The sequence below is a fragment of the Syngnathus acus genome, chromosome 13 (assembly GCF_901709675.1).
Source record: "Syngnathus acus chromosome 13, fSynAcu1.2, whole genome shotgun sequence".
NCBI lineage: Eukaryota > Metazoa > Chordata > Actinopteri > Syngnathiformes > Syngnathidae > Syngnathus > Syngnathus acus.
In genome coordinates this window covers 2,816,001-2,960,179 of record NC_051098.1, presented here as the reverse complement: position 1 = coordinate 2,960,179, position 144,179 = coordinate 2,816,001, and the positions used below count along the sequence as shown (strand labels likewise).

Here is a 144,179-nt window from a genome sequence, read left to right as displayed (position 1 = left end):
TTTTGCACGGATTACTGCAACCAATGCGGCGTGGCATGGAGGCGATCAGCCTGTGGCATTGCTGAGGTGTTATGGATGCCCAGGATGCTTCAATAGTGGCCTTTAGCTCATTTGCATTGTTGGGTCTGGTGTCTTTCAGCTTCTTCTTCACAATACCCCACAAATTCTCTACGGGGTTCAGGTCAGGGGAATTGGCAGGCCAATCGAGGACAGTAATGCCATGGTCAGTACACCATTTACTGGTAGTTTTGGCACTGTGGGCAGGTGCCAGATCATGCTGGAAAATGAAATCATCTCCATCGAGCTTTTCAGCAGACGGAAGCATGTAGTGCTCTAAAATCTGCATTTACTCTGGACTTGATGAAACACAGTGGACCAACACCAGCAGCTGACATGGCTCCCCAAATCATTGACTGTGGGAACTTCACACTGGATTTCAAGCAACTTGGATTTTGCTCCTCTCCAGCCTTTCTCCAGACTCTGGCGCCTTGACTTCCAAATGAAATACAAAACTTGCTTTTGTCTGAAAAGAGGACTTTGGACCACTCTGGAACTGTCCAGCGCTTCTTTTCCACAGCCCAAGTCAGACGCTTCTTCCGTTGTCTTGAGTTCAGAAGTGGCTTGATAAGGCTATTGTAGCCCATTTCCTGGACACGTCTGTGAACAGTGGCTTTTGATACCTGGACTCCAGCTTCAGTCCACTGTCTTTGAAGCTCCCCCAAATTCTGGAAGCAACTCTTCTTCACAATGCTGTTAAGGCTGCGGTCATCTCTCTTGGTTGTGCACCATTTCCTGCCACATTTCCCCCTTCCAACAGACGTTTTGTGGATGTGCTTTGAAACTGCACTCTGTGAACAGCTTGCTCTTTGAGAAATTTCTTTTTGTGTCTTACCCTCCTGATGGAGGGTGTCAATGATGGTCCTCTGGACAGCAGTCAGATCAGCAGTCTTCCCCATACTTGTGATTTAGTTTACTGAACCGAGTGTTTTTCAAGGCTTAGGAAACCCTTGCAGGTGTTGTGAGTTAATTAGACCATTCAAGTGATTAGTTGAACACCCTACTAGTATACTTTTTCATGATATTCTAATATTTTGAGATAGGATATTTGAGTTTTCTTAAGCTGTCTGCCATAATCAGCAATATTAAAATAATAAAAGGCTTGCAGTTTCAGTTGATTTGTAATGAATCCAGAATGTATGACATTTTTGGTTTTTTAATTGCAATACAGAAAATAAACTTTATCACAATATTCTAATTTTCTGAGACAGTCCTGTATAATCCTCTTCCGTAGTACGTAGAGTCATAAAATATATTCTTATTATCCAGCGTTCACAACACGTTGGGGTAGACACGCACTCACGCGCACGCGCACGCGCACACACACACACACACACACACACACACACACACACACACACACACACACACACACACACACACACACACACACACACACACACACACACACACACACACACACACACACACACACACACACACACACACACACACACACACACACACCTACACACACACACACACACACACACACACGCAAGCACACGTAGGGAATACTACTGACTTCAGAAACTTGAATAATACATAAATACCTTCATGTTGTGTCAAGTCAAGTTTATGTATATAGCCCTAAATTACAGTCAAGTCTCAAAGGGCTTCACATATACAAAAAAATTGACAATTATTCTCAAACATCCCCTGATCTTAAACCCCCAGGAGGGCAAGGAACAACCCTACTGGGGGGAAAATGAGAAACCTTGAGAAGGGACCACAGATGGGAGGATCCCCCTTCCAGGATGACCAGGCTGCAATGGATGCAGAGAGGGCACATAGAATACATAATATAAAACAATCCAAAGAAAAAGTAGCTGCAGTAAGGTGCCCTCAATTGTCCTGGCAGTGTCTTCGAGGGTGGTAATCCGGCAAAAATCCCTCATCCCAATTGATCGACAAGAAATCCAGACAGCCGTTATCAGTTTGGGTGTAACCTAACCACCTCCCCAGCCGGGGAGGGGGAGGGATCGGCCACTCCAGGTTAATTAAAGGCTATATAATAAAAATGTGTCTTTAAACGTGTCTTAAATGTTTCTAATGAGGTAGCAGTTCTAATATCCATTGGTAGGGCATTCCAAAGCTCTGGAGCCCGAATAGAAAATGCTCTCGACCCTGCAGACATCTTTTTGGCCCTCGAAGTCACTGAAAGACTAGCGTTTAGCGAGCGGAGGTTACGGGACGGAACGTAAGGATGTCACGACTTGTCCCCGATCGTGTCCATATTGTCATAGTTTCTGTCCGTGTGTCTGTGTGCTCACCCCTCCCCTCCTGTGTGCCCATGATCACACTGATCATTCTCACCTGCCTCTCGTTACCTGTCGCATATTTAAATCCTGTCGGCGTGTCACAACCTTGTCGGATTATTTCTTGTCTCTCGTCGTTCATGTGTTTCTGTTTTTGCCTTGGTCGTTTTCTGTTTGCCATCCCTGTCGGTCAGTCTGTCGTTCGGTCCGTTAAGTTATGTTAGTTTGCCGGTTCTGTTGGTCTTGTTCCCCTCATCCTCCCGTCCAACTACCTTTTCCCTCAATAAACCCTGGTCCAAGCTGCATTTGGTCGCCCTGCTCCATTCCGATCCGTGTCAAAGGAACAATTAGGTCGACGAGATACGAAGGCACTAAACCATGCAATGATTTATAGATTAGTAGAAGAACCTTGAAGTCACATCGTAAATGGACCGGGAAACAATGTAAATTGGCTAATATTGGGGTAATGTGATCAAATTTTCTTGACCGTGAGAGCAGGCTTGAAGCGGCATTTTGTACTAACTGTAGACTTTTGATAATGGATTTAGGAAGACCAGAGAATACAGTAATCCCTCGCTACATTGCGGTTCATTTTTCGCGGTTTCACTACAGCGTGGATTTTTTTTCCAAATTAAAAAAAAAATTAAGTCAAAATAAAACTTCTAAATTGAGGAATTATGGCACAAAACGTGTCCACACCCCAGCAGAAGGCAAGGAGTGCCCACACAATTGCAGTGCGTAAACTTGTACCTTTTTATAAAAAAATTGTTATAATAATAAGAGTTCTAAAAACATATTTACAGTGTTGTACCTTGTTATAGAAAAATTGTTATAGTAATAAAAGAGTTATAAAACCATATTAAATTCCTTTAGAGGTCCGTTTTTGCGTGTTAGCATGATCAAGAATTAGCATCTTTCCGCTAACTCGTTAGCCTGCCCAGTACTTGTTAACATGTTACACGCACACACGTATAACTTGGGGGACCTGAACCGCACTCGGGCGGCAACTTGGGGGACCTGAACCGCACTCGGGCGGCAACTTGGGGGAACAGAACCGCACTCGGGCAGCAACTTGGGGGAACAGAACCGCACTCGGGCGGCAACTTGGGCAACAGAACCGCACTCGGGCGGCAACTCACATAGAACCGCACTCGGGCGGCAACTCACACAGAACCGCACTCGGGCGGCAACTCACACAGAACCGCACTCGGGCGGCAACTCACAGAACCGCACTCGGGCGGCAACTCACACAGAACCGCACTCGGGCGGCAACTCACACAGAACCGCACTCGGGCGGCAACTCACACAGAACCGCACTCGGGCGGCAACTCACACAGAACCGCACTCGGGCGGCAACTCACACAGAACCGCACTCGGCGGCAACTCACACAGAACCGCACTCGGGCGGCTACTAAAAGTCATCGCCGCGATCAGCGGCATTTGAAAGTCCGGACCGCGATTAGCGGCAACAGTCACAGCCACACACACGGCGGCATACAGGAAGCCAGAGCTGCACGCAGCAGCAGGAGTCAGTGTTTCAGCAGTGGGAGCAGGGTCTGCAATGCCGTGGGTCCGGTGACGCTGGGGTGGAGCCCGTTGGCGGCCGCAAGTCTGATGGCGCCGGGAGGCACTCCGATGGCGGCCGCGGGTCCGGCGTCGCGGCAGCGAAGTCCGATCGCGGCCGCGAAGCCGCTGGCGCCAGAAGCACTCCGATGGCGGCCGAGGATCCGGCGTCGCGGCAGCGAAGTCCGATGACGGTCGCGGAGCCGATGGCGCCGGGGGGAACTCCTATGGTGGCCGCGTGTCCGGCGTCGCTGGAGCAAAGTCCGATGGCGGCCGCGGAGCCCATGGCGCTGGAACCTGCTCGGACGACGTACGTCGATCGGGCGTCGCGGACGGGAGCTGATAGTGGAAGAGGGTCCAAGCGCTGGTCGCTGTAGTGGTCGGATCATTCTGTCACGAATCGGAGTGGAAATGGAGCAGGGCGACCAAATGCAGCTTGGACCAGGGTTTATTGGAGAACTCAAAAGGCAAACTGACACGACTTAACAAAACAATAACTTGAGTGACTGACCGGGACGTGAAACAAGAAGACAGCAGGACATGACGACAGCAACAGGAACCAAAAAGACATCGTAACACTAACACACAACACACACAACGATCCGACAGGGAGTGACACACAGACAGGACTTAAATACAAGACAGGTAACTAGAGGCAGGTGAGAATGATGACACTAATCATGGGCACACAGGAGGGGAGGGGCGAGCACACAGACAGAAACCACGGACATGAGCACACAGGAGGGGAGGGACGAGCACACAGACATGATCGGGGACGAGTCGTGACAGTTCTAGTAATAAAATATGCACTTAAATGGTTTCATATACATTTATTGACGAACAAAAAATGTACAGATAAAAAAAAATGTACAGATGAGAGGGTGACCATACTTTGCGGATTTCACTTATCGCGGGTGGTTTTTGGAACCAATTATCCACGATAAACGAGGGATTACTGTAATGCATTCCTTCTCAAATAGTGGGGCGTGCCCCCCTGGCGTGTGCCACCAGGGAACATGCTTTTCTTTTGGCTGCACTAGATTAAAGGGTAATTAGACATCCACTGCAGTAGGTGGGAGTGGCGGTATCACTGTAAGAGACTGTAAGAGTGTGCGCAAGGAGTATTCGCTCTACAGTGTAGAGCGCACGGATCATACGCACACACAGCACAGAGCAGGCGATAAAGTGCAGTGGGACACCATGGAAAAATATTGAACAGGATTGAAAAGAATGGCGGAGAGAGACGGAGATAAGAGAATTGAGAGTCACACGAAAGCTAAGACAAGGAAATATGACAAAGCGTACGTAGCGCTCGGCTTCAGTGTGACTACGATGGGAGACGGTGTATTTATTGTGCCTTACAATGTTGGCAGCGGACAGTATGACGCCAAATAAATTAAGGCGGCACTTGAAGTCATTGCACCCCAATCACGTTGATAAGATGCTTGAGGTTTTTCAGTGAAAACGGGCTGAATATTGCCAACAATCATCCCACTTAGTGAATGCTACTTCAGTCAATCAGCAAGCACTCTAAGCATCATGTAAAGCAGCGTACCAAATTGCTCAGTGCAAAAAAAAAAAAAACACCACTGCAGAAGAGCTGATACTACCTGCAGCCATGGATATGGTCTCCGTCATGCTGCATCATTTTGATTAACAAAAAAACAGCACAAATTGATCTATACATTTTTCAAGTTTAAATGTTTTATCTATTGTGATCCTGAGTTGCTGATTACTTTGAATTGAATATTATTTATTGCTGTTATTTAATTTAATATTATGAATGTTTATTAATATTTTATTGTATTTTTGTCAGCATAAAATGGCAGTTGGTCAAGAATGTTTATAGTTTAAATAATTAGAATTTATTTTTTAATATCAGGCAAAGGGATGCACATTGAATCTGTTCTGTTACAGACTAAAAAAACAATGTTATTAATAAAGTTATTCTTTATTGTAAGTTGATCTTTCTTTTTTATTAGTTTTTTTTCTTTAATGTTAATAAGGGTTCAAGCATGAGGGGGGGCGTGAAATGTTTTCTTCTCCCTAGGGGGGGCATCACAGAAAATGATTGAGAAGCACTGCTGTAATGCGTTACAGTAGTCCAGGCGCGACGTAACAAACGCATGTATAATAGTTTCCACATCACCGGTCGAAAGAATCGGACGAATCTTAGCAATATTACGGAGGTGAAAAAAACGCAATTCTAGTTATGTTCTTAATGTGCTTTAGAAAGGAGAGCGTTTGGTCAAATATTACCCCGAGATTAGTTGTAGTATCGCTCTGAGTGATAGTACAGTTATCCATAGTTATAGTGGTTTCCTTAAATAAGTGGTGATAACGAGCTGGACCAATTATCAACATCTCAGTTTTATCTGGGTTAAGACGAAGGAAATTGAGGGACATCCATTGTTTGATCTCCGCAAGGCACGCGTCAAGATTACAACAGTCCCGCGGATTTGTCATCAAAAACGGCATATATAATTGAGTGTCATCCGTGTAACATTGAATACTAATGTTATATTTACATATTATGTCCCCAAGCGGAATCAAATAAATATTAAATAGAATTGGTCCAAGTACCGATCCCTGCGGGACACCACACGTAACGTTATAGAGCTTAGAGTTCGCATTGCCACGGACCACTCGGTGAGTCCTGTCTGATAGATAGGAATAGAACCAGTGTAGTGCTGACCCTGAAATACCAACGTAACTTCTAATAAAATATCAAAGTCTACAGTGTCGAAGGCAGCACTAAGATCGAGTAATAAGACCGATGAAGTGTTAGAATCCATAGCTATGAGGAGATTAGATTAGTCACTTTAACAAGTACTGTCTCGGTGGAATGATTAGCTCTAAAACTAGACTGAAAGGATTCAAATCGATTATCGGCGACCATGTAATCAATAAGCTGCTGCGCTACTACTTTTTCAAGACATTTTGCTATGAATGGGAGATTTGAAACCGGCCTATAATTACTGAGACAGTCCGGGTCGAGATTTGTTCGCTTAAGTAGCGGTTTAATGATAGCGGTTTTAAGGCTGTTGGCACTATACCAGAAGAGACAGACAGATTAATTATATTTAAGATGGACGGTCCTAAAATTTGAAAAAATTCTTTAAATAGTTTGGCTAGACTATGATTTAGGGCTATATAAATAAACTTGACTTGACGTGGTTTTCTACATGGTACCTGACCTTGTAAAAATCGGAAAATACAGTTTTACAAAAGGTGCAGTGAAAGCTGCTGCGACACCCTGTGCAGAAGGGGAGCTGAAGGGGATCCTGCCCTGTTAGAAAGGTTCCTATGTTGATGTTAAAAATCAATGTATATTTTGTGTTGAATGTTGTGTTGGAAAGTTACGTCACCGCGCCTTAAATCTCGCGTGAGTTACATCAGCTCAACGCGATTGTTGCAGCCCGTGCGCAGTGGTAAGTTACAGACGGGAGTTAAAAGTTGCTGGGATCGACTGAGCGTGTTGCTGTGATCATGTGCGTCTTTGCCACAAAGACCACACACACACATACAATAATCACACACACACACGCACACGCACGCACACACACACGCACACACACACACACACACACACACACACAAGAATCACATTCACACACCCAAAGACTCACCCGGGGGCGAAAAGAGCAGAACCCTCTGAGCCAACCCCCTATACATTCCTCAGGCTCCCCAACATGCCCTCTTCTGGTACATCTGTGCAGGTCAAACACACACAGGCACAGAATTTCAATATGTAAAATTTTTTTATCACAATACCCACACTGAACACATTTTAATTTTTTTTTTAGTGCTAATCAAGTACACTGAGAAAGTCTACCATACTAGCTACGCTAGCCTGTACCGTAATTACCGAGTGTATTCACAGCTGAATTTACCGCACATTGCACGATAAACATTTAAACATTACGTCGACCTACTGACATGTGTGTAGGAACACATTTTAAGCACTTAATTATGTTTATGCTATGTTGGGTTACTTACAGCCATTACGTTGAAGTCAGCGAGCAGCATCTCAATCACGTCACTTCAGTCTATCATATCAGTTGCTCATGTTTCAATCCAGCAATTACCACTTGCCTCCACTTGGGGGCAGGCTGGCTGTGTTAGTCTATCAGCAGGAGGGCCCAAGTACTGCGAGGGAGGTACTAACTTTGTTGGGCTGAACTGTTTCTGAGGCAGATCCACCCTTGTGTTTCTGCAGCGAGCTGTACTTGACAGAAGCGGGCTGGGCGTGCGGGGGCGACCTTTGTTCAAAAAATATTTTAGGCACATAATTTCACACTTCAAAAGAATGGCACCATTTTATTTTAAAAATTGATGAGGCACTAGTATCATCTCTGTGGGTTTTTGGGAAACAGTACGTACATGATTTGATTTGTTTATTTCGGCAAGTACATAAAGCACACACTTTCATTTCATATTTGTTTGACATGACTTGTCGAAAAGGGAAGTGGGAGGAAGCAATTCTGCTTATCTAGCCCCGTTCCGATGACAACCAAGGTTTAACTACCAGACACAATCTAAATTACTACAGTGCAGCCTCTATGCCACCATATACCATGAAGAGAAAAGTAACAAAAGAAGAACATACGTAGATTTGACTAGTATATCATGATTTGAATACAGGGGTCCTCTGTATACGACGTCTTCGAGTTGCGCGGTTTCGTGTTTACGGCACACGTCTCATATGTTATTTTCTGTTATTCATATCATATTTTCGTATTTTATCTCATGTATTTAAAGTAGGGGTGTGTAGTGGGTTGACATAATTCACCCGGAACCTAAGTTCACGTTACATAGTTCCGGTGGGACAGTTACACGTGTGGGAATTTCCTGTTTAGTTGAGTGTGTGTTAGGATCTCGAGGGGAAAAGAGTCTGCCCGTTGTTGAATGAGAATAATTATAAATGTCATTAAAACAACTGCCGTTGGCACCGTCGTTTGTCACTCCGCCTCCGACTCCAGTCCTTGCACGCCACACTGGTGACCCCGACGTCGGTTCCGCTGAAGATTCCGGGACTGAACAGAATAACGAGCGAAACGGCATGGCGCATTCCGCCGTCCTCAGACTGCCTGAGTTTTGGAAGACGTCTGCGGCAACGTGGTTCGCACAGGCGGAGGCTCAGTTCGCCCTCCGGGGAATTACGGATGACGCCACACGCTACTACCACGTCGTCTCAGCACTCGGAAGCTCCACCGCAGCCAGAGCCGTAAGTTTCATCACTTCCCCTCCTGCCCAGGATAAATATGCAGGGCTCAAGGCTTATCTCCTCAGGATTTTTGAACTGTCACGATCCGAACGAGCCCGGCGCCTGCTTGCTATTCAAGGCATAGGGGACAGCAAACCCTCTGAACACATGGAGATGATGTTAAACCTGCTGGGTGGGGAAGAGCCGAATTTTCTTTTCATTGAACTGTTTCTGCGACATATGCCGCCGCACGTACAAACGGCCCTCGCAAATACGACTATTACGGAGCCGCGTGCTCTGGCGGAGGAAGCAGACCGTTTCTACTTGGCCACCCAGCGTTTCGCCCCTGATGTGCTGGCCCCAACACGCAGCTACACGTCCCCAAGCGCTGGCGTTTCCCCTGGCAGAGGACACGCTGCAACCGACGGCCGCACCAGCACAGGTTTGTGCTACTTCCATGCACGTTTTGGCGCCAAGGCTAAAAGGTGCCGCTCCCCTTGCAACTTCAACACGACGGGAAACGCCAAAGCCTACGGTCAGTAGTGGCCGTGAGCGCAGGCAAAAAGAACCGGCTGCTGTTCATTGAGGACACCCTCTCGGGTCGCAGATTCCTCTGTGACACCGGTGCCCAGAGGAGCGTCCTGCCGGTTACGGTGGACGACGCCGCGGGAGGGTTGCACGGCCCGCCCTTAACATCCGCCAACGACACCCCCATCAGGACGTATGGCACGAAGACTGTGGACATATGTTTCGGGGGTCAGCGTTTCACATGGGACTTTGTCACTGCCGACATCTCCTTCCCCCTGCTCGGCGCAGATTTTTTGTGCGCCCACGGACTGCTCGTGGATGTTAAGAATGGCCGCCTGGTGGACGCGTTAACCTTCTCCTCCTTCGCATGTGTCCGCGATGAGGGGAAGTATGTGAGTCTCTCCAGTTCGCTCTCCGAGGGCGACATGTACCAGAAACTCCTCGGAGAGTTCCCCAGCCTTACACAGCCCACCTTTGCCGCCACCACAGCTAAACATGGGGTCGAGCACCACATCGAGACCAAAGGCCCCCCCATCTACGCTAGGGCCCGACGGCTCAACCCGGAGAGACTGACAATTGCTCGGGCCGAGTTCGCCAACATGGAACGCCTTGGCATTATTCGCCGCTCTGACAGCCCGTGGGCCTCCCCACTCCACATGGTGCCTAAGCCAGACGGTGGTTGGCGCCCGTGTGGCGACTACCGCCGCCTCAATGATGCCACCACGCCCGACCGCTACCCGGTCCCCCATGTTCAGGACTTTTCGGTACATCTAGCAGGGAAGCACCTGTTCTCCAAAGTGGACCTGGTGCGGGGTTATCACCAAGTCCCAGTGCACCCTGCCGACATCCCTAAAACAGCAGTGGTGACTCCTTTCGGGCTTTTCGAGTTTCTTAGGATGCCCTTCGGCCTGAAAAACGCGGCCCAGTCCTTCCAGCGGTTGATGGACTCTGCGCTTAGGGACATGCCTTTCATCTTCGTCTACTTGGACGATGTCCTCGTCGCCAGCTCCTCGGAGGAGGAGCATGCGGCGCACCTGCGGGCCCTTTTCACAAGGCTCGACCAGCATGGCCTGATCGTTAACCCGGCGAAGTGCGTTTTCGGAGTGCCGTCGATCCAGTTTCTTGGGCATCTCATCAGCAGTAATGGGGCCACCCCCCTCCCGTCAAAGGTGGAAGCAGTCTCCGCTTTTCCCCGCCCACATTCGGCCCGGGGGCTCCGGGAGTTCCTTGGGATGGTTACATTCTACCACCGATTCATACGCCGGGCGGCCCACATCATGCACCCACTGTATGAGGCCCTTAAGGGTAGGACCCCCAACCAGGACATCGACTGGACCCCCGAGAGGGTCAAGGCTTTCGAGGATACTAAGGCTGCGCTGTGCCAGGCCACCATGTTGGTCCACCCGTCGCCTGGAGCCCCGGTCGCCCTCACAACTGACGCATCTGACTACGTGGTTGGTGCTGTATTTGAGCAGTGGGTTGGTGGCGCCTGGCAACCGCTCGCCTTTTTCAGCCGCCAGCTGGTCCCTAGGGAGTGCAGATACAGCACATTTGACAGGGAGCTACTCGGCGTCTGGTTGGCGATCCGCCATTTCCGCTCCATCCTGGAAGGCCGTGAGTTTACGGTTTTCGTCGACCACAAACCCCTCACGTTCTCTATGTCCAAGGTGGCTGAGCCGTGGTCCGCCCGCCAGCAGCGTCAGCTGTCTTTTGTCTCCGAGTACACCACAGATATCCGACACATCGCCGGCAAGTCCAACGTGGTCGCCGATTGCCTCTCTAGAGCGGTCATCCACACGGTTCAGCTGGGTCTCGACTACTCAAGTATGAGTGCTGACCAAGCCTCAGATCCTGGGATCCAGTCACTCAAGGACTCGGACACTGGGCTGCGTCTGGAGGAGGTCGCGGTTGGCGACTCAGGAGTCAGGCTGTGGTGCGACCTCTCCACCGGCCAACCTAGACCACTTGTCCCTGCCGGCTGGCAGCGGGCTGGCAGCGGGCTGTCTTTGAGGCGATACACGGCCTGTCCCATCCTGGCAGAAAGGCGTCCGTGAGGCTGGTGGCTCAGAAGTTCGTCTGGAAAGGGCTGAAGAGAGACGTGCGGGCCTGGGTCGACTCATGTGTGGCTTGTCAGCGTGCGAAGGTGCACCGCCATACCAAGGCCCCGTTGGAGCCGTTTACTGTCCCCGAGAGGAGGTTCGACCACGTCAACATCGACCTTGTGGGCCCGCTTCCCCCTTCCCATGGTTTCACCTACCTCCTCACCATGGTGGACAGGACGACCCGTTGGCCTGAGGCCGTCCCCCTCTCCTCAACCTCAGCTGCCGACGTGGCCCGGGCGTTTATCGGCACATGGGTCGCACGCTTTGGAACACCTTCGGACCTCTCCTCGGACCGGGGTGCACAGTTTACTTCCGGAGTCTGGAATGTGGTTGCTAGAGACTTAGGGGTCAAGCTGCACCACACCACCGCATATCACCCCCAGGCTAACGGGCTGTGCGAGCGGTTCCACCGCTCCATGAAGGCTGCTCTACGCGCCAGTCTGGTGGATGGCAACTGGGTGGACAGACTTCCCTGGGTCATGCTGGGCCTCAGGACGGCCCCTAAGGAGGACCTGCAGTCCTCGTCTGCTGAGCTTGTCTACGGCCAGGTACTACGGGTTCCTGGGGACTTCATTCCGGACGCCACAACGCCTTGGTCGGCGGCCAGGCAGCGGTCCTCCCTGCTGGAAGTTGCCAGGACGTTCGCACCTGTCCCCACATCACAGCACTGCACCCCTGTTTCCCGGGTGCCCACCAACCTGCGCTCGGCGGGTTTTGTGTTCATCCGCCACGACGCCCACCGCGGACCGTTGCGTCCGCCTTACGACGGGCCTTTTAAGGTCTTGCAGCACGGGGGTAAGAGCATGGTCGTGGACATCGGCGGTAGGCCTGAGACTGTCTCGGTTGATAGGATTAAGCCTGCCCACGTGGATGTTTCCCGGACTTTGGAATTGGCGCAGGCCCCACGCCGCGGACGCCCCCCAGCGCCTCGCCCCTCCAACCTGACCGAGCTCCCGCCTGCCCGACCGACGACACGACCGTCCGGCCCAGCGGTCTTTCCGGCGGCGCCTGACCCCCTGCCAGCCCCTGCCACCTACACCCGCTGTGGTCGGGCTGTCGTCCCTTTCCGGCGTGGCGATTTTGACTATGGGTGAATTCTGGGGGGGCTTGTGTAGTGGGTTGACATAATTCACCCGGAACCTAAGTTCACGTTACATAGTTCCGGTGGGACAGTTACACGTGTGGGAATTTCCTGTTTAGTTGAGTGTGTGTTAGGATCTCGAGGGGAAAAGAGTCTGCCCGTTGTTGAATGAGAATAATTATAAATGTCATTAAAACAACTGCCGTTGGCACCGTCGTTTGTCACTCCGCCTCTGACTCCAGTCCTTGCACGCCACAGTGTAACGATTCATCGATACACATCGATTAATCGATATAATGCTCTACGATTTGTTGGCATCGATGCTAAACGTAAACATCGATCTATATCGCCCGTTTTTGACCTCGGACATTAGACGCGACTTTATTTTGAAATCCAGTTCATTGTTGCTTGCTTCCTCTTTCCGGGAGCAGTGCGCGGCGTGTTGTGTTGTGAGCAGGCACGTGAAAGGGGAGCCGACAACTACGCGGCTCCTGGGCTGGTGCTGTGGAATGAATGTATAGTTATGTATTAAGAGCTCTTGCTTTCTTAGCTATTTCACCATTTTTCTTGGTGAGGTGTTCATTAATGTACACGTTCGTGCCTCTTAGTTTTCTACCTTGTTTGAGCAGATTTATCTTACTTTTCCTGTTTGTAAATCGGACAATTATAGATGGTATGACAGGCTTACCATTTAGACTCTTAGTTGGCAGAGTGTGGCATGCCTCAATATTGACAATGTCAATGGCGATGTCTTTACTCTGGAGGAAAGTTTTTACCTGCTCCTCTGTTGTCTCCTCATGTTCAGGATTATCCTCTGAAGCAAGGCCTTTCACAGCCTGCTGGTAGCTCCGTGGTTTGATCCTTAAACCAGTGATGATGACATCGCTCATTCTTGAGTACTGCTCCAAATTGTCTAATCTAATTTCCAGGCTGACAATTTTCTTATTTTGTTCAATGTTTAATTGTTTGAGCTGCTTCACCTCTCCCATCAGCTCTGTAATAATGGCCTGTTGTTTCATTATGGTTTCCACATTTGAAGACATCACTTGCATTGATAACTTCAGCTCCTCCATATCCTTCTGAAGCACTTTCATGGCCATCCCGGCTATCAATCAATACCTGATGGTAGCTCTCCTCCTGGGCTGGTGGTGGGTGTCCTCTTGGGGCTGATGGCGTTTGCCTACTGGGCCTGGTGGTAGCTGGCCTCCTGGTACCTGGTGTTGGCTAGGCTCCTGGAGGGATGATCGCTGGTCCGGCGCAGGTTGCTAGAGGTCCGGTGAAGGCCGCGGGTCCGGCGTTGCTGGCACGCAGTCCGCCGACGGCCGCAGGTCCGGCGTTGCTGGGACGAAGTCCGGCAACGGCCGCGGGTCCAGCGTTTCTGGCTCGAGGTCCGGCGACGGCCGCGAATCCGGCAACGCTGGAGTGGGACCCTAATGCGGCCGCGAGTCTGATGGCGCCGGGAGGAACCCCAGTGGCGGCCACGGGTCTGGAGTCGCTGGAGCGTAATCCGACGCCGGCCGCGGAGCCGATGGCGCAGGAAGGCTCCGACGTTTGGTGGCTCGGCGACTTCCCGACAGGGAAGAAGCCTCGGCGTGATCGCTCCTCGACGAGATCGCTCTTCAATCAAAGTTTTTGAACAATGAAAATAAACCGAAAAGAAAATCTTGTTGTAAGAACAATGGTTTGCTGTTGAGATCCCAAGCGAGGTTCCTGCAAAGTCTGATGTTGCCTCCCAGGTTGCAACCAATCACGGCTCAGCTACAGAAAACTGGCGATCCGTGATTGGTGATTAGTTAAGCAGCATTATGTATAGTTCTCTGGTATTGCAAGAGAATGGGTTTTTTTTTGCATTTGGATTAGAACATATGGTCAAGGTGTAATGTTTACTACATTCATTATAAAGAATTTATTTTTGTTTTGTAATTAAATAGTTCAGTAATGCACTTTAAAGTTAATGGTATTACAAAAAAAGAAAGAATATTCATTTTTCTTTACTGACTTATATGAGAAAAAATATAGGAATTTGATAAAGTTCAGTGTTAAAATAAGCACTTTGTATACTACAATACTCTTGTAATTTCCTAAATAAAGAGTTTGCAGTACCTTGTTGATTTTGCGTATGAATTGTTATAAATCAGGATATTGTTCTATATCGATCGTAGAGCACTATATCGTGATGTATCGTGAATGAATCACAGCAGGCTTTAAGATATCGGCAAATATCGTATCGTGGTTCTTTGTATCGATATGATATCGTATCGTGACAAAACCCGCGATTTACACCCCTAATTTAAAGCCTTTTTTCGACCTAAGCGATTTTGTGTCGTAAGCATCGTACTAGGGAACTAGTTGGTGCGCACGGCGGAAGAATACACTGCGAGAGAGGCTGTGGACAGTGTTACACACTCACATGGTATACGTATGTCGTTTTAGACTATCTCTCTCGCATGTGTTATCATTTTTGTTATCATTTTCAGTATGGCATTATGTTTTTTTTTACTGTTCTGACTTTTATTCTATTTACTGCAGATTCTTTTGTTCAGACAAATAAAAATTTTAAGATGTTCCTCGGATTATTTCGATGAGATTCATCATGTCTTCGTAACTACTATATACTGCAGATTATTTTGTTCAGACAAGTAAAAATTTTAAGATCTTCCTCGAATTATTTCAATGAGATTCATCATGTCTTCGTAATTATATACAGTAATGCCTCGTTTATCACGGATAATTGGTTCCAAAAACCACCTGCGGTAAGTGAAATCCGCAAGTACGGTACCCTCTTATCCGCACATTTTTTTTATCTGTAAATGTTTTGCGTCAATAAATGTATATGAAACCATTTCAGTGCATATTTTATTATTAGAACATTAAATAATTGTTTCAAACATGTAAATAATACATTAATAGTATAAATAACATGCAGGAAATTTTGTATAAATCTTGAAAATATAAATATTATACGTGTGTGCGTGTGACATGTTAACAAGAAGTACTGGGCAGGCTAACGGGTTAGCGGAAAGATGCTAATTCGCGATCGTGCTAACACGCAAAAACGGACCTAAAAAGGAATTTAAACGAACATTTGGAGCAATGCTACATTGTCCTAAAGGTGAGACACATGTGATCGTTCATTTCTCTTGTTAGGAGACTAAAGGGAAATGTGCTTTCGGCAGTTTGCAAACATATTTTATTAAGGCTGCGTTAGATTTATATATAATCACATCAATATAATCTCCAGTAGTGGCTGTACTCATATAATCACATGATGAGTGGTAAGGAAATGTGCAGGCAACTGCACGAAGTTGTTTTCTTTGAAGTGTTGTGCAACAGGATGTATCATTGGCCCGGCGGGAACAGGGAGGACAACTGACAAGAACATCTCAAGGTCGGTGAGAAACGAGAATAACACCCCGTCCTGGTCGGGCTTCGCGGGGAAAACCCAACTGCCAGACAGCTGAGGCCAGACAGCTGCACTCAGCGATAACACCCAGTGGGGAGGAGACGGCCATCGACCAATCATCACACAATGTTTTACATGTTTGAATATTCATATTGTGTTTCTATATAACTGGGCAACCCGGATGGACGTGTTGTCTCTTGATGGTCACAAGAACACACGAGCTTTGGTGTGAGGGACCTGGGACCCAGGCGCCTGTATTAGCTTGCTTTGTCAGGAATAAACAATTGGTAAATTCGGTCTGATTGATCAACTGGTCTTCTCTTTGACAGAACGAACTCGCAAAATTGTTAGGTGCGCCAGTGTGTGGATTAGGGACATAGCAACTCATGTGTTAAGTGTTGATCGCAATTTGGAGTCAGATCAATAACTAGAATCCGTAGCCTAACAGAGACCCACTTACATCGTCAAAGACTCCTGCACCACTGTAAGCGAGATACGTATGTACGCGAACGTAAAACAGGAAGTGGTATCGCCTGAAAACGGCCTCCAAAATAAATCACCCTACCTCAAATCAAAGCACGGCTGAATAACATAAATAACATGGAGAATTCTTAACACAAACTGTAAATATGTTTTTAGAACAACTTTTATTATTATAAATGGTTTATAACAAGGTACAAGTGTACATACTGTAAATATTCAAGAGATTCAAGAGTTTTTATTCGCCATGTTTGAGCGTGCCAAACAAGGAATTTGACTTCGGTAAATCACAGCCTCTGTTCAACATTTAGGTGACTAACAACACTCAGGACATGTGAAAAATGACAAATATTCTCAAACATCCCCTGATCTTAAACTCCCAAGAGGGCAAGGAAAAACTCAAAACTCCAGCTAGGGGAAATGAGAAACCTTGAGAAGAGACCACAGATGGGAGGGTCCCTCTTCCAGGATGACCAGGCTGCAATGGACGCAGAGAGGACACATTGTACAAACAGTGTAGACAATTCAAACAAGGTGTGGAGAGCAGGATGTTATTGCACAGCAATGACTCTGAGACTCTAAGAGTGTTGTGAGTTCATCAGAGCAACAGCCTGGGGGAAGAAGCTGTCTCTGTGTCTGCTGGTTTTGGCATAAAGAGCTCTATAACGCCGTCCGGAGGGGAGTAGTTCAAAAGGACTGCAACCTGGGTGAGAAGGGTCTGTAGCGATGTTACTTGCACGTTTCCTGGTCCTGGACAGGTACAAGTCTTGGATAGATGGGAGGTTGATTCCAATTATCTTTTCTGCAGTCCTGATTGTCCGTTGCAGTCTGTGCTTGTCTTGTTTGGAGGCCGATCCAAACCAGACAGTGATGGAGGTGCAGAGGACAGATTGGATGATGGCAGTGTAGAAGGTCTTCAGCAGCTCCCGCTGTCTCAGGAAGTAATAATAATAATAATTCATTAAATTTGTATAGCGCTTTTCAAACACCCAAAGACGCTTACAGGTAACAAGGCAAAGACATACATGAGGGGAGGGGGACGGGGAGGAAACAATCGGGTAAACTTAAGAAGAGGAAACCAGTTATGGGTAGGGGAGGTCATGCGCTTGGGAGAAGAGGTAAGTTTTTAGACGGGACTTAAATATGGGGAGTGTGGGTGAGTCACAGACAGACTGGGGGAGAGAGTTCCAGAGTCGGGGTGATGTGCAGGAAAAAGCTCTGTCACCGAAGGATTTGAGTTTGGATTTTGGGACTGTCAGACGTGAAGTATTGGAGGATCGGAGGGGACGGTTGGGGCAGTAGGGGACAAGGAGGTCGGATAGGTAAGTGGGAGCCAGATGGTGAAGGGCTTTGAAGGTGAGGAGAAGTATCTTGAAGATGATACGCTCCTTCATGGGGAGCCAGTGAAGAGAGTGGAGAACAGGAGTGATGTGTTCACGGGACCGGGTGTGGGTAAGGAGGCGGGCAGCAGAGTTTTGGACGAGTTGAAGTCGATGGAGTGAGTGAGCAGTGATTCCAGTGAGAAGGGAGTTGCAGTAATCAAGCCGGGATGAGATGAAGGCGTGGATGAGAGATTCGGCGGCAGGGAGAGAAAGGCAGTGCCGGATTTTAGCGATGCGTCGGAGGTGGAAGTAGGAGGTCTTGACAACTGAACTAACATGAGGTTGAAAGGACAGTGTGGGGTCAAAAATAACGCCAAGATTGCGTGCCAGAGGGGAGGGAGTGATGTTTGAGGAGTCGATGGTGAGTGTGATGGATCCAGTTTTGTTAAGGGAGGATTTAGTGCCTATGAGGAGGAGCTCTGTTTTGTCACTGTTGAGTTTGAGAAAGTTGTGGGTCAGCCATGCTTTTATTGTAGAGATGCAGGTTTCAAAATGAGTGAGGGAAGGGTTACGGGTTGGTGTCGTACGTATGTAGATCTGGGTGTCATCAGCGTAGCAGTGGAAGTCCAGATTGAGTTTGCGGATGACAGTACCAAGGGGAAAGAGGTAACAGATGAATAGGAGGGGGCCAAGAACTGAGCCTTGGGGGGCCCCTTGTGTAACTGGGGAGAGGATGGATGTGTGACCGGAGAGAGAGATGAACTGGTTTCTGTTGGTGAGGTAGGAGGTGAGCCAGTCGAGTGCAGTGCCCTCAACACCTAGTTGGCGCAGCCTTTGGAGGAGGATGGAATGGTTCACAGTGTCAAAGGCTGCGCTAAGGTCAAGTAGTAGTAGGATGTTGAGGGCACCAGAGTCTGCAGAAATGAGGAGACCATTGGTGACTTTGACTAGAGCTGTTTCAGTGCTGTGAAGTGGGCGGAATCCGGACTGGAAGGGTTCATAGAGGTTGTTGGACTGGAGATGGGTGTGGAGTTGGGCGGAGACAATGCGTTCTAGGGTTTTGGAAAGGAATGAAAGGTTGGAGATGGGACGGTAGTTGGAGAGGTTGAGTGGGTCCAAGGTGGGCTTTTTGAGGATGGGGGTGATGGCTGCAAGTTTATAGACAGTGGGAAAGTGGCCAAGGGATAAAGACTGATTAAAAAGGGTGGTGAGGTGGGGGAGGAGGACAGGGAGGCAGGCCTTAGTTAAGGTCGTTGGAAGAGGGTCGAGAGAGCAGGTGGATGTCTTGGATGAGGTAATGATGTCTAGGATAGTGGAGGAGTCGACAAGGGAGAAGGCAGTGAGAGAGGGGAAGGGAGGGAGGTCAGGGAAGGGGGGCAGGAGGGCAGAGGAGGTGGGGGAGGAGGAATTATTGATGGTGTCGGTCAGAGAACTGTTGATTTGGGCGATTTTGTTGTTAAAGTTGACAAGGAAGGAGTTACAGAGGGCGGGTGAGGAGGGTGGCTTGGTGACCGGTGGCTGGAGCAATTTGTTGACAGTGGAGAACAGTATGCGGGGGTTTCGGTTGGTGTTATTAATGAGAGATGAGAAGTAAGCAGATTTGGCAGCAAGAAGAGCATCACGATAGGAGGAGATGTGTTGTTTAAAGGTTTCAGCATGGACGGTGAGGCGGGTTCTTTTGTAGAGGCGTTCGAGTTGACGGCCAGTTTGTTTCATGGTGCGGAGTTCCGGTGTGTACCAAGGGGCAGAGTTAGTGAATGTAACAGAGGAAGTTTTCCAGGGGGCTAGGGAATCAAGGGAGTCAGAAAGGATGTTGTTGAGCATGGTGGCAAGGTCGTCAGGGGAGGAAGAAGTGGGGTCGGAAGGAAGAGCAGAGGATAAGAGCTGGCAAAGCGTGATTGGGTTTACAGTTTTGATGTTGCGGTAGGAGATGGTGCGTTTTGTGAATTTATGAGGCGAGGGTAGAGGGGCAGAGAAGAGGATGCAGAGATGATCTGACAGTGGAAAGGTGAGAGGATGGGGGTTGGATGTGAGTGGAAAGGAGGAGCATACTATATCCAGGGTGTGGCCTTTGGTGTGGGTGGGGAAGTTGATGTGCTGGGTGAGATGAAAGCAGTCCAGAAGGGAGATGAAGTCAGACGTCAGTGAAGCAGTTGGCTGGTCGATGTGGATGTTGAAGTCACCGATTAGTAGGAGGCGATAGGAGACTGAGGATACGATGGTGAGAAGTTCAGAGAATTCAGAGAGAAAAGACGGATGAGACTTGGGGGGGGCGGTAGATAAGAACAGCAGTAGTAGAGTTGGGGAGGGAAAAAGCGAGATATTCAAAGGATGAAATAGATGGGAGGTTGAGGTCCAATTCAGTGATGGATAGGGACCGCTTATGGAGGACAGCAATACCACCTCCTCGCCCAGAGAGGTGGGGTTTGGCGATGTAGCTGTAATTAGACGGAGTGGCTTGGTTGAGAGAAAAATAGTCCAGGGGCTGTTGCCATGTTTCACAGAGAAGGAGCAGATCAAAATTATTGTCCAATATTAGTTCGAAAATAACTAGTGATTTGTTGGAGAGGGAGCGACAGTTCAGCAGTGCGACGGAGATGGATGAAGGAGCGGGGGTGGGGGAGTGGAGATTGTTGAAGTTGACAGTACGGAAGGTGGGGGTGACGGGGGGGCGAGAGTTAGTCCAGAAAGAGGGGATGGGTGAGCCATCAGGGAAATGTCGTTTAAAAGATAGTCCGGAGCTACGGTGGATGTAGCGGCGACGGCGGAGGATCCCAGCCTTGCTGGCAGCTGAGGCAGCAGCAGCAGGGAGACGGTGATTATTGTTGAAATGATGAAGATCAGCAGCAGTGTAGACAAATGGACGAGAAGTTAGTGGAATGGAAGCCCGGAGTAGCAGAAGTGATAGTTCATGCAGGAGATGCAGGAGATGCGACGTCACAGCAGCAGGGAATAATCCAGAAAAAATGGAAAAAACGGCTAGTAGCTGGTTAACTAAAAGTTGGTAGGCAGTGAAATGCATGGAAGCAGCAGTGGACCGAGTCGTGATGTTGGTGGAGTGGGTGGTGGTGTTGGTCAATCCCGACTGTACCCGTGCAAACGGCACGCCCCAGTGTGTCATGGCGGCACACAGCCGAGCCACGACCGGCGAGCTCGCAGCGAGCGGGTGCTCCCCCCGAGGACGCCGGCCAAGTGGCCAGCAAGTTGGGTTGGAGCCGTTTGCCGAGCCAAGAGCAAGCAGCTACAGGCTCAGAGCCGGGAGGTAGGAGGGTCCGGTTGTGGGTTGGCTAGCTGGCTAGCGTAGCTCGTAGTCAGAGGGAACGGGATCGGAGAGGTGCGAGCAGAGCTCCAGAAATATGCGGTGGGCAGGAGAAAAGGCGAGAAAAAAAAAAAAAAAAAACAGGCACACTTAAAACGGGAAACACAAAACAGACAGGGGACAAACAAATAGATGACACGGTTCGGGGTAGAAGCGGCAGTCAACAGTCCAGACGCCAGCGTTGCTCTAACCCGGAAGACAAGAAAAGGGGGCGTGGAAACCCCACACAAGGAGGGCCGGAGGTGGAATCGAACCCACACCCTCCTAACTGTGAGGCGGTCGTGCTAACCAGTGCACCAATGAGCCACCCGTGTTTAAAACGATTTTGACCAGTATAACATATGATTTGAATACAGCAATACCTATATAAACTGGAAGTTTGAATAACAATTTATATTAATCATTTTAAAAGTACAGCCTCTGCTGGGCCTTCTTCCGGACAGAGTCTATGTGGCCGGTCCATTTCAGGTCCCGAGAGATTGTGGTTCCCAGGAACTTGAAGGTGTCTGTGGAGAGAATAGTATTACTGCGGATAGTGAGGGGTGAAAGTGGTGAAGGGTCTCGCCTGAAGTCCACTGTCATCTCCACGGTCTTGAGCGGGTTCAGCTCCAGGTGGTTTTGGCTGCACCAGTGGACCAGCCGCTCCACCTCCTGTCTGTACGCAGTCTCATCACCGTCCTGGATCAGTCCGAAATATGTTTTGAGAACTCTTTTATTATTATAACAAATTTTCTATAACATGGTACAACACTGTAAATATGTTTTTAGAACTCTTATTATTATAACAATTTATTATAAAAAGGTACAAGTGTACGCACTGCAATTGTGTGGGCACTCGTTGCCTTCTGCTGGCGTGTGGGCAAGTTTTGTGCCATAATTCCTCAATTTAGAAGTTTTATTTTGACTTTTACTTTTTTTTTTAATTTGGAAAACAAATCCGCGCTGTAGTGAAACCGCGATAAACGAACCGCGATGTAGCGAGGGATTACTGTACTGCAGATTCTTTTACTTTTATTACGGTACTGTTTCATTTTTTTACTATTATTACTGTTTTATTACTATTATTTTTCATTTGTTATTATTTTACTACGACCAAAATTCGGTTTACATCGCATACATAGGAACGGATCGATGTCGTAAATCGAGGACTCCCTGTACGGCAGTAACATCCATCCATCCATCCATTTTCTGTACCGCTTAGTCCCCACGGGGGTCGCGGGTGTGCTGGAGCCTATCCCAGCCGTCATCGGGCAGTAGGCGGGGGACACCCTGAACCGGTTGCCAGCCAATCGCAGGGCACACAGAGACAAACAACCATTCGCACTCGCACTCACACCTAGGGACAATTTGGAGTGCTCAATCGGCCTACCAAGCATGTTTTTGGGATGTAGGAGGAAACCGGAGTGCCCGGAGAAAACCCACGCGGGCCCGGGGAGAACATGCAAACTCCACACAGGGAGGGCCGGCGGTGGAATCGAACCCGCACCCTCCTAACTGTGAGGCGGACGTGCTAACCAGTGCACCATCGAGCCACCCGTGTTTAAAACGATTAATATAAATTGTTATTCAAACTTCCAGTTTATATAGGTATTGCTGTATTCAAATCATATGTTATACTGGTCAAAATCGTTTTAAACACGGGTGGCTCGATGGTGCACTGGTTAGCATGACCGCCTCACAGTTAGGAGGGTGCGGGTTCGATTCCACCTCCGGCCCTCCTTGTGTGGGGTTTCCATGTTCTCCCCGGGCCCGCGTGGATTTTCTCCGGGCACTCCAGGTTTCTCCCACATCCCAAAAACATGCTTGGTAGGCCGATTGATGTTACAGGGTGATTGTATTGACATACTGCGCCACCCTGTGGCAGCCACAGAGCCCTCAACTATAATATGCCTGTGTCACATGTGGTTACTCCAGTTGTATTTCCTACCTGCAGCATGAATACATGGTACTGAGACATAGCGGGACTCGTGTCTTCCTTATCATGCACCACACTTTATAACATGGTGACAGAAGTCCAAGCAGGACCCAATTATGCGCCACTTTCAGTCCGTTGTTGAGACAGTATGACGTACATCCTCAGTCATCCAGGGTCGTTGGTTGGCTCGGGTGATGATGTTCTTAGTGGTGCTGACGTCCTCGGAGCATTTGTTGATGTAGGCTGACACAGTCATGGCGTACTCATCAATGTCGATCTGATTGTCATATGTTGCTGCTGATTTGAACATGTCCCAGTCAGAGCACTCAAAGCAGTCCTGGAGTGCCTCCATGGCCCCCTCAGACTACACCCTCACCTGCTTCACTGTGGGTTTTGCTCTGATCAGCAGGGGCCTGTATGCAGGGATTAGCATAACAGATAGGTGGTCTGAAGAGCCGAGGTGGGGGCGGGGGGCTGCTCTGAATGCATCCTTTATATTGGTGTAAACCAAGTCCAGAGTGTTCTCTCCCCGAGTTGGAAAATCCACGTGTTGGTAAAAATGAGGGAGAATAGTCTTCATGCTAGCCTGGTTGAAGTCCCCAGCAATGATGAAAACCCCCTCTGTGTGCGTGGATTGCAGCTCACTGATTGTCCGATAGAGAACACTCATGGCCTCTTTAGTATTAGCGCTAGGAGGCACATACACAGCCGTGATGCTAACAACAGTAAACTCTCTGGGCAGGTAGAAGGGTCTGCAGTTAACAGTCAAAAGCTCGATGTCCGAAGAGCAGAAGCTGGCGACAGATCTAGCATTTTTGCACCAGTTGTTGTTGATGTAGACACACAGCCCACCTCCTCGGGATTTACCGCTTAGCTCGCTGTTTCTGTCGGCGCGGAATGTAGCGAGCCCCTCCAGGCTAACGGCGTTGTCCGGTATTAATGAGTTCAGCCATGTCTCCGTCAGGATGAGAGCGCAGCAGTTTCTAACTTCCCTCTTTGAAGAGAGTTCCAGTTGTAGATGGTCCATTTTATTATCCAGTGAGCGGACGTTGGAGAGGAAGATGGATGGAAGCGGCGGTTTGTAGGGGTTAGCTTTAAGCTTAGCCGTTAGCCCACCTCGACAGCCGCGCTTTCGCCACCGGTCACACCGCCTACGCTTACTCCTCCTCCGGCGTGTGCTGCCCGGCGAGCCCGCTGCATCGTGAGCTTCTGGGGCTAGCGCCCTAAGCACTCCGAGGCTACGCAAACAGACTAGGGTAGTTGTGGCTACGAGTCCGAAAACACTTGATGACCGTACCTCCAGCAGGCGCTGGCGATCATACACTAATCTACTGGATGGATAAACTAAACTTTGTGTTGTTTGTAGTGTCCTAGGCGACATATTTTGTGAAAATACTCGTCGGTTGTTGAGACCCGTAGCGGCCGCGGCCAACTGGGGCGCCGCCATCTTGGAATGTGTGTCTCCTAACGCTCAAGGCAGTCGTACTGCAGGGATGGCCAGAACACAAAGAGGAGGGCCCCGTGCTCATCAGGGACTACTGGGCCATCAGAGATTAAATAAGCGCACAGGATGGCGTGCTCTTCAGGAGCCAGCGCGTCATCATTCCGAAAGCTATGCGTCCGGAAATGCTGAGGAGGATCCACTACAATCATGTGGGTGCCGAAGCATGCTACAGACATGCCCGCGATACATTGTACTGGCCCAGCATCCAAGGGGAAGTCAAAGACTATGTACAGCAGAGCTCTGTGTGTAACGAGTACGCGCACGAGGAACAGAAAGAGACCATGATGTCACACCCGCTCCCCATGCGTCCATGGCAGCTGGTAAGCATGGACTTGTACAGCTACACAGCACAGAACTTTTTGCTTGTGGTGGACCACTTCTTCGACTTCTGGGAGATTGACCTGCTCCCTGACTTATCGACCGACACCACAATCCGACAAATCAAGGCACAGTTTGCATGTTATGGCGTCCCGGACAGAGCCATTTCGAATGGGGGGGAGCCAGTTTGCGTGCAGTGAGTGACATTTGCGAGGGAGTGGGGCTTCGAACACGTCATGTACTTACCGCAGCACCCAAAAGCTAATGGCAAAGCGGAGTCAGCAGTAAAAATTGTGAAAGGCCTGTGCAAAAAGGCTGACCGTGCCAAGGAGGACCCCTGGAAGGCCATTCTGCATTGGCGAAACACGCCCACTGAGGGCATGCATTGCAGCACAGCACAGCGGCTCATGTCACGAAGGCTGAGAACCCTTCTTCCGGTGGCCGACCAGCTCTTTGCACCTCAGGTCATCACAGGGGTTCCCAACAAGCTGAGGGGGAAGCATCAGGCGGCGAAGTTAGTGTATGACAAATCTGCGAGGGATCTGCCGGAGCTGAACATCGGCCAGCCCATCAGGATGAAGCCGTTCCCGGGAGACAGGACGGTCAGATGGAGGGGTGTGCCTGCAGCAGTTGGGACTCCAGTCTTATCTGGTCGACGTGGACGGGACAACATATCGACGCAACAGAATTGATCTTCGACCAGCCGAGGCGACCCCTGCCCAACCGCCGGCTCGACCAGAATTGACCCCAGAGCAGCCTGCGAATGGAGTCGGCAACGGAGGCGGCTTTGGCGGTGCCGGGGAGTCTCCACTGTCTTCACCTGCCCCAAGGTCACCGCCGTCTTCTCCGCAGGCCAGAGACACACCACGCCGCGTGCTACAGGCCTTCTCCCGGAGTGGGAGGCTGATTAAGCCTCCTGGCAGACTAGACCTCTAGGTCACACGTGGACTGTGACACGCACACACACACTGACATACACTCGAATAAAACATGCAAGGACTGGGTGCAATCTCAAACACATATGGACTGTGAATTCTGTTGAATTCAGAAAAAAAAGAAAAAAGGAAGTGAGTGATGTAACAAACAAAAAAAGTGATGTCCTGATTTATTGTAATTTTGATGACAGGTGTGTTCTTATCCTGCTTCTATGTATCTGTGTCATGTTCTATGGCCATATAGCTGATATTTGATGTTGAACCAGGTATTGCTATCTGAGGTTGAATCTGGTGTTACTAATATGTTGTTGGTCTACAGTTGATTTACAGGCAGCATTGTTCCAGTGTGGATGGATACTTTACTAAAGGAAGGGAGATGTTACAGGGTGATTGTATTGACATACTGCGCCACCTTATGGAAGCCACAGAGCACTCACCTATAATATGCCTGTGTCACGTGTGGTTACTCTAGTTGTATTTCCTACCTGCAGCGTGAATACACGGGACTGAGACATAGCTGGACTCGTGTCTTCCTTATCATACACCACACTTTATAACAATTGAGCACTCCAAATTGTCCCTAGGTTTGAGTGCGAGTGTGAATAGTTGTTCGTCTCTGTGTGCCCTGCGATTGGCTGCCAACCAGTTCAGGGTGTCCCCTGCCTACTGCCCGATGACTGCTAGGATAGGCTCCAGCACGCCCGCGACCCCCCGTGGGGACGAGCGGTACAGATGATGGATGGATGGATGGATGGATGGATGTTTTAAACACAGCAATGAGTTACATTTTTTAACAGTTGGATACAACTGTAACAAGCAGCATAATGGAACACTGGGTAGCATGTCCGCCTCACAGTTCAGAGGCGGCGGTTTCGATTCCACCTCCGGCCCTCCCTGTGTGGAGTTTGCATGTTCTCCCCATGCCTCCGTGGGTTTTCTCCGGGCACTCCGGTTTCCTCCCACATCCCAAAAACATGCTTGGTGTTAGAGTGGTGCTCACTCTAACTTATTTTGCAAGAACCACACGGGAGACAATTAAGTCCTTTTAGACACCTGCAGGTGGAGAGTCATTCCTCGCTGTGCGTACAGCGATGATATAATGAGGTCTGACTCTGGCCTCTTGCAAGAGCATTTTTATTAAGAGAAACAGGGTGGGGGTGACAGTGGACTGGATAGAGAAGAGAAAGCCCTTGACCTCTACTCAAAGCATAGCAGGGGGTGTTTTACGACGTTGTGTAGGATGGGACAAGCTAGGTTATTTATTACAGGTTACATTCCAACATAAGCATAAAACTAATCTAGCTAGGTTATTTATTACTGGTTACATTCCAACATAATCATACGATCAAGATAGTTTGGAAAACCCTGACATATCCCTCCTGTTTTATCATATGATTATGTCAACCCGATCAATCAAACATAAGTAAGAAAACATAAAGAAGAAAGAAAAATAATAAAAAGAAAAACACAGAAAGAGTACATCATTGTATCCATCACTTGCGAAGCATTTTCGATGGTCAAATCATCAAGTTTCTGTAAAACAAGCTCAGCATAACAGCATCTACGCAATCCACGTTTCATTATAGTTATCACATCCGTCACGTCTAACAAGTATATGTACTTGTGCTACGGTAGAAGACACAACCCTCGTCACAGCAGACTTCAAACATGGGATAACACAGGTTGTAAACAAGCACAACAACACCAGCACAACATGCACAGGAGACACAAATTTCAACAGCAGTTGCCGCCAGTTGCCAGAGAATAGCCATGAAAAGAAATCCCACTGATGTGGGACTTTGTCATTTGACATGGCCTGCTGTAAGTTCTTCAGTGAATTCATGGCGTCGTTGATGTGTGTGTCATTTTCTCCCGGAATGTACGTATGTGCAACAGGAAGTCCCAATGATGTGGCACACACCACCTTGTGCTGCCGTCAACAAGTCCAGAACCATCCTGTTTTGCAAGACCATCAGCCTAATAGCCTGAATCTCTCTATTTTGTCCATCGTTGACTTGCAGTGAGAGATTCACAAAGGATTGAAAACGATAGTTCAGTGTCTCGATGAAGAGTGAATGTTTTCCAACTCCGACCCAGGGAAAAAGCGCATGAACAACTTTGTCTCCAACGGACCATACTTTATGGTCGTCTGGAACATTCGCACCCCAGACAGGGTCATGAGGGTCAAAGGTTGCAACCGCCCTGCGTCGACGTCCAGAAGAGTTGTGTGCTTTCGTTAGCTGATGATGTTGTATTCTGTAGATGTGGTCTGTCACCCACACTGGTGCACACACTCCTGTCCAGTTGGCGGGCAGCATCGGATAAACCTTGTGACCACAAAGCCACCAGCCATTCTGTATGAAGTATGTTCCGTTCGATGGTGCAGCGATGTTGGTCGGAGAGCCCTCACCACCTGAAATGGCTCTCTTATCCCGACACTCAGCGGTGATGTTCAAAGCTCCCATCCAGTTTCCTCCTGGAGAGCAGTCGTCGTTAATGCATTTGTGGGTCTCGTTACCTTGGATGTAACATGTGTAATTCACTCCAGCTGGTCTCTCTGTGTAGGCCACTTGCGGCAATGTTCGTCCTTTAACAGTCACATTGAGATTTGTCCAGAAAAGCTGATCACAGGCACCGTCTGCAAGTCCAGGGTGGGAAGGGTCGGCATCACTCACTGTGACAACACGGTGTTGATATCCAACTCCTCCCATGGATGCCATACATTTCGCTTCAGTGACATTCATTGCTCTGGCCTCCAAGTGAACTTGCGTGGAGGAAGGGGGGAGTTTCGAACACACATAACACCCCTCCTGTGTGTGAGCTCTCACAGTGAACTTTACATACCGGTACCAAGTGTTGGTTTCGTATGGGTTTCTGGGGTCCCATGAGCAGTCCTCAAAGTTCTCATCGCGTGATCATCGTTTTCCACGGTCAACATTGTCACTTGGTCTGTTCAAATGAATCCATAGACCATAGCACGCTCCAACCACAACGCAGCAGAGGATCCATCTGGCATATGGAGCCCCGTTGCTACTAGGATGGCAGAGACACCGGGACATCCCCTCGCCTAGCGGAGTGGGGATCGTTGTTTGGTTCACCAACATTGAGACGTCCCACCCTAAACGATGGGACCCCTTTGAAGTCAGCCTTCCCCACCACTCCGAATTAGGGGTCCAGCACTCTCTGCAAATTGCAGTGGCTGAGGTGAATCCAGCTGGGCCTTTCAGCGATCCTCACTGCGGTGGGGGTAGTCAGCAAGACTTGGAATGGTCCCTCCCACCGTGGGCTGGCCCAGTTCTTTCTTTTGATGACCTTGATGTAGACCCAGTCTCCTGGATTGATGGGGTTGTCGACCTGTGAGGAGGAAAGATCAGGCGGCAGTAAATTTGCATTTGACACATCTTTCAGTTTGAGCGTCCTGATCATATAATCTGCCAAGGACTGTTCTTCATCTGCTTTTTGCAAATCTTCAGGGAACACAGGTAGTCTATATGGTCTCCCATGGATGATTTCAAAAGGTGTTAGCCCTTCTGAAGTGGAAGTAATTCTCATATAGAGCTTCACTAAGTCTAGGCACTCTGGCCAAGATCTGCCTGTTGTTTCCATGCATTTTTTCAACCTGCTTTTTATAGTGGAGTTTGATCGTTCAACAAGGCCAGCGCTCGAAGGATGCCAAGCGCAGTGTTTTTTTAACGTTATCCCAAGGTGTACAGCCATGTTCTGTACAACTTGGTTCACAAAGTGTGGACCATTGTCACTGTAAATGGTTTGGGGGATGCCATGAGTCGGTATGATGGCTTTGCAGATGACTTTTGCCACTGTTAAGGCATCTGCTCGTTTAGATGGAACTATTTCCACCCATTTGGAAAATGCATCAATCATCACTAAGCAGTATTTGTGAGGTCCACTTTGTGTGAGCTCAATAAAATCCATGTGCATGATTTGAAATGGGTAAGACGGTTTTGGAAATGAGCCTCTCTTAGGTCTCATGTTTCCTTGTGGATTATGTTTCACACAAACAGGACATGCTTTACAAAAATGTTTTAAGTCAGCATCTAAAGTTTAGATGCTGACTTAAAAATTCAGAGACAAATTCACTACCTTTGGTTTAGATTCTAAACCAAAGGTAGTGTCAAGTCAAGTCAAGTCAAGTTTATTTGTATAGCCCTAAATCACAAGCAGTCTCAAAGGGCTTCACATAGACAAAAATTGACAATTATTCTCAAAGCATCCCCTGATCTTAAGCTCCCAAAAGGGCAAGGAAAAACTCAAAACCCCTGCCCGGGGAAAATGAGAAACCTTGAGAAGGGACCACAGATGGAAGGATCCCCCTTTCAGGATCACCAGGTTGTAATGGATGCAGAGAGGGCACAAATAATACATAATATGAAAATCAAAAAAGTGGATGTCCAAGTCAGAGCGAAGGGCTGCCGGAGGAGCCCTCTACTATCCTGGCCGTGGAGGTTGAGCTGCAGTTCCCCCAACCTGAATTGGCCCACGAGAATCCAGATAGCCGCTGTCAGCTTGGGTGCCACCTAACCACCTCCCCGGCCGGGGAGGGGGGGGGGAGAGAAAACAAAACAAACTCCGGCCGAATCGGCCACTACAAGTTAGTTAAAGGCCATGTCATAGAAATGTGTCTTTAAACGTGTCTTAAATGTTTCTACTGAGGTAGCAGTCCTAATATCCATTGGGAGGGCATTCCAAAGCTCTGGAGCCCGGATAGAAAATGCTCTAGACCCTGCAGACACTTTCTTGGCCCTCGGTGTCGCTAAAAGGGTAGCGTTTTGCGAACGAAGGTTACGAGACGGAACATAAGGAACAACTAGGTCGACGAGATACGAAGGCGCTAAGCCATGCAGTGATTTATAGGTTAATAGAAGAACCTTGAAGTCACATCTTAAATGGACCGGGAGCCAATGTAAGTTGGCTAATATTGGGGTAATGTGATCAAATTTTCTTGTCCGTGAGAGCAGCCTTGCAGCAGCATTTTGTACTAACTGTAGACTTTTGATGTGGGACTTAGGAAGACCAGAGAATAGTACATTACAGTAGTCCAGGCGCGACGTGACGAACGCATGTATAATAGTTTCCGCATCACCGGTCGAGAGGATCGGACGAATCTTTGCAATATTACGAAGGTGAAAGAACGCAATTCTGGTTATATTCTTAATGTGCTTTTGAAAGGAGAGAGTTTGGTCAAACATTACCCCGAGATTAGTTACAGTATCGCTCTGAGTGATAGTACGGTTATCTATAGTTATAGCGGTTTCCTTGAACAAGTGTTGAAAACGAGTTGGACCAATTATCAACATCTCAGTTTTATCTGGGTTAAGACGAAGGAAGTTGAGAGACATCCATTGCTTGATCTCCGCAAGGCATGCCTCAAGATTACAACAATCCCGCGGATCTGTCATCGATAACGGCATATATAATTGGGTGTCATCCGCGTAGCATTGAAAACTAATATTATATTTACGTATTATGTCCCCAAGCGGAATCATATAAATATTAAATAAAATTGGTCCGAGAACCGATCCCTGTGGGACACCACACGTAACATTATAGAGCTCAGAGGACGCATTGCCATGGACCACTCGGTGCGTCCTATTTGATAGATAGGAATGGAACCAGCCTAGTGCTGACCCTGAAATACCAACACAACTTTTAAGACGCCCTAATAAAATATCAAAGTCTACAGTGTCGAAGGCAGCACTAAGATCGAGTAGTAACAGTACAGATGAAGTGTTTGAATCCATAGCTATGAGGAGATCGTTACTCACTTTAGCAAGTGCTGTCTCAGTGGAATGATTAGCTCTAAAACCAGACTGAAAAGAGTCATATCGATTATTGGCGACCATGTAATCAATAAGCTGCTGTGCTACTACTTTTTCAAGAAGTTTTGCTATAAATGGGAGGTTTGAAACTGGCCTATAATTACTGAGACAGTCCGGGTCAAGATTTGGTCGCTTAAGCAACGGTTTAATGATAGCGGTTTTAAAGGCTGTTGGCACTATCCCAGAGGAGACAGACAGCTTGATTATATGTAAGACAGACGGTCCTAAAATATGAAATAATTCTTTAAGTAGTTTGGCTGGAAGAGGGTCGAGCAAACATGTTGTTTGTTTAGCCGCACTAACCATTTGTGTAAGCCTTTCAAGGGACACGCTATTAAAAGTTGAGAGGGTTGTTGCATGATCATCAGCGTTGGTAAACGGCGGGCTCGACCGAGCGATTGGAATGGTATTCTTGATCTCGTCCCTAATGGACTCAATCTTTTGAGCAAAAAATGTCATGAACTCGTCAGCTGAGTGGAAGGAATTATCGGGGGTCGGCTGGCGTAGAGTCAGCTTTGCCCCTGTATCAAATAGGTGTTTCGGATTGTTTTTATTGAGATTAATAACTTGCGAAAAATACCGAGTTTTTGCTAAGATAAGCGCATCTTTATATTTCAGGAGGCTATCCTGCCATGCCTGATGGAAAACCTCAAGTTTGGTTAGACGCCATCTGCGCTCATGCTTTCTACATAATTGCTTAAGCGTACGCGTTTCATCTGTGAACCACGGAGAAGGCAATCTACGGCGAGTTTTCAGACATAACGGCGCCACAGAGTCAATGGCATTTAACAATGTCGCATTGAATTCATTTGTAAGGTTATCAACAGAGCCGGTGTACGCGGGAAATATAGCGGTTGCCGGCGACAGTAACTCAGATAGCGCAGTTGCAGTCATGGAGTTAAAATTACGGCTCCTATAATTCCGATTGCTCTCTTGTCTTTGACAAGAAACTAGAATTTCAAATTTTATTAAGTAATGATCAGACAAAACAGTAGTGTATGGCAGTACTGCTATATTTAAGGTTGCAAGTCCTCGGGATAATACCAGATCTATGGTATTTCCATTCTTATGCGTTGCTGCCTGTACGGCTTGCGTAAAACCAAACATATCAGTTAAAGTCTGAAACGCCGAAGTAAGTGGCTCTGACGGTAAATTCATGTGGATGTTGAAATCACCCATGATAATTATATTATCCGCATTGGTTACAAGATCAGCCACGAATTCTGAAAATTCATCCAGGAAGCCAGAGTAAGCCCCGGGTGGACGGTAAATAACAGCAAGATAAAATGACGGTAAAGCGGTGGATCGGACAGTGAGAACTTCAAATGTTTTAAATACATTGGTCGAACGAGGCCTAAGTCTCAGCTCAGAATTCGAGATGAGGGCGACACCCCCACCCTTTTTTCGAGGACGCGCCACATGCGAGCTCACAAAATTTGGAGGCGAGGCCTCGTTAAGCGGCAGCAGTTCATTAGGTTTTAACCAGGTCTCGCAGAGACCAAAAACGTTTAGATTATGTTCCGTGATGAGGTCATTAACGAGAACTGCTTTTGTATGAAGCGATCTAATATTCATAAAACCGAGTTTAAGCGTAATCGGTCGATCAGGGTGCGTATCTATCGAAGGATATTTAAACGAGATGCGAGTAAGATTGTGTTCTCTAGGCCTGACATCACCTCTCGAATGTTTGTTAGCGCGGCGGGACGATACGACCGTGGGAATCTGATAGTAAATATTTGTTACACATGTAAAATTATCTGAAACAGGCACCGTTTCATCAGCAAAACCGGTCGGGGTGGAGTGATTGGATTTGTCTACTACCCCAGTAGAAAGTGTGTTTATGTGTACTGTGGCACTATTCAAACTGTCACGCTCTAGTCTACACAAGGAGCTATGTGCATGCTGGAAGTCTAGCCTAGCGCTAGTTAACTTTAGCTTAACAGACTCCAAACCCATCCTGACAGGTGGTCTAATCACCTGTGCCCCGGCCTGCTCTAAAGTGACCTGTCATGCGTGGCTCAAACAGTAATCTATATTCCTAGAAAGAGTGAAGGCGCCTTCACGGTTAGGGTGAAGGTCGTCCTTCCTCAGCAGGTCGGGGCGGCCCCAGAAGGAGGGCCAGTTATCTATAAAATACAGTCCCTGCTTATTACAGAACCCAGCCATCCATCGATTAAGGGAGACTAATCTACTAAACCTCTCATCAGTGCCTCTCCCAGGCAGGGGGCCAGAGACAAATACTCGATGCCGACTCATCTTTCTGGCGAGATCACAAGTCCTCGCTATGTTTCTCTTTGTGATCTCCGATTGCCTCATCCTAACATCATTGGAGCCGACGTGTATCACTATGTCCGAGTAGCTAGTGTTGTTGGAACTACGCTGTTGACTAGACCTATTGCGAGTCAGCTCCCTAAGATTAGCTTCTATGTCGGGTGCTCTGCCCCCAGGAATACACATTACCGTGGCTGGATTTTTAAGCGTAATATTTCGGGTAATGGAGTCACCTATGACCAAAGTGCGAGGGCCAGTAGACCGAGATGACTTTGGACGGCTATGCGTCTTACCTGGCTCATCGCGATTAGCAAGCCGCTTGGGGCTAATGCTAACTGGGCTAGCGGGCTGACTACAGTCCGCGACTGTATCCGCCACATCTACGGTTATCGCGCAATTCTGCTCTAACTGGCGGACACGTCCCTCTAGCAGGGACAATCTCTCTAAGAGAAGGGTGCAGTTGGTGCACGAAGCCGTACAAACCTCTTGATCCGCAGCCATACTTTGTGTCCGATGATCGACAGTAGACAAACGGCCACGAAGCCACGAAGCCTCCGCTCTCCCAGGCACTCCGGCTGCGGTGAATTGTTGATGTATGATGGACTTCATCTCTCCTGTCGACACATGGCAAGGCCCATGTGTCGCAATTGCTGCTGCCTTAAAAAGTGATTTTGGTAAAACAGGTTTGTCATTGATGCGGTGGATATTATCTGTATCCATTATTGCACCTTTTGTCGTCCACATTCGTTTTTCCATCATTGGAGCATTGCCCTGCATATCTGTCAGTATAGTCTTATCTATGAGTTGCGTGTCCTCTGAATCTATTAAAAAAAATTCATGGCCATGTTTCCCTGCTGCTGCTTCTTTAGCAATTCTGTCTGCTAATCTGTTTCCATTTGAGGCTTCATCTGTGCCTGTGGTGTGAGCAGCACATTTACACACAGCTAGTTTAGCAGGTAAATGAATGGCCTGCAACAAGTCTTTTAACAAAGAGGCATGGGTAACCGGCTTACCGGTTGATGTTGTCATCCCTCTGCGCTCCCATTGTTTTGCAAAATAGAACAGAGTAGAAAACGCATACTGACTGTCTGTGTATACAGTGACTTCCTTATCTTCCGCTAATTGACAAGCTCTTGTTAGTGCAATTAGCTCAGCAGCCTGCGCTGACCTGTTGTATGGAAGCTTCTCTGCTTCAACAATCTGGTTTGGCAATTTCACAATTGCATAACCACTTTGATTGTTTCCTTTACGATCCTTTGAACATGATCCATCCACAAACCACTTTTCCCCTTTGTCAAGTGGCGTGTCACTTAAATCTTCTCTGGGCAGCTTTAGATGTTCTGTAGCATCCAAACAGTTATGTGGGGTTCCATCCCCTGGCAACGGGATCAACGTTGCTGGGTTATCACCTCTTTATCACAATGTGTGGTTGTGACAGAAGTGTAGCAGTGTAAGACAGGTGTCTGGCTGGTGACAAAAAGTTTATTTTACTTTGCAGTAGCATGTGGAACTAGCAGCTCCATTTTGTGAAAGAGCACCACATCTGCAGCTTGTCTCACTGCAAGCGCTGCCGCGCATACTGCTTGGACACAGTCTGGCAAAGATTGAGCCACTGGATCCAATCTTTTGGAATAAAATGCAATTGGTCTTAGTTTGCTGCCATGACTCTGCAGCAACACTGAGGTCATAAAACCATTCCTGCAGTCTGCTGTTTGCACAAAGGTTTTATTGTAGTCTGGCAAGATAAGAGTTGTAGTTTCCATCAGAGCCTGTTTCAGCACTACAAAAGCATCATCTGCTACTGGTGTCCACATTATTTTTTCTGTCATTGCCATAGGGACTCCATGCACAATATTCAGCAGCGGTTGTGTCTTTTCCGCATAATGTGGGATCCATGCTCTGCAGTAATTGCAGAGCCCCAAAAATGACGTCATTTGTTTTTTTGTTTCAGGTTTCGGTGCATCTGCAATGATCTGCTTTCTGGTTCTCTGTATCTGTCTTCCAGAAGCTGACAAAGTGTGACCTAAATAGTTCACTTCCTGTCTGACCCATTGTAGCTTGTTCTTGCTCACTTTATTCCCTGTTTTGCAGAGATAGTGTAACAATGCTAAGGAGTCTTCCTTGCAAGCAGCTTCAGTTTCAGAGGCTACCAGGAGATCATCTACATAAACTAGAAGTTGGCTTTTGTTTGACATCTGAAAATCAGCCAAACAGGCCATGATAGCTTGAATGAAAATAGTTGGACTATCAGCAAATCCCTGTGGCAATCTGGTGTACGTATAGCGTTGTCCTTTAAAGGTAAACGCAAACCAAAACTGTGAGTCTGGGTGAATTGGCACTGAGAAAAATGCATTGGTAAGATCAATTACTGTGAAAAACTTCTGGTTAGGTTTCAAAGTGTTCAGAAGTGTGTGTGGGTCAGGCACATTAGGTGCTCTTGTCTGCACTGCATCATTCGCTGCTCGTAAATCTTGTATCATTCGCCAATCAATTTTATTGGCCTTTTGGACTGTAAAAATAGGAGTGTTGCAAGGAGAATCCGAGCACTTCCTGATGATTCCTCCTGTCAAAAGATCATTTATAACAGGGGCAATCCCATTTATTGCCTCGTGTTTTAAAGGATATTGCTTAACTCTTGGACGCCACTCTGATCTTGGTTTGATCTGTACTGGGGGAATGGACGTTAAAAGTCCTACATCAGATGGGCCCTTTGTCCACAGTTTTTCAGGAAGCCCAGCCAATTCCCCCTCCTCCTTTTCATTCAAACAAATGTCAACTAGTCAGGGAAGCGCACAAGCGCATGCCCTACCAACAGCTACTTCACACACTGTTTGCTTCCACATGTCACAACTGGTACTGTAGCTCCACCCATCACCTTTGTCCTCATAATCAGTGACAGATCCAGCAAGTTTAATTCGGCAACCCACATCAGCCCATGTTATACTGTGAGGTTTAAACAATGAAATGTGGGGTACAGCCGACAACTTGTATTTGTCTTTCTGAGGAGCGGGCAGGAGCACAGCAGCAGCTGCAAATGACCTGCGATCTGTGTACAGAGCAGTGATTGTTAAAGTTACTTCTGTGTCACTGAGGAAACTTTCAATATAGTCATCTTGTGGATTAGTGAGAATATTCATGGTGACATGTAATTGATTACAAGTCATTTCTGATTCAGGTCGGGACAATTGTTTTCGAGCTTCACTCAGCAATCTGCTTGGTAGCTTGGGATTCCGTTCAGGAGTGATGTCATAGGAGCAGCAAATCTGTTCACCTGCTTGTGCAGCATATGAGTCTACATCTCTCACTCTACATGCTCGCATGCCATCCTTTACTGGAATTATTGCAATTCCCAACCGAGTCATCAGATCTCGTCCCAGCAGGTTTACGGGACATTTTGGGGATAGAACAATCGAGACTGAAGCTATGACTCCCGTTTCATCATCTCTCACTACAACTGGATTGGAGATACTCTCCTTGTGTACCTGCCCATCAGCAGATTTCACCCAAATTGTATTTTGGGAGGCCTTTAGATTAGGGACTTTAGTTTGTATTACGGTTTTACAAGCTCCGGTATCACACAAAAACTCTACTTCACTTCCTCCAATGTTTAAGGTAACATATGGTTTTTCTTTTAATGCACTCAGAATGTCCCATGCTGAATCCATCCATCCATCCATCTTCTTCCGCTTATCCGGGGTCGGGTCGCGGGGGCAGCAGCTTCAGGAGGGACTCCCAGACTTCCCTCTCCCCAGCCACTTCATCTAGCTCATCCCGGGGGATCCCAAGGCGTTCCCAGGCCAGCTGAGAGACATAGTCTCTCCAGCGCGTCCTGGGTCGTTCGCGGGGTCTCCTACCGGTGGGACATGCCCGGAACACCTCCCCAGGGAGGCGTCCAGGAGGCATCCTGATGAGATGCCCGAGCCACCTCATCTGGCTCCTCTCAACGTGGAGGAGCAGCGACTCTACTCCGAGTCTCTCCCGGATGACCGAACTCCTCACCCTATCTCTAAGGGAGAGCCCGGACATCCTGCGGAGAAAACTCATTTCGGCCGCTTGTATCCGGGATCTCGTTCTTTCGGTCACGACCCATAGCTCGTGACCATAGGTGAGGGTAGGAGCGTAAATCGACCGGTAAATTGAGAGCTTTGCCTTTTGGCTCAGCTCTCTCTTCACCACGACGGACCGGTACAGAGTCCGCATTACTGCCGGCGCTGCACCGATCCGCCTGTCGATCTCGCGCTCCATCCTCCCCTCACTCGTGAACAAGACCCCAAGATGAATGGACATCTACTATTTCTTCCTCTGTAGGAGCACAAGAGGTCAAAGGGGAGGAAACTAGTCATGCTGAGAATTTGGCTTTCCCTCTCCCCCTTCCTCCACCCCTTGATTGGTTTTGTTTTGCAAAACGACACACTCTTGCAAAGTGTCCTCGTTTCCCACAGTTCCAACAGGTCTCTGAATCTGATGGGGATTTTGAATTATGTGGCGGCCTGCGACCTTGTTGGCCTCTACCTCCTCCTCTGCCCCGCTGGGACCCTTGGAAGAAGACTGTTGTATCTTCATCTAGGTCATCATCGTCTAGATCAGTGGTTCCCAAACTTTTGCAGGCTGGCGCCCCCTTTGGCTCTCCAGTGAATTCCTAGCGCCCCCCCAAGGACCGGCATTTATATAAATAAATAATACATTTATAATATCATTACCATTATGTTGAATTAGTGGGAGCCCTGAGTTTGTTTCTCAGAAACGAGCCGGTCCCATCTAGACGTAATCGGAGACAATGACACCCGAAGTGATTTAAGGTTTGTCTTTTATTGCAGGATGCTTGGTCTCCATGTGTTGAAGCAGTTTTGAATGCTTCACTGCCTGGTTAGTTAGCCTGTCGCCACATATTAGCTTTGCGGGCTCGACTGGGGAAACATGTCACGTGACCGGGACGAGTGTCTTGACCTGAATTAATTGATTGTCGATAAAAAAAAAAATTCTGTGCGGCTTGGCGGCCCGGTACCAAGTGACCCACGGACCGGTACCGGTCCGCGGCCCGGTGGTTGGGGACCACTGCCCTAACCAGCTCAACACAACACAACACGGCGCGTTCTGGCGAGTCCCCAATTTCATGTTGACTTGAACTCAAGATGATGTTGACCGCCAGAATGCGGTTTTTATTATAAGATAAAATTCTGAACATTACAAGCTTGAAATTACAAACCTGAGCTTTTGCTTTTGTAGTCTATGCTGTCGGATCTGACTGGGCCAGAGCGGCGTGTTGTGTACAAATCGACTGCCGCCCCTCTACCGCCCCCCTACCGCCCCTTTCTTCCTCACCGCCCCCCCAGATCTTTCCACCGCCCCCAGGGGGGCGGTACCGCCCACTTTGGGAACCACTGGTCTAGATGAAATACATCAGAACTTTTGCCTTTTTTGATCACTTTTTCAGCATGTCTTGCCCATTGCATAGTTGTTGTCACACTTGCAATATCTACTTCCACCAAATGTTTCCTCACCCAGTTGCCTATTTCAGGGCGGAAATGAGTGAGCAGCGCATTTTTAAGCTGTTGCTGATAAGCACTCTCAGCTGCATCATTGAATGGGATGCCACTATGCACGCTGAATTCTTTTTCAAATCTCAAGCAAAAATCATCAGTATCTTCCCCAGGCTTCTGTTTTATTCCTGCCAAATGACCATAATTCGCTCGTCTTTGAAATATAGTTCGCACTCTTTGCACAAGATCATTCCATTGTGCTGCATACTCCCCTCCCAATTGATTTCCCTCAACGGGATAGGGAAAAGGCCCTTGATTATTTCTACCTGTATAATTTCCTCTAACCTATGCCCAGTCTTTTCCCAAGGAAGACATTGCAGCTTCTCCTGCCTCATGCCCATTTAGTCTATAGGAATGTATGATTCCAGCCATGTCTTCTGCCCATTTATCTGGGTCTTCAGCAACAGGGGCAACCCCTTCAACTGCTTTTCCTGCCTCTTCCAAAGTCCATGGCCGAAAAACATATGTATGTGGAGGTTGGCCTTCCCCTACAATAGGGTTTGGCGCCTGCGCACTGTGGCCTCATTGTCTTCTGGCCTGACAAACATAGTCGCAGCCTCATCGCTTTTCATCTTTCTATCTTTTGTCTTTTGGATTTGTTCTCTTCTCTCTTGTGAAGCTTTCAACCACATTCTAGCACAATTCAATTCTCTCTCTTTTCTTTTCTTTTTCAGTCCCTTTGTCTTCCTATCCACACTCTCCTCCAAAACATCAACCACTATCTTCCACACTTCAACTTTCAACTTCCCTTCTACTCCATACTTTTTCTTCCACTTCGGCATGTATTGCATACAATTAAGAAATTTACTCGCCATGTACTTCTCATCTCCGTCAAGAGCTAGAGATTTACCGTTTTTATTTCTCATCTTAACTTGGTATTTTAGGTTTATACAATTTTTTTTCAAAAATTTTTTTTTCTTTCTTTGAGGATCCTTAATGCAGGTTTAAATTGACCTTTCAACAAATTACGAGCCTGTGTTATTGCCGTGGATCAATGCTAGAACTGCTATCTAGTCAATTTATCCTACCAGTCACACTCTCAACCACACAACTTTCATGCAAACAGCTTGGAAAAACGGACACAAAAGAATCTACGCCCTTCTTCAATTAAGAAAAAGAAGCTCTGTTTTTTCTTAGCCCGTTCCTTCCACTGAGACTTAAACCCAAGCTGTTCTTTGGCCGGAAAAACGTACAAAGGAAAATCTACACTCTTCTTTGATTAACAAAAAAGAAGCTCCGTGTTTCTTAGCACGTTCCTTCCACTGGGACTCTAACCCAAGCCAGATCTCATCGCTCGGACAAACCAAAGCCGTATATCTCATAGCTCGGACAAACCAAAGCCGTATATCTCGTAGCTCGGACAAACCCAAGCCGTATATCTCGTGCACCTTTTTAACTTTTTACGCGTTTCACAACAAAACAATCACACAACTTTAGGGCTTTAACTTACTTGTCCCCTGGTTCGTTGCACTGCCGGATCCCGTCAATCCACCTCTGTCAGACGAAGGCAGACCTAAGATGCTGGCCCAGCGAAGAATTTCCTTCCCAGGTCTTCCTTTACCAGGTCCGGCTAATGGGCGCTGGCCCGTCGACGGTGTACAGCGTGTCGTCCTCCGTCAGCCAGATGGCGGATATGAGAGATCCGGGTCACGGCAACAAAATGTTAGAGTGGTGCTCACTCTCACTTATTTTGCAAGAACCACACGGGAGACAATTAAGTCCTTTTAGACACCTGCAGGTGGAGAGTCATTCCTCGCTGTGCGTACAGCGATGATCGAATGAGGTCCGCGAGGAGGAAGTGCGCCAGATTTTCCGGAGACAAAAGACCAGGAAGGCACCGGGCCCAGACGGCGTGTCACCTTCCTGCTTGAAAGTCTGCGCTGAGCAGCTGGCGCCCACCTTTGCACGGATCTTCAACCGTTCTCTGGAGCTGTGTGAGGTGCCCTTGTGCTTCAAGAGCTCCACCATCGTTCCAGTGGCCAAGAAGCCCGCCATCACAGGTTTGAATGACTATAGACCCGTCGCACTGACATCTGTGGTCATGAAATCTTTCGAGAGGTTAGTGCTGAACCACCTGAAGGAGGCCCCCTGCTTGACCCCCTCCAGTTTGCCTACCGGGCAAACAGGTCAGTGGTTGATGCGGTCAACATGGGACTGCACTACATCCTGCACCACCTGGACACCCCAGGAACGTACGCCAGGATCCTGTTCGTGGACTTCAGCTCGGCGTTCAACACCATCGCTCCTGACATCCTCCAACAGAAGCTCATCCAGCTTGCGGTGCCTGCCTCCACCTGTCAGTGGATCACCAGCTTCCTGACCAACAGGAGACAGCGTGTGAGGCTGGGGGGGCATCACATCTGACACCCGGACCACCAATACTGGAGCCCCTCAGGGGTGCGTCCTCTCCCCACTGCTCTTCTCTCTCTACACCAATGATTTCTCCTCAGGTGACTCTCCTGTGAAGCTCCTGAAGTATGCAGACGACACCACTCTCATCGGACTGATCCAGGACGGTGATGAGACTGCGTACAGACAGGAGGTGGAGCGGCTCGTCCACTTGTGCAGCCAAAACCATCTGGAGCTGAACCCGCTCAAGACCGTGGAGATGACAGTGGATTTCAGGCGAGACCCTTCACCACTTTTACCCCTCACTATCCGCAGCAATACTATTCTCTCCACAGACACCTTCAAGTTCCTGGGAACCACAATCTCTCGGGACCTGAAATGGACCGGCCACATAGACTCTGTCCGGAAGAAGGCCCAGCAGAGGCTGTACTTCCTGAGACAGCTCAAGAAGTTCAACCTGCCGCGAGAGCTTCTGAAGACCTTCTACACTGCCATCATCCAGTCTGTCCTCTGCACCTCCATCACTGTCTGGTTTGGATCAGCCTCCAAACAAGACAAGCACAGACTGCAACGGACAATCAGGACTGCAGAAAAGATCATTGGAATCAACCTCCCATCTATCCAAGACTTGTACCTGTCCAGGACCAGGAAACGTGCAAGGAACATCTCTACAGACCCTTCTCACCCAGGTTGCAGTCTGTTTGAACTACTCCCCTCCGGACGGCGTTATAGAGCTCGGTACGCCAAAACCAGCAGACACAGAGACAGCTTCTTCCCCCAGGCTGTTGCTCTGATGAACTCACACCACTCATAGAGTCTCAGAGTCATTACTGTGCAATAACATCCTGCTCTTCACACCTTTTTGAATTTGTCTACACTGTTTTTGCCATTATTCACATGTCCTGAGTGTTGTTAGTCACCTAAATGTTGAACAGAGGGTGTGTTTTACCGAAGTCAAATTCCTTGTTTGGCACGCTCAAACATGGCGAATAAAAACTCTTGAATCTTGAATGAGGTCTGACTGGCGTCTTGCAAGAGCATTTTTATTAAGAGAAACAGGGTGGGGGTGACAGTGGACTGGATAGAGAAGAGAAAGCCCTTGACCTTTAGTCAAAGCATAGCAGGGGGTGTTTTACGACGTTGTGTAGGATGGGACAAGCTCGGTTATTTATTACAGGTTACATTCCAACATAAGCATAAAACGAATCTAGCTAGGTTATTTATTACTGGTTACATTCCAACATAATCATACGATCAAGATAGTTTGGAAAACCCTGACACTTGGTATACCAATTGAGCAGTCCAAATTCTCCACAGGTGTGAGAGCAAGTTGTTCATCTTTGTGTGTCCTGCGATTGGCTGGCACCTAGTTCAGGGTGTACCCCGATGACTGCTGGGATAGGCTACAGCATGCCCGTGGGGACAAGCAGTACAGAAAAAGGATGGATGGATAACAGTAACAGTTTAGTATGCTTCTAATATAAATACAGCATATAACTGGAAGTTTGCATAACAATTAATATCAGTTTGTGCATTCTACTTGTCCAAGTGGAACATTTTACAGCCAAAAAACCAACCATTTTGAATGAAATCAAAATGCCCTAAACTTTCTGAAGGCAGTATGATCGCGGGTGTTTTGTAGCGTATTAAATCTGATAATGAGCGGAGGAGCCTAAACCCGATCACCAAATGCTTCGTCCCCATTTCCGCTCATGCAGTTTTGCTGTCTGAACTTTATTTTGAAGCTTATAAACGGAAGCTGCTTGCGTCATGCAGGCGGGAGAAACGCAGTTTGACAGTAGCACTACAAGCGGATCCCGAGCTCTACAGTCGTTCGAGTTTGGACAATCTAGTCAGTCCCTGTGAGCAACGTCCCCGAAACAGTATGGCGTCAGAAGAGCTCGCAAAGAAGCTACAGTCACGACTGGCCGCGTCGGAGGAGCCCGAGCAGAGGCCGGAGCTGGAGGAGACCATCGTCACGGACAAACAGCAGGAGACCGAGGCAGCTTGTGGCGACACTTCGTCCGAGCTGTCTGCTAAACTAAACCGACGGCTGGACATTAACGAGGGCAACGCTCCCCCCCGGGCTAGCCGCGTCTTCAACCCCTACACGGAATTCAAGGAGTTCTCCCGAAAGCAGATTAAGGAGATGGAGGTGATGTTTAAACGGTAAGAAGGAGACTGATTTAAGTACTGGCCTATAGTCCTATAGTAGACATTTGTCCACGAACACGCCGAAGTGTCGCCGTGTCGTGCGGATTGAAACGAATGAGCCGTGGAAGCTCGTGATGGGATTATGATGGAGATGCTGACGCGCAGCTTCCAGTTGAAAATACTTGGTTGTTTTGATCAAGTTGATTAATTCCTCATTTGCTAGAAGCAGGCCTATACGCACGTGTAGCAAACATGAAGCCTTCCCTTCCAGTATGTACTGTATGGTTTGGCCAATTGTGTCGCAGTTAACAGACTATTCCACTGATACCGTATTTTTTCTTTTGTGGTACAATTTTGTTGGGGGGCAAAGTAAAAGTGCCAGCTGGAAAAAGAAAAAAGAAATACATTAAAAAAATACCAAGTGATCAAATTAACGAGGCTATTACGTCACACTCTGGGTATACAGTAGGGGGTTGACCACTTAGAGTAATTTGGGAAAATTACAGTTTGGAGATGGGAATCAGTTGAAACAAATCATTTGACATTTAGACACCCAACATGTCTGTCATTTCCCATTTTTACTCTAAATGGTTAACTTCTAAAGCGGAAGTATGTTTCCCTAAGAAGACAAGTGAATAATTATTTTTAAAAAAACTTTCCTGATCACATGAATGGCTCATACTTGTGGTTTGGTCTTGGTTCACTGTGTATTGTGGTTGTGGATACGCGTTTTTATGTTTTTAACATAGACATTTGAATGTCAAATTGTGTTATTAAAATGAAGACAACTAAAAGACAACAGTTTCACACAAACAGATAAACAGACAACTAAGTTAAATGAGCACTGAATCAGTTACAGCTGGATGAAAAAAAAAGTCAACCAAGTTGACGCTTTTTTTTGCAGCAAGGCATTTCTAGGCCATTCAGCAGACATTTTATAGGGCATATAAGTCTACAGCAGTTGTTCTTAACCTGGGTTCGATCAAACCCTAGGGGTTCGGTGAGTCAGTCTCAGGGATTCGGCAGAGCCTCTTCTGAAGAGGACCGAACACACCTGATTTATCGTGTAAATTCGTGATGATGCATATCTGAACTGGTCTCGCAAAGGCAACAGCAGAAGTCATGCTGATTTGCAGGTATGTAATTTGTTTTGAGTTCATGCATTGTGTTGGTTTTGTTCTTTGAACAAGGGGATGTTCATGCATAGTTCATTTTGTGCACCAGTAAAAACATTGATGTCTTCAATTTGAAAAAGATTATTTTATTTTTCACCAAAGAGGGGCTCGGTGAATGCGCATACGAAACTGGTGGCGTTAGGTACCTCCAACAAGGTTAAGAACCACTGATCTACAGTGTACTTATCTAAACCATGTACATATGTTTTTTTTTCTTCAGGCTTTTAGCATCCTCTTTTGGTGAAAAGTTGACACTGCACTTGAAGGCAGTGAGTTTTTCACAACTGACTTGCCATGATTTTTCACGTGATCACGTCGCAGTTTTTTTGCACTCAGAAAGATTACCCCTAGCATCCTAAAAAGGTGTTTTCTGCATCTACAGGACTGTTTCAGAAAATTAGAATATTGTGATAAAGTTCTTTATTTTCTGTAATATAATTAAAAAAACAAAAATGTCATACATTCTGGATTCATTACAAATCAACTGAAATATTGCAAGCCTTTTATTATTTTAATATTGCTGATTATGGTTTACAGCTTAAGAAAACTCAAAAATCCTATCTCAAAAAATTAGAATATTTCCTCAGACCAAGTAAAAAAAAAAAGATTTATAACAGCAAAACAAAATCAAACATTTGAAAATGTTCATTAATGCACTCAGTACTTGGTTGGAAATCCTTTTGCACGGATTACTGCAACCAATGCGGCGTGGCATGGAGGCAATCAGCCTGTGGCATTGCTGAGGTGTTATGGATGCCCAGGATGCTTCAATAGCGACCTTTAGCTCATTTGCATTGTTGGGTCTGGTGTCTTTCAGCTTCTTCTTCACAATACCCCACAAATTCTCTATGGGTTTAAGATCAGGGGAATTGGCAGGCCAATCGAGGACAGTAATGCCATGGTCAGTACACCATTTACTGGTGGTTTTGGCACTGTGGGCAGGTGCCAGATCATGCTGGAAATGAAATCATCATCTCCATAGAGCTTTTCAGCAGACGGAAGCATGTAGTGCTCTAAAACCTGCATTTACTCTGGACTTGATGAAACACAGTGGACCAACACCAGCAGCTGGCATGGCTCCCTAAACTATCGCTGACTGTGGGAACTTCACACTGGATTTCAAGCAACTTGGATTTTGCTCCTCTCCAGCCTTTTCTTCAGTCTCTGGCGCCTTGACTTCCAAATGAAATACAAAACTTGCTTTTGTCTGAAAAGAGGACTTTGGACCACTCTGCAACTGTCCAGTGCTTCTTTTCCATAGCCCAAGTCAGACGCTTCTTCCGTTGTCTTGAGTTCAGAAATGGCTTGACCATGGGAATACGGCTATTGTAGCCCATTTCCCGGACACGTCTGTGAACAGTGGCTTTTGATACCTGGACTCCAGCTTCAGTCCACTGTCTTTGAATCGATATGTCGATATATACCGTTTTTTTCCGTGTATAATGCGCCCCCATGTATAATACGCACCCTAAAAATGGCATGTTGATGCTGGAAAAAAGCCTGTACCCGTGTATAATACGCACCCAACTTTTTTTTTTTTTTTTTTTTTTTTTTTAAGTCCCAATGATCGTCACACACGCAGGGAGGCAATGGGTCCCATTTTTATAGTCTTTGGTATGGTCTTAACTAGGCTGGATGTATTTTTTTTTGTTGGCGTTGATTTCTCCGACTGCCCGTAAAGGCACCACCGCGATCAGATGAAAAGAGAGGAAAGTGACGTGCGGACATGTGAAAAAGGCGGCTCTGTATGGGAGAGACGTTGAAGAGGAATAAAAACACCCTTGGAAACCAAAACTTGCCCCTCGTCGTGACTCGGAGCCGCAACAAATGTTTCGGATTTGTGTAGGGTACATTGTGACAGCAAACGAGCAGGTGATCGAGCAAGCGTCTGATACGAGAGCATTGCGTTCGTATGGAGCGTGTTTGAAGTGAACAGCAGAGACGAAAGGAACAAGGCAAAGTGTTGTGAAATAAAATATTACCTGTAATACGCATTTTGTTATTTGCTGATTGTATTAAACTATCACATTCATTGTCAGTCAAGAAGAGAAGAGGACTATTATCCCTTCTTTGACGAAATGACCAGAGCACAGTACAAACGCACTATTGTTCTTGTAACGTGTTTTGTATTTAAGTCCTGTCTGCCCCTCGCTCACCGTCGGATCATTGCATGTGTTACTGTCATGATGTCTGTTTGGTTTCTGTTCCTGTCTTTGGTAATGTCACCCTGTCTTTTTGTTCCACGTCTTTGTCGGTCAGTCCTGTTGTTGGTTTTGTTGTACCATGATTTGTTTAAAATAAATAAATAAATAAATAAATAAATTTAAAAAATAAATACATTTAAAAAAAATTGTACCCATGTATAATGCGCACCCCAGATTTTAGGACAATGAATTAGTTAAATTTTGCGTATTATACACGGAAAAAAACGGTAATCGATATGAGTCTTTTCAGTCTGGTTTTAGAGCTAATCATTCCACCGAGACAGCACTTGCTAAAGTGACTGATCTCCTCATAGCTATGGATTCTAACACTTCATCGGTATTGTTATTACTCGATCTTAGTGCTGCCTTCGACACTGTAGACTTCGATATTTTATTAGAGCATCTTAAAAGCTGTGTTGGTATTTCAGGGTCAGCCCTAGGCTGGTTTTATTCCTATTTATCAGACAGGACGCACCGAGTGGTCCATGGCAATGCGTCCTCTGAGCTCTATAATGTTACGTATGGTGTCCCACAGGGATCGGTACATGGACCAATTCTATTTAATACTTATATGATTCTGCTTGGGGACATAATACGTAAATATAATATTAGTTATATTAGTATTATTATAATATTATATTACAACACTTATTTAAGGAAACCACTATAGCGATAGATAACCGTACTATCACTCAGAGCGATACTGTAACTAATCTCGAGAGAATATTTGACCAAACGCTCTCCTTTCAAAAGCACATTAAGAATACAACCAGAATTGCGTTTTTTCACCTTCGTAATATTGCTAAGATTTGTCCGATCCTCTCGACCGGTGATGCGGAAACTATTATACATGCGTTTATTACGTCGCGCCTGGACTACTGTAACGCATTATTCTCTGGTCTGCTGCTGCAAGGCTGCTCTCACGGACAAGAAAATTTGATCACATTACCCCAATATGAGCCAACTTCCATTGGCTCCCGGTCCATTTAAGATGTGACTTCAAGGTTCTTCTATTAACCTATAAATCATTGCGTGGCTTAGCGCCTTCATATCTCGTCGACCTAGTTGTTCCTTACGTTCCGTCTCGTAACCGCCGTTCGCAAAACGCTAGTCTTTTAGTGACCCGAGGGCCAAAAAAATGTCTGCAGGGTCTAGAGCAGGGGTGGGCAAACTTTTTGACTCGCGGGCCGAACTGGGTTCTAAATTTGGACCGGAGGGCCGAACCAGGAGCAGATGGTTTGTGTGAAGTAATATAAGCGACCTGTAAAGGTCATTGCATAAAAGATTTTGGCCTTTAGTAGGTAGTAAAGCATGGCTATTCCAAACAAGTTTTTTGAAAACAAATGCATTTATTAACAGCATTAAAAAAAAAAAATCACTAAAAAACTGCTATCAGTGATTCTCATAAAATACGACACTATTATTATGAATAACAGTCTCCATCACTTCAGTGCCTGCAGGTCAGATTAATGAAAAATGTTTATCTTATGAGATCACATCAAACAGCAAACATTCTGACCAAATATATCATCTTGAAGAATCGGTGAAAGCATACATCCAAATAAAGTAATCAAAACGGCAACACGGTGAGGGGTATCTGAACATCAGAGCAGAGTTTTAACTCACAAACACCTGGTAACAGAGGTGAGGAAACGGGAAACACTTCCTTAAAGTAAGCCTTAAGAACTTTACAGGTTAAGATTAGTCGCAAACAGGTGGTGCATCATTGTCCTTGAGCATCCTGCATTGTTTGAAAATGAGAATGGTCGCTAGTTTCAATCCCTGCTATGTGTACAAATCATATTCAAAATGCATTTTTTTACAACAAACTTGAGAGCCTCCCCTTCATTTTCAGTGGGAACAGTGTTGTTGGTCTCCCTTTTTTGCTAGTGCATCATAGTCTGGAGTAAAATTTGTTGTGGCAATTCTTAGGAGAGATCCGTTTACCTCGATCTGTGACGGGTTGATGTGGCTGAACGTCACGTCGCGTACGTCGAGCCAAATTGGCCACTCTTTTAACATTCGGCACTCACTTCTTTTCTTCGGGCCACTCATTTTAATGGAAGGATTCCAGGGGATGGTTTGTGGGTGGCTTTAGCGTAAAACTGTATCTGAAAGCTCTGCGAGCGAATTACAAGAATGCTGTCGTCACAGCCCATGCTCTAAATTCGGGACTGATACAAATAGAGCGCGAGTGCGCCATGTCCGTACTACTGAGTACGTACGTACACGCACTTGTGAATGTGCACCGAGCTTTCTGACACGGCTTCCGGTAGTAAATGCGCAGGAGAGCGGTTCCCCATCTACTGGGGAAACGCAGTCATTGCAGGCAAAATGACCAAAAAAAAAGTTTAATAATACAATTAATTCAGGGTTGGCGGGCCGGATTAAACGGTCCCGTGGGCCGGATGTGGCCCGCGGGCCGTAGTTTGCCCATCCCTGGTCTAGAGCATTTTCTATTCGGGCTCCAGAGCTTTGGATTGCCCTACCAATGGATATTAGAACTGCTACCTCAGTAGGAAAATGTAATACACGATTAAAGACACATTTCTATGATATGGCCTTTAATTAACCTGTAGTGGCCGATTCGGCTGGAGTTTGTGTTTTCGCTCCCTCTCCCCATGCCCCCCACCCCTCCTGGGGAGGTGGTTAGGTGACACCCGAGCTGACAGCGGCTGTCTGGATTCTCGTGGACCAATCAAGGGAACTGCAGCGGATTACCCTCCTCGAAGACACTGCCAGGACAATCGAGGGCACCTCCGGCAGCTCTTCATTATGTGCCCTCTCTGCATCCATTGCAGCCTGGTGATCCTGAAATGGGGATCCTCCCTTCTGTGGTCCCTTCCCAAGGTTTCTCATTTTTCCCCTGGTAGGGTTTTTTTGAGTTTTTCCTTACCCTTTTGGGAGCTTAAGATCAGGGGATGCTTTGAGAATAATTGTCAATCTGTTTGTCTATGTGAAGCCCTTTGAGACTGCTTGTTATTTAGGGCTATATAAATAAACTTGACTTGAAGCTCCCCCAAATTCTGAAAGCGACTTTTCTTCACAATGCTGTTAAGGCTGCGGTCATCTCTCTTGGTTGTGCAGCGTTTCCTGCCACATTTCCCCCTTCCAACAGACTTTTTGTGGATGTGCTTTGAAACTGCACTCTATGAACAGCTTGCTCTTTGAGAAATTTCTTTTTGTGTCTTACCCTCCTGATGGGGGGTGTCAATGATGGTCCTCTGGACAGCAGTCAGATCAGCAGTCTTCCCCATACTTGTGATTTAGTTTACTGAACCAAGCTGAGTGTTTTTCAAGGCTCAGGAAACCCTTGCAGGTGTTTCGAGTTAATTAGACCAGTGGTCCCCAACCTTTTTTGCACCACGGACCGGTTACGTGTCAGAAATATTTTCGCGGACCGGCCTTTATATAAATAAATATATTTATATATTTATTATTTAAATATTTATATATATAAATAGGATGAAATAAAATGATACGACTGGCATAAAAACAAATATAAACCACATAAAAATAAAACGTTGAATTCGTGGGAGCACCGAGCTCTTTTCTCAGAAATGAGCCGTTCCCATCTAGGCGTAATCGGAGACAATGACACCCGAAGTGGTTACGGTTTGTCTTTAAATGCAGGATGCTTGGTCTCCATGTGCCGAAGCAGGTTTGAAGGCTTCATTGCCTCGTTAGCTAGCCTTTCGCCACATATGCGGAGTGAACTTGGCGCGTCAGAGTCACCTGTGGCGATAAATCCATATTTTAAGTAGGACTCCAGAAATGTTCTTTTAAATGCAGCTTTCCTTTTCTTAGAAGTCGTAGCCTCTTCTTCTTCAGTGTCCTCATTGGACGTTTTTCCCTTTCCGAAGAAGCTTTCCAAACTTCTCTGTTTCTTGCTCATTTTTGCTTGCCTCGCGGGCTTGACTGTGGTGACATGTCACGTGACCGAGACGAGCGCCCTGTGTCAAGAGTCCTTATTTTTCAGACGCACTGAGAGATTCGCCAAATTTTTTATATTTTTCGAAATAAATTCTTACTCATTTTTGCTAGCTTTGCGGGCTCGACTGGGGAAACATGTCACGTGACCGGGACGAGCGTCTTAATCTGAATGAATTGATCGTCAATGGAAAAAAAAAAAAACAACATTTTTTTATTTTTTTTTTTTTTTTTTTTTTTTTTTTTTCCTGTGCGGCTCCGCGGCCCGGTACCAAGTGACCCACGGACCGGTACCGGTCCACGGCCCGGTGGTTGGGGACCACTGAATTAGACCATTCAAGTGATTAGTTGAATACCATACTAGTATACTTTTTCACGATATTCTAATATTTTGAGATCGAATATGTGAGTTTTCTAAAGCTGTATGCCATAATCAGCAATATTAAAATAATAAAAGGCTTGCAATATTTTGGTTGATTTATAATGAATCCAGAATGTATGACATTTTTGTTTTTTTATTGCATTACAGAAAATAAAGAACTTTATCACAATATTAAAATTTTCTGAGACAGTCCTGTATTTTTAGATATGACCTCATTTTTAATTTGATGATTTTCATCCAGTATTTTGTTTCTCATGCATCGCGGGATGACTCAAATTTGACAGCCTCAAAAGTGTTGTAAGCTAGGCACAACACTTAATACGACCTATACTACATAATTCTGAAATAGTGAAGGACATGCAAATAAATTTAATAAAATTGAACATGGCGGAAAAAATTAGACACTACGGTAAATATTGAGTAGAGGGTCTATGAATATTTGAGCTCTATTGACATAGACTGACTGCTTGAAATGGTCGAATTTTGGTTCCTTTTTCTAAACAATCGACAGCCCCTGAATTTCAAAATGTCTTGTGCAGCAAATAGTTCAAACACTGTTGGTGTTAACCCCCCAAAAAGGTGCCAAATCTTTTGGGGGGTACCATTGTGGTTGAGTCGCGAGCTGCACGACTGACGTGACTAATAGAATGTCTATGGGGAGGGATTTATGTATATCAACATTATTCACACAAGTACATCCACGCTTTTCACGTTTTTCAGATTAATAAATACAAGTGCGATTTCCGCATGTTATTGTGTTTTTTTTATCATGGCTGATCAATTGTAAATATTAAATTCTGCATGTGAATTGTCACATTGCAAAAACATGGATACGTATCCGATCTCTGATGACATGTGATTGTGGATTTTGAATTTTTTTTTAAATTGAACTTAAGCAGGTCGCATACGTGGAAAAAAAAAAATCTGAATTGAGCTGCACTGTGAACGTAGCCTCAGACTTAACATCAATGAAAAGTTATGAATCGCCCAGCCTCAATGTTTACTATAGAATTTAAAACTGAACTCCATTGCTTCTTGTACATTCTGCAACCATAAGAGTAGGAAAGGGGTAAAAGAGGAGTGACAGAAGTTGACAGTGTTTTGACATGTGCAAACACCTGTAATGCTTCGCCAGTACGGTTTAATTATTAATAGTGAACAGTACTAGTACTGTACTGGGTGTGCTTTGGAAAGCTTCGCTAGTCACATACCAACATGAATCACCTGATGAAAATGTAAGTAATAGACAATGGCAAGAGTATTTATCAATCCATAATTCTGAGCATGTTTTGGATTCTACTTTTTTTTAAATAATCTGGTCTATAGTGATAGAAACATTCAATTGAAAGTGCTGTTCAAGGTTAAAATAATGTCAGTAACCTTTGAACAGTCACATGGCAGTACAATAAAAAAAAAAAAAAAAAACTTCGTCTGATAAAATAGGATATTGTTTGTGCTGAGAAAATTCCTTTGCCTCTAAATTAAGCCTTGGTGATGAAACATTGTTGCAAATGAGAAAGAAAACTCCACATTGATCAGTTTGTTAGAACACTTCATGAGTGATGCATACAATCAGCTAACACAGTGGTCCCCAACCTTTTTTGCGCCACGGACCGGTTACGCGTCAAAAATATTTTTGCGGACAGGCCTTTAAATAAATAAATAATAAATTTATATAAATAAATAATACATGTATGATAAATATATAAATACGATGAAATATAATGATATGACTGGCATAAAAACAAGTATAAACGACATAAAAATAAAACTCACCATTACGTTGAATTAGTGGGAGCACTGAGCTTTCTCAGAAACAAGCCGGCCCCATCTAGACTTAATCGGAAACAATGACACCCAAAGTGGTTAAGGTTTGTCTGTTAATGCAGGATGCTTGGTCTCCATGTGCCGAAGCAGCTTCATTGCCTCGTTAGCTAGCCTGTCGCCACATAGGCCGAGTACGCTCGGTGCCTCAGAGTCACCTGTGGCGATAAATCCATATTTTAAGTACGACTCCAGAAAAGTTCTTTTAAATGCAGCTTTCCTTTTCTTAGAAGTGGTAGCCTCTTCTTCTTCAGTCTCCTCATTGGGCTTTTTTCCCTTTCCGAAGAAGCTTTCCAAACTTCTCTGTTTCTTGCTCATTTTTGCTTTCCTCGCGTGCTCGACTGGGGTGACATGTCACGTGACCGAGACGAGCGTCTTGTGTCAAGGGACACAGTGACTTTTTTTTTATAAATTCTTTATATTTTTCAAAATAAATTCTCACTCACTTTTGCTGGCTCGACTCGGAAAACATATCACGTGACCGGGACGAGCGTCTTGACCAGAATGAATTGATCGTCAATAAAAAAAATAAAAAAAATGCTTTTTTTTTTTTTTCCTGTGCGGCTTGGCGACCTGGTACCAAGTGATCCACGGCCCCAGGGCCGGTCCATGGACCGGGGGTTGCGGACCCCTGAGCTAACAGATACACAGTGTATGTAGGTGTGGAGTTCAACCGTTCGGCTTTTTAAATGAAAGTTCAGTTTTGGTTCTAAAAATGCACATAGCATCAAGTGTCACGAACAGAACCTAAGAATAAACTGAACCTGATTGTAGATGAAGTCACACCCGTCTAATTGGTTCTAAAAATGCACATGGCATCAAGTGTCACTAACAGAACCCAAGAAGAACCTGAACCTGATTGTAGATGAAGTCACACCCGTCTAATTGATCTTAAATGTACAAAATGTAGTAAAAAAATGCTTTGCATTACCACATTCATCTACACAATATTTTGAGGCTATTTTAGAAATGGGGTTAGTGAGATGAACATTTGATCCGGGGATTAAACATTCAGAGTTTAAACCCCAATGTACTGGTGCTAATTTGCTTTGCCCTCAAGCTTTACGCTGGTGGTTAGTCAAATGATGATGACTGTTCTTCAGAAGACTGGTTTTATTGTTTTGTTTTCTACTGAATTGCTCTTGCGTTCATAATGAATGAATGAATGAATGAATGAAAGAATCCTTATTTCGAACATGATTTAAAGAATGTGGACCATCCAGGGAGTTCATGTTGAAACAGAGTAGGCATAGTTTTCCCACTGCATACAATTTAGTTTCAAAACTTTAAGGTAATTAAGTTACTTTTGTCTTGAATGCATTTAGCTTCACTCATTTGGCTGCACTGATCCCAGAAATGGTACACGCACACATTCTCATGGGACAGCCACCACCCAGTGACCTATTTTTCCTCAACAGTCTGGTTCCTGCGACACGGTGACGCGCACTGGTTAGCACGTCCGCCTCACACTTCAGAAGTTGCGGATTCGATTCCACCTCAGGCCTTCCTTGTGTGGAGTTTGCATGTTCTCCCCGTGCCTTCGTGAGTTGTCTCCAGGTACTCCGGTTTCCTCCTATATTCCAAATACGTGCATAGTAGGCCGATTGAGCACTCAAAATTGCCCATTGGTGCGAGTGTGAGTGCGAATGGTTGTTCGTCTCCGTGTGCCCTGGGATTGTCTGGCAACCAGTTCAGGGTGGCCTGCTGCCCGATAACTGCTAGGATAGGCTCCAGCACGCCCGCGACCCCTATGGAGAAAAGCGGTATGGAAAATGGATGGATGAGTCTGTTTTCCTTTTTGCATTTAGAATTAATCCTTGTACTTGCTAAATATTTTTTTTTGCTTTTTCCTTCAATTGGGACCTGATTGTGTATAGTTTTAGCAAAACATAAACATTAACTGAACTGGATGGTTGCAACAGTGAAATACATTTGCTGAGAAAGAGTGTCATCGTTCCAAAGGCTCAGCCATCTATAATTAGCAAGGACAAAGGAAAACAATGAGTTTCACTACAGCCTCTTCTAGGCAACAGTATACAGTCATAAAAACAATGGCAAAGTAAAGCAAAACAAAACATCAAGACTGTTATCAAGGTAATTAGGCATATTCCTCAAATAAACTCTTTGGTAATAAGCATTTGATGTCACAGGACACTGATGTGTGGCTGTTAGTGGAAGATTGCATGGGAATATGGGCCCTCTGTGTGCTTTGTGGGCCCCTGGCATCCCTGAAAAGGAAACCAAAGAAAGGGGGTTTTGTGTCTCATGGACATGTCATTCCAAGTGACGGAACCTCTTTGGCTCCATGAAGACTCTGTAGTTACTAATGATATTAATGCCCCCTTTTTTCCTGGCCCCGATTGAGTTGTCTGCTACCATTTTGACCATTTACATGCACGTGAGTTGTATTTCTGGGTGCAATTACGTGTACAGCGGAACACTAATTACCGTTATTTCCGGAGTATTAGCCGCACCTGACTATAAGCCGCACCAGCAAAAAATCGCAAACATTTTTGTTTTTATCATGAATAAGCCGCACCGTACTATAAGCCGCATGTGCACGCGATTTATTTACAAAGAAAGACGGTACACAGAAAGCCTTTTTAAAGTTTTAATAACACACTTTAACATGTCTTTCTCCCCGCCGTGAGTCGTCGCCTTATCGTGGTGGAGGGGTTTGCGTGCCCCTATGATCCTAGGAGCCATGTTGTCTGGGGCTTCATGCCCCTGGTAGGGTCACCCATGGCAAACGGGTCCTAGGTGAGGGGCCAGACAAAGCACGGCTCAAAAAGCCCCTTATGATGAAAAAGATATATGGACACAGATTTCCCTCGCCCGGACGCGGGTCACCGGGGCCCCCCTCTGGAGCCAGGCCTGGAGGCGGGGCTCGAAGGCGAGCGTCTGGTGGCCGGGCCTTCGCCCATGGGGCCCGGCCGGGCACAGCCCGAAAAGGAAACGTGGGTCCCCCTTCCCATGGGCTCACCACCTGTGGGAGGGGCCAAAGGGGTCGGGTGCAGTGCAAGCTGGGCGGCGGCCAAAGGCAGGGACCTTGGCGGTCTGATCCCCGGCTGCAGAAGCTGGCTCTTGGGACATGGAATGTCACCTCTCTGGCTGGAAAGGAGAAAATTTATTGAATATTTTAAATCAGACAAAAATATTTTAATGGATAAAATAACACATCACAAATTAATTAAATCATTATTTTACTCACATTGTCCATAAGAATTTCCTGATCCAACAAATAAACACGAAACCAGTAAATGTATAAAGATTAACCCCATATCATGTTCCTTATGGCTGTAAATAAAACTGAAATATTAAATATTGTGTAAATATTAAAACATAAAAGTCCAATGACTGCTTTAACATCGCTATGATACTAAAAAAACATATTATAGAATATATAGTCTAACCGTTTACACACATTTGCAACCAATCTTTCAAAACTGGTATTTCTCCAACAAAAGTTGTCCCAATCTACAAAACGGGAGACAAACATTTATTTAGTACTAACCACAGGCCAATATCATTGCTGCAACAGTTCTCAAAAATTCTGGAAAAGCTATTTTCTCAAAAACTAGACTAAATCACTCTTACACAAACTCTCTTGCACCTAACATCCAACAAGTAGGGTCACCACTTCCGGTCCTCGGGGTCCGGTATCCTGCATGATTCATATGTCTCTCTGGGGCACCACACCTGATTCAAATGATCAGATAATCAGCGAGGTCTGCAGAAGCTGGATAAGGGTCCTGATCATTTGAATCAGGTGTGTTGCAGCAAGGAGACATATAAAACCTGAATCACATGGGTGTATTCCAGAAAGCAGGTTCAACATACTCTGAGTCTATCCCTGAACTCTGAGTTAACTTACTCTGAGATGGGAGAGACTGAGTATTCGGTTCCAGAAAAGGTGATCTGAGTTAGTTCAATCAACTCTGAGTATGTTCACCTGGAGTTACGCGCGTGCACAACTCCTACAAAAAGCCATTATCAATCGAGCACCGATACCACGAGTCACCATGACAACTGCGGAAAAACAGATCACCTTATTTTATTTTATTGGAGGTCGTTACGCAGGCCTACGGCGAGTATGAACGTATTTTTTTGCCGCAAATTTAATACGGCTGCAGTAGCGAAGAAGAGAGAGACGTCATGGGAGGAAATTGCTGCTCGATGCGCAAGTTTGAATGTACTATTTCATAGATGTAACATCTAACCATAAGGTCGTAGCATAGCCTATAGTTATGAATTTAAGTCGGAATGAAATCTTATTTTCTATCTGGATTCTCGTGGACCAATTCAGGATGAGGGAACTGCAGCGGATTACCCTCCTCGAAGACACTGCCAGGACAATCGAGGGCACATCCGGCAGCTCATCGCTTTGACTTGGACATCCACTTTTTTATTGATTTTCATATTATGTATTTTATGTGCCCTCTCTGCATCCATTGCAGCCTGGTGATCCTGAAAGGGGGATCCTTCCATCTGTGGTCCCTTCTCAAGGTTTCTCATTTTTCCCCTGGTTGTTTTTTTTTTAGTTTTTCCTTGCCCTTTTGAGAGCTTAAGATCAGGGGATGCTTTGAGAATAATTGTCAATTGTTTGTCTATGTGAAGCCCTTTAAGACCGCTTATGATTTAGGGCTATACAAATAAACTTGACTTGACTTGACTTGACTTGACTTGACTTGACTTGACTTGATTTTCATTTAGGTGCAATTCAACAGGATAAAGAAATGACTTGGAAGCAGCTCAAAATGAAACATAAAAACATTAGTCAAAGAGGTAAGGCATGTTTTGCTAGGCTGTGATTGCACCTCACTTTGATTTTAATTTAATTATTTTAAATGGACTCACGCTGTTTAACCAGGGCAGTATTACTTTAAATTAAAATATGAATTCAGTGCCTACTTCAAATAGTTTAAACCCCAAACAAAATGTTTTCCAACATCCTCTCAGTTAATTCTACACTTTGTGGATTAATACTTGACACAAATGCAATTATGTTTTATACCTATTGTAGTCATTTAAAATGTGACGCTGTAGCCAACACTCATTAAAATACTATTTTAAAACAAACGCCGAGTTCTGCTCAGCCAACAGAAAAAAAGTAATGCTCTGCATCCCCGATATTATAAAGAAAATGCCATTTGCAAAAAAACATAGTGCTATGCATTAAGGTTGCTCTGATATTAGTGCTCGTTCGGGGTGTGTGGGAATCGAACTCATGATGCCCGCACACCATCAGGTATCCCACGGCCAGCGAAGGTTATTGAGAGAAATGATACTGTTCAAAGAAAGCAGTAGCGTTCGAAAAGATATTCTTCTAGAAATGATGAAACATCTAATCTGGATGAGACTATTCTGTCGCGACATAAAGCGTTTCGAATTATTACGGCTTCCATGTCGATCGGATTTTGAATTAACGGCCAATCCATGATTAACTGCTTTCTTTGTGTGGGAGGGAGATTGAAACTCTGGGTCTCTTATAGTAAACTTGCCAGCGAGCAGGTTATGTTCACAGAGTAAGTTACCACAGGAACTGACCCAGAGTTCAAGTTAGCTCTCTTTCTGGAACGGATAACCCTCATTCCCTCATTTCTAGGGTAACTTACTCAGAGTTTTCACATAACTTGCTTTCTGGAATACCCCCCGGTCCTACAAGTTTCTACACTTACCTTGACACCAACAAGTCTGTAACCTTGCAGTCATCCCCAGTCTCACACACACCTTTTCTTTGCCTTCCAAATCACTAAAATGCTTCATCTTCAGAATAATGATCTCATTTTAGGTTGAACTGTTGTTGTCCTGTATGGAATGACTCACAAGCAATTTGTGTCCAAAATTGATAACCATTCGGCCAATTTCATTTGTGTAGTTTTTATTGTTTTTGTCAAATTTTGTACTGGACTTCAGGTTCAGCTTCACAAACAAAACTGACTTGTGCTTTCCAGGTATGACACTGGTAAAGATGGATTTATCGACCTAATGGAGCTCAAGCTGATGATGGAGAAGCTTGGTGCTCCACAGACTCACCTGGGCCTTAAGAACATGATCAAAGAGGTGGATGAGGACTTTGATGGTAAACTGAGCTTTCGAGAGGTGAGCATGCTTGTACACATGGATATTTATATTTGCTTTGACATCGAGTCACACCCTAAAACATGTTTCATGAACAAAATACAGGTTTTTTTAGAGGTGTAACAAAAAACCAATTGGAATTGGAAAAGGTCTGACTTGACGAATCTACAGTCAAACCTCTACATATGAATTTGATTACTTCCGGGACCTACTTCGTATGTTGGATCAAATATTTCTGTAAGAATACACTGTGATTCATTTAATTTGTTCCACAGCCCAAAAAAAACAATGATTGATTGATTGATTGATATCTTTATTTCGAACATCCAAAACAAAAAAGAAAAACAAAAAACAAAACAAATAACACTCTAAAGTGCCACATAAGTCCATACAACAAACAAACAAAAAATAAACCAACAATTAGAAATAAATAAATTAAATACATTAATTAATTAATAATAATAATAATAATAATAATACATAAGTACCGTATTTTCCGCACTATTAGGCGCACCTAAAAACTTACATTTTACTAAAAAAAAACACAGTGCGCCTTATAATGCAGAGCGCCTTATATATGGATCAATTGATGAATTTGTTGATCCATACTGGTTGTACACAGTGCTCTGCCAAAATGTTTCAGTACGTTTTAGTACGACTAGTAAATTACAAGGTCGCATCGCTTCCCAACATTACGGCAACTAGTCAGGGGGCGTCACCGAATAGCTGTTGTACCCGCGAGTACCAATCGAGTATCTCTTTTATATCAGAGAGATGTAAAAAGAAATAAATTACAAAGAAATAATCCAAAGGTTTTTTTTTGCCACTGTACCTTAGAGACACATAGAGATACATACTTAACTTACAGTATGTGAACTTACACTTAACAGCTTTTTTTTTATTTTTATATTTCATACATTTTTTTCTATTTTAAATTTTTTATTATAGTTCAATTTACATAACGTTAACAAAACACAATATATGGCGTTTGCCTTCTCACATGATCGTTTCAGTGATCGTTTCGCCAGCAATCTTCTTGTCCTTTATCCATACAAGCAAAAGGCGTTCCATCTCTTCCATGGTAGGGCTGCGACGTTTAGAGATGATGATGAGCCCCTTGGATGGCTTGACAGCTTTGAGGGCTTCCTTCTGCTTAATGATCACACACACACACTCTGCGCTCATGTTTTCTGAGCTCTTGTTTCAATTGGAAGGAAATCATCACCTTCTTCCTTTTTTCACCCCTACTACTCTTTGCGTTAGCCTTCTTGGGACGCTGACGTCATTCCGACGTGCTGCCGTCTAGCGGGCTAACCATGATGACGTCGTATGTTGGGAATTACTTCGGATGAGTCAAATCTTTGATCAAATTTCACATCGTATGTTGAAAAACTTACGTTTAATCGTATATCCACACAAGACTTATTGTAGTTTTATACACTTTATTGTTTTTTAAACACTTTTTTGTATTTTTAAACACTTTTGTAAAAATTTTAAAGTCAAACTGACTTTCAGAAACATTCTTATTTATTTATATAAATAAGAAAATAAAGAATATATGTAAATAAGTGTATATTGTTACAATATCTACACAAGAATTTTATTAACCTTTATTGTAGTTTCATACACTTTCTTGTTTTTTAAACACTTTGTATTTTTAAAAACCTTTGTAAAAACATTCTTACTTATTTAAATAATTTTATTTGAATAAATAGGAAAATAAATAAAAGAAAATATGGGAAGACAAAGCCCCGTGCTCCAAGTATGTATATATGTGTGTATGTGTGCGTGTGTGTGTGGTTGCGTGTGTGTGTGTGTGTGTGTGTGTGTGTGTGTGTGTGTGTGTGTGTGTGTGTGTGTGTGTGTGTGTGTGTGTGTGGTGTGTGTGTGTGTGTGTGTGTGTGTGTGTGTGTGTGTGTGTGTGTGTGTGTGTGTGTGTGTGTGTGTGTGTGTGTGTGTGTGTGTGTGTGTGTGTGTGTGTGTGTGTGTGTGTGTGTGTGTGTGTGTGTGTGTGTGTGTGTGTGTGTGTGTGTGTGTGTGTGTGTGTGTGTGTGTGTGTGTGTGTGTGTGTGTGTGTGTGTGTGTGTGTGTGTGTGTGTGTGTGTGTGTGTGTGTGTGTATATTTATGTGTGTGTGTGTATATGTGTATATACAGCGAGTCCTCGGTACACGACGGTCTTGAATTGCGTTGTTTCGTGTTTACGACACACGTCTCACTTGCAGTATTTAAAGCCTTTTTTCGACCTAAGCGGTTTTGCGTCGTAAACCCTATCTTTAACGGAGAGCGTGGACACCCTGCGTGAGGAAGCTCATTTTGGCCGCTTGTATCCGGGATCTTGTTCTTTCAGTCACGACCCATAGCTTGTGAGCATAAGTGAGGGCAGGAGTGTAGATCAACCAGATCTTTTGGCTCAGCTCCCTCTTCACCACAACGGACTGGTGCAGAGTCCGCATCACAGCAAATGCTGCACTGCTTCATCCTGCCCTTGCTCGTGAACAAGACTCCAAGATACTTGAACTCCTCCACTTGGGGCAGGACGTCATCCCCAACCCGGAGAGGGTGTCCACCCTTTTCCGACTGAGCACCATGGTCTCAGATTTGGAACCGCTACGAACCGCTCTAGTTGAGAGTTGAAGATCACGGCTTGAAGAAGCCAACAGGACAAGGACGGGTGTTTCAGAAATGTTTTGAATTGATTGATTGAACATTTATTGATCCCCAGGGGTGGGGAAATTCAGGCCCCAGCAGTATCCATACCACAGAGCGGGTATACAAAAGACACACAGATGGCATGAGCGCAACTCAATAGGCTCTCATATAGGCTCAGTATACAGAAGGATTCGCCGAAAGAGTTTGTTTCGTTGATGGTTCAGTTCCTTAAATCTATCGAAATGACGAACACAGTAAAGCAGTAAGCTTGAGATGAAAAATAAAATAAACTGTATTTCACTTTAATATTGCGTGTCTATGCACTCGTTTTCATAGCATTAGTCTCAGTCTTTCTGCTTTTTTAGCACTGCGCGCTCTGTTTTCAATTGTTGTCCGTGTATTTTGAGTAGTTGTATCAGATGAATTGCATCGAAGGTGCTGTATTATTCTTGGGGAACACAATAATGTGTTAAATGCATTTGTTAGCTTCTCGCTAACGCTAGCATTAGCTTACTGGTTAACTTGACATTTTGAAGAACGACAACCGAGATTTACCATAAGCTACACCAAAACTGAAACTTTGTTCATCCCCCTCCCAGTTTTTGTTGATCTTTCGAAGAGCAGCAGCGGGGGAGCTGCAAGAAGAGAGTGGTCTTATGGCACTGGCCAGACTGTCTGAAATCAACGTCTCCACAGAGGGAGTGAGTGGGGCCAAAGACTTTTTTGAAGCTAAGGTACGTTGTTTCGTGCTCTGCCAGGTAAGTCATGTGTAATGCAAATTAAGTACCGTAATTTTCGGACTATAAGTTGCGGTTTTTTTCATAGTTTGGGTGGGGGGGCGACTTATAATAAGGAGCGACTTATATGTTTTTTTTTCAAAAATATTTTTTAAAAAAAATTAAACCGCGATAAACGAACCGCAATGTAGCAAGGGATTACTGTCATTTTAATTTCAAATGACGCGACTTCAATCCACGGAAGTGAAAGAGAGCTCCGTCGAGTCAATCTTTGTCCTTTATGTAAACAACCGCCGCGCTGCTGACGCGTCGTCGCGTCGGCAGCGCGACGTCACGCGACGGCGGTTGTTTACATAAAGGACAAAGATTGACTCGACGGAGCTCTCTTTCACTTCCGTGGATTGAAGTCGGGGGCCGGCGCTCGGCCGGGTGGCTGTCCAGGGACGGTGGATGGGGCTCGGACAATGCTTTTACGCACGCCCGGTCCTACTCTACCGAGCTGTCTTTCACCTCCGTGGATGGTTTTATTAACGTGTTATTTATGTAATAGTTTTTTGAATAACTCTGAATTTTACGTCAGGGCCGTTCTCAGCTCTTAGTTTGTGTTTATGTCACGTTAGCATACCTATCGTTTAGCCTGTTGTTGCTCGTTCATGACTGTTCTTGGTGTTGGATTTTGTCGAATAAATTGCCCCCCAAAATGCGACTTATACTCCGGAGCGACTTATATATGTTTTTTTTTCACTTTTTTGGGCATTTTATGGCTGATGCGACTTATACTCCGGAGCGACTTATAGTCCGAAAATTACGGTAATCATTTATTATGGGTAAGTTCTCCAGAAGGATAATCGCGTTCCATGCTCAAATGCTGACTCGCGTGTCATTGTTTTCTTCCTTTTACGACTATTGTCAGAGTTCACTGCCTTCAGTATTGCAGACTTACTGCAGAGATAATCGTTTGTGTGTGAATATATGAGTGGTGAAAAACGGCCGTCGCAACCTCTTCCTGTTCGTGTCATAGCAACACACCCATTCAATTAAGACCTCTTGCTAGTAGAGGTCGACCGATAATGGGTTTTTCTATAACCGATGCCGATATTTAGAGGTCAGGGTCAACCGATGACAGACAGTTAACTTTAGACAGGTTTAATAAGGAAAATTGTGATGTCTGTGTGATGTTATTGGTCAAACACATCACTTTATTACGCTAATTAAGTCTACTTTTACCCACAATGCACAATAGATTCTTGAGCTGAATTTTCATTAATGCAAATAAGTTAGATGGAAACCTGGTGCACGGTGCTGTGTGTATGAGCGGGTGCAGCGTTTGACTCATGAAAAATAAAACAACATAACATTGGGGCTAATGACGTTATGTAAAGCAAGCAGTCTCCTGATAGCTTTCGACTACAGTCCTTCAAGTTAACTGCAAGTTACCAAATCTTCAACCAGCTGTCGCTGCCAGTTCCAGATGGTTGCTATTCGTTATTTTTCTTTCACTAACTGAAGTAACACTTAATAGTTTACTAGTAACATACAGTAAATGTATGACCATAGGACTTTGAAATATCATAATGTAAGCCTTAACTTTCTCCCAGAACTGTTGTTGAGAACGTATTCCAAACATTTTGGTTTGTGGTCGTTCACTAAGTCAGCCGGCAACATCAGTGGAACATGCACCATTTACACGGGGCTGCCCGCTGATGTGCCTGGCTTTAAATCAGCGCTACAAAACACAAATATCGCAGATGCTGATGAATTAAAGGTATAACTGCCATTTGGCAACAGACTGGGACCTCTAGTGTTAAAAAATACCAAATATCGACTGATATATTGGTCGACCACTACTTGCTAGTCTTAAAATGCATCAGTTGTTGCCAAAAACTGCCAAAATGTTAATGCAACATTTATTGAGTCTAACACTGTCCTTAATTCATAAATTACCACAAAGTGGTAATTTAACAAAATGATCACAATAAATTGCCATAAGGTATCACTCACTATCTAGTAACTACACCTGATTTTTAAAGCCGATGAGTATGATGAGCCGCAAATACCAAGTACAATTTGTTCTCTGAAAAGTAAGCTGTGTCAAGCTTGATGACCTTTTTTAATTGGTAACGAACGAAAAATAAAATGTGTAGATAAAATTCCTTTGTGTAGCCTTTAAACGGTGCACAGTTCAACTGCTGGGATAGCTAAAGTATACATACTGTAAATATGTTTTTAGAACTCTTTTATTATTAGAACAACTTTTTTATAACAAGGTACAAGTGTACATACTGTAAATATGTTTTATTACCGTATTTTCCGCCCTAAAAGGCGCACCGGATTATAAGGCGCACCTTCAATGAACGGCCCATTTTAAAACTTTGTCCATATATAAGGCGCACCGGATTATAAGGCGCATAAAATAGAAGCTATACTGCAACAAACTGAGGTTGACTAGGGTTGCGGTATGCATCCACTAGCCAATAACCAACGAGCCCTCTGTAAACAATCGCGTTTCTCAAACGATCTCCTATAAAATGATCGGAACTGACTAAAGTTCGATCTAACGCATTGGTACTACTTACCTATGTTTCCCTTCCATATCGATCCGTAGATTTACTCGAAACATTAACAGAGCAGCCTATTTTCACATGAAATAGCCTGGTACGTATAGCAGCTATCGTCATAGCATTAGCCATCCGCAAAGTCCCACGAGCCTCAGCTCGCAATCTCCCATGAGCCTCAGCAAAGTGTAAACAATCGCGTTTCTCAAACGATCTCCTATAAAATGATCGGAACTGACTAAAGTTCGATCTAACGCATTGGTACTACTTACCTATGTTTCCCTTCCATACCGATCCGTAGATTTACTCGAAACATTAACAGAGCAGCCTATTTTCACATGAAATAGCCTGGTACGTATAGCAGCTATCGTCATAGCATTAGCCATCCGCAAAGTCCCACGAGCCTCAGCTCGCAATCTCCCATGAGCCTCAGCAAAGTGTAAACAATCGCGTTTCTCAAACGATGATCTATAAAATGATCGGAACTGACTAAAGTTCGATCTAACGCATTGGTACTACTTACCTATGTTTCCCTTCCATACCGATCCGTAGATTTACTCGAAACATTAACAGAGCAGCCTATTTTCACATGAAATAGCCTGGTACGTATAGCAGCTATCGTTATAGCATTAGCCATCCGCAAAGTCCCACGAGCCTCAGCTCGCAATCTCCCATGAGCCTCAGCAAAGTGTAAACAATCGCGTTTCTCAAACGATCTATAAAATGATCGGAACTGACTAAAGTTCGATCTAACGCATTGGTACTGCTTACCTATGTTTCCCTTCCATATCAATCCGTAAATTTACTCGAAACATTAACGGAGCCGCCTATTTTGAAATGAAATAGCCTCGCGGGTACAACAGCTATTCGGTGACGCCCCCTGACTACAGTTACCGTAATGTTGGGAAGCGATGCGACCTTGTAATTTACTAGTCGTACTAAAACGTACTGAAACATTTTGGCAGAGCACTGTGTACAATCAGTATGGATCAACAAATTCATCAATTGATCCATATATAAGGCGCACTGGACTATAAGGCGCACTGTCGGCTTTTGAGAAAATTTTAGGTTTTTAGGTGCGCCTTTTAGGGCGGAAAATACGGTACTCTTTTATTATTTAATTTTTTATAACAAGGTACAATACTGTAAATGTGTTTTTAGAACTCTTATTATTATAACAGCTTTTTTTAATAACAAGGTACAAGTGTACGTACTGCAATTGTGTGGGCACTCTCTGCCTTCTGCTGGCGTGCTGGCAACTTTCGTGCCATAATTCCTCAATTTAGAATTTTTTATTTTGAATTATTTTTTTTTGCGGTGGGTGGGTAGCCGCGATGTACTGAATGCGATAAATGAACCGCGATGTAGCGAGGGATTACTGTACTTGTTACATGTAATAAATATAACTTCAAAAATCAAGAGTGTAGGCTGTGACAGTAACAAAGTGAACTATATTTTTTCAGAGCACACTGGAAGAAGTTTTGATTTAAAGCATAGGTCATTTTGACCTGGTGTTGAAAAAGTTTATTTTTCAGTTCTCATGTCACACTTCAAGACCATCCTTTCAGAGAAGCCACCCTTATCTATTCAATATGCGCTACCAACTATTACAAACTGGGGATATTTTAAGAGCTACTGATCCTGCCATATTTTCCTTTTGACCCTCTTAAGCACTCTCACACCTCATTTTATACCCTTCTATGGAAATAGGCAAGGAGCTTATGCTTCTGCCGACGAGGTGGATTGCACTAAGATTATTTGTAAAGAACATGTGGGACTAGTATTTCAACCACATACATAGAAATAAATCATTATTACCGGTTTTTTAAAACTTCTTCACCAATAGCAGGGCAGGGTAATAATGTACAGTACTGGGCAAAATCTTTAGATGCTTTGCACAGAAGGCTGGCAATAATTACAATTATGCAAAGAAGTTTTTGTGCTTGTGTGTGTCACCAGATGCAGGCACTGTCTGTGGGCAGCAAGTTTGAGGCTGAGATCCGCGAGGAGAAGGAAGAACGCAAGAAACAGGAAATGGAAAAAAAAGAGAGGCGAGCCGCTTTCAAAGAGCTGCAGTCGGCTTTTTGCTCATGACGCTGTACAGGAAGTGGATGGCAATCCTGAAAACGCACATTATGGTAGTCAGATTTTCAAAGTACATTTACATTACTTATATTCTTAAATGATAATGCTCAGAATTTGGCACTTTATCCCAAAGTTAGGTAAACACTCAGTATTATTATGATAAATTGTGTTTAACAATGATAAATTGTGTTTAAATGCACTACATCAAACAGGAAAACCAGTCGGGACCAGGAACCAGTCCAAATGTGTGTGTCCACGTGCCATTGCATTACATTTTCACCCTAAAGTCCAAATATTAATTTTGTGGTGTAATCTGTAAACCCTGTATAGTATATGCTGTCGTGCATCCCCTCATTGGCTTCAATGTACTCTTGATTCGACCGAGTCTGTCAAGTTTGATGTTCCAGGATGGTTGTTTCACCCTCACTTTTTTGTTTAAAATACCATTCAAATCTGTGTATTTTAGAGAGACATTTGGTGTGCGTGTTTGTGTGACTAATATATTTCATACATAATTGCATGACAATATTGCCTCATTGGGCTGGTAGAGGGAAAAATTCATGGATAAAACCTCAAACAAAACTACCCTGGCCTGAGTCATTATTTGACATAAATCACTTTTTTGCCTAAATCATCTCATGACACTGACCTCCTCTGCTCAAAGCGCCTACTACATCATGCCATTCCACCCATGACATAAAATTATTGATATTTTCTATATTTGGTTCAGTGTTTTCTAAGAAAACTAATAAAAAATAATGACTCAGGAGGTTATTTTAAGAAGGTGACTATAAATGAAAATAGCCTGAAGCAGCTGTGAAGAATTAGTCCAAATTATACTGTTTGGCTAATGTGAGAAGTATTTTTGTTTTGTGCCTTCCATACTGATCTAAAGATTCAGATTAGCTTTCCTTAAAGGAGTATGTGCCATTTCTTTCTCACAGTGACATAACAAGAGTGTCAATGTCCTACCTGAGCAAACAAAATGAAGCACAGAAAATCTTGCCCTTAAAGGGGAAGTCAAGTTAAAAATGTTATTTACAATACGATCAATGCGCCCCCAAAAGGACAGACTTGCAGTATAACCTAGACTGAAGTCTGCTTCCCTGACTTTTCCCCCCCACTTAAAACACTTATCAGTGCATTTTTGTATGCAGAGTGAACATCACTGGCAGCATCGACCATTCATGATGCAAATGAATCTTTCAGTAGCAGTAATGCTCAGAATTTGGCACTTCATAACAGTTACGTAAACACTCACATCATGAGTGCTGGCTGTTGTTACTTAAACTGACCATTCTGTTTTCAAATTTGCCTCCCAAGGCGTGCTAGCTATTGTACAGTAAACAGCATTTTTCTGTCACCTTGATTTGTTGGTCATGGCAGAGCTGTGACAGCCAAATTCCTCTTGCAAAACACATCGGTAGCGGTTTGCATCCATGAATACGTTTGAAAAGTTGAAGTCCACAACAGCTGGTGGAGGGGAAATTAAATGGGTTTCAAACATACGGTATGTAAAAATCCACTTAAGATGGACTTTTCCAGAGGAGCTACTATTCATTGCGAGAAGTAACGCCACACCTTGTAATGTGTGTTTTAGTATTGATGGTGCTAGTTGCGACGTGACAGTGGTGGATGGTATTTACAGCTTGTATAAGTCTTCACTGAAGGATCAGCTACCATATGCATGGACCGCTGCTGTTATGGAGCATGCAGTACAAATGTTTTCTCATTTTGTGTTTGAAGTAACTGGTGTTTTTTTTTGTTGTTGTTGTTCTGGATCCCAAATTATTGTAGTTTGACGTCCTCATGAAATTGGATACAGTTGAGTGAATGTTTAGCAATACCTGTTGCAGATGCAGGATACATGAGTAGCCAAGTATTTTTCGCCTTTAAGTTCGGTTTGCTTCATTTTGATTAAAAATATACAGGAATCTGATATTGTTAATATATATATATATATATATATATATATATATATATATATATATATATATATATATATATACAGTGCCTTGCGAAAGTGTTCGGCCCCCTTGAGCATTTCAACATTTCGCCACATTTCAGGCTTCAAACATAAAGATATAAAATTTTAATTTTTTGTCAAGAATCAACAACAAGTGGGACACAATCGTGAAGTGGAACGAAATTTATTGGATAATTTAAACTTTTTTAACAAATAAAAAACTGAAAAGTGGGGCGTGCAATATTATTCGGCCCCTTTGCGCTAATACTTTGTAGCGCCACCTTTTGCTGCAATTACAGCTGCAAGTCGCTTGGGGTATGTCTCTATCAGTTTTGCACATCGAGAGACTGGAATTCTTGCCCATTCTTCCTTGCAAAACAGCTCGAGCTCAGTGAGGTTGGATGGAGAGCGTTTGTGAACAGCAGTCTTCAGCTCTTTCCACAGATTCTCGATAGGATTCAGGTCTGGACTTTGACTTGGACATTCTAACACCTGGATACGTCTATTTGTGAACCATTCCATTGTAGATTTGGCTTTATGTTTTGGATCATTGTCCTGTTGGAAGATAAATCTCCGTCCCAGTCTCAGGTCTTTTGCAGACTCCAACAGGTTTTCTTCCAGAATGGTCCTGTATTTGGCTCCATCCATCTTCCCATCAATTTTAGCCATCTTCCCTGTCCCTGCTGAAGAAAAGCAGGCCCAAACCATGATGCTGCCACCACCATGTTTGACAGTGGGGCTGGTGTGTTCAGGGTGATGAGCTGTGTTGCTTTTACGCCAAACATATCGTTTTGCATTGTGGCCAAAAAGTTCGATTTTGGTTTCATCTGACCAGAGCACCTTCTTCCACATGTTTGGTGTGTCTCCCAGGTGGCTTGTGGCAAACTTTAAACGAGACTTTTTATGGATATCTTTGAGAAATGGCTTTCTTCTTGCCACTCTTCCATAAAGGCCAGATTTGTGCAGTGCACGACTGATTGTTGTCCTATGGACAGACTCTCCCACCTCAGCTGTAGTTATCTGCAGTTCATCCAGAGTGATCATGGGCCTCTTGGCTGCATCTCTGATCAGGCTTCTCCTAGTTTGAGATGAAAGTTCGGAGGGACGGCCGGGTCTTGGTAGATTTGCAGTGGTCTGATACTCCTTCCATTTCAATATAATTGCTTGCACAGTGCTCCTTGAGATGTTTAAAGCTTGGGAAATCTTTTTGTATCCAAATCCGGCTTTAAACATCTCCACAACAGTATCTCGGACCTGCCTGGTGTGTTCCTTTGTCTTCATGGTTCTCTCTGCGCTTTAAAGACTATCAAAGAGCAGGTGCATTTATACGGAGACTTGATTACACACAGGTCCATTATATTTACCATCATCAGTCATTTAGGACAACATTGGATCATTCAAAGATCCTCACTGAACTTCTGGAGTGAGTTTTCTGCACTGAAAGTAAAGGGACCGAATAATATTGCACGCCCCACTTTTCAGTTTTTTATTTGGTTTAAATTATCCAATAAATTTCGTTCCACTTCACGATTGTGTCCCACTTGTTGATTCTTGACAAAAAATTAAAATTTTATATCTTTGTTTGAAGCCTGAAATGTGGCGAAATGGTGAAAGGTGCAAGGGGGCCGAACACTTTCGCAAGGCACTGTATATATATATATATATATATGTACATATGTATGTATATATATATATATATATATATATATATATATATATATGTATGTATGTATATATGTATGTATGTATGTATATATGTATGTATGTATGTATATATATGTATGTATATATGTATGTATGTATATGTATGTATAAATATGTATGTATATATATATGTATGTATATATATATATGTATGTATATATATATATGTATGTATATATATATATGTATGTATATATATATGTATGTATATATATATGTATGTATATATATATGTATGTATATATATATATATGTATGTATATATATATATGTATGTATATATATATATATGTATGTATATATATATATGTATGTATGTATATATATATATGTATGTATATATATATATGTACGTATATATATATATGTACGTATATATATATATGTACGTATATATATATATATGTACGTATGTATATATATATATATATATGTACATATCAGTCAGCACTGTTGAATCAAATCTGTCGCACACTTTTTACTTTTTTTCTAGCCTCTTGAAATCTGCTGGGATCGCTCCGTCGGAGCCCATGGCAATTAAGGACGGAGTAACTGCACTTGACGATCCCAGAGTCTAAAAACGTGTGACTCTGACTAGAAAAAGTCTGATTTGTATTTTCGCTCATGTAGGGAGCGCTTCATCACCAAGCTGCTAAATTATCTTTGAAAATTAGTGTGTGTTTGTGTGTGTTTGCGATGTGTGCATCAGCCATAGCCAAATCCAAATACCTCACAGCACAGCTGGTGTTTCCATTTCAGTTCGTCTGTTGCTTGAAAATGGCGGCTTGAGTCTTTGGTAGAGAAACTGTGTGTGAAGTCCTATTATGTAAATTAGCTGAGCTGTTAGTCACAATCCAGTAAAACCCAGAATGGTTTGGTCCTGGCCCAGAAATAGGCAGCTAAAGAATAAACATTGGTTGTCTCGCTATGGAGACCCAACACTATGTATCCAAATAAAAAATAAAAAACAGCTTGACCAAGATGATTTGCGTATTTAGAGATACAAAAAATTGTTGGTTGGTACACATTTAAACTACACACGTTCCTAATAGTGTTGTTTGAGCAATTTTGAACCATCGTTGGAAGCGTAGGTAATGCTTTACGTTTTTTGTGTGCTGAATACACACACAAATAAGTGTTACAGAATAGACAAAAAAAACATGTTAAACAATTATCTTGAAATGTTATTGTAATTTGCTGTTTTTGCAACCCTCCAGCACCACCCACCCCTTATCCCATTCTCCTCCAGTCATTGCTGCAGTAATGTGTGCTTTAAAATCATGTCGAAGTAAAAGAGTCACAATGTAATGCATGACAGAAGAGCAGTCAAGTATAAACAGCGATGTCATCGAAAAGTGAAGAAATACATCAGTAATTGCTCAAGAGATCTGATCTAGGCCCTTTATTCTCTCTCTCCTACAAGTCGCATGTTGTAGCCTACCTGTATAGCAATGACTACTGTGTGTATCACTTACCCTCTTGAGTATTTTCTTGTTGAAAAGTGACCATGTATTTTTTCATAGATACAATGGTATATATAATTTGTTTTAGTAGAGGCTTATAAGTCTCCAAGCATAAATATGATCAGTGAAATATATTTTTGCGCTTCTTAAAATATATTCTGTAATCACAGTTGCTAAAATAAAATACTAAAACATGATGTGAAACAGTCTCATTGATAGGAGATAGATTGAAAAATCCTTGAATTCTGCCTCACTATCTCGCAAGCATGAGGGAAGACAATTTCTTGTATGAGTCATCCAGTGTCCATTATGTTGTTTTTCTGCCACACTATCAAGCAAGCAAGCATGAGGGAAGACAATTTCCTGTATGAGTCATCAGTGTCCATTGTGTTGTTTTGATTACAAACACGCAATGCAGGCCACATGATTCACCTGATTTAATAGACTAGGCGATCTGGCTATTTTTCTACGCAGCTCAGGCATCACTGCCATCTTGATGTCGTCCATGTCCTCAAAATGGGTCCCCATGAGCTTGGTAAAGCGGGAAGTAGGGAACTTGCTCCAGTCTAACAGCAATTCTCTACTTTCCCCGGAAAAATCAGATGCCCAGAATTGTAAGATGATGCAGTGTCATGAAGCTGCCACACTGAGGGGGAGAACTCTACAGTAGTTACGGTTTCATATCCTTTGTAACTATAATAATGATGATAATAATGAGTCATAAAACACAGAAAAATATGTTCCCAGAGAACAGTTGTAATTTCTAGACTAAAAATAATGATTGTTTCTTATGTAAAAGATAATTTTTTGGGGAGATGAATGTTGGGTTTTCATTAGCGGTAAGGGATAAAATCATTGTAAAAACTAAATCAATAAAATGAAATACCTCACTTGGTGTGGAATGTCATAAATCATAGTCTAAATTTCACTTTTTGAATTAAACTGGAATAAATTGTTCTAAAAAAAATATTAAAATGGATTATTAGATAAACGTGTCCGACTCACAGATGTGTGGGTCAGCACTCGAACCTTTGCTCCGGCTTTCCTGTTTGGGTTTTTGCACGTTCTCTCTCCCGTCTTTGCGTTAGGTTTTCTCTGTGCTCAGAAACATGCATGTGAGGTCCACCACCACCACGTAGAGGCAGCATTGCTACTGTAGTTGTTAGGTCATTTTCCCCCCTGACATTAGTCTTACCACTTGTGTCTTGAGACTTCATATTGAAAAAAAAGTGTCTCTTGCCAGCTTGTTTAGAAAATATTTATTTCTTGAAATGTACACTGTACAAAGGCACTACAACATTTGAGACACAGTGACATCCCACCCTCACAATCATACACTGTGGAGTGTTCTTTCTCATTTGTCTGAAGCAGCTAAAGAAATTTCCTTTATGAGAACTAATTGATTGTGCAGCGATTTTCTATCATACCAATGACAATGCAAGCACCCATTTGTGTATTACAACACATAGAAATATGTCATCTCCGATAAATAAAAACTATGATTTTACATGATTTGTGCAATGTTTTTTCTAAATTAAAAGTGGTCATCTAGAAATCAATTGTCAGTACTTTTCCATCAGTTTCTTTGTTCGAACATAGAATAAAGGATTTTCATTTGCCATTTTAGTCCACAAATTTCTTCATGAAACACTTTTTAATCAACATACTCTTACCTTGAACCCAAATTGATCTGTTACAATAACATAGCAACTGTGTGTTCATTCAACCATTGTAACAACAACAATTAAGCATAGTGTATTAAAGGAGATCTTGTGTTTTTGTGTAAAATGTTGGCCAGCTTCTCTTAGTTCTCTTATTATTCATTAAGTATTTGATGGTCACAGACCAGCAGCATCAATGCTCTTTAAGAACAACAGTGCTTTCTGTCCCTTCTTTATATACATAAAATCTTTACTACCTCTTTGCACACTATTCCTATTTTAAAATATTCTATTTGCTCAATTAGTAAAAAAACAAAACACGCAATGTGGAAAAAAATTAAAGGTTCATATAAAAAATTCAACGACAAATTCCAATCATTCAACATTTTCACTTTAGCATTGGTTATAGGCTATTACAATTACCTTGCAATTACCAGTGTAATCTAAATGTCTTTGCTGATTTGATGGAATGACAATGGGACAGATGATCCAATCAAGACAATGTCACAGTGTCATTAACGGAAGTATCAAATGTGTCACCCACGTTTTGCTAATACATTCATCATTGACTATAGTTTCTTTTTTTAAGAGTCCCTTTTTACACACCATTAAAGATGCTAACCGGCTTTCATCAAAGGGAACACGGTTTGCCTGCTTGAAATGTCATGAATTAGCATTCCTCAGAGTAGTGAAATTAACTGTTGGGAAGGCACAAAAACTACATTCAACAATGCAAAATGCTGTAGTCAGGGTCTCTACATGTGACTCCAGTGAGGTTGTATAGACACTAGTCTACAGTTTCAATGGACGTGGATCTTATTCAGTGCCTGTGGGTGTTCAACCTGATGCATTTATTTGAATTTATAAATTTTGGAAAGAGTAACTACACTGCAAGGAAAAGGTTGCATTATTGGGTGCTTTTAAACAATATTCATGACCAGTTGTTTGTGTGGGCTGTGTAATTTTTTCCCCCCCGCTCTCTTTTACAGAATTATTTTGCTGTGCATAGTCGTAACACATTAAACAATCGTACAGTTTTCACTGGTGTGGTCAAAACCAAACTTTGGCAGATGCATAAAGCGGTAAGAAGGGACATTTTTCACATTTTGAGTGTTAGTATGCATGTATCTGGCTTCAAATGAATGTTTTGGGATTGTGAGGGGAAAAAACAATCTGGAGGAAATCCATGCAAGCACTAAGGGAGAGGATGTCAACGGCAACAGAAAGATCCAGATTATGATAGTAAAGATAAAACAGATTACAGTACTATATAATATGTTAATTCATGGCAACACAGTGAACTAGAGGAACGCATGTCTGTCTTACATTGAAAGGTATAGAGGCTTTGCAGTCACGTGGTTTTATCACGTGATTTTGTGTTATGCCGCCATCTTGGCGGTCAACTAGTCAGCTCGTTCCTACGTGTTTGTATGGATTGTCTGATTTCTGCGCTACGTTTTCACCGATTTCTTCCGAATTATGGCTGATTTGCTATCCACGAGTTAGGCATTTGGATGAAGACTCCAAGAATCGTCACAGAGAGAAGTTGAACCTTGTTGGCACAACGGATCCGTACCTTTTACCGAGAAGCATGCTAAAATCGCCCGAGCATTTTGCAACAGCCGACCTGCCTGAACGCTCATATCCAGATATTTATAATTACCTGGTCGATTTGTTTTGTAATGGCATTTCATAACTTGACATATTAAAAAACTGAATAGAGTGAAATCATTCAGATACTGTACCTGTCTGTTCAAGTTGCTACCATTTTTATTATTTGTTTATTTTTGCATGATGCCACATCTGATTGGCTTGAAAACTTAACCAATAAATATAATTCAATATTTACATTGATAACGTTTTCAGGCATCAGGAAAAAATAAACACAAAATAAAAACGGGGGGGTGAACTGAAGAAATCATCCCATTCCCTGCCTTGCTGCTCTTGCTGCCTTTCTAAAAATGCACCCAGCATTTTCAACAATCATATTTGTATCATCCCATATTGTATTATTTCACATTTTGTGAAACAAATCAGGGGTGAATAGTTTGTTTACATACCTGATATGAAGTCCTCATTGCATATCCTTGTGTAAATCGTAGGTTCCATCGTTCACGACGAATATCCGCGATCCATTTATCACGTTTTTTCATGTTCGCCGGAAATCTATAGAAGCTAAGATTTGGTTTATCGCCTCGTCTATTGCTACATCCAACAGCACAGCAGGTATCCGGCATTTTTAAGCTCAAATAGCAGCAGATATAACAAGAAAGCGTGTGTGAGTCGTTGACCGGCACTGAAAAGTTGACCGCCATGATGGCCGCCAAGCTAATGTGGGTAGCTTGATGACGTCAGCTGCAAAGCCTCTATAGAGTTTAAATCTTGGCTCAATTCTTCCAGAATGTGTATAGTTACTTGTTTAAATGGACCTTGCAATTGACTGGCCAGTACAGTATGGAGCTCCGGACGTCATATGACCATTCCCTTTTATTTTGGCAGTAAAGCAGCACCAGTATTCCAATGCCTAACAATTGAGCGAAGTGATAAAAGTAGCGTTTATCCATCAACATTCCGTCCAAGTTAATTCACATCCCACTTAGATGCAAAGGACACAATGATACAGTACACGCTGGAGAGGATCTTGGATAGTCCTGATCGATCAAGCGTGAGGGGTACGTGTAAGTAACTATATGATCAAGTTCCATCAGCTGATTCAGTCACTGACTCACAATATGAAGTGATCGCTTCACAGGTGGTTACTGCCACAATGAGTTGTTCTTAGCCCTTTTTAATGTCTGCTATACATTTATGACACATTGGTTCTTGTTTTGCTAGTCTGTTGAGTGATTACTCAAAGGGGTGACATGTTTTCTATACTGCCAAAGCCGCTTTGTGTACATTTAGCATTGTGGGAAGCATGGCGTCAACGTCCGGAGCTCTATAGTATGGTGGATCCAGCTTCAAGTTCAGTCTTACAAGGAAAAGCAGTACGGAAAATGGATTGATAGCTTTTAATCAGAATTGGGCCTGTTCAGTTTCACCCCTTAAGGTCAATCTGTGCTCATTCTCTGGGAACACATGAAATGGTTAACGATTAAAAATTATTAAACACAAACTGTAATTTCCCTAGTCATCTACTTTCCAGCTGACAAAATACTGCGTCTGTTCCTTATCTACCCTCCACAAATGTACCTCATGCACTGCCCTTTGTCCCAGTATAATCGCCTCGCCAGTATTCTTACTCCATCCGGTCGCTGCCATCACCGTTGATCTGCACAACACAGTCCTTGTCCAAAGGGTCCTTAGAGTGCATAGTGTCAAAATGATGGTTGCTCACCACAAACCTTCCACAGGTATCCACCCCCAAGGCAGGTGCAAAGCAACGGTCAAACTGGATCTCCTGGCGCAGATAGGAGGTCCTCTTCTGGCAGGTGTCTCCTGTTCCCTCCTGAGAGGCTGATAGGAACACCACCAACTCAAAGTGATGGGATGTGCTTTCACGCAGGGCTGGGTAGAGGGGGCTCCGGCGGTCCAGTGGATGGTAAAAGGTGAGTGGGAAGATGAAGAAAGGGCAGGGATGCTGGCCCAGGTGGTCCACATAGAAATCCAGGGAGGTTTGGTGCAGAGGTTGGCCTTCATGCTCCTCATAGAGCACAGCACTCACCTTCACATCAACCAGAGGGCGCCGCAGCAGGTTTGTGGCCCGTATCATGAGGCATGTTTGGCCCTGGTGCTGTCCCACCACGCCTTGGTGGCTGAACTGGATGGCTCCGGCTCGCTTCTGAGGACAAGATATCTTGGCCACAAATGCACCTGGTAGACAATTGAGAATCAGCAAATTACATTCCTCATAACATCCCCTTTTACTGCGCAAATAGGTGCTTTTTGTTTGGGTTTTGGTGATGCACTTTCTTAAAGATTGAGCAGTCTTTCTCAGAAAATCTACTCTGAACCCACAACCTGTCTGGTAAAAAGAAAAAAAGTCAATTTATTTTTAAATAAAAACATCATTCATCCATTCATGGCTTGCATGATGAAATGTGAGGATGACCTACATAAAGCAGAAAAATCCAGAAATTGTAAACCACCTCCGACCCTCCCTGTGTGGAGTTTGCATGTTCTCCCCGGGCCTGCGTGGGTTTTCTCCGGGCACTCTGGTTTCCTCCCACATCCCAAAAACATGCTTGGTAGGCCGATTGAGCACTCCAAATTGTCCCTAGGTGTGAGTGCGAGTGCAAATGGTTGTTTGTGTCTGTGTGCCCTGCGATTGGCTGGCAACCGGTTCAGGGTGTCACCCGCCTACTGCCCGTTGACGGCTGGGATAGGCTCCAGCACACCCGCGACCCCCGTGGGGACTAAGCGGTTCAGAAAATGGATGGATGGATGTTAACCATAATGACCTTTTCTCAGACACATTCAATAAACTGTTCAACAGCAAACTTTGATCGCAGATGGCTTTGTGTGCCCCTCAACACAATGTATACACTGATTTAAAAAATATTTACTTGATTAATTTACTTTTATTTCTAACACTTATGGATTTTGAGTTTTACTTATTTTGTCCTTTTGATCAACTAAAGCTTGTGCAAAAGATCTTCCCATGAGTTATAATTTATAGCCATGATAACTTTACTGACGCAACCTCTTGCTGAACTTAATCCTTCATTTATAAATATTGCAAACTATTCCAATACTATGGACCGCTTTAGAGTTTATATACATTGTAGCGTCCTTCTGGGGGCGTGCCTTAGCTGGAGGGAAAATATCTAATGTGCTCGCTTGAAAACGCAGGTTATCATATTTTATGTAGTTATGTATGTGAAAAAACGATCTGTATGTCGGAATTATGTCGGAAGATGTGAAAAAACAGTCATTTGAGTGAATTTGAGCGTAAACTCACTCTCCACGATCGTTAATGTTAGAATAGTCTTAACAAGTCGAGTGACGATTTATGTGTTATGCAGTCACAAGTGGTACCAAGTCAGTGACAGGACAGAAGACAAGGATGATTTTACAGATTGGAGTGGACAATAGTAGGAATGTGCATTTAAATTTTGGTGGAAATTGGTCGTAGTTTTTGGATGTTTAGCAACGCTAAAGTTGTTACTGAGAAAACAGATGTGACTGAAACTGCACTTTCGCTGGCGATTATCAATTTCAACATTTCATGACTAGCAGAGGCTGGGAATGTGATATAATTTCAAGTTGTTTTTTTTCATTGTATCATTTTGGATTCCAAATCCATAGCAAGATGACATCTTGCTACAGTACATAAAAGCAGCGGTGTTTACTGCTGGCTTCCCTTCTTTTGCCTCCAGCTAATACCGTGACGACATCGTGACGTCAAGGAATAGTATGTAGAGCACAGATGCCAACTCAAGGCCCGGGGGCCAGATGCGGCCCGCCACATCATTTTATGTGGCCCGCGAAGACAAATTGTGCATCAACTTCGTGTGTCATTACTAGAATTGCAAATTGTCTTCACTTTTAATATCTTTTTTTTTTTATATTTGACCAGTTTTTACTAGTCTGATTTGAAAACGAGTGAGTTATTTGTCAGTATTGTAGCTTTTACTGTATATAATATGAGGTGCTCATACATTTATTTGGGTTGACAGTCATAATGGCCCTCCGAAAGAAGCTATGACTACAATGTGGCCCGCGAAAAAAATGAGTTTGACACCCCTCTACATTGTAGAGTATGGACCTATATTGTTGTCAGAAAAAAGAAATTGAGGGCGGATTTGGTATCAATGCCCCAAAAAATCATCTAGGAATGATTTTCCGTTCATTTGTTACTGGCAACTTGGCTTGCATTTCATTCCAAATGTCTTGAGTTGCATGTTGGTCGATAGAAGGGTTGCGGAATAGTGTACCTGTGATGAATGCTTCAAGCATGAGCCCCAGCAGCATCTGCACAGCCAGCAGTGCTATTGCACTTGGACAATCCCCACTGGGGAACATGGTTCCATAGCCGATGGTGAGCTGCGTCTCAAGGGAGAATGAAAAAGCGGCGGTGAAGCTGGTGATGTGTTTCACACAAACCACATGCCCCTGCGGGGGTGCGTCATGATCCAGCACATCCAAGTCTCCATTGATGTGGGCCAGCAAATACCAAAGACAAGCAAACAGCAGCCAGTGGGCCACAAACGATGCACAGAAGGCTAAGAGGACCCATCTCCAGCGCAGACCCACTAACTGTCCCCACACGTCATGCAGGGCAATCAGCCAGGCTCGGCTTGACGCTCCGAGCCACGAGCCAGAGGAACACAGCGGGGGACGAAGGGTGCAATGTCCATCTTTGGTGACCAGACGTTGTCGCTTTGGTAATGATAGAAGAGGGGTGGAGGACACCTTGCCATCCAGAACGCTGCTATTGGATTTGGTTGTCATCTTTAAAGATCCTGGAATAAATTAAATAAACACAAGTTTGATGTTTAATTTGTTATCAAAGCTAAAAATAATTATATATATATATATATATATATATACACACACACACACACACACATTGGGGAGAACAAGTATTTGATACACTTCTGATTTTTCAGGTTTTCCCACTTGCAAAGCATGTAGAAGTCTGTAATTTCTATCATAGGTTCTCTTCGCAGCGCGGAGCTCTCCGGAAAATCAAAGGGAGGTGGTCTCTGTTTCTACATTAATGAACGTTGGTGTACTGATGTCACGGTGTTGAAAGTGTCTTGCAGCCCTCTCCTAGAAACACTTTTCATAAACTGCCGGCCGTTCTATTCACCACGGGAGTTCTCCTCGATCGTCATGGCGGCTGTTTACATTCCACCACACGCACGCGAGAGTGAAGCCACGCAGATGCTGGCTGACCAGGTGACAGACATGGAGAAACTTCTACCAAATTCACTAATCACTGTTCTGGGTGATCTTAACAGGGCGAACCTCACACACGAACTCCCCAGATACAGACAGCACATAACATGTCCCACCAGAGGGACACAGACACTGGACCACTGCTACACCGTAATTAAGGATGCATACCACTCTGTGGCTCGTGCAGCTTTAGGACTCTCGGACCACTGTCTAGTTCAGGAGTGGCCAACCCGCGGCTCGCGAGCCGCATGTGGCTCTTTGCCGGGTTTCATGCGGCTCCTTTTACGTTCGGGCCCGCGAGCCGCATGCGGCTCTTTGCCGTGTTTCATGCGGCTCCTTTACGTTCGCTTCGCTCCGGGGGGGGGGGGGGGGGGGTTAATGGGACGTCAAACGCTGCGTGTTCGCTTCGCTTCGGGGGGGGGAGATGTGGCTCTTTGCGGGACACAGTAAAAAAATGGGGCTCTTAGTCTCTGACCGGTTGCCCACCCCTGGTCTAGTTCATCTGATCCCGGCCTACAGGCAGAAACTAAAAACTTCTAAGCCTGTGGTGAGGACTGTGAGGAAGTGGACAGTGGAGTCCAGGCAGGACCTACAAGCCTGCTTTGACTGCACCGATTGGGGAGGTTTTGAAGCTGCAACTTCAGACCTGCATGAACTCACTGACACTGTCACATCATACATCAGTTTTTGTGAGGATCTGTGTGTGCAGACTAAGACCTTCTGCACGTACAGCAACGACAAACCTTGGTTTACACCGAACCTCAGGAGGCTGCGCAAAGTCAAGGAGGAGGCCTACAGGAGCGGCGACCGGGACGTGTTCAAGCAGACCAGAAACACACTGAACTGAGAGGTCAGGAAAGCCAGGAGGTGTTACGGGGAGAACCTGGAGAGACATCTCTCTGCCAATCCTGATCCCTCAACAGTGTGGAAAGGTCTGCAGAGCATCAAGGGCTTCAAGAAACTACCCCCCCGTCCTGTGGAGAGCCCAAGGCTTGCTGACCTGCTAAACAGGTTCTACTGTAGGTTTGATCGGTCCTCCCACACAACAGGACCTCCTGCAGCACAATGAACGTACTCACCTCCCCCCACAACCGCTCTGTCCACACCTCCATCACCGTTGTCACCTACTCTCTCTCTTGCAGAGGCCGCGCCCGCACTCCAGATCCGCGAGGAGGAAGTGCGCCAGATGGTCCGGAGACAAAAGATCAGGAAGGCACCGGGCCCAGATGGCGTGTCACCTTCCTGCTTGAAAGTCTGTGCTGAGCAGCTGGCACCCACCTTTGCACGGATCTTCAACCGTTCCCTGGAGCTGTGTGAGGTGCCCTCGTGCTTCAAGAGCTCCACCATCGTTCCAGTGGCCAAGAAGCTCGCCATTACGGGTTTGAATGACTATAGACCTGTCGCTCTGACATCTGTGGTCATGAAATCTTTCGAGAGGTTAGTGCTGAACCACCTGAAGGATGTCACGGAACCCCTGCTTGACCCCCTCCAGTTTGCCTACCGGGCAAACAGGTCGGTGGATGATGCGGTGAACATGGGACTGCACTACATCCTGCACCACCTGGAAACCCCTGGAACGTACGCCAGGATTCTGTTTGTGGACTTTAGCTCGGCGTTCAACACCATCGCTCCTGATATCCTCCAACAGAAGCTCATCCAGCTCGCAGTGCCTGCCTCCACCTGTCAGTGGATCACCAGCTTCCTGACCAACAGGAGACAGCATGTGAGGCTGGGGAGCATCACATCTGACACCCGGACCACCAATACTGGCGTCCCTCAGGGGTGCGTCCTCTCCCCACTGCTCTTCTCTCTCTACATCAACGATTTCTCCTCAGGTGACTCTCCTGTGAAGCTCCTGAAGTATGCAGACGACACCACTCTCATCGGACTGATCCGGGACGGTGATGAGACTGCGTACAGTCAGGAGGTGGAGCGACTGGTCCACTGGTGCCGCCAAAACCACCTGGAGCTGAACCTGCTCAAGACCGTGGAGATGACAGTGGACTTCAGGTGAGACCCTTCACCACTTTCACCTCTCACTATCCGCAGTAATACTATTCTCTCCACAGACACCTTCAAGTTCCTGGGAACCACAATCTCTCGGGACCTGAAATGGATCGGCCACATAGACTCTGTCCGGAAGAAGGCCCAGCAGAGGCTGTACTTCCTGAGACAGCTCAAGAAGTTCAACCTGCCGCGGGAGCTGCTGAAGACCTTCTACACTGCCATCATCCAGTCTGTCCTCTGCACCTCCGTCACTGTCTGGTTTGGATCGGCCTCCAAACAAGACAAGCACAGACTGCAACGGACAATCAGGACTGCAGAAAAGATAATTGGAATCAACCTCCCATCTGTCCAAGACTTGTACCTGTCCAGGACCAGGAAACGTGCAAGTAACATCTCTACAGACCTTTCTCACCCAGGTTGCAGTCTGTTTGAACTACTCCCCTCCGGACGGCGTTATAGAGCTCTGTACGTCAAAACCAGCAGACACAGAGACAGCTTCTTCCCCCAGGCTGTTGCTCTGATGAACTCACACCACTCTTAGAGTCTCAGAGTCATTGCTGTGCAATAACATCCTGCTCGCCACACCTTTTTTGAATTGTCTAGACTTAGACTTAGACTTAGACAAACTTTATTGTCATTTTGTCAACACTGGGTGTACACAAAACGAAATTTCGTTGCATACGGCTTTCAACAATGTAGTGGTATTGCGGCTGGTTAAAAAGTGACATTCTATATACAAATATGAAATAAGATAAGTATAAAATACAAAGTGCAGCAGTGATAAAGTATGTGAACAGTGCAGGAGACAAAAGCAGTATTTACAAGTGTGCAGAGGAATGCTACGTTTGAATGTTCAACAGTCTGACGACAGCAGGGAAAAAACTATTGCAGAACCTGGTAGACCTGCAGCGGATGCTGCGAAACCTCTTCCCAGAGGGCAGCATGGAGAACAGTCCATGGTGGGGGTGTGATGGGTCACTGATAATATTACGGGCTCGGGACACGCAGCGCTGGGATGACAAGTCCTGAATGGAGGGAAGAGGAGCCCCGATGATCCTCTCTGCTGTCCTCACCACTCTCCTCAGGTTCTTCCAATCGGAGGCGCTGCAACCTCCACACCACACCGAGAGACAGCTTGTCAGAATGCTCTCTATGGTGCTTCGGTAGAACGTCCTCATGATGGGTGGGGGCAGGTGGGCTCTCCTCATCCTCCGCAGGAAGTACAAGCGCTTCTGTGCCCTCTTGACTAGTGTTGTGGTGTTCACAGTCCAGGTGAGGTCGTCTGTGATGTGGACCCCCAGGAATTTAGTGCTGCTGACCACCTCCACAGCTGAGCTGTTGATGATCAGTGGAGCGTGGTGAGGCTGGTTCGTCCTGAAGTCGACAATGATCTCCTTCGTCTTCTCCACATTCAGGATCAGGCTATTTTCTCTGCACCAGCCCACCAACTGCTCCACCTCCTCTCTGTAGTCCAGGTCGTTGTTGTCCCTGATGAGGCCCACCACCGTTGTGTCGTCTGCAAACTTCACGATGTGATTGGTGGTGAACCTGGGGGCGCAGTCGTGTGTCATCAGGGTGAACAGCAGGGGGCTCAGGACGCAGCCCTGAGGGGAGCCTGTGCTGAGGGTGATGACATCTGAGGTGTTCTGTCCGACCCGGACTGACTGAGGTCTGTTGGTGAGGAAGTCTAGCAGCCAGTTTCGAAGGGGGGTGCTGAAGCCCAGGTGTTCCAGTTTTTCCACCAGATGTTGTGGAATGATGGTGTTAAACGCTGAGCTGAAGTCCAGGAACAGCAACCGCACGTGGGTGTTCCTCTCCTCCAGGTGAGCCAGGCTCAGGTGAAGAACGGAGGAGATGGCATCCTCAGTAGAGCGGTTCTGCCGGTAGGCAAACTGGAACGGATCGAATGTTGGGGGGAGTCTGGAGACGATGTGTTCTTTGAGCAGCCTTTCGAAGCACTTCATCATGATGGGAGTCAGTGCCACAGGTCTGTAGTCATTCAATGAGGTGATTTGAGGTTTCTTCGGCACCGGAATGATGGAGGCAGCCTTGAAGCATACTGGCACTTTGGCTTGGTTCAGCGAGATGTTAAAAATGTCTGTGATGACACCAGCCAGCTGGCCTGCACATTCCTTGAACACCCCCCCAGGTATGTTGTCGGGGCCTGGGGCCTTACGTGGGTTGACTCTTCTCAGAGTCTTCCACACGTCGGCTGAGTCAAGGCAGAGGGCCTCCTCTTCCTGGTGGGGAACAGTTTTAACTGCAGGAGTGCTGTTTAGTGCCTCAAAACGCCCAAAGAAGTTATTTAGACCATTTAGGAAGTCAGCATCAACCTCGCCCACCGGGGGGGAGGGTAAGTTGTAGTCCATGATCGCCCGTATGCCTTGCCACATACTCCTGGTGTTATTGGCGTCGTGGAAAAAATCCTGAATTTTTCGACTGTGGCTTCGCTTCGCTAGCCTGATGGCACGGTTCAAGTTGGCTCTCGCTGTCCTCAGTGCCTCCTTGTCGCCAGACTTGAAGGCTGAGTTCCGTGCTCGTAGCGTATGACGTACCTCCTCAGTCATCCAGGGTCGTTGGTTGGCTCGGGTGATGATGTTCTTAGTGGTGCTGACGTCCTCGGTGCATTTGTTGATGTAGGCTGACACAGTCATGGCGTACTCATCAATGTCGATCTGATTGTCATATGTTGCTGCTGATTTGAACATGTCCCAGTCAGAGCACTCAAAGCAGTCCTGGAGTGCCTCCATGGCCCCCTCAGACCACACCCTCACCTGCTTCACTGTGGGTTTTGCTCTGATCAGCAGGGGCCTGTATGCAGGGATTAGCATAACAGATAGGTGGTCTGAAGAGCCGAGGTGGGGGCGGGGGGCTGCTCTGAATGCATCCTTTATATTGGTGTAAACCAAGTCCAGAGTGTTCTCTCCCCGAGTTGGAAAATCCACGTGTTGGTAAAAATGAGGGAGAATAGTCTTCATGTTAGCCTGGTTGAAGTCCCCAGCAATGATGAAAACACCCTCTGTGTGCGTGGATTGCAGCTCACTGATTGTCCGATAGAGAACACTCATGGCCTCTTTAGTATTAGCGCTAGGAGGCACATACACAGCCGTGATGCTAACAACAGTAAACTCTCTGGGCAGGTAGAAGGGTCTGCAGTTAACAGTCAAAAGCTCGATGTCCGAAGAGCAGAAGCTGGCGACAGATCTAGCATTTTTGCACCAGTTGTTGTTGATGTAGACACACAGCCCACCTCCTCGGGATTTACCGCTTAGCTCGCTGTTTCTGTCGGCGCGGAATGTAGCGAGCCCCTCCAGGCTAACGGCGTTGTCCGGTATTGATGAGTTCAGCCATGTCTCCGTCAGGATGAGAGCGCAGCAGTTTCTAACCTCCCTCTTTGAAGAGAGTTCCAGTTGTAGATGGTCCATTTTATTATCCAGTGAGCGGACGTTGGAGAGGAAGATGGATGGAAGCAGCGGTTTGTAGGGGTTAGCTTTAAGCTTAGCCGTTAGCCCACCTCGACAGCCGCGCTTTCGCCGCCGGTCACACCGCCTACGCTTACTCCTCCTCCGGCGTGTGCTGCCCGGCGAGCCCGCTGCATCGTGAGCTTCTGGGGCTAACGCCCTAAGCACTCCGAGGCTACGTAAACAGACTAGGGTAGTTGTGGCTACGAGTCCGAAAACACTTGATGACCGTACCTCCAGCAGGCGCTGGCGATCATACACTAATCTACTGGATGGATAAACTAAACTTTGTGTTGTTTGTAGTGTCCTAGGCGACATATTTTGTGAAAACACTCGTCGGTTGTCGAGGGCCGTCGCGGCCGCGGCCAACTGGGGCGCCGCCATCTTGGACTGTTTGTACTATGTGTCCTCTCTGCATCCATTGCAGCCTAGTCATCCTGGAAGAGGGACCATCCCATCTGTGGTCTCTCCTCAAGGTTTCTCATTTCCCCTAGTTGGAGTTTTGAGTTTTTCCTTGCCCTCCTGGGAGTTTAAGATCAGGGGCTGTTTGAGAATATTTGTCACTTTTCACATGTCCTGAGTGTTGTTAGTCACCTAAATGTTGAACAGAGGCTGTGATGTACCTAAGTCAAATTCCTTGTTTGGCATGCTCAAACATGGCGAATAAAAACTCTTGAATCTTGAATCTTCAACTGTGATTTGTATGGTTTTTAAATACAGTGGAGCCTCGGTTTTCGAACGTCCCGGTTCTCGAACAAATCGGTATTCGAACAAAAAATTTGAGATTTTTTTGCTTCGGATGTCGGACGAAATTCGGTTGTCGAACCTCGCGAGATGACCGAGAGGACCCGCATGCTAACTGTCTCCGTTCGTCATTACATTCTCGTTACTCTGAGGATTGCATCAACTCTGATCATGCCTCCAAAGGAAGCAAGTGGGAGCAGTAAAGCCATCCTAAAACACAAAGACCCTCCTAAAGCAATGCGACAGTGAGAGCCCGGCGCGCTGCGCTTGCGCAATCGGACCAAATTAAACTCCCTGTGCACTGAGGTCCACTTAAATTTTGGTAAGTCCATTAGGACTTTAAAAATATTTTCTAAATTTTAGCAACCGCTCTGTCACAATAATGCGACCAGCGCGGTGTAGTTGCGCGGTCGGCGGCGCGCTATGGTTGCGCGTTCGACGGTGCACTGTAGTTGCACGATCGGACAAAATTAAGCTCCCTGCGCACTGAGGTCCACTTAAATTTTGGAAAGTACATCAGAACTTTAAAAATAGTTTCTAAATTACAGCGATGGCTGTCACAATAATGCGACCAGCGCGGTGCAGTTGCGCGGTCGGCGACGCGCTACGGTTGCGCGGTCGGCGGTGCGCTGCAGTTGCACGATCGGACAAAAATGCGCAAATGAAAAAAATGCTTAAAAAAAGGTGTTTTTTTTGCTTGGAACGGACTAATTTTCTTCCATTATTTGTAATTGGAAAACATGATTCGGAGTTCGAACGATTCACTTCTCGAACAGCCTTCTGGAACGGATTGTGGTCGAAAACCGAGGCTCCACTGTAATTAATTTTCATTTCATTGCATGAAATAAGTATTTGATACATCAGAAAAACAGAACTTAATATTTGGTGCAGAAACCTTTGTTTGCTATTACAGAGATCAGATGTTTCCTGTAGTTCTTGACCAGGTTTGCACACACTGCAGCAGGGATTTTGGCCCACTCCTTCATACAGATCTTCTCCAGAGCCTTCAGGTTTCGGTGCTGTCGCTGGGCCACATGGACTTTAAGCTTCCTCCCAAGATTCTCTCTTGGATTCAGGTCTGGAGACTGGCTAGGTCATTCCAGGACCTTGAGATGTTTCCTACGGAGCCACTCCTTAGTTGCCCAGGCTATGTGTTTTGGGTCGTTGTCATGCTGGAGGACCCAGCTGCGACCCATCTTCAATGCTCTTACTGAGGGAAGGAGGTTGTTGGCCAAGATCTCATGATACATGACCCCATCCATCCTTCCCTGAATACGGTGCAGTTGTCGTGTTCCCTTTGCAGAAAAGCATCCCCAAAGAATGATTTTTCCACCACCATGCTTCACAGTTGGGATGGTGTTCTTGGGGTTGTACTCATCATTCTTCTTCCTCCAAACACGACAAGTGGTTTAAACCAAAAAGTTCTGTTTTTGTCTCATCAGACCACATCATGTGGTCTGATGAGACAAAAATAGATGCCAGGGAGTTCGTCGCCACCTGTCTGGTTTGCTCTCGGGGGAAATCCTCTCACCATCGCCCCACGGATCTACTACAACCTCTCACTGTTGACTGATTTCATCACTGGTCTGCCTCCCTCAGATGGAAACATGGTCATATTGACCGTGGTTGACAGATTTGCCACGATGGTTCATTTCGTTCCATTGCCCAAACTTTCCTCCGCCATTGAGACTGCCGACATAATGATGGATGATGTCTTCAAGCTTCATGGCATCCCCATTGACATTGTTTCTGACCAGGGTCCCCAGTTCACTTCCCAGGTATGGCAAGCTTTCTATAGGGCTCTGGGGGCATCCTCTAGCCCAGGGGTTGGGAACCTTTTTGGCGGACAGAGCGATACATGCCCATATTTTACAAATAACTTCCCGTGAGAGCCATACCATTTAAAAAAAACCGATAGGCTAGATACAATTAAATGCATGTATTTTAATTAAGGCCAACGATTTTTTGAGTGTACTAATGTATTCCTTTTAATAACGTCACCAAAAGAGCCATATCTGGCTCGCGAGCCATAGGTTCCCGACGCCTGCTCTAGCCTGTCTTCTGGTTATCATCCCCAAACCAATGAACAGTCAGAGAGAGACAATCAAGACCTGGAGTCTGCGCTAAGGTCTGTTTTGGCCTACCATCCAGCCTCTTAGAGTAAACACCTTCTTTGGGTCGAATATTCCCACAATTCCCTCACTTCCTCTTCCACGGGCATGTCTCCTTTCATGGTCACCTATGGATATCAGCCTCCATTTTTCCCCTCCCAGGAACACGAGGTCACTGTTCCCTCTGTCAGTGCTCATCTTCGACGATGTCGCACCGTCTGGAGATATGCCAGAGCTGCAGTGTCCTGCACAGCCCAGCGCAACCGTCAACTGGCTGACAGACGTCGATCCTACTGCTCCAGGCAGATGTTTTGGCTCTCCAACTGTGACCTACGGGTCCACCCCACTTTTTATGTCTCTCTCCTGAAGCTGGTCTCCTCTAGTCCCCTCAGCCCTCTTTCTGAGCCCCCTGCCCCACCACTGGTCATTGACGTTCACCCTGCTTAAACTCTCCCCAAGATTTTGGATGAACGTTCCCGGTATTTCAGTATTTGGGTGACTGGTACGGTTACAGTCCCGAGGAACCCTCCTGGATCTTGAGGTCCCTTATCCTCGACCCTTTCCGCCTCCAGGACTTCTACCGTGAATTCCCTCATAAGCCTGGTAAGGCACCAGGCGATGCCAGTGGAGGGGGAGGGCTACTGTTATGACTGTCGGTCCTTGATTATGTTAGTGACTTTTGACCTTTATTGGTCACATAGACCAGTGGTTCTCAAATTATTTTCAGTGATGTACCTCCTTCGAAATATTTTTTCAGCCAAGTACCCCCTGACCAGCGCAACACATTTCTGGTCGAAAAGAAAGAGGTACAGGATTGTCCCATCAGTGTTTGATTTATTAAAGTTAAACAACTTGTAGCGGTGTACCTGACAGACACATTTATGTTTCAAACATTGTGAATGTTGTACATTTATTCCTGATAACACTGCACCTGAAAGGAGTCCCATAAAGGGACTCCGGATGCTAAATCGCAGGCTGAAGGATCACTCAGGGGTGGACACCTCCATTTGGTCTGATTGGTTCGACAAGACTTTTGGGAAATATAAAAATTTGGTGTATTCTATTTCGGTATCAATCTCTGTTTTCACAGCTCTCCTCACTTTGTGTGGTTGTTGCTGTATCCCCTGCATCTGCGCTCTGCTAAATCGGCTTATCTCTACGGCCATAGCGCCCACGTATTCTACGTTATCGGAAGTGTACCCGATGCTGGCGATTCCGGAACTGGGGAGCGGTGATGCTGCTGCGGCTCGGGGTGTTGGGGGAGGATACCTTCCTATCCTGAATACTGCGTCTCGACCCCAAAATGTGTATGAGAACTACATTGGTCAACGGGTCGATGAATTGACTAAATAAATCCAATACCGGAAGACTTTTTAAGGATATTTTCTGGGGGCGAATGTAGAATCAAAATAATAAAAGGGGGGAATGATGGAGTAATGATTTCATTATGATTGATTATACATTTATGAATGCAGTGGCTTAACAATTTATATTCTGGTTGCTGTGGGAAGAGTGTTTTTTGATGTGGAATAAAGGTCAGAGGGAGTTGAGGAATCGAAAGCTGTCGACACCAAGCTGGCCGAAGAGATGAGGAACGGCCAAGGACGACCTTTCTGCTATTTAGTGATATGAAGAAATGAAATGTTTTTATGATGACATGACGTGCAAAAAGAGCTTATCTGCAAATGTCTGCTTGTGTTTACGCTGCCAAAATACATGAGAAAACCTGCCAGGGACGGAGGCCGTTTTGCTGATCTTGTTGATTCCCCATCCTTTAGGGGCACCGCCTATTTTGTAACTAGGGACCTCTAAATGAATAAAAGTAAGGTGGATAGGAGAAGCTGATCAGAATTGTGGGAACCTTTAAGCTCTCCTATTCTCCTTGCAAGAAACCGGAAACATCCTCTCTTCATTATTTGTGAGTTGTTTAGCAAAATAAACCTAACAGGGTTACAACTTGTGGACGTAAATCCCATCAAACAATAGTCTTCCATGTACTGTCAGCAGAGGCGTAGCCAGGAATTTTTCCAGTAGGGGCGCACGCCCACAGGAAAAAAAATCGAACATCACCCACGCCGTTCGCTGATCGCTAAAACAACATCCGGGTCCGGGAGGCAAACGGTGAATGGATAACATCGCGCACATAGAATAGCGCAAGCACATTCGCGCAAGACCGAAAGAAAAAAACGGCATGAAAATGAAGAATCGAAAAAGCTCGATTTTTTTCAACCGGGGCGCAGGGAGTCCTAACCGGGGCGCCGCCCCGGCTCGCCCCGGCTTGGCTACGCCTCTGACTGTTGGTACTTCGTCGGCTCTGGTTTTGCTTTCATGTTTACTTGTTTCTCCGTGTTTTGAACAGCAGCATCGCTGCTATGCTGTAGCCACATCTCCCTGTTACAGTGCGTCATCAAGGCAGCCGCAGGTGACTGCCATTGGTTTGTGGAGAGTCCGTTTATCCATCCATCCATGTTCTGAACCGCTTAGTCCCCACGGGGGTCGCGGGAGTGCTGGAGCCTATCCCAGCCGTCATCGGGCAGTAGGCGGGGGACACCCTGAACCGGTTGCCAGCCAATCGCAGGGCACACAGAGACAAACAACCATTTGCACTCGCACTCACACCTAGGGACAATTTGGAGTCTTCAATTGGCCTACCAAGCATGTTTTTGGGATGTGGGAGGAAACCGGAGTGCCCGGAGAAAACCCATGCGGGCCCGGGGAGAACATGCAAACTCCACACAGGGAGGGCCGGAGGTGGAATCGAACCCGCACCCTCCTAACTGTGAGGCGGACGTGCTACCCAGTGCGCCGCCGAGTCTCACGTACCCCCTGGAGTACATCCTCGTACCCTCAGGGTACCCCCATTTGAGAACCACTGACATAGACGATCATTGATTATGTTAGTGATGACTTTGTTATTTGTTCACATAGGAGTAGATACATAATTTTCTCTATATATACTTGAGTTCAGGTGGTGCCAGTTGAGGAGAGGTTACTGTTATGACTGTTGGTCCTTTATGACTGTCGGTCCTTGATTATGTTACTGGCTTTGTCCTTTATGACTGTCGGTCCTTGATTATGTTAGTGGCTTTGGCCCTTTATTGGTCGCATAGACGATCATTATGTTAGTGACTTGGTTTATTTGTTCACATAGAATTAGATACATAATGTTCTATATATATACTTGAGTGACTCAGTTACACCTTGCCAGAACGTTTTGCCATCTATGCTTTCGGCATCCAGGTCTGCTCTCTGTTGTTACTTTGAAATTTTGTACATAAATACTTTTTGGTTTCCCATGTCTACTGTCTGCTTCTGGGTCCAAATCCTGCATTAAACGTGACATGTGTGTATGTATAAAACACCAACGCCAATACAAAAGCCACCACATTAGCGAGTTATTTGTGTGGTTAACAAGTATTGGGTCTTGCACCTGTTACAATATATAAATTATTCCAGAATTTTCCATAATATACATGTAACGTGTCTTTCCTCCTACAGTGTGTACGTGAACTCTGACAGCCAGATGCATGTGTAAAAGGCAGCGAGCTGGAGTCTTGTCCTCTCCAGAGTTTCTATTTCTATGTCAATATTGTTGCCAGGTGATTAGAGCAGTTCCCAGCTGGAAATCTGTCTGAGGAACACAGCAACATGCAGAGTAGGAATGTGTCTTTCATCTGCAGGGAGCTCCAAACTTATCAGACTGCACAGCTCAACACTGATCTCTTTATCCAGTTCTTTTTCCACATTTAATAACATTTTATATAGAATCTTCCTTGAAGATTTTCTTTGGCACAGTACATGTGTTACATTCTGAATGACAACAACACGAAAAAGTTCAGGGGATTTTAAGTAATTTTGTGGTCTCGTGCACAGGTGTCAAACTAGTTGGCGTTAAAGGTCATGTTGCCCTATTTGATGTCAAGTGGACCAGTGGGATGATAGCATAATAAATAATACACAAATAAAAATAATACTTTGTTTTAATACAAAGCACACAAAGAAGTTAGGAAAGTATTCATACTGATGAACTTTTCTGTGGTAAAACGTTAAAACAATCTCTCATTTGTTGAAGTGGAAGTCAAGTAATAAAAATTCTCTACAATAATCTCCTCTAGAAAACATTCAGGCATATGCATTAAACATTGTAAAGAAAACTTGAAACGGCAAAAGAATCTTTTAAAAGGTTTTTATGATTAACATTTAAAATGCAAAACCTAACCTAAATTCAAGTGTAAAGCAGTGTCCAATTCACATTACAACAAATAATGATACCAAATAAAGTCCCAACCTGTCCTTCTCTGGCCCATTTTACATTATGACATGCAGTTCATAGGGGGAGGGGTGAATTTATTGATCCGACCCCTAAGAACTTTGTATGCATGACAAATGCTTGGGAAGAAAAACAAGAAAATAATCGGAGTAATGGAAAGAAAAATATCAGCCTTACCACCTCATGTTGGTCAATTAGCACAGTTTACAGTTGATAACTTGCTTCTGAGTGACTCACGTCAATAATGTGGTATGCAGATCAATAAATAACCATATTTCTGCAGGTAGGCGGCATGCGATGTCCTTAACCATTATGGTTAATGCGTCATGATTTTGTCTTTCTTGGCCTAATTTCGACCTAATTGATGTTTTTTTCCAATTTTAATAGTATACCATTTCTGCTTTCCTGACATCATATTAAAAGACAAGCCATATTGCTTTATTTGTCCCACTCGGGGAAATATCAAATGTAGTAGAATGTAAACGTAATAATATCAAAATGCTATTCCTTCATCACCTTAATATATCAGATTTTTAAACCTAGTTGTTCATTGTGTTAGGATTCAAATTGTCTTAAGGCGTGATTATTTTACACATCACATCAGTACTAAAGTACGCATTATTAGGTACTCATACTTCATTCACAATCATTCCTTTTCCCATTATTGCTTCTGTGTAGGTGTTAATCAACATTTGTCAGTGCCTCCCCAGTCATGAACCTCACCGCACGTCACTGCATAGGGTGCCTCTGACATAAAACATACAGAAATAATGTGTAGAATTGATATATTTTATGGCATTATAAAACCGATAAGATTATGCCAAACCAAATTCTTGGTGGTGAGGCTGAAAACAAACAAATTTTTAACAATTATAATTACTAGCAATTACCAAAGCAACGATTAATTTTCAGAACTTTAAGCAGAACTGGCGACCCCCGTGGGGACAAACGGTATAGAAAATGGATGGATGGATGGATGGTGTTACGAGACAAAGCAAATGCCATTTAGTCATAGCAACTGTTAAAAGCACAAAAACTAACCTAACCACAATCATTGTCCTTATGAACTGAAGTAATTGACAAGATGTTGGAAGGTTGACAAGGAGGGATGTCAATTAAAAATCTCTTTAATTAAAACCCTTGTACAGTAATTATTCAGTAGTGGAGAAAAGTTGGGTCACTGTCAGCCATAGATGCACAAAAAGGACAAACAAGGCCGCTCACTCGTGAAGCTACTGGCGGCCATCTTGCGTTGCCACTTGCAAAGAGCACCAAACTTGACAAGACGTAACTTTGATTTCTCTGGAGTGTTGTATTATTTCTTATTATTATTTTCTATTCTTCTGGTCAGAATTTGCTAGTGTGAGGTATACAGTTGTACCTATAAGCATGGGAGAAGCTCTAAATCCACATACCATCAGTAAGAATGCAATTGTACATTTTCATTTACAAGTTATATTATCTGAGTGTTACTGGGCAGTCCTTGATGACCACTATCCTGCACGTTTTACCTCCTCCAACAGATGAGATTCAAATGATCAGATAGATCTAGTGGCAACAACAAAAAAACATATACTCAACTTGAGTAAACACACTAGATCAGTCTTCAAAAGCATGTGTGCTCGAGCTCAGAGTGTGCTTCTGTGAAAGGACAATAAGCAACATTAACTTAATAACATTTTAGTCAGTTGAGTGAACACATTTACAGTTAATCTGTTTAACAAACACAAAGCAATCTTGTCTACCAGCTCAATTAATTTTATGCTAAATAGTTCATGTATAATGTGCGGTATGACCTTAATAATGAGGTAGTAAAAGCATCATACTGTAAAATGGTCACATGTTTATCATATGCTGCAAGAGGATTCACTATACTGGGCCAGTCTGTTAGAGCTGTCTGAAACAGTGACCTTAGCAATTTAGAGCATCTCTAAACGCATAGCTAGTATTGCTTTCTTTTCCAATTTTAAAGGAAACATAAGGTAGGAAGAGGCATTTTCAATTGTCTGCACACCCATTAAGTGTGAAATTATGAATAAATTATGAAAGTAAAACATCACATTTTATGATTTGCCCATTTCCTAATGTGTGTCAACAGCAAAGCTTGTGTCATGTTGTTTTACATTGCACTAGTTTTGTACAAATGGGCGGCACGGTGACGCACTGGCTCACAGTTAGGTGGGTGCGGGTTCGATTCCACCTCCGACACTCCCTGTGTGGAGTTTGCATGTTCTCCCGTGCCCGCGTGGGTTTTCGCCGGGCACTCCGGTTTCCTCACACATCCCAAAAACATGCTTGAAAGGCCGATTGAGCACTCCAAATTGCCCCAAGTTGTGAGTGCCAGTTATGGATGGTCAGTCTCTGTGTGCCCTACGATTGGCTGGCAACCGGTACAGGGTGTCCCCTGCCTACTGCCCGATGACTTCTGGGATAGGCTCCAGCACGCCCGCGAACCCCGTGGGGACAAAACTCAGGTTTACAAAACATGCAAATCAAATACACAAGTAACACCGGGTAATTTACTTGAACTGTTTGACTTCTTAACTTCGCGATGATGCGTTTGAGGTTGGGCTGTTTTTCATCGCGCTGCTGCATAATGTCACACTCCCGATTCTTTACTGGAAACAGGAAGTGCCCTCGAAGATTTACTTTCGGTTTACAGTAATCCCTCGTTTATCGCGGATAATTGGTTCCAAGACCACCCGCGATAGGTGAAAGTCCGCGATGTAGAGAAAATATATAGTTACAATATCCATAAAAGACTTTTATGAACTTTTATTGTATTTTATTGCGTCTTTAAACACTGTATATTGTACTTTTAAATGTTCTTTGTATTCTTAAACACTTTAGTAAACATTTTCAAGTCAAAACTGATTTTCATGAACATTCTTTATTTAAATAAATAGGAAAATAAAGAAAATAAATAAGATTAACTATATACAATATATGCACAAGACTTTTATGAACCTTTATTGTAGTTTTATACACTTTATTGTTTTTTGAACACTTGTATTTTTAAACACTTTTGTAAAAGTCAAACTGACTTGCAGAAATATTCTTATTTATTTAAATAAATAAGAAAATAAATATGAGTAAATATATTGTTACAGTATCCACACAAGACTTTTCTGAACCTTTTTTGAAGTGTAAACGTGTCTGGCTCCTCTCTCTCTGACTGACGTGCCCCCGCGGCCCAGTGCGAGCGCATCCGCACCCGCACAAGACTTATAATTGTATTGTTATACACTCTATTGCACTTTTAAATACGTTATTGTATTTCAAACACTTTTTAAAACATTTTAAAGTGTCACGGCTCCTGTCTGCTCTTGAGTGCTGGCTGACTGACGTGGCCCAGCGCGAGCGCATCCGCACAAGACTTTTAGAATTTTATTTTTATACCCTCTCTTGTACTTTTAAATACGTTATTGTATTTTAAACACTTTTTAAAACATTTTAAAGCGAACACACAAACTCCAGCTGAATCGGCCACCACAGGTTAATTAAAGGCCATATCATACCAGCTCAGTGGCCTAGTGGTAGAGTGTCCGCCCTGAGACTGGAAGGTTGTGGGTCCAAACCCCGGCCGGGTCATACCAAAGACTATAAAAATGGGACCCATTGCCTCCCTGCTTGGCACTCAGCATTAAGGGTTGGAATTGGGGGGTTAGATCACCAACTGATTCCCGAGCGCGGCACCGCTGCTGCTCACTGCTCCCCTCTCCCCCAGGGGATGGATTAAAATCACACGGGGATGGGTTAAATGCAGAGGATAAATTTCACCACACCCATGTGTGTGTGTGACGATCATTGGGACTTTAACTTTAACTTTAACTTTAATATCATAAAAATGCGTCTTTAAACGTTAAATGTTTCTAATGAGGTAGCAGTTCTAATATCCATTGGTAGGGCATTCCAAAGCTCTGGAGCCCGAATAGAAAATGCTCTAGACCCTGCAGACATCTTTTTGGCCCTCTGGGTCACTAAAAGCCTAGCATTTTGTGAGCGGAGGTTACGGGACAGAACGTAAGGAACAACTAGGCCGACGAGATACAAAGGCGCTAAGCCATGCAATGATTTATAGGTTAATAGAAGAGCCTTCAAGTCACATCTTAAATGGACCGGGATCCAATGTAAGTTGGCTAATATTGGGGTAATGTGATCAAATTTTCTTGTCCGTGAGAACAGCCTTGCAGCAGCATTTTGTACTAACTGTACACTTTTGATACTGGATTTAGGAAGACCAGAGAATAATGTGTTACAGTAATCCAGGCGCGACGTAATAAACGCATATATAATAGTTTCTGCATCACCGGTTGAGAAAATCGGACGAATCTTAGCAATATTACGGAGGCGAAAAAATGGAATTCCAATTATTTTTGCTTTTGAAAGGAGAGCGTTTGGTCAAATATTACCCCGAGATTAGTTACAGTATCGCTCTGAGTGATAGTACCGTTATCCATAATTATAGTGGTTTCCTTAAATAAGTGGTGATAACGAGCTGGACCAATTATCAACATCTCAGTTTTATCTGGGTTAATACGAAGGAAATTGAGAGACATCCATTGTTTGATCTCCGCAAGACATGCGTCAAGATTACAACAGTCCCGGATTTGTCATCAATAACGGCATATATAATTGAGTGTCATCCGCGTAACATTGAAAACTAATGTTATATTTACGTATTATGTCCCCAAGTGGAATCATATAAATATTAAATAGAATTGGTCCGAGTATCGACCCCTGCGGGACACCACACGTAACGCTATAGAGCTTAGAGTTCGCATTGCCATGGACCACTCGGTGAGTCCTGTCTGATAGATAGGAATAGAACAAGCGTAGTGCTGACCCTGAAATACCAACACAGCTTTTAAGGCGCTCTAATAAAATATCAAAGTCTACAGTGTCGAAGGCAGCACTAAGATCGAGTAATAATCAGGGATGAGAATTTTCCGCGGATCCGCAGATTTCCGTGTTTCGTGTTCGTTCGTGTAAATCCGTTGAGAAAATATTTTTTTTATATATCGGGGGAGCGGCCCCGATATATATTCCATATCCCCCCCCCCGCTACTTTTCCGTGCTTTTTCACATTTGCCATTTTCATCCCTGAATAATAAGACAGATGAAGTGTTTGAATCCATAGCTATGAGGAGATCATTAGTCACTTTAGCAAGTGCTGTCTCGGTCGAATGATTAGCTCTAAAACCAGACTGAAAAAATTCAAATCAATTATTGGCGACCATGTAATCAATAAGCAACTTTTTCAAGAAGTTTTGCTATGAATGGGAGATTTGAAACCGGCCTATAATTACTGAGACAGTCCGGGTTGAGATTTGGTCACTTTAATGATAGCGGTTTTAAAGGCTGTTGGCACTATACCAGAGGAGACAGACAGATTAATTATATTTAAGATGGACGGTCCTAAAGTTTGAAATAATTCTTTAAATAGTTTGGCTGGAAGCGGGTCGAGTAAACACGTTGTTTGCTTAGCCGCACTAACCAATTGTGTCAGCCTTTCAAGGGACACGCTTTTAAAATTTGAGAGGGTGCATGATCGTCAGCGGCCGTAAACGGCGGTCTCGACTGAGTGATTGGAATGGTCATCTTGATCTCATCCCTAATGGATTCAATCGTTCAAGCGAAAAATTTCATGAACTCGTCGGCTGAGTGGAAGGAGCTATCGGAGGTCGGCTGGCGTAGTGTTAGCTTTGCCACTGTATCAAATAAGTATTTAGGATTGTTTTTATTGAGATGAATAATTTGCAAGAAATAATTATTTTTTGCTAAGATAAGCGCATCTTTGTATTTCAGGAGGCTGTCACGCCAAGGCTGATGGAAAACATCAAGTTTGGTTAAACGCCCTTTGCACTCATGCTTTCTAATTGCTTAAGCGTACGAGTTTCATCTGTGAACCATGGAGTAGGCTTTCTACAGCGAGTTTTCAGTCGCGCTACAGTCGATGGCATTTAACAATGTCGCATTGAATTCATCCGTAAGAAAATCAATTGAGCCGATATATGCAGGAAGTATGGCAATTGCCGACGGCAGTAACTCAGATAGCGCAGTCACAGTTACGGAGTTAATATTACAGCTGCTGTAATTTTGATTGCGCTCTTGTCTTTGACAGAGAACTAAAATTTCAAATTTTATCAAGTAGTGATCAGATATAACAGTAGTGTATGGCAGTACTGTTATATTTGAGGTTGCCAGTCCTTGGGATAATACCAGATCTAAGGTATTTCCATTCTTATGTGTTGCTGCCTTTATGGCTTGCGTAAAACCAAACGTATCAATTAAAGTCTGAAACGCCAAAGTAAGTGGCTCTAACGGTAAATTTATGTAGGTATTGAAATCCCCCATAATTATTATATTAACCGGATTTGTCACTAGATCAGCCACGAATTCTGAAAATTCATCCAGGAAACCAGAGTAAGCCCCGGGTGGACGGTAAATAACAGCAAGATAAAACGACGCGTAGAGCTGTGGATCGGACAATGAGAACTTCAAATGTTTTAAATACGTTAATCGAACGAGGCCTAAATCTAAGATCAGAATTAGAGATAAGGGCGACACCCCCACCCGTTTTACGAGGACGCGCCACATGCGAGCTCACAAAATTTGGAGGCGAGGCCTTATTAAGTGGCAGCAGCTCATTAGGTTTCATCCAGGTCTCGCAAAGACCAAAAATGTTTAGATTGTGTTATGTGATGAGGTCATTAACGAGTACTGCTTTCGTGTGAAGTGATCTAATATTCATAAAACCGAGTTTGAGTCTAATCGGTAGATCAGGGTTCGTATCTATCGGAGGATTTTTAAACGAAATACGAGTAAGATTGTGTTGTCTAGGCTCGATATTACCTCTAAAATGTTTATTAGCACGGCAGGAAGATACGACCATAAGAATTTTATAGTTAATACTCGGCAAACATGTAATATTATCCGGAACAGGCACCGTTCCATCAGTGAGACCGGTCAGGGTGGAGTAATTGGATTTGTCTACTATCTCAGTAGAAAGTGTGTCAATGTATGTTGTGGCACTATTCAAACTGTGACGCTCTAGTCTACACAAGGAGCTTATGTGCATGCTGGGAATCTAGCCTAGCGCTAGTTGACTTTAACTTAACAGACTCCAAACCCATCTTAACAGGTGGCCTAGTCACTTGTGACCCAGCCTGCTCTAAAGTGACCTGTCATGAATGGCTCAAACAGTAATCTATGTTCCTTGAAAGAGTGAAGGCACCTTCATGGTTAGGATGAAGGCCGTCCTTCCTCAGCAGGTCGGGACGGCCCCAGAAGGAGGACCAGTTATCTACAAAATACAGTCCCTGCTTCTTAACAGAAACCAGCAATCCATCGATTAAGGGAGATTAATCTACTAAACTGTGGGAATTGTGGCTCTTCATCACACCCTTATACGAGTGCCTGCCTGTCCGGCCAATGGGGCAGAGGTGCCAGCGGTGTGGTAGTTAAACCACTTCTCCAGAGTGTGCCACTCTGCGCCCACCCCTGCCAGCCCTAGGTCTCGCTCATCCACTGCTTCCAGCCACACCACCATCCACTCTGTGGGTTCCAGTACGAAGCTGTTTAAATGGTGCACAGTGGAGCTGGATGGTGTGTGCTGCTGGACACTGCAGCCTCCAGGCCCCTTCTAAATGTATCCACAGTCCGTCGGCTCTTTCCCTGACTGACGATTGAGCCGGGTGCAGAGGACCTGTACGGCTATGGGCAGGTTAAGATTGGCAAGGTTGGTACTGCCACCTCTGCGGTGCGCTATGGCTCCAGAACTCTCCCTGCATTCACCTTTCAGGTGTCTCGCCATGGGACCAACCTTTTTGGATTCGACCTGTTTAGTGCCCTGGGCTTCTCCATCACGGACAACTTGGGCGCCACCATACTGACGGTGGCCTTGCTCTGGCAGCACCACTGGCTTCCACTGATCACCGGGCTGGGATTCCTCACTGCCTTTGACCAACAGCCGCTCCTAGATCCAGCTGTGGGCCCCAGTCATCCAGCCTCTTCGCCACCTGCCCCTCGCCCTATGTGACGATATCACGACCGAGCTGCAGAAACTCCTGGACGCAGGCATCATTGAGCGGGTGGACGCATCACAGTGGATCTCCAAACTGGTGGTGGCACAGAAGAAGACGGGCGGCCTACGCCCCTGCATCGATCTCAGGCAGGTAAACAAAGTGGTTATTCCGCATAAGTACCCGCTGCCCCACAACAGAGGAGCTCTCGGACAAGTTTCATGGCTCAGTGGTCTTCTCGAAGCTTGAGCTCCACCAGGGCTACCTGCAGGTTCCCCTGCACCCAGAGAGTCGTAACCTCGCCGCTTTTATTGCGTACATGGGGGTCTTCAGGTACACGCGCATGCCTTTCGGACCTGGCTCCGCCCCCAGCTGTTTCCAAAAGATCATGACCACTATCTTCGCTGGCATCGCAGGCGAGGTTGTGTACATGGATGATATTGCGGTTCATGGTGCAACGTCAGCCGTACACGATGACCTCCTTTCCAAGGTGCTGGATATTCTCTCCCACTACAACCTCACGTTGAACACTGAGAAATACACCTTTGCTGCGTTCATCATCGAGTTTGTGGGCTTCCGTCTGACCGCTGATGGCCTCACTCCAACATTGATGCCATCCTGCGCCTGCCTGAGCCCATCTGCCCGGCGCAACTGTCCTCATTCCTGGGAATGACTGCATTCTACCTGCGTTTCCTCCCCCACTACTCTGAAACCAAGGCACTACCCTCTTCAAACAGGATGCGTTGTGGTCTTGGACTCCTGCCTGCTCCGCAGCAGTCCGTCGGGACTGAACACAGTCCTGTGGCGTTTGCCTCGAGGTCCCTCATCCTGACTAAAGAGAGGCACTGGCATGCGTTTGGGTGTGTGAGAAGTGGCACATGTACCTCTATGGGTGCCACTTCACACTACGGACCAACCACCAGGCATTAACCTCACTCTTGACGACAACTGGATCAGGACACAAACTACTACGCCTGTACCGGTGGTCGCAGAGGTTGCAGGCGTATGATTTCACCACTGTGTTTACACCTGGCAAACCCCTCCAAACAGCTGTCTCCCTGCAGGAGCTTCGAGCAGCTTCCGCACAGGACCCTTTGTTCAGCCAGTTCCGCACGTTCATCCAGGAGGATTGGCCGGCCAAGGTGCCGGAGGAGCTAGCGCCTTTCCACCATGTCAAAGGCAACCTCTTTTGCTGGAATGACGACTGCATTGCAAAAAGGCTGTGAAGAGTGATCCCTGTGGCCTTAAGACCCCGCATCTTAGGCATGGTTCACAAAGGTCACCCAGGCATAGTGAGGGTTAAGCAGCACTGTAGGGGTCTGGTCAGGCATTGACAGGGACAATTAGATGATGGTGACGGACTGTACAGCTTGCCTCGCCAGTGGCAAGACTGGCCTGCCACCATCTCCACATTTACAGCCCCAACCCTGGCCTGCATCACCTTGGCCCCACATCCAGGTGGACATCTGTGGGGAGCTTCAGGGCACCCCTCACCACCAGCGTTTCCTCCTGGTGGCCTATGATCTTCACTCCAAGTAGCCTGAAGTCCTGCCTGTGGGGTCTGTAACCACCAAGGCGGTCGCCGACTTCCTCTCCTCCCTGTTTGCCTGCTGGGGTGTGCCTGACACCATCACCATGGATAACGGCCCCCAGTTAATCTCGGCTGACTTCGCTTCCTTCATGGAGAAGATAGGAATCAGACATGTCAGAACTGCCCTGTATCACCCGCAGGCCAACGGGTGGGTGGAAAGTTTCAAGAACCGTTTGAGAGCACACTTGGGTGATGGCCTCCCATTCACAGCTTCCTTACACAACATCTTGCTACACTACAGGGCAGACACTACACACCACCAACAATAGCTCCCCAGCCTTCCTGATGCTGGGACGTGAACTCTAGCTTCCCCTGGATCAACTAGGACCTCCAAGGGAAGACACTGGCAGCAAAGCCCTCTCCCTGAGACACGGTAGCAGGGAACCAGCAAAACATGAAGCAGCGCTACGACAGGGTGCGTAGGGTGAGACGGCTCGCACTTGCAGTGTCAGACTGGGTCCGCATCCGTCGACCCAATCGGTCCCACAAACTGCTCTCCTTCTGGTCCTCACCACAGCTGATCACAGTACAGTTGGGACCGGCTACCTTCCGTCTGGCTGATGGCTCCAGGTGGCATGCTAGCCGCCTTAGACGGGTCACACTTCCATCTGCCAAGGACCAGGCAGCTGCATCTGACCCACGTCACACAGACTGGGATTGGGGCCTCCCTTCCCTGCAGCCAGATAATCCAGTGGGGCACCCACCGAAGGTTGATGCACCAGATAATGGTCTGGAACCTGGGCCCCGCCCTTAAAAAAAACATGTCTTGGTTTCAACACCCGTTGTAGAATAACGCATAGTCCGTCATATAGCACAATAATCTACAAGGCTATGCGGGTAAACTAGTAGTCTACCCAGTTTACCGAGATAGGTTGACTATGTTCGAGTCTCAGTCATATTATACTGCACTAACTTGTTTTAGTAGGTGGGCACTCTAAGATGCGTGGGGGGGTGTACGTAGTATGTGACTTTAAGTCACAGTACGAGTGTGACGTCACTACCGTACAGCAGTGGGTTTTGAGAAACATGATGACTGTGATGCAAAATAAACAACAGTGAGCATGTAGCTGTTTTCCGTGTATTTCTGAACATAACTGTAGCCACGTATTGTCATATGGGCTAGGCCAGGGGTGGGCAAACTACGGCCCGCGGGCCACATCCGGCCCACGGGACCGTTTAATCCGGCCCGCCAACCCTGAATTAATTGTATTATTAAACTTTTTTTTTTGTCATTTTGCCCGCAATGACTGCGTTTCCCCAGTAGATGGGGAACCGCTCGCCTGCGCATTTACTACCGGAAGCCGTGTCAGAAAGCTCGGTGCACACTCACAAGTGCGTGTACGTACGTACTCAGTAGTACGGACATGGCGCACTCGCGCTCTATTTGTATCAGTCCCGAATTTAGAGCGTGGGCTGTGACGACAGCATTCTTGTAATTCGCTCGCTGAGCTTTCAGATACAGTTTTACGCTAAAGCCACCCACAAACCTTCCCCTGGAATCCTTCCATTAAAATGAGTGGCCCGAAGAAAAGAAGTGAGTGCCGAATGTTAAAAGAGTGGCCAATTTGGCTCGACGTACGCGACGTGACGTTCAGCCACATCAACCCGTCACAGATCGAGGTAAACGGATCTCTCCTAAGAATTGCCACAACAAATTTTACTCCAGACTATGATGCACTAGCAAAAAAGGGAGACCAACAACACTGTTCCCACTGAAAATGAAGGGGAGGCTCTCAAGTTTGTTGTAAAAAAAATGCATTTTGAATATGATTTGTACACATAGCAGGGATTGAAACTAGCGACCATTCTCATTTTCAAACAATGCAGGATGCTCAAGGACATTGATGCACCACCTGTTTGCGACTAATCTTAACCTGTAAAGTTCTTAAGGCTTACTTTAAGGAAGTGTTTCCCGTTTCCTCACCTCTGTTACCAGGTGTTTGTGAGTTAAAACTCTGCTCTGATGTTCAGATACCCCTCACCGTGTTGCCGTTTTGATTACTTTATTTGGATGTATGCTTTCACCGATTCTTCAAGATGATATATTTGGTCAGAATGTTTGCTGTTTGATGTGATCTCATAAGATAAACATTTTTCATTAATCTGACCTGCAGGCACTGAAGTGATGGAGACTGTTATTCATAATAATAGTGTCGTATTTTATGAGAATCACTGATAGCAGTTTTTTAGTGATTTTTTTTTTAATGCTGTTAATAAATGCATTTGTTTTCAAAAAACTTGTTTGGAATATCCATGCTTTACTACCTACTAAAGGCCAAAATCTTTTATGCAATGACCTTTACAGGTCACTTATATTACTTCACACAAACACTACGTCCATCTGCTCCTGGTTCGGCCCTCCGATCCAAATTTAGAACCCAGTTCGGCCCGCGAGTCAAAAAGTTTGCCCACCCCTGGGCTAGGCAGTCGCCTCGCTTGTGGGTGGGTGGCCATGAGTATTTTCTATAGAAACCTATACTCAAAGTGCCCACAGTAGATGCATTATCCATATGCTCACCCATTCACACTCAGATGGTGGTAAACTACGTAAGTAGCCACGGCTGCCCTGGAGCAGGCCGACAGGAGCGTGGCAGCCAGTGTGCGCTTGTGACCCACCACCAAACATCGATACACCAGTGGAGCACTGGTGGATGAAGCGTCTTGCCCAAGGTCACAAATGACACATGACTCGGACAGAGTGGGATATGAACCGCTGACCCTATGGTTACCAAACAACACGCTCTACCGCCTGCGCTACTGCCGCCCTTAACAATAGACATACACGTGCACAGCGTGGTGATAGGTGATATGAAAACAATACGTGTCATTGCGGTCCAAATGGTGTGTACGCTTTTTTCTTTTTTTGAGGGGGGGGGGGGGCTACATGTCAGGTGTGCAGCACCTGATTGTGACGTGGTACCGGTAAGTTCATTCTTGACAGTGTTTGTTTAAAATTGCATGGTAACAAGAAAAAAAAAGTTTGTAATCATTTAAACTGTTTAGGAATGTGTAGCGAATATTTTTGTAACTATTGCAACTGTTTGCATTGAAATGACACTGACAAAAATAAAACAAAACATTTGCTATGTGTGCACACATTTGCAAACCATTGGCACTTAGGCTTAAAAGCGAGCAAAATTCAATCCAAAACAATGAACGGGTACATAAACCCAACAAGAATTTGTACCTCATCTCCTGCTTTTATTAAAAACAAAAAGTACTATCCTCACACTGCTCGACAAGCAATACTATATTAGAATTGTTGCTAGCGTGAGAATATTGACAGTTCCTTCAAATTTTTTGCTGGTGTGAAAACAGTGTCATCCACATACTACATTTGAAAAAGTAACATCACAGCAAACATTGGGCAGATCATTAACATAATACAGGGAAAAAATGGTTCAATGACGGAACCTTGTAGAACGCACTTAGAACCCTCAAGAAACGAGTATTTTATTCAATTCAGAAGCCTTTAATAAATCTAGAAATACAGAAGCAACACCGTTATTTGGATAAAAAAAACACTTTTTTTCTGCAAAAAAGAAATGGCTAAGTCAGTGAGCACAAAATCAAAATTGAATATGTGGCAGGATGCCCTGTCGTATTTTTAGATCAATGAGTTGTTTGTCTATCTTCACTTTGCTACCTTTGAGAAATTTAGCTACGTACTAAACTTGTGGCCAAAATTTGACTTATCTGAGGCGACTGTCAAGCTTTGAGGACAGCTGAGTGTTTTAGAAACAAGCATTATAGGAATTGCCAGCTCAGCGGCCTAGTGGTAGAGTGTCCGCCCTGAGACTGGAAGGTTGTGGGTTCAAACCCCGGCCGGGTCATACCAAAGACTATAAAAATGGGACCCATTGCCTCCCTGCTTGGCACTCAGCATTAAGGGTTGGAATTGGGGGGTTAGATCACCAACTGATTCCCGAGCGCGGCACCGCTGCTGCTCACTGCTCCCCTCTCCCCCAGGGGATGGATTAAAATCACACGGGGATGGGTTAAATGCAGAGGACAAATTTCACCACACCCAAGTGTGTGTGTGACGATCATTGGGACTTTAATCTTTAATCTTTAATCTTAATTCTTTGTACTGTTTCAAAATGTTCCATAGTAATATTTAATTTTGGAGGTTTTCAAATAGCAGATATGTGCCACTTTTGCGCTTTTATTGAGAAAACAGCATGTACATGGTCAATAGGACAGAGATAGTAAAAATGACCTGACTAATAGAAAGGTGACAAAAACATTAATCTTGACGGACTTTGATACAAGGTAGTGTCTCAACTGCATGTTGATTGTGTGTAATAAGTAGGAGTCTTTGTGAGAGAAATAATCTATGAAAGTCTGTAATGTTGCTTCACTGCATAGCAACATTGCAAATAATAGGTTGAGCTTTGACCTTGCTAGTCCTAAACTATTTCTTAATGAGAAGGATGACATTCTACTGGAGGTACGCGTAGCTATTTGGGCCATTTTCTTTCATTATATTGTAGTTCAGCAGAGTTCTTTTTCACACAAAGAAAATGAATCCCTAATCTAAATTGGTTTGTGATGCAGATGGACTAAAATCTCACAACTAATGGTTTCTTAATGTAATCTTGCAAATAATATACATTTCTCAAAAAATTTTTGTGACTTAGAATTTGACTTGTAACATGATATAATAACCTAAAATAACCTATAAACCTATAAAAAACCTTGCAAATTTAAACATGAACTATCATATTGAAACCACATGGAGAGACATTTACCCCCACAATATACAAACCGGATTCGGTTGAAGTTGGGAAATTGTGTAAAATGTAAATAAAAACAAAATACAATGGTTTGAAAATCATTTTCAACCTATATTCAATTGAATACACTACAAAGACAACATATTTAATGCTCAAACTGTCATGCCTCGTCCCCAGTTTTGTTGTGTGTGTATAGGTTGTCATCGTCTCTGTGTGTCTGTGTGCTCGCTCCTCCCCTCCTGTGTGCCCATGATCAGTGTGATCATTCTCACCTGCCTCTTGTTACCTGCCGTGTATTTAAGTTCTGTTTGTGTGTTACTCCCTGTGTTGAGGTTGACGATGCTGAAGCTCACTGTCACGCGGTTTGTTTGGTTCCTGTCTTTTGTTGCACGTTTTTGTCGGTCAGTCCTGTTAGTTTTGTTAAGTCACGTCAGTTTGCCGAGTCTGTCTTTTGAGTTTGCTGCAATAAACCCTGGTCCAAGCTGCACTTGGTCGCCCTGCTCCATTTCCACACTCCATCCGTGACAGAATGCTCCGACCACTACAGCGACCAGCGCTTGGACATCCCTCCACCATCAGCTCCCACTGCGACGCCCGATCCACGTCCATCGTCCGAGCAGGTTCCAGCGCGATCGGCTCCGCTGTCGCCATCGGACTTCGCTGCCGCGACGCCGGACCCGCGGTCGCCATCGGAGTGCTTCTGGCGACAGCAGCTTCGCGGCCGCGATCGGACTCCGCTCCCGCGACGCCGGACCCGCGGCCGCCATCGGAGTGCCTCCCGGCGTCATCAGACTCGCGGTCGCCAACGGGCTCCACCCCAGCGTCGCAGGGCCCTTTGACGTCGCCCGACTTCAAGCCAGCTGCGCCGGACCCGCGATCGTCCCTGGCCCCACTCCCACTGCTGCGGCGCGTGGTGGCTCTTGCTGCTGCCACAGCTCCGCCTTGCGAATGCTGATCGCTGGTCCGGACTTTCGAGTGCCGCTGATTGCGGCGAGGACTTTTTTTTTTTTTTTGCCGCCCGAGTGCGGGTTTGTGTGAGTAGCCGTCCGAGTGCGGTTTTGTGTGAGTGGCCGCCCGAGAGCGGTTTGTGTGAGAGTTGCCGCCGAGCGCGGTTCATGTCCCCAGAGTTGCCGCCGAGCGCGGTTCATGTCCCCAGAGTTGCCGCCGAGCGCGGTTCATGTCCCCAGAGCTGCCGCCGAGCGCGGTTCTTGTCCCCAGAGTTGCTGCCGATTGCGCGTCAGGCCCCCAGTGTGTGCCGCGATTGTGGCCCTGGGCCCCTGACCGCCGCTGCGTGCAGTTCTGTTCCCCAAGTTGCTGCCGATTGCGCGTCAGGCCCCCAGTGTGCGCCGCGATTGTGGCCCTGGGCCCCTGACCGCCGCTGCGTGCAGTTCTGTTCCCCAAGTTGCTGCCGATTGCGCGTCAGGGCCCCAGTGTGTGCCGCTATTGCGGCCCTGGGCCCCTGGACGCCGCAGAGTGCGGTTCTGTGCCCCAAGTCGCCGCCGAGTGCGGTTGTTTCCCCAGTCGCCGTCGTGCGCGGTCCAGGCTATTTTAGAGACCAGTAGGGTCGTCTGGACTGATGCCTTTTGGCTCAGCTCTCTCTTCACCACGACAGACCGGTACAGAGTCCACATTACTGCCGACGCTGCACCAATCCGCCTGTCGATCTCACACTCCAACCTGCCCTCACTCGTGAACAAGACCCCAAGATACTTGAACTCCTCCACTTGGGACAGGATCTCATCCCCGATCCGGAGAGGGCATTCCACCCTTTTCCGACCGAGGACCATGGACTCGGATTTGGAGGTGCTGACCCTCATCCCGACCGCTTCACACTCGGCTGCGAACCACCCCAGGGAAAGCTGGAGATCACGACATGAAGAAGTCAACAGCACCACGTCGTCTGCAAAAAGCAGAGACGCGATGCTGAGGTCCCCAAACCGGACACCCTCAATGCCTTGGCTGCGCCTAGAAATTCTGTCCATAAAAATTATGAACAGAATCGGTGACAAAGGGCAGCCTTGGCGGAGTCCAACCCTCACTGGGAACGAATCCGACTTACTGCCGGAAATGCGGATCAAACTCTGGCATCGATGATACTGGGACCGAACCGCCCTTATCAGTTGGCTCTGCACCCCGTACTCCCGAAGCACCCTCCACAGAACCTCCCGAGGGACACGGTCAAACGCCTTCTCTAAGTCTGCAAAACACATGTGGACTGGTTGGGCGAATTCCCATGCCCCCTCGAGGATCCTGCCGAGGGTGCAGAGCTGGTCCACTGTTCCACGGCCAGGACGAAAGCCACACTGCTCCTCCTGAATCCGAGATTCGACCTCCCGACGGACCCTCCTCTCCAGAACCCCTGAATAGACCTTACCAAGGAGGCTGAGGAGTGTGATTCTGTAATTGGAACACACCCTCCGGTCCCCCTTCTTAAAGAAGGGAACCACCACCCCAGTCTGCCAATCCAGAGGCACCGTCCCCGATGTCCATGCAATGTTGTAGAGGTGTGTCAGCCATGACAGCCCCACAACATCCAGAGCCTTTAAGAACTCCGGGCGGATCTCATCCACCCCCGGGGCCTTGCCACCGAGGAGTTTTTTAACTACCTCAGTGACTTCGACCCCAGAGATTGGAGAGTCCGCTTCAGAGTCTCCAGGCCCTGCTTCCACAATGGAAGTCGTGTAGGTGGAATAAGTATTCTCCCTACCAACTCACGACGTCCCGAGTCGAGGTCAGCAGCACGCCATCTCCAGTGTAAACAGTGTTGACGGTGCACTGCTTCCCCCTCCTGAGACCCCGGATAGTGGACCAGAATTTCCTCAAAGCCGTCCGGAAGTCATTCTCCATGGCCTCGCCAAACTCCTCCCACGCCCGGGTTTTTGCCTCAGCAACCGCCGAAGCCGCGTTCCGCTTGGCCGTCCGGTACCTGTCAGCTGCCTCCGGAGTCCCGCAGGCCAAAACGGCCCGATAGCACTCCTTCTTCAGCTTGACGGCATCCCTTACCGCCGGTGTCCACCAGCGGGTTCGGGGATTGCCGCCACAGCAGGCACCAATGACCTTACGGCCACAGCTCCGGTCGGCTGCCTCAACAATGAAGGCACGGAACATGGTCCACTCGAACTCAATGTCCCCCGCCTCCCCCGGGACGTGGGAAAAGCTCTGCCGGAGGTGGAAGTTGAAGCTCTTCCTGACAGGGGATTCTGCCAGACGTTCCCAGCAGACCCTCACAGAGCGTTTGGGTCTGACAGGTCGGACCGGCATCTTCCCCCACCATCGGCGCCAACCCACCACCAGGTGGTAATCAGTTGACAGCTCCGCCCCTCTCTTCACCCAAGTGTCCAAAACATGCGGCCGCAAATCCGATGACACGACTACAAAGTCGATCATCGTCTGCGGCCTAGGGTGTCCTGGTGCCAAGTGTACACATAGACACCCTTATGCTTGAACATGGTGTTCATTATAGAAAATCCATGTCGAGCACAGAAGTCCAATAATAGAATACCGCTCGGGTTCAGACCGGGGGGGCCGTTCCTCCCAATCATGCCCTTCCAGGTCTCACTGTCATTCCCCACGTGAGCATTGAAGTCACCCAGTAGAACGATGGAGTCCCCAGAAGGAGCACTCTCCAGCACTTCCTCCAGGGACTCCAAGAAGGCTAGGTACTCTGAGCTGCCGTTTGGTGCATAGACACAAACAACAGTCAGGACACGTCCCCCCACCCGAAGGCGGAGGGAGGCTACCCTCTCGTTCACCGGGGTGAACCCCAATGTACAGGCGCCCAGCCGGGGGGCAATAAGTATGCCCACACCTGCTCGACGCCTCTCACCGGGGGCAACTCCAGAGTGGAAGAGAGTCCAGCCCCTCTCGAGAGGGCTTGTACCAGAGCCCAAACTATGTCATGACTATGTCTAGTCGGAACTTTTCTGCCTCACACACCAGCTCGGGCTCCTTTCCAGACAGAGAGGTGACAGTCCATGTCCCAAGAGCCAGCTTCTGCAGCCGGGGATCGGACCGCCAAGGTCCCCACCTTTGGCCGCCGCCCAGCTCACTTTGCACCTGACCCCTTTGGCCCCTCCTACAGGTGGTGAGCCCATGGGAAGGGGGACCCACATTTTCTTTTCGGGCTGTGCCTGGCCAGGCCCCATGGGCAAAGGCCCGGCCACCAGGCGCTTGCCTTCGAGCCCCACCTCCAGGCCTGGCTCCAGAGGGGCGTCCCGCGTCCGGGCGAGGGAAAACTAGGTCCATATATTTTACTCATCATAAGGGTCTTCTGAGCCGTGCTTTGTCTGGCCCCTCACCTAGGACCCTTTTGCCATGGGTGACCCTACGAGGGGCATAAAGTCCCAGACAACATGGTTCCTAGGATCATAGGGGCACGCAAACCCGACTCACGGAGGGGTGCTCAAACTCATAAACTTTATTTTATTTTTCAAATAATAATTAACTTAGAATTTCATGGCTGCAACACGTGCAGTAGAAGTTGGGAAAGGGCATGTTTACCACTTCGTTACATCACCTTTCCTTTTAATAACACTCAATAAACGTTTTGAAGAGAGGAGACTAATTCTCCTAGCTTCTCATGTGGAATTCTTTCCCATTCTCGCTTGATGAACGGCTTCAGTTGTTCAACAGTCCGGGGTCTTCCCTGTTGTATTTTACGCTTCATAATGCGCCACACATTTTCAATGGGAGACAGGTCTAGACTGCAAGCGGGCCAGGGGAGAACCTGGACTCTTTTACTTCGAAGCCACGCTCAGAACAGCACTTGCCCGCTGAAGGCCACTCCCCCTTCCCACGAGCTGCCCCTGTGCCTCTCCGCCGACAGCGTGAGGAGGACGCTTGCCGCTATCGACATCCGTAAGGCGGCGGGCCCGGACAACATCCCGGGTCGAGCGCTGAAGGACTGCGCTGGTGAGCTGACGGGTGTCTTCACGGACATCTTTAACACTTCCCTGCAGCAGACCATCGTCCCGTCGTGTTTCAAAGCTGCCACCATCGTACCTGTGCCGAAGAAGCCTGCTCCGTCCTGCTTCAATGACTACCGCCCCGTGGCACTTACGCCCATCGTCATGAAGTGCTTTGAGCGGCTTGTCTTGGAGCACATCCGGTCAGTTCTCCCCCCCACCTTTGACCCCTTCCAGTTTGCGTACCGAGCCAAACGGTCCTCTGAGGATGCCATCTGCTCTGCCCTCCACTCGGCCCTCACCCACCTGGAGGGGAAGGACTCGTATGTGAGGTTGCTGTTTGTGGACTTCAGTTCTGCCTTCAACACCATTGTGCCGCAGCGTCTCATCAGCAAACTTGACAAGCTGGGCCTCAGTACCAGCCTCTGCAACTGGCTACTGGACTTCCTCTGCCAGAGGCCACAGGTGGTACGTGTTGGCGACAAGATCTCCGCCAGCATCACGCTGAGCACAGGGGCCCCCCAAGGCTGCGTGCTCAGTCCGCTGCTCTTCACCCTCCTGACGCATGACTGCGCTGCCACCTGCAGCGGGAACCGCATAGTGAAGTTTGCTGACGACACGACTCTGGTGGGTCTCATCACCAAGGGAGACGAGACTCAGTACAGGCTGGAGGTTGACCTTCTGACCGCGTGGTGCAGGGACAACAACCTCCTGCTGAACGTCGACAAGACCAAGGAGATTGTCGTTGACTTCCGGAAGGGTCACGCCCAACACCTGCCGCTGACCATCGACGGTGCTGTGGTGGAGAGAGTGAGCAGCGCCAGGTTCCTGGGGGTGCACATCAGTGAGGATCTCTCCTGGTCCACCAACACCGCGTCGCTGGCGAAGAAGGCCCAGCGCCGCCTGTACTTCCTTCGGAAACTCAGGCGAGCGGGGACTCCTCCGGCCGTCATGACTACTTTTTACCGCGGCACCATTGAGAGCGTCCTCTCCAGCAGTATTGCTGTCTGGGGTGGCAGCTGCACTGACCAAGACTTGAAGGCCCTGCAGCGCATTGTGAAAACGGCTAGTAAGACTATTGGTGCTTCTCTCCCCTCCTTGAAGGACATTTACACCTCCCATCTCACCCGCAAGGCGACCAAGATTGTGAGGGATGTGAGTCACCCCGCTCACTCTTTGTTTGAGCTTCTGCCCTCTAGGAGGCGGTACAGGAGCCTGCGCTCCCGCACCACCAGACTTTCCAACAGCTTCGTACTCCAGGCTGTTAGGATCCTGAACTCGCTCCCCCTTTCAGCGTAGCGTCCTGTTCTTGCTGTATGCTCACTGGCTCGGTTTTGCCCCTCATGTTCAATGGGTTATTGGTCTGTTTTTATTCATCGCTCATTTTATTTTATTTATTTATTATTTATTATTTATGGTTGTGCCTTCTTGTTTTTGTATTGTGTCGCCTACTTGTATGTCTCGTCACCGTGGGATGGAGGAAACGGAATTTCGGTTTCTTTGTGTGTCTTGACATATGAAGGGATTGACAATAAAGCTGACTTTGACTTTGACTTTGTAACACGTGCAGAATGTGGCTTGGCATTATCTTGCTGAAATAAGCAGCGGCGTCCATGAAAAAGACGTCGCTTGGACGGCAGCATATGTTGCTCCAAAATCTGTATGTACTTTTCAGCATTTATGTTGCCTTCACAGAAATGTACCGTATTGGCCCGAATATAAGACGACGTTTTTTGCATTGAAATAAGACTGAAAAAGTGGGGGTCGTCTTATATTCGGGGTCGAGACATTATACCGATTTTCACTTGTGCGCAGCGGTAAGTTAAAGGTTGCTGGTATCGACTGAGTATGTTGCTGTGATTGTGTGCCTCTTTGACACAAAGTGAGTATATACATTTTATTGTTACCACTGTCCACTGTTGTGCCGTTTGTCCGATCGCAGTTTGCTTTGTGTGCGCGCCGTTTGATTGACAGCTCCGGCGCGCACCTTTAAGTTTGCCTCGCATCGTACGAGTAGCCGTTACGCAGCGGCACAGCGACTAACGGTCGCCAGCAAATGCATTTTGTTGTCTCGATTGATGACTTATGTTTGGTGTGTTGCTGAGAGTATTTCATTGATGGTTATTATTATTTTTTGCCAATAATTCAGTAAAGTAATCAAAACTGAACCACGTCTTCCCTCCTGTTTTCTGACCGACACCCGGGGGCGAAAAGAGCATAACCATCCGAGCCAACCCCCAATACAGTCTTCAGGCTCCCCAACAATAGCAGTAGCAGTTTGCATTATTTTATTGCAATGTTTTACCTCATTCAGATTTGTTTCAAGACTACAGTCACAGTTAGACTTCACTTTAATGGTTAATGCAGTTATTGAAATGTTGTTGTTTTATCACAGTAGATTGGTTTATTTACATTTCAAAAACCAGAAGCCATTCATTTACAAATGTGATTGCACTTTAATTTACATATATAAATGTTCAGATATTAAGATGTGATAGACAGTTTTTGCATGATTTGAATGAGGCAAAATAACATGATTTTTCTCTCGAATATATTGTTATAATCATTTGTCTCAGATTTTTCTGGATAAAAATTAAATTTGGTGTTCAAAAAGTGTTTTCGCTCCGGAATATAGGTCGCATTAGCCATAAAAACGTGAAAAAAAACATATATAAGTTGCTCCGGAGTATAAGTCGCAATTTGGGGGACATTTATTCGACAAAATCCAACACCAAGAACAGACATAAACGAGCAACAACAGGCTAAAAGATAGGTAGGCTAACGTGACATAAACACAAACGAAGAGCTGAGAACGGGCCTGACGTAACATTCAGAGTTATTCAAATAACTATTACATAAATAACACGTTTATAAAACCATCTGTGTCGCTCCAATTCATTAAATCCATCGATCGTCCTTTATGTCAACAATGGGTGCGCGCCGCTGACGGCGCTTGCACTTCAAAATATTCCACAGGGCCATATAACGATATATAAATTATATATTAAATAACTATTATATAAGCAATAATATTATCAAACCATCTGTGTCACTCCAAATCATTAAATCCATCGATCAAATTCCTCGTCCTTTGTCAACAACGCCGCGCGTGCGCCCTGACGTCAGCCTCGTCGTTATTCCACAGATCTAGTATATAACTATATTGTAGCGTTAACAAAGTACAAGGAAAGACGTGGGTTTGGTAAACGGCTCTTTATTTAACAAAACAAGAGTGCAACGAGCCAACAACTACTGAACTGTAACGATAAACACATTTACAAGTTGCTACACGAAATAAAATATATCAAATAACTATAACATAAATAGTTCACCGCCACACGGCCCCAAGCACCGGCGTCGACTTCCAGGTGTGTGGCGGCGTGGACCTCCATCCCCGGAGGTGGCACTTCCAGCCACGGAGGTGGAAGAGAGCTCCATAGAATAGGACTGGGTGTGCGTAAAAGCCATGTCCGAGCCCCATCCACCGTCCCCGGACAGCCACCGGGCCGAGCGCCGGCCCCCGACTTCCATCCACGGAGGTGAAAGAGAGCTCCGTAGACTAGGACCGGGCGTGCGTAAAAGCCATAATAGTTTTTCAAACCTTCTGTGTCACTCCAAATCATTAAATCCTTCAAACTCTTCGTCCTCCGTGTCGCTTACAAACAAAGCCGCTAATGATGCCGGTAGTACGTGGGGCCCTTCGTCATCTTCGTCATCCCGTGATCGAATCTTTGTCCTTTATTAAACAACCGCCGCGGCGCGGCGCGGCGCTGCTGACGTCACATGAAATTCAAATTACAGTAATCCCTTGCTACATCGCGGTTCGTTTATCGCAATTTCACTTTTTTTTTTTTTTTTTAATTTTGAAAGTTTATGAAAAAATTCACATATAAGTCGCTCCTCAGTATAAGTCGCCCCCCCACCCAAACTATGAAAAAAAACGCGATTTATAGTCTGAAAAATATGGTACCGTTTTTTTCCGTGTATAATGCGCCCCCATGTATAATACGCACCCTAGAAATGGCATGTTGATGCTGGAAAAAAGCCTGTATCCATGTATAATACGCACCCAAATTTTGACTTTTTATTTTTATTTTTTAAATTTATTTATTTATTTATTTATTTTATTTTTTTTAAAGTCCCAATGATCGTCACACACGCGTCTGGGTGTGGTGAAATTTGTCCTCTGCATTTGACCCATCCCCGTGTGATTTTGATCCATCCCCTGGGGGAGAGGGGAGCAGTGAGCAGCAGCGGCGCCGCGCTCGGGAATCATTTGGTGATCTAACCCCCCAATTCTAACCCTTAATGCTGAGTGCCAAGCAGGGAGGCAATGGGTCCCATTTTTATAGTCTTTGGTATGACCCGGCCGGGTTACTTAAATCCGTAAACATAAAATTATTTCAGAAAAAAGATCATCTTTGGGAACAACCGGATGTTATTCTGCCGGTCAGTATCACTGCGCATGCAGTAGCAAACTCGATAGCGAAGAAATATGTGAGACTCTCAACGGGATCACCAATATTTGAGTGATGTTCCAGTTATTGATCACAATTATTTATTATTATAATAATAATATATATAATATATATAATAATTATTTATTTATTATTCACAATTGTCATGGTGATCTTTCTGGTGATTTCTTAAGTAGGCTGGATGTATTTTTTTTGTTGGCGTTGATTTCTCCGACTGCCCAGAAAGGCACCACCGCGATCAGTTAGGTTAAAATGAAAAGAGAGGAAAGTGATGTTGTAAAGAACCATCCGTGACAAGATTTTCTTCAAAAATTGTTGTATGATTTTCTTCACAAAAAAATAAAAAATAAAAAAAATAAAAGAAAAAATAAAAAAAAATTGTACCCATGTATAATGCGCACCCCAGATTTTAGGACAATAAATTAGTTACATTTTGCGCATTATACATCGGAAAAAATGGTAATTTCCCAACTTCAATGAATCCGGTTTCTACAATAATGATTCAATGACCAAAAATGATCTATTCAGTTACCCTCCCATCCATTTTATATATTACTTGTCCTCAGGGTTGCGGGTGGGTGAACCTATCCCAGCTGACTCTGAGTGAAAGCCAGGGTACACACTGGTAGAAAACCAACTCAAGCACAAGAAGTACTGGTACATGCAAACTACACAGTGCACACAGACCACTGCCAGTTTTGGGGCCCTGTGAACTAAAACTGAAGACTAAAATCTAAATCATAAGTATTTGTTCTTTTTGTTGATGCCTTCCTTGACTCAAGTTAAATCATTATTATTATGTACTATTTATAAAATGGAGACTGAAACAAAAAAAAGCTCTTCATCATAGACTCCATGGAGCTAATATGCTTCCAAATCGATGTGTGAATTTGTTTTTGAACACCTAATCCACTTTAAATCAAGTCATCATCCGTTTTGTTCAAATATCTAATGAAAGCAACAATAGAAAAATGCTGTGCTTTGTGTAACATACAGTATTTGCTGTAAAAATACCTTGAGGCTGATGGACTACTCAATACAACTCTATTTGACCCTTGTAATGGTGCTGACACAAGACTGAGACGAGTCATCCATTTCCCCCATTCACAGCTCAAGTTTGTACAAACGAGTAAAAGAAATCTAATCAAGCACAACTCATAAGACTTTAAGTCAATTTCAGTCTACTTACTGAACATGTATTTTCACATAGGTCCTTGTTTGGCTATATCTATTAAATGTAGCACCGACACCACTGTCAATAATGTATAATGATTGAAATTGATAAACAGCTCTGCTCTTTACAAAATGGTTTTACATAAAATTGTTGTTTGATATATACCTAGTATAGTTATACATCTGTATTTATAAAACCAAGTTACATTGTTTCCTCAAATTGAGTAAATTGATCACGTCACAAGTCATTGTCTTGATATGAGAGTCTCTTCTGCCTACTCACCTCAATCTGCAGTCAGGGTTACAGAGGGGCCCTCTGACCTTTTCACCTATGAGTTGGTCTGAGGTCTGCCAAATGAAAAAACCAGATGAAACTGACCGTAATGCTGCAAATAGCAAGTCCTTTGGCAGGACAGGGTATAAATCCCAGAGAAGTCTTGAGACAAACACGGTTTGTGTCACCACTGAGTGTTTTTTTTGTTTTGTTTTTTGTGCTGCAGCCGTAGTGAGCGTGACGCTCTCTGCCCCGCAGATCTGCAAACTTCCAGCTCCAGGCCGAGGATGATTCAATTGGTCACATTACTCTGCATGGAGCCTATTAGTGTTCCCGGAAGACAGACGATAGAGGGAGGGGGAAAAGAACAACACCTTGTCACCACAGTTCATTCAAAAAGCAGCTTGTTGCTGGTTGGTGTCCCGTAGCTACTGCATAAAAAAAGGATTGGAGATATATCTGCTGCAGCATATTTAATCATTGATTTACACAAATGAAAATCTTTTATCCCAAATTGTTTTGCATTGTAAGATACTATTTTTATGCGTAGTTTGCTTAAACATACATGTAAAATAAATAGATAGATAGACACATAAACAAATAAATAAATAAATAAATAAATAAATAACATCCAGTCAATCTGTACTACTTCTCTCTTATGTAAAATTAAACAATTTAAATCCCAATCACCTGCAAAAAAGACTATAGCAACCTGAATGTGGATTCCTTTATAGGGCATCTTGAAGATAAGCTGCAGTCCATGAAGTTTTGGTTTTGTAGGATTTCTAATTAAATCTTGATTAGTTCGGTTTGTCTCCAAGTGTGTGCTTTAGTTTTCACAAGAACCTTCTTAATTAGTAATGACGTAGGCAACACCGCTTGACCTCAGAATGGTTAATGTATTAACCACAGGGCTTCTTTGGTGGTGTCAGAAGAATAGCAAGGGCACATGACGAGGTAAAATTTCAACTATGCATTTTGACCCTTGATCAGCAGGAAATCCGTTCATACAGCACAATGTCTTGGATACACAATGTACATCCATGATTATTAAATATTTGGTGTTATTTTAAAAAGACAGCTTCTTGCCACTCTGACCAAGTCCTAGGCCACATCAAGGTCTTTGTGGTCTAACAAGGACCACAGACATCTAAAAGCATAAGCACCAGTTTCAGTACAGCACCGGCTGGACGACATCTTGAGGCCCACTTAAAACAACACAGCAGAGTCTGCAGCTGTGCAAGCAGCTCTGTGAGGCTGCAGTTAGCCACAGGGGTGCTAATACATACCAACAGCATCTTCATGAAGTTGGTATTCTATATATTTACCTATTCCACAATCAAGCATATAATCATTCATATATCAGCAGGCGTTATTATAGGTTAAGCTGCTGTGGGAAACAATCTGTGAACAGACGGGGAGTTGTGCTGCGCCACCTACGTATTTACCACATACAATGCTGTCCTTTCATTCGTTCATAAAATATTAGATAATTTAGCTTTCAACAAAGAACAAACAGCTACTTTTGTCTTTCGGTATTCGGGTATTCTTTGACCATTATTACAATACAATGGCATGGAATGGATGATTTCACCCATCTTTGACTGGCAGAAGTTAACTGTCATTTTGCATCCCAAAAGAGTGAAACTATTCTACGTTGGGGTGTGTTTCTCCATTAAAATATAAATAGATCCTACACCATCCCCTCAGACTAGCAAGTCTTTTTGAGAGTGAATTGATTAAGTCTGCTCGTAGAGAGGCAAAATGTCCACAGTAATCTGAATCGTCCACTTTATAAATGAGAATATTTAGAGGACTGTTCAGACAACTGTTATAGGATTGTTCTAAAATGGCAGCTATGTCTGGCGAACCATGGAGGCAGACAACTGTTATAGGATTGTTCTGAAATGGCTGCTATGTTTGGCGAACCATGCAGGTTTTTGTTTGCTACTTGTTTACGTATTTTTTTTTACTGATTTTTTTTAACACTAGAGGCAACTTGTAATAAGGAACGTTTAGTGTAGAATATAAACCCAATTTAGATACTTAGGTGGTTAAATGTTAAATGATCAATGTCTTCCTCTCTGTCAGCATCTGCAATGTGATTTGACACTGTCCAAACTCACCATTACATGTAAGTGTTCATGGTTACTGTTAAACTACAATACCAGGCAACCAATACTGACGATGTTCGATCTTCCCATACATCCTGTCGATCAATTGAAGAATATTTTCTGTTACTGTAAAATTAGCTGTCAGTCTTGGCACTGTGGCTTATGTGACTTGGTGTGAGTGACTATGCTGTGCGTTGGGTCCTCAACAAAAAGCCATTGTGGTCAATGTTCCCTGTAATTTTCCATGTGTCCGAACATTCCTTGTTCTACGGCACTCACACCGCTAGCACACCTGTCTAAAACCTCTTGGTGGGTGGGAGAGGCTGGCATTTTTTCTGGAATCTGTTGGATTTTTGGTCCACAATTTAGGGAGCGCGCTATCCGCGCCTCACGGCAAAAGCCATAGCCAATCACCTGTTATCCAATTTACTCACCGTGTGCTCGTTTTATTTCTTCAGTTTTAGGAAAAGGCTAAGACACCAAAACAAAATTTAGACTTACACAGAGTGGTTGAGTTCAATCACAATTCTTGTTAAGAAAGCTCTGTTTTCAGGAAAGTACAATACAGCGCTGGGCCTTTCGTGCGACCATGCTCAAGAGCAGAAAGTCTCCATTCAGGAAAGGCAACGTTCAAGGTTCTTTGGTCAGCTTATATTCAGTTGCACATGCCAGTGTGGGCCGAGTTTGATGGGTGATGAGTCAGGGGGTGTGGCAAGTTCGCAGGAGAGTTTGATTCCATGGGAGTGGGTGCTGGTTCGGTGAGAGCTGGTTCCGTGGGGTTGGGTGCTGATTATGGGCGATTCGATGTGTGTGGGGGCTGTTGTTTTCCTTTCCGTCTTTCAGCCTTGACGATCATCTTTGGCCGGGTTCTTGGCTGTCGCCCTCTGGCACCTCTACCGGTTTTTATCTCCAAGTGTCCTTCCTGTAAACCATTCTTGCACATACATCCACTTCGCCCACTGTCGCACACCGCCCATTCATCATTCTTTCAATTTTGTCATTTTGTACGGAATTATGTGAGCTTTTGGCTGTGACATCATCAATTTATTAATGTTCCCTGACTATGCAAAGTTTGTACTCACCACTTACCATGTTTTTGTTTGTTTGTTCATTTGATACTCCATATATCATGCTTCCAACCATATCTTTTCTTTGTTAGGCAAAATATTTCCCTCTGTCCAGAACGTTCAGTAGTAATCGAAAACTGGTGTCTAGCATTAGTCAAAACATAAGATATAATCAAGTACTGAACATTTTTAGATGACTTTGGCAGTGTCCGTGATTTAGAAAATCATCAGGCATGCATTAAACAGTTCCTTAAGGGTCATTTAAGCCAGTGGTCCCCAACCTTTTTTGCACCACGGACCGGTTACGTGTCAGAAATATTTTCGCGGACCGGCCTTTATATAAATAAATATATTTATATATTTATTATTTAAATATTTATATATATAAATAGGATGAAATAAAATGATACGACTGGCATAAAAACAAATATAAACCACATAAAAATAAAACGTTGAATTCGTGGGAGCACCGAGCTCTTTTCTCAGAAATGAGCCGTTCCCATCTAGGCGTAATCGGAGACAATGACACCCGAAGTGGTTACGGTTTGTCTTTAAATGCAGGATGCTTGGTCTCCATGTGCCGAAGCAGGTTTGAAGGCTTCATTGCCTCGTTAGCTAGCCTTTCGCCACATATGCGGAGTGAACTTGGCGCGTCAGAGTCACCTGTGGCGATAAATCCATATTTTAAGTAGGACTCCAGAAATGTTCTTTTAAATGCAGCTTTCCTTTTCTTAGAAGTCGTAGCCTCTTCTTCTTCAGTGTCCTCATTGGACGTTTTTCCCTTTCCGAAGAAGCTTTCCAAACTTCTCTGTTTCTTGCTCATTTTTGCTTGCCTCGCGGGCTTGACTGTGGTGACATGTCACGTGACCGAGACGAGCGCCCTGTGTCAAGAGTCCTTATTTTTCAGACGCACTGAGAGATTCGCCAAATTTTTTATATTTTTCGAAATAAATTCTTACTCATTTTTGCTAGCTTTGCGGGCTCGACTGGGGAAACATGTCACGTGACCGGGACGAGCGTCTTAATCTGAATGAATTGATCGTCAATGGAAAAAAAAAAAAAAAAGATTTTTTTTTTTTTTTTTTTTTTTTTTTTTTTTCCTGTGCGGCTCCGCGGCCCGGTACCAAGTGACCCACGGACCGGTACCGGTCCGCGGCCCGGTGGTTGGGGACCACTGATTTAAGCCATTCAGGCAATATATCAAAAAACATTTGTTATTTCAAAGTGCTCAGAAATACATATCAGATCATAAAGTTATAAAAACCTTTGTTATTACCCCCTATCAAAAATGTCTAGTTATGTCTGCTTTATTGATTTGGTGTGTAGGTATAATTATATGCTACATTTTTTCTTTTATTGATTTAATATGTGAATATACTTGTCTGCTTATGTACTTTATTCAATGAGGTTTGAGCATATCTGTTTTTGTAGCTAGGCAGGACTTTTTGTAGTTCGAACCCATTCCTTCAAATCCCATGGGATTCCATAATGATGGTAGTTAACTTTATCTTAATTCACGAGTTCGAGACGGACAGGATAAAATGCTCCTGGGAGCGGACAGAAGTGGGATTATCCAGTACGGAAAAAAAATGGTGCCAGAAACAATGAGAGTCAATGACGAGAAAGGGGATGACAAACTGTTCAATAAATGAGTAAAACGCAACTTTAGTTACCGTATTTTCCGGACTATAAGTCGCTCCGGAGTGCAAGTTACACCAGCCATAAAATGCATAATAAAGAAGAAAAAAACATATATAAGTTGCACCGGAGTACAAGTCGCATTTTTGGGGTAACTTTATTTGACACAATCATACACCAAAACAAGACATGAATAGGCAACAACAGGCTAAACGGTATGGTACGCTAACGTTAAATAAACACAAACGACTATACATAACTATAACATAAATAATACGTTTAGCAAACCATCCGTGTCATTCCAAATCATTAAATCCATTGAAATCTTCGTGCTTTGTGTCACTTATAAACAACGCCGCTGCTGACTCATCGTTAGTTGCGGCTCCAGTTATTTAGGGTGACCAGACATCCTCTTTTTCCCGGACATGTCCTACTTTTGAGCCCTAAAAAAATGTCAGGGGGAATTTCAAAATCGTCCAAGATTTTGTTAGACTGCCTCAAACATACATGTACAGTACATTGTCAATAGAATTGCCACTCCATTCCATTTCACTCAATTCCAGGTTTTTCTATATCGTTCGCAAATAAATCACACCCTTCTTCTCAAATCTTGTCACTTTGCTACGAAGTAGGGTGGGCTGGCCAGTCTACACTGAGTGTTTACAAGCAATGCCAATACGAAAATGCACGTTCACGTAGGAGTTGAATAAAAACAATTCCTGTGCTTTCGCCAGGGTTGTGATCCTTATGAAGCTGAGTACTACATGCAAGGCAAGCACTTACATATGTGTCTGTGGCAAATAAAGGTGGCAACGCACCCCACAAGAGGAGGACTGAAGAGGAGCCCTGTTTTCTTCCTTCAAATGCTACACCGATGGCCGTATTTCTTTTGTCTTTTTTTACTTAGTGTACCACTATAAAACTCAAAAATTTCAGTGTACACATGTATGTTTTTGTTAGTGTAAATACGTTTTTGTTATTGCATACGTGTTGTTTTGTGTTATTCGGGCCAAGAAATGCAATTGCTATACAGACACCATGTCATTTGCGTCATAACATATGACGCAAATGACCTCCCCCCCAAAAAATGACCCCCTCTGCATGAAAATGAAAAAAAAAAAGAACTGTATATCTCAACATGACAGCAGTTTGATTGAATGAAATCTACCAAGAACAAATAGTCAAAAAGAGCTAACATTTATTTATCTTTCATTTTAACTAATAAAAAACAGGTAAATGTATCCTGGTTTTGGGGCTGATTTTTTTTTTTATATTTCCATAAACATAAATTGTAACCATTAAATGGGTTCCAAGACATTTTGCTTTGATAACGTCAAGTCTCAAAACCAATCACATTCGCCAACTGAGGCTTTACTGGTTGTTTCTTGACCAATATATATATATATATATATATATTATTTAAAAACATAGATATTTGTGGAAAAATAGATTAATTTGACTGAAACATCAATCCATTCACTCTCTGCACTGCTTATTCTGACCAGGGTTGCGGGCGTGCTGGAGCCTATCCCAGCTGTCATTGGGAGAGACACAGGTAACACCCTGAAATGGTCACCAGCCTGTAGGACACATATAGATCAGGGGTGGGCAAACTTTTTGACTTGCGGGCCGAATTGGGTTCTAAATTTTGACCGGGGGGCCGAACCAGGAGCAGATGGATGTAGTGTTTGTGTGAAGTAATATAAATGACATGTAAAGGTCATTGCATAAAAGGTTTTTACTTTTAGTAGATACTAAAGCATGGATATTAAAAAAAGCTTTTTGAAAACAAATGCATTTATTAACAGCATTAAAAAACTATTTCACCCAAAAACTACTATCAGTGATTCTTATTAAATACGACACAGTTATGATGAATAACATTTTCCATCACTTCAGCGCCTGCAGGTCAGATTTATGAAATATATTTATCTAATGAGGCGAAATCACATCCAACGGCAAACATTCTGACCAAATACATCATCTTGAAGAATCAGTGAAAGAATACATCTAAATAAAGTAATAAAGAAATCAATAGTATTGTTGGTTTCCCTTTTTTGCTAGTGCATCATAGTCTGGAGTAAAATTTATTGTGGTAATTCTTAGGATAGAGCCGAGGTGTCGGTCCGTTAACCTAGATCTGTGACGGGCTTTGTTGACGTTCATGTGGCTGAACGTCTTCTCACACACGTAGGTCGAGCCAAATTGTCCACTCTTTTTTAACATTCGGCACTCAGTGTCCACCTTTCTTTTCTTCGGGCCACTCATTTTAATGGAAGGATTCCAGGGGAAGGTTTGTGGGTGGCATTAGCGTAAAACTGTATCTGAAAACTCAGCGCGCGAATTACGAGAATATTGACGTCACAGCCTACACTCGAAATTCGGCATCGATAGATGAAATTACTACGTACTACTGAGTACGCACACGCACTTGTGAGTGTGCACCGAGCTTTCTGACACGGCTCCCGGGAGTAAATGCGCGGGCGGGCGCTTCCCCATCTACTGGGGAAACATAGTAATTGCAGGGAAAATGACCCCAAAAACAATTACCGTTTTTTTCCGTGTATAATACGCAAAATTTAACTAATTTATTGTCCTAAAATCTGGGGTGCGCATTATACATGGGTACAATTTTTTATTTATTTATTTTTTTTAAACTTTTTTTTATTTTTTTTAAGAAAATCATGGTACTGGTACGAGTATTGATTTATGTATTGTTCTCTTCTTGTCATGTTGTGAAAGAATGTGGGTTGAATAAATACCGAAAGAACAATAGTGTGTTTGTACTGTGCTCTGGTCATTTCGTCAAAGAAGGGATAATAGTCCTCTTCTCTTCTTGACTGACAATGAATGTGATGGTTTAATACAATCAGCAAATAACAAAATGCGTATTACAGGTAATATTTTATTTCACAACACTTTGCCTTGTTCCTTTCGTCTCTGCTGTTCACTTCAAACACGCTCCATACGAACGCAATGCTCTCGTATCAGACGCTTGCTCGATCACCTGCTCGTTTGCTGTCACAATGTACCCTACACAAATCCGAAACATTTGTTGCGGCTCCGAGTCACGACGAGGGGCAAGTTTTGGTTTCCAAGGGTGTTTTTATTCCTCTTCAACGTCTCTCTCATACAGAGCCGCCTTTTTCACATGTCCGCACGTCACTTTCCTCTCTTTTCATCTGATCGCGGTGGTGCCTTTACGGGCAGTCGGAGAAATCAACGCCAACAAAAAAAAATACATCCAGCCTAGTTAAGACCATACCAAAGACTATAAAAATGGGACCCATTGCCTCCCTGCGTGTGTGACGATCATTGGGACTTTAAAAAAAATAAAAAAAATAAAAATAAAAAAATAAAAGAAATTGGGTGCGTATTATACATGGGTACAGGCTTTTTTCCAGCATCAACATGCCATTGTTAGGGTGCGTATTATACATGGGGGCGCATTATACACGGAAGAAAACGGTAATAATACAATTTATTCAGGTTTGGCGGGCCAGATTAAACGGCCCCGTGGGCCGGATGTGGCCCGCGGGCCGTAGTTTGCCCAAGTCTGGTATAGATAAACAACCATTTATTCTCACATTAACCCACAATGTATGTTTTGTTAATTTGTGGGGACCTGAAGAAGTGTCAGCGTACGCAAATATTTTGAAAGTGTCAGCAGCACTGTCGCACCTCCTCGTCCGACAACGATGGCTCACAGGTCGGACTCGAATGATAAAGAAAATCTGATTCTCCCGCCCTGAGGTCCCGCCGGGCGCCCATATTTTATTAAGTGTCAGCGGTGCGGTCGTAGCTGCTCGTCCGACAACGATGGCTCCCAGGTCAGACTCGAATGACGAAAAATAAGCCTCTCCCGCCCGTAGGTTGCACCAGGTGCAAATATTTTCAAAGTGTCAGCGGCGCTATCACAATAACTTGTCTGACAATGATGGCTCACAAGTCGGACTCAAATAACGAAAGAAATCAGCCTCTCCCGCTCCGGGCGTGTCAGCAGTACTCCCACAGCTGCTTGACCAACAATGGTGGTTCACGGTGGGACTAAAATGACGAAAAATCAGCCGGGGGTGCAATCCCACTTTCTGTCGCTAGGGCGCTGTAATAGAAAAGAAAAAGTGACAAGAGGGACTCCATGTCAGGGATTTGAGAAGGCTGGAGCACTGTTTGATTTGTTTGTTTTGTATTTTGGTCCCCCGACTTAGCCTACTCATCCAATATGTTCAAAGTGTCAGCGGCGCGGTCGCAGCTCCTCGTCTGACAACGATGGCTCACAGGTCAACTCAAATTTTGAAATATTTTATAGACAACGGCGCTGTCACAATAATGCGTCCGGCGCGCTGTGGTTGCGAGGTCGGACGGAAATGACGAAAAATCTGCCTCTCCCGCCCGGATCACTGGGCGCCAATACGTTCAATGTGTCAGCGGCGCAGTGACAGTTGCTCGTCCGATAACGATGGCTCACAGGTTGGATTCGAATGATGAAAAATAAGGCGTCAGCCATGAGCCAGTCTCAGCATCCCCTTCCCCCGGACCACCCAACCTGACGGGTCACTCCTCAGCTCGCTCGACCCGACCACAGACGATGCCGACCCGCAGCACCCGGGAAACCACCAAGTCTTTGGATTCCGGGGGCGTATGGTTACAAAGCTGAAACTTAAAGGAATTGACAGAAGAGCACCAACAGGACTGCAGCCTGCGGCTTAATTGACCCCCGGACAGGATTGACAGCTCTTTCTCGATTCCGCGGGTCCAAAATTGTAACTGACCTCCAGGCTGGAGAGGATGATTTTTCGTCATTTCCGTCTGACCGCGCAACCGCAGCGCTGATAGTGATAGCGCTGTCGCTGAAACCTAGAAAATATTCCATAATTTGAGCAGAACTCCGTGCGCAGGAGGCTGATTTTTCATAATTTCGGTCCGACCGCGCATTCGCGGCGCGCCGGACGCACTATTGTAACAGCGCCGTCGCTGACACAAATAGAAAATATTCCAAAATTGGAGCTGACCTCGAGGCTGGAGAGGATGATTTTTCGTCATTTCCGTCCGACTGTGCAAATGCAGCGCGCCGGACGCATTATTGTGACAGCGCCGTCGCTGAAACTCAGAAAATATTCCAAAATTTGAGCGGAACTCCGTGCGCAAGAGGCAGATTTTTCGTCATTTCGGTGGACCGCGCAACCACAGCGCACCGGACGCATTATTGTAACAGCGCCGTAGCGGACACATAGAAAATATTCCAGAATTGGAGATGACATCCAGACTGGAGAGGCTGGTTTTTCGTCATTTCCGTCCGACCGCGTATCCGCAGTGCGCCGGACGCATAATTGTGACAGCGCCATCGCTGAAACTTAGAAAATATTCCAAAATTTGAGTGGAACTCCATGCGCAAGAGGCTGACTTTTCGTAATTTCGGTCCGACCGCGCAACCGCAGCGCACCGGACGAATTATTGTAACACCGCCGTCGCTGACATTCCAAGATTTGAGCGGAACTCCGTGCGCAAAAGGCTGCTTTTTCGTCATTTCCGTCAGACTGCGCAGCCGCAGCGCGCCAGACGCATTATTGTAACAGCACCGTCGCTGACGCAATTAGAAAATATTGTAAAATTGGAGCTGATCTCCAGGTGGAGAGACTGAATTTTTGCCATTTCCGTCCGACCGCGCACAAGCAGCGCGCCGGTTGCATTATTGTGACAGCGCCGCCGCTGAAATTTAGAAAATATTCCAAAATTAGAGCGGAACTCTGTGCGCAAGAGGCTGCTTTTTCGTCATTTTGGTCCGACCGCGCATCCACAGCGCGCCGGACGCATTATTGTAATAGCGCCGTCGCTGACACAAATACAAAATATTCCAAAATTTGAGCGGAACTCCGTGTGCAAAAGGCTGATGTTTCGTTATTTCCGTCAGACTGCGCAGCCGCAGTGCGCCGGACGCACTAATGTTTCAGTGCCGTCGCTGACACAAATAGTAAATATTCCAAAATTGGAGCTAACTTCCAGGCTGGAGAGGCTGAATTTTTGTCATTTCCGTCCGACCGCGCAACCGCAGCGCGCGGTTGCATTATTGTGACAGCACCGTCGCTGAACCTTAGAAAATATTCCAAAATTTGAGCAAGAGGCTGATCTTTCGTTTACGGGATAGACGTCTATTAGACGTCTATATGTGAAAGTTTTTTAGATGTTTATTGCGTAGATGTTCGAATGATGGCTAATTGCTATTAGCGCGCTAATAGCGCTAAAAGCTAGTGATCATTTGAACATCTAGACCAGGGGTGGCCAACCAGTCAGAGACTAAGAGCCACATTTTTTTACTGTGTACCGCAAAGAGCCACGTTACCCCCCCCCCCCCCCCCCCCGAATGGGTTTGCCCCTCCTCCTTAGCGGGATTTCACCTCATGCGCGTTTGACGAAAATACCATATTGAACTCAAGCTAAGCGAACACGCAGCGTTTGACGAAAATACCATATTGAACTCAAGCGAAGCGAACACGCACAAAAACAAACAAACAAACCCACAAATGTTGATATGAACGTAAAGGAGCCGCATGAAACCCGGCAAAGAGCCGCATGCGGCTCGCGAGCCGCGGGTTGGCCACCCCTGATCTAGACGTCTATTCAACATTGAGATTCTCTTCAATACATTTAACCTGTGATCCTTACCTTTGTGTTCCAGGATGTTGTGAAAATGCATTTGATTAGTGATGGTCCAGGGTGTGAAAACTTACATCGGTTTTGTTTTTAAAATAAAAATAGGTTTCAGTAACAGTCATACTTATGTTAGCTGCTGATATAAATACACCTTTTGATGTTCAAATTAACCAAAATGATAATTGAACCTAAAATCTAAAAAAATTTCAAACATTGTCCAAACATCACAAATATAAATGTGCAATGTTTTTAAATGATATGTTTAAAAATGTAAAAATATACATACAATATTAAAAAGTGGGGGCTATTTAATAGAACAAAACTACTAAGTTACAATATAAATATATACATATTTTATGTAGGACATATCAAATAAACAAAACAACCAGCTCGGCGAAACACAAGGAAGAAACTAAATAAAAATCACTCTCTTGTGGGGTTGTGATAGCCCCCTTTGCTACTCAGCGCTGGAGCCTGTTTTAATTTTAAAGGCATTGCGGTCCTTGTTTCATCATTTGTGGCCTCTGTGCGTGTCGCCAACAGCTTCCACAAAGATGAACTCGATGGACATCGGGCACCACCCATTACAGACTTTGGGATTACTCTGTAAAAGAAAGACGAATATGGAATAAAAAAACGACTACCTGTAAAATAGTTTTTCTTTGATGTATCTCATGTCAGTCGCACATTTCGAGCATGAAGCAATCGCACAGGAACGAGCAGAGAGGTTTTTTTTTTATTTACCAGTGCTATCAGAGCAGTCTTCCTGAGGGCCCTCTGCACGAGTCACACGAGCACACATATTGAACGTTGACATTGTCGTTTGTGTAGAGCAGTGGTTCCCAAAGTGGGCGGTACCGCCCCCCTGGGGGCGGTGGAAAGATCTGGGGGGGCGGTGAGGAAGAAAGGGGCGGTAGGGGGGCGGTAGGGGGGCGGCAGTCGATTTGTACACAACACGCCGCTCTGGCCCAGTCAGATCCGACAGCATAGACTACAAAAGCAAAAGCTCAGGTTTGTAATTTCAAGCTTGTAATGTTCAGAATTTTATCTTATAATAAAAACCGCATTCTGGCGGTCAACATCATCTTGAGTTCAAGTCAACATGAAATTGGGGACTCGCCAGAACGCGCCGTGTTGTGTTGTGTTGAGCTGGTTAGGGCAGTGGTCCCCAACCACCGGGCCGCGGACCGGTACCGGTCCGTGGGTCACTTGGTACCGGGCTGCCAAGCCGCACAGAATTTTTTTTTTATCGACGATCAATTAATTCAGGTCAAGACACTCGTCCCGGTCACGTGACATGTTTCCCCAGTCGAGCCCGCAAAGCTAATATGTGGCGACAGGCTAACTAACCAGGCAGTGAAGCATTCAAAACTGCTTCAACACATGGAGACCAAGCATCCTGCAATAAAAGACAAACCTTAAATCACTTCGGGTGTCATTGTCTCCGATTACGTCTAGATGGGACCGGCTCGTTTCTGAGAAACAAACTCAGTGCTCCCACTAATTCAACGTAATGGTAATGATATTATAAATGTATTATTTATTTATTTATTTATATAAATGTATTATTTATTTATATAAATGCCGGTCCTTGGGGGGGGGGGGGGGCGCTAGGAATTCACTGGGGAGCCAAAGGGGGCGCCAGCCTGCAAAAGTTTGGGAACCACTGGTGTAGAGTCTACAGCAGAAAACAAAAGTCAACATTGAGAGCAGCCACCACATCGAAGCCTTCACTGTTGTCTTTTTTTAATCTACAGTACAGATGTCAAACTAATCATACCTGTCCAGGGTCTTGGAAACATGCAGGTCTTCAAATCAGCCTGTAGCTGCCATAAGAAAATGCACTGATATGGAACGTTTTGAGCTAAGCTCTGTTTCCAAGTGGGAACCAATTTAGTTTTGTGTTAGCGGTTCCTTTTTGAGAGTTACACAAGGGCGAGTGTGTCTGATTTTGAGCCACCGGGTGGCGACGTTTTCCGTTTGCATAAGCAAGTGATGAAGAATGCAAGGAATGCTTACTTTGTTTCTTTTCTGATAGCATTTTTGTTTATTGGTGAAACCAAAGTTTTGAAGACCTGTATTGTCAAGATTTACGTTTTTCTTCGTTTTCTCCCTCGAGCAAATGCGGCAATGAGGTAATCCTTAGCTGTTAGCCATGATGTTAGCCATGCTATGTTATGTTAGCAAGAACATGACGAATGTGTTTTAAGTGCATGAGCAGATTTAAGTTATTTTGTGTGTAACGTTTATTGTTCTCTGCGAGAACGTTTTATGTTAATAGTCTTTATGTCTTTTAGTTCTCACGGCATGTGTGTGGAGAAGGAGTTGAATAAATGCCCGTTTTGAAGAACTGCTTGTACGCCTGATTGACAAGAGGGAGCTACAGTGAGAACTCACCCAGCCCGGCGCCAGAACAAGACGGTGTTCGGCAGAGCTACAAGCAAGTCACTTCACTCACCTCTTCCATCGGACAGATAAGAGACTGTACATTCACCTGCCTACACAAGTAGCTACCTGAGTCCAGAGAGCTTTGGGTGCCAGTCAACAATAAGTAAACATTTGAACAAGTTAAATGTTTAAAGGTGGACTAGCCTCAATTGCTGTAAAGGGACCTACAAGTGCTAAATTGTGCAATGTTATGGTGATGTGTGCATGTTGTAAGGTTTAAGTGCTTGCTTATTTGCACCTAGTAATGTCTGATTGAGGTGTGAACGACCATTCATAGCATTTGAAAACAAGTTCATTTGCGAACATTCAAAGGTGTAGAACAACATTTAAGTGATTAAGTCATTGCAATGAAAAATTAAGTTTATTGTACATTTAGTCAATATATTAGACAGGTTGGTTGATAAAGTAAATTACAGGAGTCAGTAGTAATTCAAGATAGCCTACTGTAGTTAAGTGATAAAACTATAACATCATTACATTAGTAAATCAGATAAATACTGAGTTCATGAGACTTCCTAAAAATGGATGTGTCCAAGATAGAAGGGATAACTCCAATCTTAGAAGGCATTGAGGATGCTGATAGTGAGCAAGCAGATAAAACTCTTAAGGGGGAGACTGAAATAAGTGAAGGCAAACAACCTGCCCCAGAAGATGAACTAAGAAGAAGTGAAAGATCGAGAAGGCTCACTGAGAAGGGACAAGAACTCGAAGAGACTAAACTCAAAGGTCTCCAACATCGTTTCTCACGTACCTATGACAAGTGGAAGATTCTTGCTAAGAAATCAAGGAAGGAGATAGAGGGAGCCTCTTCTCAAGAGAACCTACAAACTCTCATCAACAAGATAAAAGAAGCATCAAATGATGTACAGCAGGCGTACGAAGACCTGCGCAAATGCATAATCCCTGATAAAGAGACACGCCGTCGAACAGACACCTGCGACACTGTCTCAAGGCAGATATTAGAGCATGCTTGGAACCATCTCCAAGACAAAGATAACGAGCAAGAAATAGAGTGGTTTGAGACTGGCTCTGTGTTCTCATTAGAAGTATCAGAAGCATGCAGTGCAAGCTCAAGATCATCACTCTCAAGTAAATCCTCATGTAAATCTTCAAAAATAAGTGAAGCTGCAGCAGAATTAGCAGCAAATGAAGCCACTTTGGAAGTCCAAGAGCAAGTGGAGCGTGAGGAACATGAACTCAGAAACCTCGAAGCTGAGTACAGACAAAGGCTTGTGCGACAAAAAAAGGAACGTGCACAAGAAGAAGAGCAACGTAGACAAAGGCTTGCACAACAAGAAGAAGAATGTGCTGCAAATAAACAGGTCTTGGAAGAAAAGCGCAGAAAGATAGAACGCTTAGAGACCATAAAAAAGATGAATGCCGCCAAGGCCAAACTAGAAGTGTATAAACAAGAACAAGGCTCAACCTCAGACTTGCTGAATCTATTCAAGGATTATAAGCCCAAACGAGAAAGGCTTACATTCGACTCAAAACCTGCTGTCACGCCACAACTAATCACAAGGATGCAATCTTCTATAACTACTCCCAAAGAGGATAGCACAACTGATTTCGCCAAGGTACTAGCAGAGGCCTTCAGTGTAAACCGTCTCCCAGCACCAGAGCCTGCTGTTTTCAGTGGAGATCCACTAAAGTACAAGGGCTGGAAAATGTCCTTTCAAACGCTGATAGGCAGAAAGAATATACCAGCGAACGAAAAAATCTACTACCTACAAAAATATGTTGGCGGACCAGCAAGGAAAGCCATTGAGGGATACTTCCTTCTGGGAACAGATGCAGCCTATCAGACAGCGCTCGATGTCCTGGAAAAAAGACATGGAAGCTCCTTTATGGTTGCTAAGGCTTTCAGAGATAAGCTGGCCTCATGGCCAAACATAGGACCCAAGGAAAGCATTCAGCTACGAGAGTTCTCAGACTTCCTTCAAGGCTGTCAAGCAGCCATGTCGCAAATAAAGAGCCTGGAGGTCCTTAACGACTGTGGTGAAAACCAACGAATGCTCTCCAAGCTCCCCGACTGGCTTACAGCAAGATGGAACCGAAGGGTGACCAGGATGGAAAAGGAAAATGAGACTTTCCCCAGCTTCGATCAGTTCGTGGAATTCGTCACAGAGGAAGCCGATATAGCTTGTAATCCGATTACCTCCCTTCACGCTCTGAAGTCTGGAGATGGTGGAAAGGAGAAGCCACAAAAAACACGAAGTGTTGGTGCTAAGGTGCTAGCAAGTAGCTCTGAAGAGAAAACAGATGCTAAAGGATGTGTATTCTGTGAGAAGTCAAATCATGGCTTACAGACATGTCGAAGGTTCTTGAAAGAGACAACTGCAGAACGAGTCAAGTTTGTGAAAACAAACAAGCTCTGCTTTGGATGTTTGAAATCAGGACATCAGTCCAAGAACTGTGAGAAGAGAAGCATTTGTGAGACATGCAAAAGGAGGCATCCAACATGTCTACATGAAAATCGTCCAAGGGAAGACGATAGGAAAGAACAAGAGGATGGCGAAAGAAAGGAGAGTGGGAGACGCTTTAAGAAAAAGGAAGACTTATCAGAGTCTGAAGAGAAAGAAGAGACACCAGTAGAGGCAACAGCTAACAGAGTGGTGCAAGACAAGAGGAGCACCTATTCCTCCACAGTTGTTCCTGTATGGCTGTCCACAGCAAGTAATCCAGAGCAGGAAGTGCTCGTATACGCTCTATTGGACAACCAAAGCAACACCACCTTCATCCTGCAAGAAACGGCAGAAGTGTTAGTTACAAAGAAACAGCCTGTGCAATTAAAGCTCTCCACGATGTCATCCAAAGATACCGTCATCCAGAGTCAGAAGTTAACTGGACTGCAGGTCAGAGGTTATAATGAGACAAGGAAAATATCTCTCCCAGTAACCTACACAAGAGAGTTTATTCCTGCAAACCTAAGTCATGTCCCCATACCTGAGACAGCAAGATCATGGCCTCACCTAGAGCACCTTGCTGGAGAGATCACTCCTTTATGTGACTGTGAGATTGGCCTGCTCATAGGCTACAACTGTTCTCAGGCCCTGTTGCCCAGAGAAGTGGTGTCAGGAAAAGATAATGAGCCTTTCGCTCAACGAACAGACTTGGGCTGGAGTATAGTCGGCTGTGCAGATCCCTGCGTCGATTATGGAGATGCAATTGGAAGCAGCCACAGGATCGTTGTGAAACAAGTGACTCCACACATTGAGTCACAGGCTTATCAACCAAGTGAAGTACGATACATATATCGAACACAAATCAAGGAAGTTATCACACCACCAGAAGTCATTAAGTCATTAAGGCACTCGAATCAGACTTCAACGAAAGAGTAGCCGAAGATGCTCATATCTCACAGGAAGATCTACGTTTTCTATCCATAATGGAGGAAGGAATCAAAGCGAAGCCAGACGGACGTTGCGAAATGCCTCTCCCATTTAAAGAAGAAAGGCCAAGCCTGCCAAGGTGTATTATATTCACCTTGGTAGCCCACCAAACGAATATTTTTTTAACAAAACTGTTCAAATTGAGCGGCTCGGTGGCGCACTGGGTAGCACATCCGCCTCACAGTTAGGAGGGTGCGGGTTCGATTCCACCTCCGGCCCTCCCTGTGTGGAGTTTGCATGTTCTCCCCGGGCCCGCGTGCGTTTTCTCCGGGCACTCCGGTTTCCTCCCACGTCCCAAAAACATGCTTGGTAGGCCGATTGGCGACTCCAAATTGTCCCTAGGTGTGAGTGCGAGTGCAAATGGTTGTTTGTCTCTGTGTGCCCTGCGATCGGCTGGCAACCGGTTCAGGGTGTCCCCCGCCTACTGCCCGATGACGGCTGGGATAGGCTCCAGCACTCCCGCGACCCCCGTGGGGACTAAGCGGTTCAGAAAATGGATGGATGGATTTTCAAATTGAGTGATGAGATTAATGGTTTTGGGGTTGCTATACTGCCAAAATCCAGGGGTTTCCAGGGAGCTTCTCCCTCTGAGCCCCCTCCGGGGTGTTGCCCCTGGCCCCCTGCGGCCCCCAATGGGGGCCTGTGGGCCCTGTGGCCCCCAATGGGGCCTGTGGCCCCTGTATCCCCCAATGGGGGCCTGTGGCCCCTGTAGCCCCCAATGGGGGCCTGTGGCCCCTGGCCCACTGCGGCCCCCAAAGGGGGGGGGCACAATCCCCTGGCCCCCTGCGGCAAGTGGGGGGGGCACAGGCCTTCGGCCCCCCCGAAATAAAATATATCAAATAACTATAACATAAATAGTTCACCACCACACGGCCCCAAGCCCACCGGCGTCGACTTCCAGGCATGTGGCGGCGTAGACTTCCCTTCCCGGAGGTGGCACTTCCAGCCACGGAGGTGGAAGGGAGCTCCATAGAATAGGACCGGGCGTGCATAAAAGCCATGTCCGAGCCCCATCCACCATCCCCGGACAGCCACCCGGCCGAGCGCCGGCCCCCGACTTCCATCCACGGAGGTGAAAGAGAGCTCCATACGGCCCCCAGGCCCCGGCTACTTTTCAGTGAATTTTTTCATTTGCCGTTCTCATTCCTGAAAACCAGGAGTTACTGGAGCTACTCTCTGTAACGTAAATTAGCCATGTGTAATCTCTGAAGCCAAAATTGACTGCATATAAACTGCTAATGACTCCTAACATCCTATCACATTTTAGGGCTTTTCACACTGCACGTTCTTAGCCCCGAGGCTATCCTTAGCCATTTTCAATATGAATTTATATTGAATAAGAACTTACCAAGTGCGAACAAAGTCCATTGTTGTCAATAGAGCGGAGGCAATATTTACTTCCTAGTTCATGAGTTGGAGGAATGCCATTGGGAGACATCAAGTCACGTGACGTTGTTACGGGTTTTGATTGGTTCTGCAGCAAGGACCCCTTTGCAGCAGTGCCTGTTGCGTTTCGCAATCAAACATTGATTTTCATAAAACGATGACAAAAAAACAGCTCCCAACAATCAGAAATGTGTTATTATAAAATCTGTGGAGGTCATATTAAAATATCACATCCTCCCTACAACCAGATCAATCATTTCACTAACGAAAGCCTCTAGCGAGCTTCGGCCCGCCACCTAGTAATGCTGCAGCATGATAGAAAACGGTCAGGAGTGATGTGCATTCCAGTTCTTTTAAGTGAACTGAATCTTTAGAATCAGTTCACTCAAAAGAACTGTTCAAAAGAATCGTTCAACGAGTCGTTCGCCCCCCTCCCCACATACTGATCCGTTATTGAATGGGAAAGGCAAGGCAACAGTCGCTCACTCGGTTGTGAACGAGAAATTGCGTCACTGACTCGGTTTTTTGTTTTGTTTATGTATTCCCCTCCCCCCCGCGTCACACCTACACACCGTCATGTGCGAGAATCGAATTGAAGGTACCTGCACACAAGACAGGCGAGTGTACCATTACGCCGGTGTAACCCAGGTTAACACAGCCTTGTAATAAAAGAGCCTGTTAATAAAAACAGTCATAAAGAAAGTACATTGTAAATATCTTCTAAACCAGGGGTGCTCAATACAGTGGCGTAGCCAGGAATTTTTCCAGTAGGGGCGCGCGCCCACAGGAAAAAAAGATCTAACATCACCCACGCCGTTCGCTGATCGCTAAAACAACATCCGGGTCCGGGAGGCAAACGGTGAATGGATAACATCGCGCACATAGAATAGCGCAAGCACATTCGCGCAAGACCGAAAGAAAAAAACGGCATGAAAATGAAGAATCGAAAAAGCTCGATTTTTTTCAACCGGGGCGCAGGGAGTCCTAACCGGGGCGCCGCCCCGGCTCGCCCCGGCTTGGCTACGCCACTGGCTCAATACGTCGATCGCGATCGACCGGTCCTTCGCCAAGCCACTATTGGTCGATCGCGTGATATAATTATTTTTTTTTCTTTCCGCACTTGACGCGTGTACAAACAACGGCGCTAACAACACAACACAAACACGCTAGCTCACGAGTTCCCTCCAATTGTCAGAACCCTGTTTTTTCTCATAAACTTAAGAAAGGGTATAAAAATGAGTGGGGCAGCTGGCCATAGTAAGAAGTATCACTTTCATAGGGAATGGGAGTAGGACTTTTTTTTCACGATGACATATATATATATATATATATATATATATACAGTGCCTTGCGAAAGTATTCGGCCCCCTTGAACCTTTCAACATTTCGCCACATTTCAGGCTTCAAATATAAAGATATAAAATTTTTATTTTTTGTCAAGAATCAACAACAAGTGGGACACAATCGTGAAGTGGAACGAAATTTATTGGATAATTTAAACTTTTTTAACAAATAAAAAACTGAAAAGTGGGGCGTGCAATATTATTCGGCCCCTTTACTTTCAGTGCAGCAAACTCACTCCAGAAGTTCAGTGAGGATCTTTGAATGATCCAATGTTGTCCTAAATGACTGATGATGATAAATAGAATGCACCTGTGTGTAATCAAGTCTCCGTATAAATGCACCTGCTCTTTGATAGTCTCAGGGTTCTGTTTAAAGCGCAGAGAGAACCATGAAGACAAAGGAACACACCAGGCAGGTCCGGGATACTGTTGTGGAGAAGTTTAAAGCCGGATTTGGATACAAAAAGATTTCCCAAGCTTTAAACATCTCAAGGAGCACTGTGCAAGCAATTATATTGAAATGGAAGGAGTATCAGACCACTGCAAATCTACCAAGACCCGGCCGTCCCTCCAAACTTTCATCTCAAACAAGGAGAAGACTGATCAGAGATGCAGCCAAGAGGCCCATGATCACTCTGGATGAACTGCAGATAACTACAGCTGAGGTGGGAGAGTCTGTCCATAGGACAACAATCAGTCGTCCACTGCACAAATCTGGCCTTTATGGAGGAGTGGCAAGAAGAAAGCCATTTCTCAAAGATATCCATAAAAAGTCTCGTTTAAAGTTTGCCACAAGCCACCTGGGAGACACACCAAACATGTGGAAGAAGGTGCTCTGGTCAGATGAATCCAAAATCGAACTTTTTGGCCACAATGCAAAACGATATGTTTGGCGTAAAAGCAACACAGCTCATCACCCTGAACACACCATCCCCACTGTCAAACATGGTGGTGGCAGCATCATGGTTTGGGCCTGCTTTTCTTCAGCAGGGACAGGGAAGATGGCTAAAATTGATGGGAAGATGGATGGAGCCAAATACAGGACCATTCTGGAAGAAAACCTGTTGGAGTCTGCAAAAGACCTGAGACTGGGACGGAGATTTATCTTCCAACAGGACAATGATCCAAAACATAAAGCCAAATCTACAATGGAATGGTTCACAAATAGACGTATCCAGGTGTTAGAATGTCCAAGTCAAAGTCCAGACCTGAATCCTGGAAATCTGTGGAAAGAGCTGAAGACTGCTGTTCACAAACGCTCTCCATCCAACCTCACTGAGCTCGAGCTGTTTTGCAAGGAAGAATGGGCAAGAATTCCAGTATCTCGATGTGCAAAACTGATAGAGACATACCCCAAGCGACTTGCAGCTGTAATTGCAGCAAAAGGTGGCGCTACAAAGTATTCGCGCAAGGGGGACGAATAATATTGCACGCCCCACTTTTCAGTTTTTTATTTGTTAAACCAGTTTAAATTATCCAATAAATTTTGTTCCACTTCACGATTGTGTCCCACTTGTTGTTGATTCTTGACAAAAAATCAAACTTTTATATCTTTATGTTTGAAGCCTGAAATGTCGCGAAATGTTGAAAGGTTCAAGGGGGCCGAATACTTTCGCAAGGCACTGTATGTATATATATATATATATATATATATATATATATTAAAAAAATTTTAGTGGGTAGATCTTTGTGACTTGGTCATTTCAAAAGTAGCTCGCGAGCTCAAAAAGTTTGCCCACCCCTGTTCTAAACAGACCAACACAGATTAAACGCATGTAAATTATTAAAACAATACAAATTCATTATTTTATTAATGTTTTGTATTTGTTAAAATGATAAAAGTGTGAACATTCACTTTTATTTTGAAGGAGACTTGATGACGTAATGAAAAGACCCATGTGACCAAAAATGCGAACTCTACTTTTTTTTTTCCCGCCGTTCTTTTTGGGATGACGACAAAGGTGCACTAAATACGGGAGTAAGTACGTTAAACTAAAGGGAAGAGAGAGCGTGAAACAGGATTATATAAAGTTTTTTGTATTTGATGGACTTGTTTTTCTGTTTTCAAACTTTTTTTTCACCTTGGTGATGCACTAAGTGCGGAACGGGACTTGATTCACGAGAGTTGGTTCAGAAACTTCTGAACTAATAACGAAGCTGATTTCTTGTGCGAGTCGCAAGATGGCGAGCCACCAAAGAGGCCTTTGAATTGTCTCTCACGCAGGAGCGGAGAGCACTTGCTGGACGTTGTTCATCGAATCTGGTAGGATCTATCCATTTTTTTCCACTGCTACACCGAAGTGGATTCGGAAAGGATTGACTGACTATTCAGGAAAATCAGGAGAAGCCAACTGAAGGGATATATAGAGATATTTGGATATCGAAAGTCGTTCAGTCTTTTGCTGAATTGTTTTGAGTTTTGTACATTTTGTCACTTTTATTTTTGTGAACCATATATGTGATGATGCTGTAATGGTGTTATTGAAATATTGATTGGTTTGAACAAAATCAGTGAAATGGTGGGAATTTAAAAGTGGCTTTAACTGAACTCAAATTAGATTTACTATTACTTTCGAATTACTTACCTGTACTGAATGTTATTCAAACAACACAAAGTGAGGTAACTAAACGGATTGAACCTTAGAATTAATAAAACAACCCGGGTTGAAACTGAAATTTCTTAAACTGAAAAGTTTAACTGTAAGGGAAATTATTTTCTTCAACTAACGTTGAGTTTAAATGTAAATTGTATGTCTATTGTTTGTAAATTGTATGTCAACTATTTTCTCTACTAAAATAAGCCGGCAGTTCAATTCAAACCATTGTCTGTGGTCATTTATTTAGCTTATTCTATCACCACTACAAATATAGCCGAACTTAGAACTGGTCCATTATCTAAATTACTGTAAGCACTGTCAAAAATAAAAAGGTGTTACACCAACAGCGACAGCCGGCCCACTGACTCGTTCTTGAACGGGAAGTTGCGTCACTGAATCCGATGTGAACGAACAACGTGGCAGTATATCCGGTAAAGTCCTTCCTCCATTTAACGCTCGCTGCTGATTGGTCGTTCAGGAAGATTCACGTGTGAGTGACAGACAGCATTGCTGTTATCCCAGCCGACACACGTTTGTCAAGAATGTGTATTTGACTACTTGATGTTTGTACAGGTTTATTGCACAATGCACACAAATATAAACAGTAATAAAATACGGAAATAAATAAAAAGATACTGAAACAAAGACATTGGGCCATTGGGTGACTTCATTACACCATATGCCTACATTTGTTATTTTGGGGGACACCAACGTATAACACATATACAAATTGTCATATAAAGCAGTTAACCAAATGTCTGATTTTTCTATTTTCATGCGCAAAAATAAAAACATGGAATAAAACACTCAAACACCAGACAAGTTTTAAAATAAAAAAGTTTATTAAAATAATAATAATGAAAGTACATTTCAAACCAGCAATCTAATGTGAATTTGCAGTAGTTAGATTGGATAATTGCGTTGAATATTTAAGCGTATAAATGCATACACATGTTTCCTTTCACATTTGACTTGCAATAATAATAATGATAATACAAAAAAGCTTTCAGCACCTGGTACTCCCTGCCGGTCTCCCATCCATGTCACAACCAAGTCCGAAACAGGCCTTCTTCCAAGACTTTTGGTGTTTCATGGAAACATGGCTACACTACATGGAAGTTGTGTTGGGTTCTTTTAAAATAAAGACTGCTGCTTTGAGTTCACAGGGAGCGAGGCTCTTTATTCACTGTACATAGTCTGTTCTCTAGCGGTATAAAACGTGAACTACAATGCTGTGGATAGGTTTCAAACTCGGGTTGCAGTTTCAATGTCGGGAGTTAAAATTAGGCTTGCAGTTTCCGAATGCCATACGTGATGGGTGTTGTAAAAATTTGCTTTAACGATTGAAGTGCAAAAAGAAAACAAAAAGCTTGCAACACCTGGTATTCCCAGGCTGTCTCGCATCCAAGTACTAACCAGGCCCGACCCTGCTTAGCTTCAGAGATTGGACGAGATCGGGTGTTCTCAGGGTAGTATGGCCGTTAGCCATGAATGACTCAAAAACATTTGCCTTTTATAGATACAATCGCCCCTGAAAACGTGCCAAACAGCGGCGGTACTTGATGGCTGTGGTAAAAGTTTCCTTCCGCAATTGACGTGAAAAAATATCAAAGTAAATGTCATGAAAAGGGGAAAAACACTACATGAAAGCGCAATGTGTTCTGTTGGGTTCTTTTACAAATAAAGATTGCTGCTGTCACAGGGAGCAAGCCTCTTTATTCACTGGACATAGTCTGCCATCTAACGGTTAGAAATGAGAACTACAATGCTATGGATGACGCCACACAATATAGGTTTCAAACTCGGTGTAACTGACGAAGTCTACATGCAATTGTATCGTTCGCCACTAAGCACCCTGCGAGCATTTTGCATATATGCTACCCAGACGTCTCGGCTAAAACACGTCTAAAAAAGGTCTAAAAGTGAAATTAAAATAGACGTCTATGCCGTAGACGTCTACGGCATAGACGTCTATTAGACGTCTATTAGACGCCTATATGTGAAAGTTTTTTAGACGTCTACGGGATAGACATCTATTAAACGTCTCTTAGACGTCTACATTTGAAGGATTTTTAGCCGTCTACGGGACCGACGTCTATTAGACGTCTATGAGACGTCTATATATGAAAGTTTTTTTTAGACGTTTATTGAGTAGACGTTCGAATGATGGCTAATAGCTATTAGCGCGATCAACGCTAACCGCGCTAATAGCTATCATTTGAACATCTAGACGTCTATTCAACATTGAGGTTGCGCGGTCGGCGGCGCGCAACGGTTGCGCGTTCGGCGTTGCGCCGCAGTTGCACGATTGGACAAAATTAAGCTCCCTGCGCACTGATGTCCACTTAAATTTTGGAAAGTACATCAG

At 45.0% G+C, this 144,179-nt stretch overlaps 2 protein-coding genes, 2 long non-coding RNA genes and 1 pseudogene across 6 annotated transcripts; 2 read left to right on the top strand and 3 right to left on the bottom strand.

Moving 5' to 3' along the window:
• The first annotated feature begins 43,754 nt into the window (after positions 1-43,754).
• Positions 43,755-69,047, top strand: efhd1 (EF-hand domain family, member D1). Of its 2 annotated transcripts, none has more exons than XM_037268462.1 (4): positions 43,755-44,157; positions 59,612-59,759; positions 62,988-63,171; positions 63,936-64,079. In XM_037268462.1, exons 1-3 carry the CDS (start codon positions 43,874-43,876, stop codon positions 63,159-63,161), a joined length of 606 nt encoding a protein of 201 aa, XP_037124357.1. In that variant the 5' UTR covers positions 43,755-43,873; the 3' UTR covers positions 63,162-63,171; positions 63,936-64,079. The 2 variants fall into 2 exon arrangements, with proteins under 2 accessions (XP_037124357.1, XP_037124356.1); XM_037268461.1 differs by lacking the exon at positions 63,936-64,079 and adding an exon at positions 67,640-69,047 and having other exon boundaries at positions 43,756-44,157; positions 62,988-63,122.
• A 7,886-nt stretch (positions 69,048-76,933) lies between these two features.
• kcnj13 (potassium inwardly rectifying channel subfamily J member 13) lies at positions 76,934-138,501 on the bottom strand. Of its 2 annotated transcripts, none has more exons than XM_037268445.1 (3): positions 138,474-138,501; positions 80,436-80,963; positions 76,934-78,372 (listed from the first exon to the last, which is right to left on the bottom strand). In XM_037268445.1, exons 1-3 carry the CDS (start codon positions 138,499-138,501, stop codon positions 77,798-77,800), a joined length of 1,131 nt encoding a protein of 376 aa, XP_037124340.1. In that variant the 3' UTR covers positions 76,934-77,797. The 2 variants fall into 2 exon arrangements, with proteins under 2 accessions (XP_037124340.1, XP_037124341.1); XM_037268446.1 differs by lacking the exon at positions 138,474-138,501 and adding an exon at positions 119,185-119,370.
• On the bottom strand, positions 130,879-131,476 carry LOC119132922. Its single transcript, XR_005100008.1, has 2 exons — positions 131,390-131,476; positions 130,879-131,249 (listed from the first exon to the last, which is right to left on the bottom strand). It is a non-coding gene; the product is annotated as an uncharacterized LOC119132922 (long non-coding RNA).
• LOC119132883 lies at positions 132,707-134,079 on the top strand. The gene is made up of 2 exons (XR_005099969.1): positions 132,707-132,780; positions 132,943-134,079. It is a non-coding gene; the product is annotated as an uncharacterized LOC119132883 (long non-coding RNA).
• A 4,677-nt stretch (positions 138,502-143,178) lies between the features above and the next one.
• Positions 143,179-143,297, bottom strand: LOC119133168 (annotated as a pseudogene).
• Between the last annotated feature and the right edge of the window lie 882 nt (positions 143,298-144,179).

Bases quoted from the DNA above. Each gene is read 5' to 3' on its own strand.
- kcnj13 (XM_037268445.1), bottom strand. From the start codon at position 138,501: ATGGTACACTCGCCTGTCTTGTGTGCAG. The intron at 80,964-138,473 runs GTACCTTCAATT...AATTTATTCCAG, and splicing joins CTCGCCTGTCTTGTGTGCAG to GATCTTTAAAGATGACAACC. The intron at 78,373-80,435 runs GTACACTATTCC...ATTGTCTACCAG, and splicing joins GCTTGAAGCATTCATCACAG to GTGCATTTGTGGCCAAGATA.
- efhd1 (XM_037268461.1), top strand. From the start codon at position 43,874: ATGGCGTCAGAAGAGCTCGCAAAGAAGCTACAGTCACGACTGGCCGCG. The intron at 44,158-59,611 runs GTAAGAAGGAGA...TGTGCTTTCCAG, and splicing joins ATGGAGGTGATGTTTAAACG to GTATGACACTGGTAAAGATG. The intron at 59,760-62,987 runs GTGAGCATGCTT...TCCCCCTCCCAG, and splicing joins GTAAACTGAGCTTTCGAGAG to TTTTTGTTGATCTTTCGAAG.